At 42.2% G+C, this 144,179-nt stretch overlaps 2 protein-coding genes across 17 annotated transcripts; both read left to right on the top strand.

Moving 5' to 3' along the window:
- Nucleotides 1-3,523: 3,523 nt before the first annotated feature.
- Ip259 (NSA2 ribosome biogenesis factor-like IP259) lies at nucleotides 3,524-8,203 on the top strand. Its single transcript, XM_067107969.1, has 5 exons — nucleotides 3,524-4,438; nucleotides 5,280-5,457; nucleotides 5,582-5,668; nucleotides 7,366-7,496; nucleotides 8,042-8,203. Exons 1-5 carry the CDS (start codon nucleotides 3,662-3,664, stop codon nucleotides 8,183-8,185), a joined length of 1,317 nt encoding a protein of 438 aa, XP_066964070.1. The 5' UTR covers nucleotides 3,524-3,661; the 3' UTR covers nucleotides 8,186-8,203.
- Nucleotides 8,204-27,719: 19,516 nt separating this feature from the next.
- On the top strand, nucleotides 27,720-129,184 carry LOC136840968 (uncharacterized). Of its 16 annotated transcripts, XR_010853808.1 has the most exons (4): nucleotides 27,720-27,941; nucleotides 77,802-77,860; nucleotides 109,399-109,500; nucleotides 124,029-125,844. XR_010853808.1 is itself a non-coding variant. In XM_067107962.1 (3 exons), the coding sequence occupies exon 3, from the start codon at nucleotides 125,967-125,969 to the stop codon at nucleotides 127,887-127,889; it is 1,923 nt and encodes a 640-aa protein (XP_066964063.1). In that variant the 5' UTR covers nucleotides 27,733-27,941; nucleotides 124,029-124,087; nucleotides 125,851-125,966; the 3' UTR covers nucleotides 127,890-129,184. The 16 variants fall into 16 exon arrangements, 13 of the variants coding, with proteins under 13 accessions (XP_066964063.1, XP_066964067.1, XP_066964059.1 ...); XR_010853807.1 differs by lacking the exon at nucleotides 109,399-109,500 and having other exon boundaries at nucleotides 27,731-28,266; XM_067107962.1 differs by lacking the exons at nucleotides 77,802-77,860; nucleotides 109,399-109,500 and adding an exon at nucleotides 125,851-129,184 and having other exon boundaries at nucleotides 27,733-27,941; nucleotides 124,029-124,087.
- Nucleotides 129,185-144,179: the final 14,995 nt, after the last annotated feature.

Raw genomic sequence — 144,179 nt, 5'->3', positions numbered from 1 at the left:
AAAACTAACCAGTTATGCCATGAGAAGATGATTAAAACTAACCAGTTATGCCATGAGAAGATGATTAAAACTAACCAGTTAAGATGCATTATTCCTTATGGTCCCAATACACCAAATTGGGAAGAGTGTATTTTATAACCCTATATAATTTTTGCAAGTATTTAGTACCAAAGTTCTATAGTTTTGATATTTATAAAGTAAAATGAAGTCGCCAATGCCAGAACCGAGAAAGTCACAGATAAGGATCCTAAAACAATTTGTGATGTTATCATAAGATGTTATGAGGCTCCTCCCATCCACCAGGTAGACTGTGAATGGATATGCTTACACAGTCTAGGCTTCAATAGATTCGAGAATGGCCAGCAGTATATGGAATTGTCCCCGTGGTTACAAGACTTGTACATAAGCAAGAAGACCCATGGCAAGATTTACTATAGCGTGAATAGGTAATCATTTCTATAGTGGGTAATAGCGACTTGGCCACCCTGGAAGTGTGGGCAGGAGCTGGCATTGATGTATCTTAGTGGTACCCACTCAAGGTCCCTTTTTTCATTTTCTTTATGGCAATTCACCTGCTTACACAATGAGGTAGACAAAGCTCCGCCTGCATGGGCGATTTGAGGGGAAATGAGCAGACCTCTTTCTCTTGGTCTTGAGACAATCCTGTCATTTTGATGAGGAATACTGGAAGTTGGACAATATCCATGAGAGCGTGGAACCAGTCATCATTGACATTATCACTAGTGACGATGAGGGCAGGGATGATGACCTCTTCCTTGAGAGTGACGATGAAAACATTTCGTATTATACAAACATCAACATAACGAATAACTTTTCCATGGATCTTTTATCTTTTAAATTGTTATGCCTTAATTCACTGTATCCAGTAATATTGTATATATTCTTATATTGCTCTTGTATCATAAATTGCGATCAGTGTTTTGTTTTGAAAATCAGTTACGTGATAAGTTCATTTCGTCTAACTCAGTTCAGAGTGTTTTTCTCCTAGTTAGAGTAAATGAATCTCTAGATACTTTAATTGTATGGGCAAGGTTATTTTTCGTCATACAAAGTGTTTTCAAATCGAATTATAACTTGAATACATCTCATTGTGACATTAATTTAGCTATTTTTTCCGTTAATGGATGACGTTGGCCGTAAGGGGCATTTGTTTCGTGTAAAAAAAAAATCAAGATTCCATTTGCTATTCACTTGATTTCATCATAATACAAGCTTTACGTATTTATTGTTCATCGGCTTAAAAGCAGTAATGTGCTCTTTGATGCCCAGTAGTTTTGAATATAATACTTTCTCTCCAGTGTTAATTACTGTACAGTCGTTTCATCCATGTTGCTGATGCATGAGATTTTATAGTCATTAGCAACTTGAACATTGTTTTCTCAGGTTCAGCTACAATTTACAGCTTAAATTTAGCAGTATATTTCCTTGCTGATCTTTTATCCATACCAAATAAGGGTATAATGTTAAAATATATCAGTCCTATTCTGCTTAACTTCATTTGTACTATAACTACAGTATTTATTACCTTACAATGGTCAAAAAGCAAAACAGCTGTTATTCGATTCGGCAATAAGCAAACACTGTTTCTCGTTAGGTTGTTTATGGCTGTAAGGTTACTAACAATACTTTTATCATGCTCTTACCTTTTTAACTAGAACATAGGATAAAGGGACAGAGGAAAAGGAGGTGGTCTATTGCAATTTGGTCCCTCTCGCTGTCTGATTGTACGCTGCTGCCTGAGCCCTCGGGAAACTTAAAAATATTTTCTAAATGTTGTCATATTGGTATTAACTTCTTACCCCACTGCTAAATCAAATTATCGTAAGGCGAATTATCGTAACTAGAGCATTGCCTGAGTGTTTTAATAGTTTTATCACAAAAAGTGGATTAGTCATGAAAATGAGATGAAAATACAGTAATCAGTGAATATTTCTCCGTGAAAAATACCGTGAATGGGTGAATTTTCAGAGAGTAATGTGTATCCATGTTCCACAGAGAAATCCGCGAATCGTTAGACTGTGAATACGGGGTGTTTACTATATAAATTATATATATAGAGAGAGAGAAGAGAATTATTGGCAGCTATTTATCAATTATACATAATATAGTCTCTTGTTTCTTTCCATTAAGAGTATTCATAACATTTTTCAATTATAACTTTTTTCTATACAGACGTAGTTCCAGCTCTCCCATTTACTCATAGTATTTCACTGATTTTGGTTTTGTATGTTTTTGTCATCGAAATGAAGATACTTTTGCATGAATGCCACACCCGATGAAGTATATCTATTTATGTTTTATTGCTTTAATAAGGGTTTGTCAAAACACATAGATGTTGTTCCGACAATACACAAACCATCGGTCCTTTATATTAGGAATTACTTACGGTGAAGCTGGACACAGCTGTTAAACTGTTGAACAAGGTGGTTAGGTAACTACTGTCAGGTAGGCGGGGCATACCCACCTGCCCGGATGTAAACATTCCAGTTTGCCTTCGGCTGTTGTGTTGCAGACATGTTTTCAGATCTCTTTGTCTGGTCGTTAGGCTCTTTATTATCCCGGTGGGATCTTTCTGTATTTTTGTATATATATTGTGTTTGATATTTATTAATATAAACCCACGATTTGTGATAGCCTTGCATAAAACAGTCATTCTCCTGTGTCTGTCTTGGGTTTGACAGCCAAGGGCGTATTTAGAGGTGCGTAACTGAGTGGTAATGCTTGTCTTCCAATAGCCCTTTATTTAGATACTGAAGGCATTCCCTTGTACGTTCGGAGATTTTAGATTGGGACGTAATATCTTCTCTCCCCTACATTGATTGGGACGTAACAAGTTCGCTCCCCTTCTTGGGTGCCCACACTCCGTGTACACCTCTTTTCCACAAATGTTATGAGTTGTGCAGTTTTTTTTTTTTTTTTTTTTTTTTTTTTTTCATGCAAAAATCCTCAAACTCAGTCTTTGCAAAGTTAGGAAAATAGAGCTTACATTGACATTATGGTTTTCACAGGAGGTTCGCTGAAAGTTTTTAGGTAAGAATGTTGGTCATTATTGTTCCGCCAAGGAAAATGAGAAAATTACATGTGATTAGACAAAATGAATGACCTGATAGAATGAGCTGTCATTGGGCATGCAGTGGCATCAAAACATAATACTGTAATTGCTATATTCTTTCGGATATGGCAAGTGTAGATGCAATGTTTGGTGGGGTAAAACTACGTATTTAAATAATTTTTGTCCATAACCAAATTAAAAGTTTGCTGAAATAATAAGGAAGTGGTAACCGTTAAACTATTGTCATGTAAAATTTAAGTAAACAAAAATTCACTAGTCAGGGCATTAATATTATCATAAGATTACACACCAGTAGTCTAAAAATATGTATTATGTGATTTTGAGCACATGTATTCTCATGTAGCAGTGTGTAGCTTCAAGTCTGGTGTAGAATAATTCCTTGGAGAGACTTGGAGTGCTTACTAATGTGCCTCCTTGTCTCTCCACAGGTAGTGTGTCCAGTGCTGTCTTCAGTGATGACGTGGTAGTCCTCTTGCTGTCTGCTACTGGTTTATTATTTACGAAGTTTGATCCTTCAAGTACAGGCTTGGTAATACAGCTAGTGGGTACTTTTCAAGAAGAATCAAAATGCCGCAGAACGAACACATTGAGCTTCATCGAAAACGTCATGGTAGACGTTTTAATTATGAAGAAAAGAAAAGGAAAAAAGAAGGGAGAGAACCTCATGAAAGATCTAAAAAGGCACAAAAGCTGCATGGCTTGAAGGCCAAACTCTACCACAAACAGAGATATTCAGAAAAGGTTCAGATGAAAAAGACCATAAAGGCCCATGAAGAGAAATTAAGCAAAAGAAAGGATAAGGAAGCAGTACCAGAGGGGGCTGTACCATCGTACTTGCTCGATCGTGAGGGCCAAACTCGGGCTAAAGTTCTTTCAAATATGATTAAACAGAAAAGGAAAGAGAAGGCTGGTAAATGGGATGTACCTCTCCCAGCTGTAAGAGCTCAAGCAGAGGAAGAGGTATTTAAAGTGATCAAGACGGGTAAAAGAAAAAAGAAGGCATGGAAGCGACTCGTAAAGAAAGTGACGTTTGTTGGTGAGAACTTCACAAGAAAGCCACCCAAATTTGAAAGGTTTATTCGTCCTATGGCATTAAGGTTCAAGAAAGCTCACGTTACTCATCCTGAATTAAAAGCCACATTTCATTTGCCTATTCTTGGTGTTAAGAAAAACCCCAGTTCAACAATGTACACAAGTTTGGGTGTTATAACAAAGGGTACAGTAATAGAGGTAAACATTAGTGAACTTGGACTGGTAACTCAGAGTGGTAAAGTTGTTTGGGGTAAATATGCACAAGTTACAAATAATCCTGAAAACGATGGGTGTATCAATGCAGTCTTGTTGGTGTAATCTATATGGAGAACCTAGGAATAAGAAACCAATCCAATGTAGCTATATAAGAAAATAAATGGTAATTACAAGGAGTGTTTTATTAACACTTAGGCACCTAGGTGACTTGCTCACTCTATCAGAAGAATAGATTTTTACTTTACTATTCTAGTGTGATTTGATTTTTTAAAGAGAATATAAATACAAGATTTTTTTCCTCAAAGGACTTGAGCAAACTTTACTCTGGTTTTTAGGAATGCCTAGTTTTGTAATAAATAAATAAATTATGACAGCTGCCAAAATGTCAAATCATGAGCTCCCAGTTTAAGTTAGTCAGTCTGGTCTTGCAAAGGGTGTGTGCCAGTCAGGAGTGCACTAACTGCTTTTAATCAGTCCTTCATTTTTCATTTATGTAGTATAGAATTCATCATGTAGCTTTCCTCTCCATGAGGTCTATCATCGTTGCTTGAGTAAAAGTTGATAGTTATTAAGACAGTTATACAATAAAGGAAAAAGAGAATTCTCTTATGACAAAAACAAAAACAAGGTGGTGTATGCTGTATGCAAAAACTTTGCTTTGAATGATTTTAAGAAAATTAACTCAAAATATGTATATATAGTAAAAGATAGTTTTCCACACAAAGGTTATTATTACAAAGTCCCCTGTAGGGGTAGTGACATCACACATCTCACAGGGTGCACTTTTGGCATTACTAAAGGTTCTTTGCAATGTCCTGCAGCCTCTAGCTGCAGCCCCTTTCATTGCTTTTACAATACCTGCATTCATATTATCGTTCTTCCATCTTGCTGTCCCTGATTATTTTATTTCATTCCCTCCATGTTTACATAAATGTAGTTTCCTTGTTCAAACTTCCCAGTTGGCGTATCCTCACACCTGCCTCTTTCTGCTTTTCATTTCAGATTAGCCAAGATGCAGATCTTTGTTAAAACTCTCACTGGCAAGACCATCACCCTTGAGGTTGAGCCATCTGATACCATTGAAAATGTCAAAGCCAAAATTCAGGACAAGGAGGGTAAGTGACTGCATCATGAAGCTTTCAGTTATCTGTTGTTCTATTTATCATTTTTGTATGTTGATTACCAGGATCATAGAACATTCAAAATTTTTTGTGATGATTAAAATATTTTTTATTTCAGGTATTCCCCCTGATCAACAGCGATTGATTTTTGCTGGAAAACAGCTTGAGGACGGTCGCACACTTTCAGATTATAACATTCAAAAGGGTAAGTCTATGGTAAACTTTTCCCACCATCTTAATGGACCTTGATATGCTGAAATAGAGGAGGCCTGCCACTTCTTACAAACCTAAGCAGAGATTTTTAAAATTCCTTAGATTTTCATGAACATTAAAAATTCATTACAGATACATGCTGAAAGTTATCCTAGGCTTCTTCTTCTTCTTCTTCTTCTTCTTCTTCTTCTTCTTCTTCTTCTTCTTCTTCTTCTTCTTTTTTTTTGCCTTGAGACCTAAACATGATTGTCTATGCATGTTGGAGGCTTCCTACACAAAAACGGCAAAAAATAAACTAAAATTGAACTGTGTATTATCACCTTGAACAACCCTACTCTTACCTTATATAAAAGACCTTTGCAGGTTTCCATATTTTTAGGGAAACCACACCAAATGTATTGCGTACCTATGAAATGCCAATTTCACGTCATTACAGTAGCTCAGTATTAAAGGTTTTTTTTTTTTCTCCTCTGTGGAAAGCTATTATAGTACTGACAAGATTTGGATGTGTGTGTTAGTGGGTTTAGGCTACATAGCCAATAATTACATGCTCTATTTCTCTTTGAGTTGATCGTTGTTGCATTTCTGAAGCCACCATGTGATATGAGAGAGGCCACTTGGTTATAAGTTTGAGTGTGCTGCAATATTGGGATTGCTTGGAATAAATTTATATTTTGACAAAATTCGAAAGTCTGGCCCTTTATCTAATTTACATGGTTATCATTAATGTATAAAATACTGTATACCCCAAATTGTGCGAATGTATTATAGATGAAGGACGAATTAACAATAATACATGTTGCCTAATTTGCCTCATTGGACTGTAGGTTTCATCATTGCTGTATGTCAAATGACTTGTTACTGAATGATGTCAGCATATGACAGTACATGACTTTAGTGGGTAAATATAATAAATGTGAATTCAGTAAACTAAACGGTAAAAATGCAAAACCCTAACCCTGTCAAGAAACAAAATGTCAGCAGGTCTGTTTCCAGTCAGATGTTAGGATAAAATTGTTTCAGTAAGCAAAATGTCAAGTCTGCTGGGTATATGTTTGGCTGTGTATCTGTACACTAGGTTAGCCACAAAAGATAGCTCTGTCTTGCGATATACCATAGTAGTATTTTTGAAGTGCTTGTTACTGTTGTTGATATGTGCCAAGAGGGTTGTAATTCTTCTCATTACACCTTCAGTGCATTTAACGTTACAGTAATAATTACTATACTCTATTATCTCGTTCTAAGTCATAAATTCGTCTTGAGACGCGTGACTTAATTTGCAAAACAATTTAGGGTCAATAAGCAAAATGACAAGCACCCTATAAACATTGCTGATACATGTAAATTATACGATAAATTTTTTTATACATTGACCACTTTGTCATTTTACCATTATACAGTAAATTTGTGCAAATTGATTATAAAGAATGTAAGGAGATCGGGAAAATTACGGTAGATTTGTTCCAGCAGTGTTTAGCAGAACCCTGGTAACATTATTGAAAATTCCTAATGTCAAAATGATTTACTAGGTTCATTACTGTACTGTAGTTAGATGTTTGCTAACGCTGAAATAAACATCAAAACAGCAAACTCTTTATTAAGGTAAAAAAAAAAATACAGTACTCTATATTTTTCACCTTTTAAAAACTTGGCAGCCTAAGCATTTTAGTGTTTTGTGTTTCCTCACAGAATCTACTCTTCATCTGGTACTGCGACTTCGTGGTGGTGCCAAGAAACGCAAGAAGAAGAATTACACCACCCCAAAGAAGATTAAGCACAAGCATAAGAAAGTTAAGCTAGCTGTGCTGAAATATTACAAGGTATGTATTGCCCGTGTATAAGGCGTACTGACATGTTGAAATGCATCCCAACTTTAAAAGAGCATATTGGGAAAAACTTCTTTCCCATATCGTTACAGCCCTTTCCACTAAATCTCAGTATAACTAGGTTTTCTTGAAGCTTCTTACTTGTCAGTTTTCAGTATTACTCTAAGGAAAAACTAACCGTAAAAGAATTTTAGGCAAATCTAAGTTTTTCCCCCCCCCTCACACAATATGAAGTTACTGAATTTGGAAATGTCCTATGCTAGGGTAGCATTGAAGCAAACAAATATGTTCCATTAGTATAGTTTGTTCTGCCATATTTTCTTATGATTGACCTACTACTGTAATATGGTACGGTATTTTTAATTTATGTTTGTGTTTTGTAAAAGATATGCAATCTTTATGGGAAGTTCGAATACATGGTTGAGGGTTGGTAACAAGAGAGGATAAAGTTAGATTTTGCAAGACAGATTTTTAAAATTTTGGATGGCTTGGTAATATTTTTCAGTCTAGATGTTAGCTTTTGGTTTTGTTATTTTCAGGTTGATGATAATGGGAAGATTACTCGCCAGCGACGAGAATGCCCAAGTGAGGAATGTGGTGCTGGTGTGTTCATGGCAAATATGTTTGATCGCCAGTACTGTGGATGTTGTCATCTTACTTTTGTTTTCAATAAGCCAGAATAAAGTGTATTATTCTAGGTACTTGCACCTCTTTATTTAAATGCCATGTACCTTGGAATGTTCTATTAATCAGCATCATTGTACTCCTTGCAAAATCTTGTACATACAGAGCAAGCACATCATAAATTTCATGAAGTTTGAGCTTGTGGAATTTAATATCTGCATCTTGTACTATTAGACAAAGCAAACATACTCAAAAAGTGTATTGCGTGGACGGCATACTTCATGGAATACTCGAGGTCGTACTAATAAGCAAATCAAAGTCACAAGCAAGGTATCGAAGCTATTAGGACCAGTGTACGAATTTGGTGGAAATTCGTCGAAGAAACGGATGATGACGTCACACATCGGAGATGGAAATTTTTTTCCACCATTTACATGCACATGGCAAATAGCAGAAATAGCACTTTAAGTGAAATTTTTATGCCAAAATTTTGTATTTTGAGTTTTTTTATGTTTCTACATTTAGGAATGGTTTACTGATAATGAATTGCATTTGGAACTGGGCTATCACTTCCTGAAGGAGGCGGCGGAAAATGTTGTCTGTGGTTGATTTCCCAGATATCCTACCTCTATGAGGTAAAGCAGTCATACTTTAATATATTTAACCCATTCAATAATAACCCTTTATGAAGCATCATCAATAATGGAATAAATTCTACGTCTCAAGTTTGAACAGGTACTTTGTGAATAAGATAGTTTCAGATCGTGTACCGCTTGTGTGAATTCTAGTAAAATAGTTTAACTTCTCGGTTTATTTCGCTTCTTAGGAAAGTCACTCGTTAAAGATTGACACAAAAATCATATTGAGAATTTGTCGTTTTGTACGAACGGTGTTATTGATGGAATTTACCATGGATGGAACGTGTACCGTATCTACTGAAATCCATTTAGACATTAATATGGCCTTGTTCGAATCTCACTAGGTCAAATCGTAACTCGAAACGTAATGTAACCTGCTTCTGTCGTTGAAATGGTCAAGTTGAAATCTCTGTTTCTAGATATTGCAAAATCTTTAGAATATGAAAATAATTCCATACCAGTTACGTACTGACTTACCTATATCCCCCTTCCCACTAAATCAAAACAATGTCACAAATGACTTCTTTTTCCAGTTTTGTAATCACTCCAGATACATGTTCCCAAAACTTCTTCAACTCCTAATATATCCCCCGTTCCATGGTGGTCTAACAATTTATCTCTTAAATCAAACCAAACACACACCAGCACGTAATTTGTGTAGACTAAAGTCTAGATTAAAAACACTTAATAAAGGCCATTGTAATATTAAAACCAAAGAAGATAACAGTTATAAGTGTAACTATTGATCACTTTACAATAAATATAATGGAAATTTTCGAAAAAGCTCAATCGTGGAAAATTATATTTCGTTGTCACCAAGTACTTCAATTAAGGAAATATGGCACAAAATTCGTAAAATCAATGGTAAACATATAAGACCAACTAGAAGCCCAATACTATATAATGGCAAATTAAATCATAACCTACAAGATATTTTTCAAATATATTAGCCAAACATATAGAAGATATTAGTGCTTATTCTAATTTAGATGAACACTTCAAAAGAATTAGAACACAAAAAGTTAATCATACACTTAAATTTGAAACTGATGAGGACCTTGATAAGAAAAAGCTGACAGTGGCTATTTTCTTTGATAGAAAAAGCATATGATACCGCATGGAGATACAATATTATGCACAAGCTCCACAAATCTTATATTCGAGGTCACCTTCCAATATTTATCAACAATTTTTTAACAAATCGTACATTTCAAGTATGCAGAGGAAATACATATTCAAACTGCTACATACAAGAGGAGGGTAACCCTCAAGGCAGTGTTTTGAGCTGCATCTTATTTGGCCTGGCAATAGATATTACTGTGAACCTTCCTGAGGAGTACAAAATATTTTGTATGTGGATGATTTTGTAACATTTTATTCAAGTTATTCTCTGATAGATGCTCAAAGTATACTTAATATAGCAACAAATAATATAACCACCTGGACCAACTCCGTAAGCTTCAAGTTGTCGGTAAATAAAACAAATGGCATTGTCTTCTACAACGACAAAAGATGGTTGAAACAACAAACCGTTAAGTTATATCTTTATATTGAAGAGATAAACATGTGCAAGTGTTAAATATTTGGGTGTAATTTTTGATCAACATTTAAATTGGAAAGATTATATCAAAGCCAAAGGATCTAAAGCCCTTACATTATTAAGGAAAATCTCACACACCGAATGGGGTGCAGGACGAGACACAATGTTAATGTTGTACAATGCAACAGTACTATCAGTTATAAATTATAAGTGTCCAATTTATTCCACTGCCTCAGAAGCAACTCTAAAATCTCTAGATGCTTTACATCACGAGCGAGTGCGTATATGTACAGGAGCCTTCCGCTCCTCTCCAACTGTGTCTATCCTAGCTGAAGCAGGCCAACTGCCTCTAAAATATTACAGAGATCTATAGAAGAGGCTCATCCCTTCAAGCAGGCACATCTGTATCAAATAAATTTCTCAATCAAATAAATCAACAAAGGATATTCTAGCTGAAGGTAATAACTTTTCAGTTAATATCATTCTCTTCTTAAACAAAATTAAATTGATAAATAAAATATAATCTCCCTCCTTTTTCCCTCCCTTTCTTTTCCTTTTTTCTTTCCCTCTCGATTTTTATTTTTTTATTTTAATTTTTCCCCTTTTTTATTTATCTATTTTTTAATTTAATTACTTATTTTTTTATGTATTCTTCCCCCCTTCTTTTTCCAGCCCGAGAAAAACCCTAAAAGTGTTCAGAGGTCTGGTTAAACAAATCATTTATAACTAACTAACCTGTACTGGTTGAATGTTTGCATTAGTCTGTTGGTGATTATTGATAAAATAACCAACTTCTGCATCGTTGCCATTATACATTATTAATAATGACATTTAGCATACATGAAAGTGAAAAAGAAAGTAAGTGTATATATATATGCATCTATATATATCTATATATTTATGTATATATATATAGGCTATATATATATATATATATATATATATATATATATATATATATATATATATATATATATATATACTTCTGAATACAATAATTAGGGTCTACACTAAGACTAGTGTGAGAGAGGTGCGAAATAATGAGCAGGAAGACAAGTACTGCTGGTTTATTATGTTGTTTCAGATTTAGCTGGCCTTGTGCCAGCACGGGCTCTTGCTCCTAGAACAGCCCATAACTGGTTTATTAATGAAGCAGGCAGGTAAAGGTTACCCAGATCCTTATTGCGCCGACTGACGCGCGGGCCGTGAGAGACAAGTGTGTGGACGTCAAACAATAAACAATAATATGCAGTGAACGTATAACGAAACATACAGAGACCGCTTGGTATGAAGATTTACAGGTGACCTGAGGTAAAAAACTATTTTTCTACAAAAAACAGGACAGGTACATACAGAAAACATAATGATTAACAATGTCTGGTCTGATATAAAAATACTCTGTTACATACACATAATGAATGGTTACTTCCCCCCAAAAGACGTAGGTAACGTCTGATCAAGCAGATATCTGCTGGGGCGACGGAGGGGACCTCACTTTCTCGATGTCAACTGGAGGGGGTGGTTGCCTTCCCCAGCACCTGCTGGAGCAGTGTGTTGGGGTGGGCCCCTGTCTAGTTTCAGGGTTTTCTGGGGACGTACATGACGTTTTCCTGTGCAAGGGCTGGCCGGGGGGTTGCTATCTCCTCGGAAAGCTTTGGGAACTGCCCCTGACATCCTCCTCCAGGAATGTGGGGTTGAGGCAGTAATCCTTGGATGACTCTTGAGGACCTCCGTCAGGTGGGCCATGGTGTGTGCGATCCCCGGGATGAATCTCCTGTAGTAGTTGGCCATTCCAAGGAATTCTTGTACGGCTCTGATGGAGGTAGGGGTGGGGAATCTCTCGACAGCCTCGACCATCGACATTGGGTGGACGCCCCCTGGGGATATCTTGTGGCCCAGGAATTCCACCTTCTCGACGCCAAAGGTGCACTTGTCGAACCTGACAACGAGGCCACTCTCTTGCAGGCGCTGCAGGACCTTCCAGATGTGCCGCAGGTGTTCCTTCTGGGATCTGGAAAAAATTAGGATAACATTGACGTAGCAGATGCAGAAGTCCAGGCTGCCCAGGATGCTGTCCATCAGCCTCTGGAAGGTCGCACCCGCATTCCTCAGGCTGAAGGTGGAGAAGGCAAAGACGTAGGACCCGAAAGGCGTGATGATGGCGGTTTTGGGGATGTCTTCTGGCGCTACTGGTACCTGAAAATATGATTTTAAGAGATCTAGCTTTGAGAATATTTTGGCCCAGTGGAAGGAGGCCGTTAGGTCCTGCATGTTTGGTAGAGGGTAGTGGTTGGGTTCTGTGGTGAGGTTGAGGCCATCTGCCCATAAGTTGGCCTCCTGAAGGCCTCCATGTGGGGTCCCTTTGTTTTGATGTGATGATATATCCCATGTTTGGTGGGGGCCCCGGGCACCTGGTGAAACTCGGGTTTGAAGACTTCTGGGAATTCCTTCAGGAAGGAACCACACTGGTGGGATGCGATGGAACAGATGGCGAGCTTCCTGGGGCCCGGGACAAGGGCAGGGACTGGCAGGACTCTGTGTCCAGCAGGCGTTTGCGGCTGACGTCAACTGCCAGTCTGAAGTGGGCAAGTCCGCACCAGTAGTGGGGTCCTAACGTCCGCAACGATGAATTTCCACCTGTACCTCTGGCCAAGGATGGAGCTCGAACACTGACCGCATGGCTCCGGTGTCGATCAACATCATCCTGCCAGAGATGGTGTCATGGACGTAAAAGCCTACTGGTGCGGGGGCCTCTGGGTGTTTCAGTTGCTGCTGCCATTGCGGCCTGTGTGGGTTGCCAACGCCTCCCCCGTTTTTTGGAGGGAAGAAAAGGCAGGGGGCTTCGCATTCCCGGGCAGGTTTCCTGAACCTATGGTGGTAATAGCAAAGCCCTGGCCTCTCCCTCTTCTGCTGGTGGGGTGGCTTCCTCTGGGCGACGACATTGATGCCCTCCGTGGTGGTGTCCTCCAGCTGGAGGCAGTTGATGGGGTGTGCGGGTGTGGACACCCGCTTTGCCGCCTTCATGTAGTCCGTCAGCTGCTGCGCCACCCTGATCAGGTCCTCGACCGGCAGGGTGTATGCCTCTGTGATCTGCCCACGGACCTCTGGTAGTAGCTGCCACAGGAAGATCTCCCTTGACAGGCTGATCTCTTTGCGCCTGCCGCTGCTGTCAGTCTCGGGGAGGAGGAGGAGGTCCTGCAGGGCATGCCACATTTCCAAGAGATTTCCCTCCTGCCAGGTGTTGAGGGCAAGGTCAAGGGCGCAGGCGGCTCTCTCGGAGACCGGCAGGGAGCAGGTCTCGACGAGAGTGGCTTTTTTTTAACTCCTGGAAGGTGGCAGGGCTCGACATCGTCATTAACCACGGGGCGATCTTCTTGTATATCTCCTCCGGGAGGGTGTTGATGGCGATGTCTGCCTTCAACACCTCGTCGGTTAGGCCTACTACCCTGAATTGCCCAACAACCCTGTAGAACCAGGACGCTACGTTTTGATGGGTGAATGGGGGCAGCCTTATGCTGAGGGCCGCCTTTGCTTGGTCCATCAGGGGGGTCATCGCGCGGGGTGCAGGTACCAGCGTGGAGGAGCGCGCGGGAGGGGGTTGTGCATGGGAGACGTCTGCCTCCAAGAAGTTTGCGGTAATTTATATGTGGTTGGGAATGTCTGCGTCCATACTCATTCCGCGCTCTCACTTGGAGTGTGAGGGAACACTTGCGTCAATACACGCTTGGGAGCGTGCCTTGTGCTTCTGCTAATGACGCCGGTGACCTGCCGACGAGGGTTGGTAACACCCGAACGCTTTGTTAGAGTGCCGTAGTTAGTCCGTTTGGGGCGTGGGTTGGTTCATCGGGCCAAGACTAAGTCGCCATTTGGGTCCGTTAATGGCTTCCAGGAACCACTCCGGGGTCACCACTGTGAGAGAGGTACAAAATAATGAGCAGGAAGACAAGTACTGCTAGTTTATCGATGAAACGGCCAGCTTATAAAGCGGCGTGCGGACGTCTGCGTATAACGCAGAGACTGTGGGTACAAAGATTTATAGGTGACCTGAGGTCAAACTATTTCTCTACAAAAACAGGACAGGTACATACAGAAAACATAATGATTAACAATGTCTGGTCTGATATAAAAATACTCTGTTACATATACATAAAATGCATGGTTACTTGAACAGACAATAAAATATACAATTCACTATAAAGATAATGATTTGCGTTCGTCCGACCCTAGGTTGAATGTGAAGGCACTGCAGAAAACGGGATGTTCATTACAGAGAACGCGTTGAGTGGGGACTTTACACTAGTATTAGGTCTAATCATACAGAAATGGATTGTCTTCCATTATGTGATAAGTTTTAAAATATTAAACAAGCCTTAAAAAATCGTGTAATTTCAGGTATAGCGAAAATCTTTTGAGAGTGCGCAAAGCATCACTAAGCATCTGCGTGCTAGCATCCTGGCTTTACTAAGAACAGATCCAATATACAGTTTCTCAAACGTGTTTGCATGAGTTTTCTGATCATTTCTTGTGAATTATCAATTATATTGGAAATTGTTGCTTACAAATTAACGTTGGAAAGATACATAAATTTTTTGCTTTGGTAAAAACTTTCAAAATGATACTTTCAGAGAACTGTGCTTGTTTTTATAGAGACTGGATAGGGTACATGAACATATGTAAATTTTTACAGCAAGTTATCATTTTGGGCTAAAACCTGAAATAGACATATATGTATATATATATATATATATATATATATATATATATATATTTCGATTGTTTTGCCTGATCTCTTGGATGTACACTTTAGCGTGTTGAGTGGATTCAACATTCTTCTTATCAAGTGGTAGTATACGGGCTACTGTAGAGCAAGAGCCTGTGCTAGCACAAGGCTGACTAAATGTAAGTGGTAATAATGATAGTAGTACTAGTAATGGTAATTGTTATATACGTGTACACTATCAGCAGCATGCCATCGCTGCCAGTGAAACAAGCTAATACCATTAAAACTGCCATCAGCGCTATTAACTACTACTGTCATCAGTAACTAACTACTACTACTACTACTACTATTTTTATAGCATTACCAAACTTATACAAATGGAAAAATATATAACTGCTACTGTCATTAGCACTGTTAAATGTATGTTTTTTGTCCAAAAGAATACTCGATCTTGTGTTTACATTTGTTAAAATATGCGTTTAGCGATCTAAAAGAACGCTCCCTATTTGTTTACATTGTATCAGTATGTGGAAATTTAAGTAGATTTACTGAGTATGCTAAACTTACTTATATGACAATTGTGGAGTGTGTTTAATCAGGTATATATGTGTTTGTGTTGTAAAACAATTATTGTTTTGCCCTTTATGAGGGGGTGACGCTTCTTTTGAAGTTCCCCATTCCTGTGCTGTGTCAGATTTATGCCCGTTCTTTTTCAGAGTTTCTTGCTATTTTTATATTGAAGTTGTAAATTGATGTACCAATTGTGTTTTGTATCTTGTTTGTACCGTTATTGTGAATTTTTGAGTGAACTGGGAATTATAAAAAAGAACTGTGGAACCTGTTACGTTCTCCCCAAGCTGTTTGAATTTTGAATTTTTTGTGAGAGGGAATAAAGATTGAAGGAAGCGCGTGTTTCTCTCTCTCCCGTGGGAAAGTTTGAGTAGTCAAGGAGATTATGTCTCACGATGAGGGGCCAGAGGCCCCAAATAACCTACATGGTGCCCAGAACCCGGGATCAGAAGAAAGTGATGAAGATTTTCCCGGATTTCCTGACATTTTGATGAAACTGAGAAGTCTTAGATTGAAGAAAGTCGGAGCTGAAGCATGGCTGCGTTGTGCTGCGAGAAAATTAGGTGGAGTTCTACAAGGCCAACCAAGCTGGCATGAGCTGACTAGCCTAGTGGACGAATTCGACCACCGTAAGTCTAAGTGGGTTGAACTAGATGATGCGGTGCAAGACTTGATCGAAAAATCCGGAAGAAGTCAAAGGTTAGTCTATGAAGCCGACGATTTCCTCAGTGAGGTAGGCCAAACACGCATTGCTGCTGCAGAAGTTTTAGAAAGGTTAGGCAATGGTAGACTTGTGAACTTGAATAGTAGGGCTACTGAAGGCAGTATAATTTCTGCAAGTGAGCCTAGTAGTGAAGCACATAGTGTGAAATTGCCTAGGCTTGAGTTATTAAAATTTGGCGGGAAAATAACTGAGTGGATGCCGTTCTGGGATCAGTTTAAGGCTATTGTTGATGACAAGCCTATGCCTCCTGTTAACAAATTTATGTACCTGCGCTCTGTGTTGGAGGCGAGGCGAGAAGAGTTATACAGGGTCTGGCTCAGACGGCAGCTAATTATAAATCGGCATGTGAACTGTTAAAAGAGAGGTATGCCAAACCAAACAAGATAATTTCCGCCCACATTCAGGACCTAATGCAGCTTTGCGTTGTCAAGGAGATCAAGTCACGACAATCAACTCTTGGCGTTGCGGAAGTTGCAAGACGACGTGATAGCCCATGTTCGCAGTTTGGAGGCTCTTGGGGTAGGAGGGGACCAATATGGGCTGGTATTGGCGCCCATGATCTTGTCCCTGCTCCCCCACGAGATTAGACTGGAGTGGTCTCGAAGTCAGCAAGAGGAAGGAGACCTTAAAGGGCTGCTGGAATTCCTACAACGAGAAGTTGAGGGTGCGAGAAAGGGCTGAGGCCCTTCAGGGCTGAACCATCGAAAGACTGAGGATCCCGGCGTGGAAAAAGGCAGAAAAAGCTCATCCAGGGTTCTGCCTCAGCCCTTCAAACTTCATCAGAAGAGAGTGCCCTAAGCAACAGTGTGCATTCTGTGGAAAGCTGCATCCTAGTGATAAGTGTTTTGGTATAGTGAAGCTCACTCTTCATGAAAGAGAAAAAGCCATTCGTGGAAAGCGGCTGTGTCTTAAGTGTTTATCTCCTGGCCATTATGCAAGGGGGTTGCTGGGCCAGGTGTTCAGAGTGCAAGGGTGGCCATCACCACGCACTTATTTGTCGTAAGTCCAGCGATAACCCTGTAACAGCTAGTGAGAAAACCCTGAAGGAGAAAAGGTGCGGGGAGAGTGAATCTGTTACACATGTGGGAGTGGCTCCTTGTGAGTCAAGGGCCAGGAGCTATTAAGCAGTGTTGTGTATTACAAACAGCAAAGATAAAGGTTGTAGGCTATCAGGGTATAATATCTGCAACTGTAATGTTTGATACAGGATCGGATCGATCCTACATTTCCAAGGACTTGGTCAAAGGGTCAGGCCCAAGTGGCTGACCTCTGAGTATTTATCATTTTCTGCCTTTGGGGAGGTAAGGCCTCCAAGGCAGATTTGTGTAGCATCTATGAAGTGATGAGTTTAGGGGCTAATAACCACAAATATAGCTTTAAGGTAGCTGAGATTAATGTAATTTGTCCCTTTATGTAGGACCAAGGTGGATCCCAAGTGCTTAGAGCCTTTTGCGCATCTTAACCTAGCTGATGAGTATGGATCCAACCGAAAGATACAGGTGGATATGTTGATTGGATTAGATTTGTATTGGAAGCTGATGCTCCTAACAAAATTTGTGTCATGAAGGGCTTGTAGCCCAGGAGACTGTTTTTGGTTGGGTTTTGTCTGGATCCTCAATTGGGTCCAAAGATAACTGTGATGTAGGTGTGCAACTGTTAACATTTTCTAATTTTCAGGAAGATAGCTTGAGTAACTTTTGGGATTTAGAATCTGTAGGTATTCAAGCCCAGGAACCACGTTCTGACGCTATTAAGCCTGACTCTATTCTGGTGCAATTTGAGAAATTGGTAAGTTACAAGGAAGGCCGTTATGAGGTGGCCCTTCCTGGAAATCAGAGTCTGTAAGGTTAAAGTTACTTGATAACAAACACCATGCCTTGAGAAGATTGGATAATCTGAGTCGTAAGTTAGATAGGACCCTGGTCTGCAGGAACAATATTATACAGTGTTTGAAGAGTATGAAAAGGAAGGTATTATAGAAGAGATCCCACCCCATCAGTTGGAGGGTGGGTACCAGTGTTCTATTTGCCTCATAGACCTGTGGTGCGGGAGGTGAGTATCTCCACCAAATCAGGCCTGTGTTTGATGGGTCAGCTCGTGGCAGTAATGGTGTGTCCCTAAATGACTGTTTAGAAAGTGGTCCTTCCTTAAACCCAGATTTAGTAGAAGTTTTTACTGAGGTTTAGAAGATGGAAGGTGGCCTTAACTGCTGATATTACAAAGGCTTTCCTTCAAATTAAGGTGAGGAGGAGGACCGTGATGTTCACAGGTTTTGTTGAAGAAAAAGGATATTGTAAAACATTTCCGTTTTGTACGAGTACCCTTTGGAAATAAGAGTAGTCCCTTTTGTTGAATGCCACCTTGAAATTTCATTTTAAAGAAATACCCTCCTCAGCGGTGGTTTCTGAATTGCTTGAGAATCTGTATGTTGATGACTGGCTTTCTGGGGCTGATAGCCCTGCTGAGGCCTGTGCAAGATTTGATGAAGCCTGTGGTATGTTGAAGAAGGCTGGTATGTGCCTATCAAAGTGTACTTCTAATTATAAAACCTTGCCCATGACAGATGATTCTATTATAGAAGGTGTAAAAGGTGTTAGGCTTACAATGGGATTCCTCCTCGGACTGTTTACATTTAAGGTAGAGAATGTAGATCCCTTTGGGGATATTGTTTGTACTAAAAAGAAATGTGTTAAGCCTAATTGCTCGATGTTTTGACCCCTTGGGGTTCATATGTCCCTTTGTTATGCATGCAAAAATGCTATTTCAAGAAATCTGGAGATTAGGTCTAGATTGGGATGAACCATTACCTGAGGCTATGCAAAGGCAGAGTTAAGTTGTGGGTAGTAGGACTTTCTGTACTTGAATCATTGAGAATTAATCGTTACTTATTTTCAGAATTGTCCTGGAGAGATCTCCCTGCTATTGAACTTCATGCCTTTGGTGATGCGTCGGAAAGGGGTACGGTGCTTGTGTGTATGTGAGAGTGCCAGAAAAAGGGTAATTTCAAGGTAACATTGATTGCTGCTAGAGGTAAGGTAGCCCCTATAAAGAAAGTTTCCCTCCCTGGGCTAGAATTACTTGGTGCCTTATTGTGTGCTAGACTGGTCGTATTTGTGAAGTCTGCGTTGCGGCTGGTCCCTTATTTTGTGTTGATTTCCCCTCCAGAAGTTGTATCTTCTTCTCTTTACTTGTGCTGTTGTCAGAGCTGCTGTCCACCTAGAGCTTACCGAGTCTCTCGGTTACTGATTGCATTTGGCAATTCGTCGGTTTACTAAGGGCTAGACGTGGTACCTCCTGTGTTCTACTCTGACAATGCTAAAACCTTTTTGGAAACAAGTGTCTCCAACCTGTTGAAGCAACATTATGGCCCCATGGCCCCCAATGGAAGTTTATTGTACCCTAATGCGCCTTGGTGGGGAGGCTGGTGGGAACGCCTCATTAGATCAGTGAAGGTTGCATTGAGAAAGACGTTGGGCACTAAGAATTGTCTAGGAGTGAATTAGAAACCACTCTTCATGAGGTGGAGGCATGTATCAATTCTAGACCCTTGACATTTGTAGGTGAAGAACCTGATGTTGCTAATCCTTTACTCCATCTCATTTTCTTATTGGTCGTTCAGCAGGTTTTCAGGTGGAACTGGCAGATGACTCTGCCTCAGGTGTGACCTCAAAGTTTTTTGTGTGAGAGAGGCTGTGCGTCTGAGTCAGTTGGAGAAATTCTGGAACATCTGGCAATCCGAGTAGCCTACCTTAGAAACCTGCCTTGCATGGTAAAGGGTTCAAGCTAATTGTAAATTTAACAAGGGGTTCTGTTGTAATAGTAAAGGAAGAAAGAGTGCCTAGGCTGCTGTGGCCACTGGGAGTTATTACTGAGTTGTACCCTGGAAAGGATGGAATGGTGAGAAGTGCCAAGGTTAAAACTAAACGTGGATTTGTAACTAGACCTGTTCAGAACCTTTACAATTTGGAGATTTCAGATATCAGTGAGGAAAGTGTTTGTAATTCCCCTGATGAAATAATAAAGGAAAATCCAGTTGTAGGGGATCCTATGGACCCAGTTGAATCAATCACTGAGTCTACTGTAGGTAAAACCCGAAGGGGAGATCTGTTAAAGTACCTGTTAAACTTGACTTGTAATTTTCAGGTTATGAGATTGTAGTGGAGGTTCTTATGATGATAGGAGTGTTGAGACACTCTATGGTGAGGGAAGGATGTTAAATGTATGTTTTTTTGTCCAAAAAGAATACTCTCGATCTTGTGTTTACGTTTGTTAAAATGTGCGTTTAGCGTCTAAAAGAACGCTCCCTATTTGTTTACATTGTATCAGTATGTGGAAATTTAAGTAGATTTACTGAGTATTGCTAAACTTTACTTATATGACAATTGTGGAGTGTGTTTAATCAGGTATATATGTGTTTGTGTTGTAAAACATTATTGTTTTGCCCCCTTTATGAGGTGACGCCTTTTGAAGTTCCCCATTCCTGTGCTGTGTCGTATTTATGCCCGTTCTTTTCAGAGTTTCTTGCTATTTTTATATTGAAGTTGTAAATTGATGTACCAATTGTGTTTTGTATCTTGTTTGTACAATGTTATTGTGAATTTTTTGAGTGAACTGGGAATTATAAAAAGAACTGTGGAACCTGTTACGTTCTCCCAAGCTGTTTGAATTTTGAATTTTTGTGAGAGGGAATAAAGATTGAAGGAAGCGTGTTTCTCTCTCCGTGGGAAAGTTTGAGTAGTCAAGGAGATTATGTCTCACGATGAGGGGCCAGAGGCCCCAAATAACCTACAAGCACTATTATGAATGCTAGTATCACTAACGCTACTATCACTGTAACTGTCATTAGTATTGTCATTGCTACTGCTATCATCGGTATCACTTGCATCATTACTACCATTACTGGTTCTACTATAAATGCTACTGTCATCAGTGCTCTCCTTCATATACATGATAAACCTGTGGCCCCAGCTGTTGTGCACGTCAAAAGAAGAGTCGGACAAAATAACCCGAGAAAAACCTGTGACGATTCACGGCAAAATTAATATTTAAAATAAACACTTGTTATAGTCCTTACCAATATCTTAAAGGAAAACGATATCACTAATGACCATTCAGCACACTATGGCATCTCGTCCCCGGGAGAAGTTTCAGGAGCGATAGTTAGCATATTTTGCTTTCCTATTGCCTATTGAAGGGTCATAGGTAACCTAAACAGTAGAGAAAGCCTGTAACATACAAGCGCTGCCTCAAGGTAAGTACCTAGAACGCTGCCTCAAGTTAAGTACCTAGCCGTTACTTATTTTTTTAAAGCTAAGAGACTGAGACAGGCAATACTGTGCCCACATTAATTGCTCACCTCTGTGAAAACAAAAGGTGAAAAGAAGGGAAGGAAGTCAAGGAACAGTATTCCTCAGGTGATGACTCTGTAGCCTCTTGAAAAGCTGCAAACTGAATGACTAGGGAAAAGCAGACGGGGGCAAAGTTTAATTTTTTTCGTGTTAGAAGGGGATGAATGAGTTATCAAATTGGTTTATCGCAGAATTCACCATTTCCTGGTTATATATATATATATATATATATATATATATATATATATATATATATATATATATATATATATATATAAAGGATTAACAAAGGACAGCGAATCAGTCAGATATATCAAGAATTGAGGACAGTGGAAACAGACTGGTACATAAAATCATCAATATTTGTGCCGACGTTTCAGGAAAACTAGTCTCATCTTCAAGGCTGCAATGAAAGAATAAATATTGTGAATTATAAATACATACAAATTATACAAAAATCTCTTTAAAAACATTTGTACATAAGGATAGTTTAGGCATTGCTGATAGATAGTTCAGGAATTGCTGGGAGTACCAAGATACATAGAAGGGAGAAGGAGGGTGGCCGGAATGTGGGTAAGTGAAAAGTAATGAAACCGGCTATGACAGGTAGAGAGGGGTGGAGGAGTTGTGAGCATTCAACAGTGGTCCTGTCAGGGGCGTAATTTAGGGAGAATGGGGGGCAACTGCCCCCAAGACTCAAGATGCCCCCCTCACCCCACCAAGAAGCAACAGCAGCTGGTTTTCCATTATTCCTACCGAAATTCAAATGTGTCATCACATTAAGTTATATCTTTGTATCTATCTGTCTATTTTATGTGCTTCAAAAAGCACATAAAATAGCTCAAAATCAAAAAACCCCCAGGTGATTAGGCTCGCTTTGCTCACCAAACCCCCTTTGGCCCCCTCATCAAAAATCTGAAATGACGCCCCTGGCTACTGTCTGTCTGATAATTAGCAATTCCAGAGTAGAGAGTGCTGGCTTGGGAGAGGACCTTGTAATGATTGTAAATCTATCATATTCAACGTTATTACCAAATTTTTTGGCATGCTCTCTGATATTTGAAAATTCGGGATTGCTGTTTATTGCCCGTTTGATAGCTCACACCTTTGTGAGAATCGGCGCATACCTCGAGAAGTCTTTGGGTGCAACCTACCTATACAGTATATACATTGTCATGAAGTGATCAAGTGTCTGGTTATTACACAAATAATAAGACCAAAAAATTTACCTCACTTCAGTCAGATACTTGAAACCTCATAACAATAATATTAAGACTGAATACTCTAGAGGTACAGTGATCCCTTAAAACTTGCTTAACACTTGAAAAATCAATCTAAATTTATCGAGTTATGGATGAGGTAACAACTGATAAGCTATAAACAGACTAGGGGAAAAGGGGCATCACTCCATCAAATACTATAATTGTTTCCCTGGTTCTACTTCACTTTGATTACGCTGTCTCTTCAACAATAATAGGATCCTCTTCTTCTTGGGAAATCTTTTCATTACTGACACTAGGGGAAACTTCACTTTCCTGAAACAGCTCTTCTAAGCTCAAAGATCCTTCACTTGATCCTTCTGGTGCAGGTAAATCCTCAGTTTCTTCACTTCTATACTCAGTTCTCTTCATACTCCTGGTAGTTACACAACTTGGAAATAGGTGAGGGTTTTTCTTCTCTATCTCTACTGTAGGACTAATCCTCAACAGTTTGTCTGTCACTATAGGACAAGGGACGGAGGGAACACCACCAACTTCATTATCCAGTAAAACATGCACACCTTCAACAGCTAGTGAGTCCTTTACAGCAAAATCAATGCTTTCTGTCACTAATTCACATGAAAAATGCAAGTGGCATATAGGAGTTACTTCCTCTCCTCCTATACCCTTTAAAATAACCGAATCTCCGGTGAGATTCTTCTCTGACTGGGGATGAGCACCACGAACTACCATACTATGGTTACTTCCTGTGTCACGTAATATCTTCACTGGTACCTGCACACTCAGAGGGAGTTGTCAGCATAACTTCATAAATATATGGCTTAAAAGCCTCCTCACTGTTCAGCTACTCGCTACTTGAAGTTACATTTCCACTGGTTGCTAAGCACTCTGCTTGTCTAAGTTTCATTTTTTCCCCCACTACTGGTTACCCCTTATCACCTGTCCAACTGGCTTAATGTGTTGTTGCAACTTATAACAAGCTCGACTACAATGTCCTCTTCCACACTTGTAACAAACAACATTAGTCTTCTGCATCTGTCTTGAGAACAGACCAGAAGGTGAGGGTTTAACATTCAACTGCTGTGTGGCATATCCTGGCTTTGTGCTGTTATAGTGTAAGGGCGACAAATCGCCTCTCCTTTCTTGTGTTTCTCCCTTCAGATGTACATTAATCACCACGTGTATATTACCTGTCTTTATATCAGATTCTTTATGTAACTCATCTTAAGCATCATTGTACGGCTTTTCCGCCGGTATGTATATCTACCTTTTATATGCCATGTAACAAATATTGTACGTATTTTTATGCTTTTCAGAAAACACAAATTCTCTATGGACGCAGCGGGGGGCCTTGGGTTGCCCACTACCTTTCCATCCGCTTTTTGTTTTATAAACACCTGTCAAGAATAATAAAGATTAGTCTATCTTTTGACATTTCTCCTGAACCTCACACTGGTGACCTCGGGTCAGGGACAGGTAGCGCGGTTTTGGTACAGCCATTAACGGACTAATGACGGCCGCACCCTACCATCAGAAAGCCTTTAGTGGACTAACTACAGCATAAAGTTTAGGCCCCTGATAGCACCCTCCCTGGTGGAAACCGTGCCGGGAGTATTTGTAAGGGTGACAAATCACCTCTCCTTTCTTGTGCTTCTCCCTTCAGATATACATTAATCACGTTGTGTATATTACCTGTCTTTATTTCAGATTCTTTCTGTACCTCACATTATGCATTTATATGCCATGTAACGAATATTGTACGTATTTTTATGCTTTTCAGAAAACACAAATTCTGTATGGACGCAGTGGGGGGCCTCGGGTCACCCACTACCTTTCTGTCCGCTTTTTGTTTTATAAGCTCCAGTCGAGAATAATGAAGAATCAGTCTCTCTTTTGACATTTCTCTTGAACCTCACAATAGTTATTAGAAGGGTTTCTCACACTGTCAAGTCCCTGCTCAATGGGTTTTCTATGAAGACCCTCCCGTTTTCTACGGTGCCTTCACACCTGACCCTAGGTCGTGGTACTCAGCCCTATTTTTCATTATGCAACTGTACATTTATTACCTATTCATTTTTGTCCTTATACATAATGTGTGTGTCAGAGTATTTTTGTGTCTAATCTACTATTGTCAATAGTCACGTTATCTGTATGTACTTGTCCTGTTTTGTATAGAGAATAGTTTTGACCTCGGGTCACTTGTATGTCTTTGTACTGACGTCCGCGTATATGTGGACGTCCACATGCCGCTTTACAAGCGGGCTGCTTCCTCAACAAACTAGCAGTCCTTGTCTACCTGCTCTTTCTTTTGCACCCTCTCACAGTGGTGACCCCCGAGTGGTTCCCGGAGCCATTAACGGACCCAAACAGCGATTTAGTCTTGGCCCGATGAACCACCCCACACCCCTAACGGATTAACTACGGCACTCTAACAAAGCATTCGGGTGTTACCGACCCTCTTCGGCAAATCACCAGCGTCATTAGCGGACCCACACGGCACGCTCCCAAGCGTGTATTGACGGGAGTGTTAACTCACACTCAGACAGATATCTCCCTTGCGCAACCCCCACTCGCGCCCTCCCCCACGCACTCCTCCACGCCAGTACCAGCTCCTCGCGCGATGCCCCTCCCGACGGACCAACCGAGGGTCGCCCTCACCATAAAGCTGCTGCCGTTCACCCATCAGAACTCGGCATCGTGGCTCTACAGGGTCGAGGGGCAATTCAGGGTGGCAGGCCTGACCGACGAGGTGCTGAAGGCAGACATCGTGATCAACGCCCTACCGGAGGAGATATACAGGAAGGTCGCCCCGTGGGTGACGTCAACCTCGAGCCCTGCCACCTACCAAAAACTGAAGGCCTCTCTCATCAAGACCTGCTCCCTGCCGTCTCTGAGAGGGCCGCCCGCGCCCTCGACCTCGCCATCAACCCCCGGCAGGACACGAACCTCCTGGAGACGTGGCACGCACTCCAGGACCTCCTTCTCCTCCTCTCCGAGACGGACAGCAGCTTCCCCAGCCAAGAAATGGCAAAACAGAGTTAATGTTTCGGACATCTGTGTTTGTCGGCAGATAAACAGATGGCGATTGTGAGAGACATAATAAACGTACAGAGATAAAACATATATCAGTGGAAAAGCCAGGGAATTCTACATATGACCAATTGCATGAGATTCGGGACAGATTAATGAATACAATGCAGTAGCATAATTAACGTGAAATGGCGAGACGTTTGGTGTCTTCACAAACAGAAACATACATACAGTTTGATACAGAAGATTCGGTGGAACATTATGAGTACATGATTAGAATGCTTGCATGGCAATGCAAGTAGTGGTGATTGTACATAAATCGAGACAACAATGGTTAGGGAGAAACAGACGGAAATATTGTGTGGTAGAAGTTGCGTTCCTTGTTCCCTCTTTGTCTGCGACCCTCCAAAGATATGACGCACGAACGCACACACGCGTGTTTGGAAGAGACCGCCATCGGTGCGATGGTGTCTCTTACAGCAGGACTGTAAAAGGGCTCAAATCGGCTCTCCAGTCTTGTGTTTCGCTCCTCATATGTACATTAATCACGTCGTACGTGTCACTTGTTATTATTTCAGATTATTTATGTATCTCATTGTATGCATCATTGTACGGCCCTTCCGTCGATATATTTATCTGCCTTTTACATGTTCTGTAACGTATGCCATTATATATGTGTTCTTATGCCTGCTAACAAACACAATTTCTGTATAGACGCAGCGGTGGGCCTCAGGTCGCCCGCTACTTTTCCGTCCGCTTTCCGTATTATAAACACCCGTCGAGAATAATAACGATACCTGCTGCCTACTACTCAAATTCTTCTTTTTCCCCATCTGTTAGCCTCTCCCAGTAGCCAAACACTCACTGCTATCATACTTTTGTCCTCATCTAATGGGTACCTTAGGGTTCAAAGCGGCCGCAACCTTGCCTGTTAAATCTTTTCATTTCAGAATCACCCCCACCAAAATCACTTTCATGCATCACAGACTCATCAACATAGTTACGGGCTGCTCTAGGAGCAAGAGCCCGTGCTGGCGCAAGGCCAGCTAAATCTGAAACAACAACAACAACAACGAATCAGTCTTTCATTTCTGACATTTCTTAAACCTCGCACTGCTACTAGATATTATGGAAATAAGATTGCAGAAGTGGGTGATTATAAAGTTCTGGCAATGAGAGGACCTAATTTATTTATAACAAAGGAACTGATAAAACTAACGGAAGAGCCAGTAATTGCTGGTACGTTAGAAAAAATTAAATGTTAACCTTAGAAGACGGAGGAAAGAAGGCAGCACTCCTAGAAGGTATGAAACACGAATAATGTAAGCGTTAATAAAGAATAGGCTATGACTTGTCTGGAAGTTTGGCCAAAATAGAAGATAAAAAGAAAATTATTGTTTGGAACTGAAAGTACAATAAACGGGCCTTTTCGAAAGGGACTCACTGCTACTACTATTTCTCCATACTGGGCCTGATGGCAGAAACAGAGCAATATGAGCTAAATGTAACAAATGACATAAGGCAGGGGTTTAAGGATCAACCATATCCTTCCTGTTAATAACTTATTTGATAATCGAAAAATTAAAGTGCAACGGAAGGTTTCAGGAATTATAAGGATCGTGACACAGTGGCACCATTATATGCAGACGATGGATTAATCCTGGGACATAACAAATGCCATAAAATCTCACGGAAATAGCAAGCGAATGTGGCCCAAATAAAAACAAAAACAATATTCTTTATTGTTCCTTAATGAATATTCTTATTCCTTTTGTGACTGTAGTGAAATTTAAAATATTTTTAATTGTGGGAAAGGTATACGAACGTGGTAAGCATGAAATAACTTTATAAAGTGTAAAGAACCTTGTTTGTACCCACCTTCAAGAACATACATGTTTTCTGCAAACCGAACCATTCAGGAATCAGGATTCGAGTGGAAAACTGAAAGAAAAGAACCGGCAACGTTTGTAAGACCACTATAGGTTGCAAGATCTTGAATCTATCGTAACTTATACAATAAAAATGGTACGTGTCAAACATTTGGTAAACTGGAAACGTGTTCAAAATATAAGCAACCCAATCGTGTTTTGTGAAATCGGCAAGAAGGAACCCTATTACCGTACTTTTTATTAATGGATATATTCCTTTTCTTTTGTGCTTATGATTTAACGTGAGCTGGATTCTTTATGCGGAAAAGGAGACAAGTTTGGCAATAATGACCCTGAACAAGAAGTAACTATAAGGTTTTAAAAACGTAGATTGTGGGTATACAAACTTAACGTTTAGATTATTTGAAGGCGTGGCCCGGCTCCCTTCAGTCAAATAAACAACCAACGACCAAGATTCTGTTGTGAGTAGACTTAGCTACTATAGTGTTGAGTAGTTACATTCTTCCCAGTAGCGGAATATTACCCGGTATTTCCAATACTTAAGGAATTAGCTAAGCTTGGTCTAGTCTAGTGTAGTCAATAATTTTAATGTTAAAGAAGTAGAAAAGGCTTAGGCTAGGGCTCGGCCAAGCTATTGTTGCCTTTTGTTCAAATTACCAGGCTTGCTGGTATTATTTCACTTAAAGTAATTAGCCAATTGGGTTGTGGGTTTAGAAATATCATTTTCTTGTTTTAGGCCTAATATGACATTTGTGTTAGCAAATGAATGCTTCTAGAGATAGCCTAATGGATCGTAATATTCGGGGGTCCACAGTGGGAAAACGGAGTAATTGGGTATGGGACAAGACAAAACAAATTAATTATAAGAATGTTAATTCCACTAATAATTCCCATTCAGTTTAAGGTAAGTTTGTGGAATGTTTCAAACTAATGTCATGCACTGGGGTAAGGACCTGGTTCCTAGGTTAGGATAGGTCATCTTGGGTTTGTTATGGTCATTGGCTAATGAGACAAAGGTCAGAAACTTTCATTGCTCACATTAAAACATAGGAAAATTATATTTGTTCCGACACAATATACAAACCCTCGGTCCTTTACATTAGGAGTTACTTTCAGGCGTAGGCTGGAAACGGCCGTTAAACTCTTGAACAAGGTGGTTAGGCAGTAACTACCTCCAGGTAGGCGGGGATACCCGCCTGCCCGGATGTAAACATTCCAGTTTGCTTTCGGCCGTTGCTGACGTATTTTTCGTTCTCTCTGCTGACTGTCGTTAAGCTCTTACGGTGGGATCTTTCTGTATTTTTGTTTATATATTGCGTGTGTTTGATATTTGGTAATACAAACCCACGATTTGTGATAACCTTGTGTAAGCCATCGTTCCCTGCCTGTGTCTGGGGTTTGACGGCCAAGGGCATAACTGGAGTAGCGTAACCAAGTGGTAATGCTTCTCTCCAGCGGCCCTTTACGTAATACTGGAGGCGCCCCTTACTTTCGGGATTAGTTTGGGACGCTTTTTCTTCACTTCCCCTACATCCACCGGGACTTAAGAATAGTCCCTTCTTGGGCTTCCGCCTCCGTGTGTAAGGGGCATCACTAATTTCTTCCTTTATGCTGAGTGTTTCTCGCCGCCTGCGCTTAGAGATTTGCGGGCTGAGTGGGAGGTTACGGGCGTCGTCGATAAGTTCCGCTTCCACGGCGCCCTTGGTGGCCTCCCCTCTGTTCTTTTTTCTCTTCCCGTAGGTTCTTCCTTCTCTCTCCTTCGCCCTCTTCGCTCGCTCGTCGGGTGAAGACACGGGGGAGGGGGGAGGGAGCGAGCAACCTCGTCTAGAGTACCTCCTAATGCTGCGTAGGGCTGTTCCCCTTGTAGCGGGAGGAGCCTCCCTCTACTAATCATATTTGTTTTTTCTTTCAGGTTGACAGTGAGCATTGCAGAGACAGCAGTAGTTGGCTGGATATCATATATCAAGAATATCTTGCATGAAGCAGTCCCGACTTTCATTCAGTGTTGCTCGGGATCGACCACAATACCTGATTAGATGACATATTACCACGTCCGGATCGCTCTGACTCTGTTCCGCCGATGTAGTTTGATCGCTGTCATTGCTGGTTTTCATGTATGCTGTTGCAATGCTTCCTGCGTATCTGTGGTCTATCTGCTCCTGCTGTTCCCCTGTGTTTTGCTCGTGTCAACTCTCGACAGTCTCGGGGTTGCTCTCCTGGTCTCCTGCCGCAGCCGCCCTGATCGCTCCTGTCGATGCTGGTGACTTTCAATGACACTCTGTCTGTTGCATTAGCTCCTGCCTTCCGAACAGCTAACGTAGCTCCTGCATCGAATGTCCTGATCGTGCCCGCTTCTTCTCCTAGTGGTCGTGCCCGGGGCCACTTCCGTTGTGTTCCTGCCTGCTGCCATCCTGTAGAAGACGTGGGCGTGAAGGGATGGAAGTCGCCTTGTGGAAGTGATGTTCCTGGCCGTTGCATAGCTCCTGCTCTCCGAACCTTTGCCGTAGCTCCTGCATCGGCTGTCCTGATCATTCCTGCTGCTTCTGGAGGTCGTGCCCGGGTCCGCTTCCGTGTGTTCCTGCCAGCTGCCCCAGAGGTTACAATGTCCGCCATCCTGTAGAAGATGTCGGCGTGAAGATTTAGGGAGTGGTCCTGTTGAGGTGATGTTCCTGGCCGTTGCAGTAGCTCCTGCCCTCCGAACTGCTGCCGTAGCTCCTGCATCGGCTGTCCTGATCATGCTTCTCCTGGTGGTGGTGTCCTGGCTGCGTCTGTTGTGTTCCTGCCGGACTACCCTGGAGGTTACGATGTTTCGTGTCGACCATCCTGTAGATGATATGGGAGTGGAGATGAAGGAAGCTGTCCTGTGGAAGTAGCCGCCGTCTTCTTCATCTTATCTTCGATTTCGTCTTCTGCTGCGTCTTCCCTTCCTCTCCCGAGGTCCTGGAGGTCCCGAGAATCGGACAGACCTCCATCGGCCGAAGGAAGGATGCTGCTTCTTCCCCTTGATGCCCTTGGACATCTAGGGACTGCCTCCTTCCGAGGAGGCAGTGGGTCTCGTTGGCTCTTCCGACCTTCGGGTTAGGGAACCGATTCGCATAGCCGTGGGTTTTGTGTTTGAGCTTGCGGGGCGCGCAGACCTCAGTTTGCGTTCCGTTCCTGAGTCTTAGAGGTTCCGCCTCTAAGATGGGGCTGCTTCTGGCGCTCGTTCGCGAGCCGCTTCGAGTGCTCGAGATTCTATGGAATATCGAGTATCCCGATCTGGTCTGGAGAGATTTTCCTGGGCCCAGTTCGGGAGCAGTGCGAGAGAAAGGACGAGGCACCCAGGTGTCTCGGTTCACTCTTCCTGCCAGCACCATAAGCACTCCCGAGTGTTTGCCAGTGCTCGGTTGGGTTCCCAGCCTGGTGTCTCGATCCTGTCGGTTCGAACACCAGAAGAAGCAGAAGAGATTCACTTTGGGAGTCCTACGGCGGACTTAAGGGACTGACTCTCTTCCGAAGACAAGTTGGCGATTCGCATTTTCCTGTGGATCTTGCGTTTCGGGGTCACGCGACAGCACGGCCTCTCGAGGCCATTCCTTCGTTGCCAGTCTTGGAAGTCTGCATCTAAGACTGGTTCTGTGCTTGGCTCTTTTAATCTATTAGGTAACAAGCAGCCGCTCCCAATTTTCGGAAGTCTCGTGGGTAGCTCGAATTCTATGAATCACGAGCGCTCTCCTTACGAGAGGCATAGGAAGAGAGAAAATGCGTAGACACCCAGGTGTCTGGTTGCCGGGACGCCCAGGTAGACACCCAGGTGTCTGGTTGCCGAGACACCCAGGTGTCTGGTTGCCGGGACGCCCATGTGTCTGGTTGCCGGGACACCCAGGTGTCTGGTTGCCGAGACACCCATGTGTCTGGTCGCCCGGACACCCAGGTTTCTATGTACCACGACGCCAGGTGTCTCGATTCTGCCGGCCAGCTGCTTCGGTTGCTCGGGGGGTTTCATTCTTGTGTCTCGAACTTTAGGGTTCGAGCATGCAAGATAGCAGACACAGAATTCCCCCTATGAACCTTCTTCTTCGAGGGCCTCGGTCTCGGCCTCGAAGGAGTTTAGAGTTCGGGAAACTAGCAATTGTTCACAGCAGGCGAGTCTGGCCTGCCCAGTTATGAGTCTGGCTCTGGCTCGGCTCGACTTGGCTTGCCAGACTGGCCGGCTCGATTTCGACTCGGTTTGCCAGACTGGCTCGGCTCGACTTGACTCAGCTTGCCAGACTGGCTTGCTCGCGTTCGGCTCGCCCCGCCTCGCCTGCCTCCCAGTCTGCCGCGATACCGACCAGCTGGATCGCGTTCTCGTGATCGGCTCGGCCCTACCGGTTTTTTCGATTCGGTTCTCGTCTATGCTCGAGTGAACTTGTTGCTCTTCCCAGGAAAGCACTTTGCCACGGCATAGGTGCTCTTCTTTCCCGTGTGGCAGTAATCTCCTTGGTTGATTATTGCTCACGGTCCGCCTCTCCTGCTTATCATTCTGGCAGGACAGGTAGGGCTACTCTTTCTCCTAACCTGTTCTCTTCTCCTTTCGGTTGTTCCGAGAGGAGCAGACGGACAGAGAGAGCTCCGACGAAATTTTCTTTCGGAGTTCGGCTGCCTGGCGTGCTTTGGGTATCGGTCCCCGATTCTCTCGGGATTATAACCAGGTAGCTGAGGAAGGTTTCATGGGATCTGTCAAGGTCTCCCTCCAAGGGGAGAAGTACAGGGGTTTCACGCATCGGAACAGCGAAGGTCTTCCTCTTCAAGTACGATTGCCCCCGTGTTCTCGGGAACAGCGCTGATTCGCCGGGCGCGAGGATCCCTGGGACAGGACGCGGCTCCCAATGAATAACCTTCATCACTTGCAACCCTTGCAGTTTCCGAGGGGCCAAGAATGTCAGGGACCTGTCTTCCGAGAAGCGTTCTCGACCTGATGGATTCTTTTCTTCGATGGAGTTAATTCAGGTAGAAATACCAAACTTTCACCCCTGCCTCGGCAGAATATGAATTCTTCTTGCCTCGGAGGGTCTTGCTGAACACAGTTTTTTGGGCAATTCTGGTGCTAAGAAAAAGGACTTTGTCCCAATTCGGATCTCCAGTTTCGTAAGTCCCGAGTTGGCTCGACCATTGGGAACGAATCTTTACTTGGTTCTGCCTTTCTCTTTCAGAGATTTGCCAGATACCCCGGTAATCAAGGTTCCCACCAGGGCACTGCCTTGTCCTTTGGGCAATGGCCAAGAATTTTGGGTCTTAGTCTTTTCAACTCGACATTGGGTTCAAGCCAGCCCACCTCAACTCCTTAGCTAAGAAGTCCTAGGCTTCAGAAGAAGATTGCAACTGCTGATGCCTGGACAAAATGATGCTTATCGAGTCTCTGGAGCTGGAAGCAACATTGCCGAGACCTGGGAATGGATTCCTTCAGAAGTATCTATTTCCCTTAGGTCTCGGCAATTCTTTCCATCGATCTCTCATCCCACCACCTCTCCCGTGCTCCCGATTCGGGAAATGCCAGCCGGCTAGAGCTAATTGTCTCGGTTCCCTGTCATCTTGCAGAAGCTTCCCCATGGTGGAAAATGGAAGTCTGCTTCCTTTTCCCCGTTCTTTCCTCTTCGAGGTATGAGGAAAGAGTTAGGCTAATGCTTGATTATAGGAACCTTCGGATATGCCTTCATATTTCCCTCAAATCTTGTGTCTACTCACAGATTCACAGGTTGAGGAATAGGCGCACACTGGTCTTGAATTTGTGCGACCGAGATGATTAGTACCTTCCCGTCACCGTCCTGGGCTCAGGGCAGCCTTTTGGCCGTCCGAGAATCCAGGATGGGTTTTTATGGGCACTCACTGGTTTCATTGAACAATAAACCCACAATAGTGACTTTGTCGACAAACAGGAGGCAATCGTCTTTTTCCCCTGTTTTATCTCGACATTTGAAGGTACTCGAGTGTTGTTCTATTGCACACTCGACAGCTCAATTAACCAGATGCATCCCTGGTGGGGATGTATTGGTAGGCAAGCTTGGCCTCGGGTTTGAGTGATCGGGACAGAACATGCTGCTCACTCTTTCTTCACGAAGACTCATGCAGAGACTGCTGGACTGAGAAATCCCTACCGTCCTTCTGTTGCCTACCTGCACACAAGTCAGTAGTGTTTTCTCTCTCCCTCATACCAGACCAGGGGCCGCTCTGTTGAGGCATGCTGTCTTTTTGGTGAAAACTCGATATCAACGTTTTTTCCCTCCGTATTTGTCCGTTTTTAGCTAGGGGTTCACAAACATTGCTCACCCGAAAGTTACAGACAAATACTTAAGACTTCCCCCTTCTTCCGACCTGATTGCTGAGGCATCGAGAAGAATTCTGCTTGACCCATCCTCCTGTGCTGCTACACAAGAAGCGGTTCTTGAGGCAGTACATCCCTGTGTGTTCAGGACTGGGAGACTTTCCAGCTTTCCTTGCAAGCACAGGCTTTCTCGCTGAGCGGCAACGGATATAGCTGGATATCCCTTGAAGTCCTCTGCAACACTGTCCCAGGGACTGGATCCGTCTTCGCTGGTGGTGTCGTTGTCGGAACTTCTTGTCGGGTCAGAGTCGCTCGTCAAGTCTGGATTTCCTCGTCTTCTCCGCCAAGGGCTGCTTCTCTCCCTTTCAGTTTTGAAGAATGTAGGCCCTTGCGACCTAGTCTTCTATCTGAAGTAGCCTTCGTCTCCTTAGTCGAGAGTTAGCTACGGACGAGAAGCTTCTTCAGTCATGCTGTCCCAGGGAATGTTTCCTGGGTGGCATGCGACTCGTTTAGGGTCCCTGTCCGTGCTCTGCACTCGCCCTACGAGTCGTCGGATAGAGATATGCCCTCTTAGGTCCATCTCTCATCTTACCCTGGCCTTGGCGTGAAGATGGAAGAACAGGGTGGGGATCAGCCTTCTCGGATGTCGAGGTGGACTCCAAATCCATTGGCATCGACTGTCGGGTTCGAGTCCTTCTTGTTCCCCCTCCTCCTTGGACTTTGTATCGATGATCCAGATCATTCGTTACTCTGTCCTATTGGGAGCTGTGGTACTTTCCCAAAGGTTTGACATTCCTAACCTGGATGTCGCCAACGTTTTCGCCAGTACTGTCTCTCCCAAGGAAGAAGTGTCTAGGACACATCTTCCTCCTGACTTTGTGAAGCGATCAAGGAGGTACTTGGCAGCTGATGACGCACGATACCGGTACCTTTCACCGAGAGCTCACAAAGTCGATGGCTTGGTCCATCCCTCGCATTCGGGAAGAATATGTCGGTACCACAGGAGCTGAAGGCGGGCGTGGTCCCAACAGACTACCTTCACCTCCTTCTACCTCCGGGATGTTGCACACAAGTCCTTGGACACTTTTTCCTTGGGTCCTGTGGTGGCTGCTCAACAAGTTGTGTAGCTTATCCAGCCCCTAACGGGACAGGATTGCATCTCGCCTATGTTGTACGGCTGTGATGGGGAGAATGGAGGTTGAGTGACTGGCCTCTCTTCTTTCTCCCCATCCTGGCTCTCTTCCCACGGGCAGGGAGCGGACATGCCGTTACAAGCTGGACCGGGTGATCGAGGCAGATAAGCACATAACAGGAGCTCCGTTCTATTTCCGTTCAGGTTAATAGAAGCAACCCCACTCCTTCCTCTTGCAAGGGAGGAAGGAGACCATGACTATGAGACAACCCAATGCTTGTATTTGCCTTATTGTCATCCGACGTCAAATTCTTCCCAGCCTACTTTGCATGAACTGACATTTCCTCTTTCATGCAAAGGGACCCAGAAGTCTGACAACTGATCCTGCGTTTCTTACAACCCGATCTTTTGTCAGAGGCAGTTTTTCCTTCCTCACTCTCACGACCAGGAAGGGAAGACAAGGTGGTGAACTCCAGTCAGTTCAGAGAGACTTTCTCAGATTCCTCCCCTCCAATCAGTGAGTCTCCTAATGTAAAGGACCGAGGGTTTGTATATTGTGTCGGAACAAATAACAATTTTTAAAGTAAATTGTATTTTTCCTAACTATACAAACCCGAGGTCCTTTAATGATGCCCACCTCATCACCCCTCAATCTGTACCTGGGCCGAAAGGCAAACTGGAATGTTTACATCCGGGCAGGCGGTATATCCGCTTACCTGGAGGTAGTTACTGCCTAACCACCTTGTTTAAGAGTTTAACGGCCGTTTCCAGCCTACGCCTGAAAGTATCTCCTAATGTAAAGGACCTCGGGTTTGTATAGTTAGGAAAAATACAATTGTTATTTTCAAGCCCAGAATGTGACGAGTTAAATTATAATTTTATTGGCTTCTCATTTAAAAGCATGTGATGATGTTAGGGGGAATAACCAAATGTTAATAGGCTAGCTATTTGTGTTATTTGTCTTGCTAAGGACAGCGTATACAACTTTTTTGTGGATTTTGAAACGTGTTTTAGGTAGCCCTCTTTTTTTTTTTTTTTACCTAATTGCATGTGCACAACAATCATTTTCATGTTTCTCCTTCCCCTGGCCTTATAGCGTAGAATATGGCCTGTCATAATTATGGTAGCATTACAGTGGGAACTTGGGTTATTTGGTGGGGGTCAACCAAGAATTAGTGAATTTCACCAATAGGAATGGCCAAGAATGCATAATTGGATCAGGTACTCAGTCAGAATTGGACCAAGTCTATGTGGGCTCATTTTTTGTAATTAGCACCAATAACTAAACTAATTATTGTTTTGAGAACAATGAAATGGCGACAGTAATTATGCCAGAGGGCTGCATCCTAACCTTACTTAACTCGGAGCACTGATTCCTGTTTGATTGGTGCACTCTGACAAGTTAATTCAACTTGACAGGAGAATTATTGATAGTAGGCTATAGCCCTCACTAATTACCAGAGTCAGAGGACCAAAAGTTAGGGGAATTACAAAATAAATGGTTTGCATCTGTGATGTGATAGTAATAAACAATCAAGACACCAGATAAACAGTCACAAAAAATATTTGGTGAGAAATGACCGTATTCTTTCAGTTGCGTGAGTAGCTAACTTTTTGAAGTGCAGTTAAAAAGTAAAATTAGCCTACAATAAAGGTTACCCCAACCTAGGTGAGCCTGTAAGAGACCCGTCACATCAATCGCTGTCTCTTTCGAGCACGCGTGTTTGTCATCCATCGGAGGGAACAGAGAGAGAAACAAGAGCATCCTGTTTTCTCTCTCTCTCTCTCTCAAGGAACGCAATTTCTACCATACATTATTTCTGTCTGTTTCTCCCTAACCATTGTTGTCTCGATTTATGTACAATCACCACTACTTGCATTGCCATGCAAGCATTCCAATCATGTACTCATAATGTTCCACCGAATCTTCTGTATCAAACTGTATGTATGTTTCTGTTTGTGAAGACGCCAAACATCTCGCCATTTCACATATATTATGCTACTGCATTGTATTCATTAATCTGTCTTGAATCTCATGCAATTGTTCATATGTGGAATTTCCTGGCCTTTCCATTGATGTATGTTTTATCTTTGTACATTTATTATGTCTCACAAAATCGCCATCTGTTTATCTGCCGACAAACGCAGATGTTCAAAACATTACCTCTGTTTTGCCCTGTCTGTGTGTAGATGCTACTTTGCAGCTTGCACCAGCCAATAACAACTTCAAAGGTTCTGTACGTTCATTCAGTAAGGAACCACCAATAAACCAGTCAACACCCAGCCAATATGTCACTCAATCCCGTCCTTACAAGCCTATCAGAACCCAACCTCTCCTAGAATGCCAGGTCCTGACTTAACCAGACCTTACCTTCCTAATCGTACTTAGAGCGCTGTACGTTGACCTGGCTGTGGAGGCTTTGTCCCCCTGGACCCCCCAAGCAACACTAAACACCGGAGAAAATGGACTTGGCTTTCGTTCAGAGATAGCCCCATCGTTCTGCAAACTACCCAAAAATTGCATGATATGAAACATGAAGTTAGAAAAATTGTGTGAGAAATTATTGGATCTTACATTTAGCTTACCCTTTTGGTTATCTTTTCAAAGTACAGTTAACTTGATTCGCTACTTCTGACAAAATAAAAAAAAGAATTGGTTTGCTTTGGAAATAATGGTTAAATAAGCACAAAACAAAAGATAAACAGTAAAAAAATATACAGTTCATGTTTGTTTCTACAATGATACAAACAATTACCTTTTATAATGATATGCTTATGGCCAAAACTGTTCCTGTCATTGAAGTTTAACTTTTGGTGTCACTTTCTTTGGCCCAGTAGCCATGAAGACATCTCTGCTCTGCTTGACCTGTCATGGCTGCTGTTGTCAATGTATCTCCATTTGATCTCCAGTTGCCGACCTAGGCATGAATATTGGTAATGTGTTTGATTGTTGTTGTTGATCAGTGAAGGTGAGCAAGACGGGTATGTGTTAGTGTGTTTGCGGATGGGTGATGTTAGCATGTATTATACATCATCAGGACTGGAGTGTATATCTTCTTTCAGCTGTGTAGTATTTCCTTCTTGGCCGCTTGGCCATTGGGAGGAGTATGGGTCAAAGAGGAAAGAAGTCAGCCAAGGCCCCTTTGGCATCTTCTGAAGTCAGCACACCTCCATTCTCTTTTAATGATGATCCCTTGCTGTGATTTTGTTTCTGCCACTGGGACAGTGTCTACTCATTCTCTCCTTTCTTGACCTGAGAACGGTACCTGCCAGGCGGATGGTGACATTGAATAGTGTGATAGCTGTTCCTGGTATACCATGAACCCCTTGTTTTTATGGAAATACAAACCATTGTTTTTATAAAAGTGACTTACCAAGTAGTTACATAGCTAACGTTTCTAGTATCGGCAGCTAAAATTTGAAACTCGTGGTAGCAATTCTTTTGTTTTGGTGTAGATGTCTAGCCCTGCCCACTTTCAGGGAAGAAGAGGAACAACTGAGCAGATGGTTTCAATTTGTTTCTGCTGGCTTCCAACATAGGTTGTGAGCAGCAGCTGACTTTGGAATACCTGTAGGCCTACTCATATTTTGCTGTTTTTTGGTTGTTTCTCAAATTGGTGAAGTATTTTCTGATTTCGGTAGCCTTTCATTAATAGTTACATAGGTTTTTGGCATTAAACCTTGGAATTCATGAATTTTGACTACTTGATTGTGACTTGGTACTTAGTTATTGACTTATTGTGGTGTCAGATACTAGTACTAATACTTGATATTGCAGCAAAGGCTGTATTATGAGGTTAACCTCTGCTAGGTATGATTCTCACACTTTATGCACGTCTTGCAGGGGTCATATTTGTACAGTAGAGAATAAATGTATTGAATGTGAGGGGTGGGTTACTAAGCAATGGAAGATTTTGAGTTCTCAGCTATCAAAACTTGAGAGGGATAGGAAGAGAAAAGTGACCATTAAACATAACAAGACTTTAGTTAGTCAGGAATCTGCTAGGTCTTCAGAAGTTCTTATTATATCTTTGAATGCTATTTCTCCTATCCCCTCCTCTTCAGTACCATCTGATCCTTTACCCAGCTCTCTTGCTCCTGACCCCAATGCCATTGCCATTCTGGAGTCTAAATTTGATTGTAAATCTGAGTTATTAGTGAGTACAGTGTCTAAATTCGGGGCATCAGTGCGTTCCTTGATGGAACAAAAATCAAGGAGGAGCTGGCTGCCTGTCCTGCCAATTCTCCTAGGCGAAGGTCCCTGGCATACTCCCCTAAACCTGGGAGAAGCCATACCAGAGGCCCAAGGGAGGTCAGTGGGGTCTGCCCACAGGTGGTGACAGTGCGTGACAGCCATTGGAAAGGCGTTCTGTCACAGGCTCACCGCCTTTCTTCCAGCTCAAAGGCTCCCAGCCCTGAACAAAAGTGCCAATGGCGCTTAAGTGATGTGTCAAGACTACTGAAAAGGTCTGCAGTGGAGATGCATCGCTTGCCTCAGGTTCCGTGCAAAAAGGAGGAGTTTCTCCCTTCTTGCAGTTTCTTGGATGTCTCGGAATGTTTTTCTGCCGATCAACCCGACGTTCACCGATGCAAGAGCTGAACTGCGCCAGATAGTGCAGCAGTTTCTGAGCGCTTATCTCCTTCTGAAGTTCCTAGACACAAGTCTCTACTAGCAGTCAGTCATACGCTCAGTGTCTCTCGGGCGCCCAGTGGCTTCTGAGCACCTTGTAGCGCCGGCTCAATCGCGAAGTGTAGCACCTTTGGGTTATCCTGACTCGTCTTCTAGATGTTTGCCACCAGTTCCCTCAGTAGTAGCACCTTTTATTCTGCAGCAGACTTCGACCTCATCTTGTTCGGATCCTTCTCTCACTCAAATTCAACAGCATCTGGATGACATTTTGGGGTTTTTGAAGAAGCCTCATTTGTCTGTGAAATCTTCCAAGGAGTTGTCATTGTCACTGGTCTCATCAACTGAGGAGGAATTAGATGTAGAACCAGAAGAGGATTCCACTCCTTCAACTTATGCTGCACTGTTGCATTATCTTCTGCGCAGTTTTCCGTCCTTTCCGGCTGCTCCCCCTTTGCCTGAGTCAGCATTTCAGGTGAGTGGTCTGTCCAGTGAGTCTACTGAGTTACCGAAGATGGTACTCTCCACCTCTGCAAGGAAGGCACTGAGCGAGGTTGAAACCTGGCTTTCAGACAGAAGGGAGAAAGGGAAGGCTTGCTTCAGTTATCCTCCTACAAGATTATTGAACAGAAGTTATCAGTGTTATGCTACCGGAGAAGCTCCTTTCTTGGGGGTTCCTGCCTCCTCCCGGGGAGACTCTCCTGTATCATTGACTCTTCCCATAGTCAGCATTTTCAGCAGCCAAGATTATGTTTTCTGCAGCCAAGCTAGACCACTTGCTAAAAAACATGTTTAAAGTGTTCAGAGTGGTTAGTCTTTTAGATTGGACAGTGGGCACTCTAGCGTGTAAGATTCAAGAACACCCAACGGTACCTTCGGACTTGTCTTCAGATCATCTTGGAGTTCTTTCGTGCTCCAGAAGGTGATTAGAGATAGTCCCTGTGAATTGGCCTCTCTCTATGCCTAGGGTATTTCGAAGAAAAGGGATCTCTGCTGCTCTTTTATCTCAACGGGAGTCACTACAGCACAGAAATCTGCCGTTCTCTTCTCCCCTCTGTTGCGTGAGTGTTTGTTCCCACAGTCTGTGGTGAATAATATTGCTTTGGCTTTGCAAAAGAAGTCAATGCAAGATCTTTTAGTGCATTCTTCAAGGCATCCTAAGGAGCTTCCTCTTATTAGCTCCAAGTCATCCTCTCCTTTGCAGCCCTCTCCCTTTAGTGGGAATAAGCGAAGGGCTCAGCCAAGAGGGCGTGTGAACATGTGTTTCACCCCTCGCTCGATTAAGAAGTCCTCTTCCAAGATGTCAGTCAAGAAATGATCCCAGTTTCCTCTGTGCCCCAGTATGTGCCAGGCTCCTTCTCTTTTGGGAGATTTGGAAGGAGAAAGGGGGCAGAACAATGGGTAATAGAGGTTCTCAGGTGTGGCTACACAATCCCATTCACAGATCGACCTCCTTAGTCAGGAAGCTCATCAGCTTGACTGCTTATTCTGTTGGTTCCAGGAGGTTTGCAGCTCTTGCAGAGGAAGTACACTCCCTCCTCGAGAAGACGGCAGTAGAAGCAGTCACAGATCCGACTTCAGAGGGGTTCTACAATCTGATGTTTGTAGTCCCCAAAGCCACAGGAGGATGGAGACTGGTCCAAGATGTAAGTGCACTGAACAACTATGTGCTAAAGATGAAGTTTCGTATGGAAACAAGTCAGTCCAATCTGGCCTCGATTCGTCAGGGAAACTATATGGTCTCAGTAAATATGCAGGATGCATACTTCCACATCTCCATACATCAGGAGTCAAGGAAGTACTTAAGATTTATATTTCAGGACCAAATCTTCCAGTTTCGAGCTCTGTGCTTTGGATTAACGACAGCCCTCAAGTGTTTACCCAGGTTTTGGCCCCCCTGGCATTTTGGCTTCATCTTATGGGGATAAACATCGTGTTTTACTTGGATGACTGGCTCCTTCGCTCCCCGACGGACCAATGCGCGGAGGATCTTCAGAAAACTTCTGTTAACCCAGGAATTGGTGTTGTTAATCAATTTTCAGAAGTCCCAGCTGACTCCCTGTCAAGAAGTAGCGTATTTGGGGATGACTCTGAACTCTTGTCTTTTTCGGGCTTTTCCAGTCCAAAGAGAGTAGAGCCCTGTCTGTGTAAGATAGACGAAATTCTCTCCCTTCAGAGCTGCACGGCCAACAAATGGATGAGTCTCCTCAGAATGTTGGCCTCAATAGAACAGTTCATTGCACTTGGGAGACTTCTTATGAGGGTACTTCAGTTTTTCCTCAGAGCCATTTGGGACACAAAGAAACATCCATACTCTTTTGTGTTTCCAGTGACTCAGAGCATCAAGGAACACCTGCTCTGGTGGAGATCGGAAAGCAGGTTATTACGAGGAAAGTCACAGAACCCAGTCCTAAGCTTCTTTGCAGACAACTCAGATGTGGGCTGGGCTGCTCTCCTGGAAGACGAAAGTCTCCAGGACATGGTCGGAAGATCAAAGGAAGCTATGTATAAATGTGAAAGAACTCAGTCAGTTCTTCAAAATTACCGAATTTGGTTCTTTCCTCTTCATCAAAGAAGGCACTGGATGAAGTAGAAGGGTGGTTTTCTTAGAAAAGGGAACAAGGCAAAGCAGTTTTTTGTTTCCCTCCTTCCAAGTTGTCCAGGTTGAGCTACAGGTTTTATGCAACCAGAGAAGCTCCTTCCCTGGGAGTCTCTGCCTCCTCAGGGAGACTTCTCTGGCCTTATCGACTTGACTAGGAGATCAGCTTTCTCCTCAGCCAAAATTATGTTCTTGGCCTCGGAACTTGCGCACCTTCTTACAAATATTTTTAAGGTGTTCAAAGTGGTGAGCTTTCTAGACTGGGCGGTGGATGCTCTAGCGCACAAACTTAAAGAGTGCTCTTTGTTACCTCAAGAGATCTCATCGGATCTCTTGGGAGTACTTTCCTGTATTGACAGAGGCATTCGCGATAGTACGCAGGAGTTAGCCAGTCTGTACTCCATGGGTATGCTTAAGAAGAGGGAGCTTTGGTGCTCCTTTACTTCGAAAGGCATCACTCCATCTCAGAGATCGGCCCTCCTATTCTTCCCCCTGGAGAAGATGTATTTTTTTCCACAGGCTACCGTACTGAACATCAAATCTGACCTGCAGAAAAAGAACACTAAGGACCTGCTTACCCAATCTACAAGACGCCCCAGGGATTCTTCGGCTCTTCCTCTCAGATCTTCGTCTCCGCTCTAGATCCCAGACTAGGACAAGAACTTATACCCATTTCCTACAGCGTTCCATCAAGAAGTCCTCTTCAAAGTCTTACTCCAAGAAATGAAAACATAGTCCTCTATACTCAGATAGGAGCTTGGCTCCTTCACTTTTGGGAACGGTGGGAACAAAAGGGAGCGGAATCTTGGATAGTGTCTGTCCTGAAGGACAGCTACACTATCCCCTTTTTGAACAAACGTCCTCTAATCTGCAAGCCTGTCAAATTGACAGCTTACTCTCCAGGTTCAGAGAGATTTGCTGCTCTCTTGCTAGAGGTGGAGTCCCTTGTTCAGAAAGAGGCTATAGAGCTAGTAGAGGACATTCATTCTCCAGGATTCTACAACCATCTCTTTGTGGTGCCCAAGTCATTGGGGGGCTGGAGACCCATTTTGGATGTAAGTGCTCTAAATGTCTTTGTCAACAAGACGTTCAAGATGGAAACAAACCATTCGGTCCTTGCATCCATTCGCCAGGGAGAATGGATGGCGTCCATCCAGTACATCCGACTTCGAGAAAGTACCTCAGGTTTATGTTTTAGGGCAAGGTGTTCCGATTTTGGGCTCTCTGCTTCAGCCTCTCAACAGTGCTGCAAGTGTTCACCGGAGTATTGGCCCCTCTAGCAAAATGGCTTCATTTGATGGGGATAAAGATCTCCCTATATCTGGACAACTGGATACTACATTCCCACTGTAAAGCGCAATGTACGGAGGACATTCACACAACTCTTCTCTTGGCTCAAGAATTGGGCCTTCTCATCAATCGAGACAAGTCCTTCCTGACGCCTTCTCAGGAGATTCCTTATTTGGGGATGACGATCAATTCTCGGGGTTTTCGGGTTTTTCCAGTCCTGAATCAGTGGATGAGTCTTCTAGGTACCCTTCCATCCATAGAACAATTTGTCACTTTGGGAACGCTTCGCCTGAGACCTCGCCAGTTCTTCCTCAGAGCCAGCTGGAACAGGAAAAAGTCTCCGGACACGTTCGTGTTCCCGATAACGATGGAAATCAAGGAGGATCTTCATTGGTGGAATTCCAGGAAGAGACTATCAGAAAGGAAATCTCTTCATCCTCTGAACCCCAGCCTAGAGTTCTTTTCAGACGTGTTGAACCTAGGTTGGGGAGCTCTTTTGGGATTAAAAGAAGTGTCAGGAACCTAGTCCCAGGAACAACGAAACTGGCACATCAACGTAAAGGAATTACAGACGATATTTTTGGGCCTACATTGCTTTGCTTCAGAAGTACGGGGGAGGATAGTAGCAGTGCATTCAGACAACACAACAGCACTGGCGTACATCAAGAAACAAGGGGGAACCCACTCTTTCTCCCTGTACGAAGCGGCAAGGGACCTTCTTCTTTGTTTAAACCAGAACGAAACTCAAGTGACAACGCACTTTATTCAGGGGAGACTCAACGTTCTCGCGGATGAATTGAGTCATCAAAGACAGATCCTTTCCACAGAATGGACATTAGACCCGTTGGTTTGTCTGGATCTGTGGAAGCTCTTGGGGAAACCAATGATAGATTTGTTCGCATCCTCCAGAAATCACCGACTTCCTCTCTTCTGCTCACCAGTTGCAGATCCCTTGGCATGGGCGACTGATGCAATGTTGCAGGATTGGTCCAACAAAGACCTGTATGCCTTTCCCCATTCAGTTTAGTGAGGCAAGTCATCAACAAATTCCAGTCTCATCAAAACCTGTCCATGGTCTTGATAGCTCCCTTCTGGGTAACAGAAGAGTGGTTCCCGGATCTAATAGAACTTCTTGCGGACTTCCCAAGACTGCTGCCACAGAAGCAACAACTTCTCAGGCAACCTCACTTCCGTTGGTTCCACCAAAACCTGTCTTCTCTGGCCCTAACAGGGTTCAAACTGTTAGGCAACTGCTCTGAAAGAAGGGTTTTTCAAGAGCAGCTTCAGACGCAATTGTGAAGTCTTCAGATAATGTCTGCCAGGCAAAATGGTCCATTTTCAGGTCCTGGTGCAGACAAAATAACGTGTCCTCTACTTAGACCTCTGTAGCAGAAATAGCGGACTTTCTCCTGTTCCTATGCTCTGCTAAAGGACTTTCTACCTCTACCATTAAAGGATACAGAACTATGCTTAGCTCAGTTTTCCGCCATAAAGGAATGGACTTGTCGCTGAACCAGGATTTGTCCGACCTTATTAAGTCCTTTGACACCGCAAAGCCTAAAGAAAAATCTTTGCTGTCCTGGAACTTAGACTGGTCCTTAAGTGGCTTTCCAGTTCACGTTTTGAGCCCATGCAATCTATCTCTTTATGGGATCTAACCAGGAAAACTTTTTCTGGTCGCCTTGGCCACCACTAAGAGGTCCAGCAGAATCCATGATTTAGACAGAAACATAGGATTTTCTCAGGGGAATGCAGTTTGCTCCTTTTCCCTAGACTTTCTGGCTAAGAATGAATCACCATCGAATCCATGGCCTTGTTCTTTTACGATCAAGAACTTGTCCAAGATAGTGGATCCGTCTGAAGGAAGAACTCTCTGTCCAGTAAGGACCCTTAAGTTTTATCTTCACAGAACGAAGAACATTCGTGGTACTTCAAGAAACCTTTGTTGTTCTGTGAAATATCCCTGTAGACCCCTGTCTAAGAATGCCCTTGCATTTTTTCTGAGGAATCTGATTTCCGAAGCACATTCCGTGGTGAACAAAGACTCTCTCTCATCTTTAAAGGTAAAACCCCACGAGATAAGAGCAGTCGCTACCTCTTTGGCGTTTAAGGGCAATCTATCCCTTACGTCAATTGTACAAGCGACATTTTGGAAGTGCAAGTCGGTGTTTGCATCGCATTATTTAAGGGATAACGAGACGACTTACAATTAATGCAGTAACTTGGGTCCGTTTTACGTGGCTGGAATAGTGTTGGGGAAGGAAACGTAGAAAGCAGTGTCCTTTCTTCAATCTCTTTGTCTTGTCTAGGGTGTTGAGTTTTAGGGAGCCTGGCAGTACTATGTACGTGCAGTACCCTCCAGTCTTTTGGTTTTATGGTTGGGTATTGGTGTTCTTAATTTGATTCTTGGTGGTTATGGTGACTATTTACTCTGGTTATTTCGTGTGGTACTGCGCCCTGGGCGGGAGCATCTTGTTGTACTTTGCTAGTCCTCGGAATTTGGTCCATCGCTACAAAGTACCCACTATAGTAGTAGGCCCTCAAGGCTTTACTGCCTCGCCTCTACTGGATAAGATGAGCGCCAACCGGAGGCAGTATCTTACTGTAGCAGCTCTCTTATCAGGAAGGGTTCAGCAACATTGATTCAATGTTAGCAAATTTCTATTCTCAAACTCATTACTATTAATAATATTTTGGGGTAGATATGTCCAACATTCCCACCTCCATTCAATGTGGGAATCAGCTATGTAATTACTGGGTAAGTTACTTTTATAAAATTGACATTTTTATAAAATTGACATTTTTATAATAAAATAAAGTTTTATATATACTTACCCAGTAATTACATAATCGGAGTCCACCCGCCTCCCCTCACTTGGACATAAGGGCATAAACAAATTGAAGCTCTTTTCTATGTTGTACCCTGTCTTACACCCGAAAGTGGCGGCGCATGTCGCCATAACCATAACAAACTAATGGAGCTGCGATTTCAAAATTTTGAGCAACCAGTTAAAAGAAACTAATAGCTTTGTAATTACTGGGTAAGTATATATAAAACTTTATTTTATTATAAAAAGTCATTTTTATATTATATTATCAGGACATTTTTGTCATCTTCTATAATAGGGGTTACATTTTCATTTATTATTTTTCTGAGGTCTTCTCATCTTCTGTGCATTTTTGGTGCATGTATAAAACTATATTACAGGAACTACATGACCTTGACAAACTTAAAGATGTACTTAATAATTCCAGGGAACCTACATTAATAGTAGGTGATTTTAATACTCACAACCGGATGCGGGACTGTAATTGTACAGACTCAAATACAGGCAGTCCCCAGTTATCGGCGGGGTTCCGTTTCTTAGGGTGTGATGATAACCGAAAATCGGCGACTTTCACGGGTTATCGGCGCCGAAGAGCACCAATTTTCGGTTATCAGCGCCTCTGTTAGGTATGTATCGCCACCAGTAAGCGGAAATCGGCGATTTTCGGCGCCGAAAATTGCCAATTTTCGTCGCTAGACAAGCCCCAGAAAACCGAATCGCTGTTAATCGAGCCCGCCGTTAACCGGGGACTACCTGTAGAGCAGGAAGTAAAATAGAAGAATTCATAGATTCATGTGATATGTGCTGTATAAATGATGATGAAATCAGCTCATATTTTCCTAAAACACATGGAACATTTTGCTCAATTGACTTAACTCTATTTACAACAAGCATAGTTGACAGATTGGATTGGAATACAGTTGACGACTTGCATACAAGTGATCATTTCCCAATATTAATTTTATTATTACAAAATAATCCCACCAAGCAAGTCCCTCAGTGTAACATTTCTAAAGCAGATTGGGAGCAATATGAATTCCACACTAGGAATATCCCACCATTTGAATATTTAAAAGACCATAATGAAACTAATAAATTTCTTGTTGATTTCATTAAAAATGCTGCTGATAAAGCAATACCAAAATCCAACTCTCATCCAACAAACACAAAAGTCCCATGGTGGTCTGAAAAACTAACAGAATTAATAAAAATAAAACAAATTGGAAGACGATTAGATAATTTGAATAGAAAGTTCAGTAAAATAAACAAAACATTGCCAATATTAGAAGGAACTTCACAAAAACTGACTATATTAGTATTAGAAATTGATGTATTAAAACCTCTATATAACAAAATATCTGCAAATTTTAAAAGGGAATTAATTCAAGGAAGAATCATTTCATGCAGGAAATATGTATCTGATCTCTGTAACAATATACCCATACAAAAAATATGGGAAAAGAATGCTTGATCCAAAAGAAATAAGTAATGTAATAGGAGAAAATATAGCAAAAGTTAGTGACAAAAATTTACATGAGCATTTCTGCTCAAAGAAAAATAGTATAGAGTTAATAACAATAAATTTTGTTACCAAAGATGATACATATTATAACAGAAAATTTAATAAGGAAGAGTTGGAATTTGCTCTGATGAACAGCAATAAATCTACCCCTGGAGATGACATCATTTGTTTTAAAATGATCTGCCACATAGCACCTTTGGCAAAGTCATACTTATTAGAGTTTTATAATCACATATGGCTTCGAAATGTATTTCTGGATGAATGGTGTAAAGCTATAATTATTCCTATCCCCAAACCTGGAAAGGATCCCAGTAATGTAAACAATTACAGACCAGTTTCTTTAACAAGTTGTTTATGCAAATTACTAGAGAAAATGGTAAATGCTTGACTAACATGGACATTCAAGAAAATAAAATTTTGACTGCCACTCAGTTTGGGTCACAGTGTAACAGATCTACATTGGATTCTCTATCTAAGTTATAAGACCACATAATGAAGAGGATTTGAACGAAAACAGATTACTATAGCTGTCTTTTTTGACAGTGAAAAGGCATATACTACATGGAGATATGCAATATTAAAAACGTTGCATAGAAACAGCATCCATGGACATTTACTCAGGTTTATCCAAAACTTTCTGACTAATTGCACTTTTCAAGTGAGAATTGATGATGTATTGTCAAGTACTTTTATATAAGTAACTTACCAAATGATTACATAGCTATAGTGTCTACTTTACACGGCAGCTCAAAATCCGAAATTCGCGGTAGCGCTCTTTTGTTTTAGGTGTTGGTATGTTGCCCCGCCCATTATCGGGGAAGAATAGGTACAACTTAGCTAAGGAGCTCAATTTGTTTCTGCCGGTTAATGACTGAACAACAGTTATTAGCAGCTGTCATTTTCGATTTCACCGGATGGTCGGAGATCGTCTTTGGTGAAGTACTCTTTGATTTTTGGTAGTCCAGCTATCTAGTTTAGCTAGATTTTTGGATACTTTGATTGTGACTTATTCATTTGGAAATTTTGACCATTATGTCGGACTCTAGTTTATCCAGCATTAGGTACTGCAGCAAAGGCTGCAAAACTAGACCTACGTTGGTAAAATACGACACACATACCATTTGTTGTACTTGTAGGGAACAAGTTTGTTCTCCTGAATTGAATTGTGACGAATGCAAGGACTGGGAAAAGAGTAAATGGAAGACGTTTTGCACATGTATCTAGGCCACTGAAAAGGCCAGGCGCTTCAATGGATTCAGATTCCCCCGTCCACGTGGCGAGCAGAAGAGAGAGAACATAGCCCTCTCCCTTCTTGCAGTTTTTGGGATTTGCTAACAAGAGATTTCGTTCCTTTCACGTGCAGAAAGCGCCCAGTGTACGTCAGTAATGTGCATAAGCGCCAACTCACAGATCGTTCGGCATCTGAGCTTTCGCCTTCAGAGCGCCCAAGGTCCGAGCACCCATCTTCATCCGAGCGCCCATCACCTGAGCAAGCAGCTCTCACCTTACCAGATTCTAAGTCAGAAGAACCCGTGTTTGACCGCTCGGAACAGGAACGTCAGATCACAGAGCGCCCATCCTTGGCGCGCCAAGCATCCATGGACAATGCAGTTGCTTCCAAGGAGTCACTGTCTGCTTCAGCAGCGGGTGGGCCCCTATCGTCCGTGCGCCCAGTCGATGGAGGCGCCTCTCCCTTCCACCCCCTTCTAATGTTTTCGTGACCCCGCAACAAGAATTTCCGTTGGCTTCTCAAGACCCTTCTTTGGCGCCGCTTCAACTCCGGCTTGACAAAGTATTGAGCCTTCTTGAAAAACCAACTCCAGCGGTACAGGACACTGTGGAACCCCCAGGATCACCCGTTTTGTCCGCTGAGGAACCTGCAGAAGAGGAACAACCCAGCTCTCATTACTCGGCTCTACTCAGGTTTTTCCTGGTCTGCTACCCGTCCTTCTCCCCAGTCGTTCCATTATCGCTGGGTTCAGCCTACCTGAGCATGCGACAGCCACCAGGTACTGCCAGACTTCCGCGTATGGTGTTGTCTTCGTCATCGAAGAAAGCTTTCGGCGGCATGGATGCATGGCTAGCAGAGAAGAGGAAAGTCGGGAAGGCGGTTTTTTGTGCACCTCTTCTTGCTTAATAAGGCAGAAGTACCTGTCTTATGCAACTGGAGAAGCTCCATCCATGGGAGTTTCTGCCTCCTCTCAAGGAGACTTCTCCAGTATCATAGATGCTTCTCGTCGTTCAGCTTTCGCTTTGGCCAGAATTCTTTTCACACCCTCGGAGTTGGACCATCTTCTCAAAGATATTTTCAAAGTCGTTGAGATTTTTAGTTTTCTAGATTGGACGGTAGGAGCCCTAGCTAAGAAGATAGAAGACTGTGTGTCCCTGCAAGAGAACTTCGCTTCGGACTGGCTGGGAGTACTGGGGTGCGCGGATAGAGCTGTAAGAGATGGAGCAGTAGAACTAGGTCCTCAAGAAGCGAGATGTGTGGTGCTCGTTTACGGCCAAAGGGGTCACTCCATCAGAACGTTCTTCGCTTCGGTTTGCACCCCTAGACAAGGATAATCTGTTCCCGCAGGACACTCTAGACCGGATTTCAATCGATTTACAGAAGAAATCAACTCAAGACCTCATCACTCAATCCACCAAAAGAACAAAGTTTCCTGCAAGAGCCACTTCAGGTGCAACTCCTAGGGTGTCTTCACCCCTGCAGCAACATCCCTTTCGAGGAGGTAGTGACCGTCTCCAGTCCCGACCTAGAACCAACCTCCGAACCTCCAGACCACCTAGGAAACCCTTCAACAAGTCTAACCTTAGAAAATGAGACTCCTGTCCTCCGTGTTCCAGTGGGAGCAAGACTTTCCCATTTCTGGCCAGTATGGGAGAAGAAAAATGTGGAACCAGGGGTTCTGAAGGTTTTAAGAGAAGGATATGCAATCCCCTTCAGGGGAAAACCTCCCGTAGTAACCTCTCCCATCAACTTAGCAGCCTACTCAGTAGACTCAGAGAGGTTTTCAGCCCTATCTCGGGAAGTGTCAGCTCTTCTGGAAAAGAGAGCCGTGGAAATAGTGGAAAATGTAAACTCAAGGGGATTTTACAGCCACCTCTTCGTGGTTCCCAAGTCATCGGGAGGATGGAGACCTGTCCTGGACGTCAGTGCCCTGAACCGCTTCGTTCAAACAACGAAATTCAAAATGGAGACGAATCAGTCGGTTTTGTCGGCCATCTATCAGGGAGACTGGATGGTTACGATCGACATGCAAGATGCGTACTTCCATATTCCAATTCATCCGGACACCAGGAAGTATCTAAGATTCGTGTTCCAGGACAGTCTTCCAGTTTCGGGCACTCTGCTTCGGACTATCCATGGCCCCTCAAGTTTTTACCCAGGTACTCGCTCCCCTTACGAAATGGCTACTTCTTTTGGGGATAAACATTTCTCTGTACCTGGACAATTGGCTCCTACGCTCCCCCTCGAATTCTCAGTGCACGGAGGACCTACAGAAAACTCTTCGTCTCACCCAAGAATTAGAACTTTTAATAAACTTCAAGAAGTCACAGTTAGTCCCAACTCAGTCTATTCTATATTTAGAGATAGTGATAGACTCTCAAGAGTTTTCAGGCTTTTCCATACCAACAAAGGATATTTTCTTGCTGCAAGAAAGTCCAGTACTTCTTAACTCGCAACTCCTGCTCAGCCAACGCATGGATGAGTCTTCTCAGAACTCTCTCTTTCATCGAGAAGTTCGTTCCATTAATCGAGAAGTTCGTTCCATTAGGCAGGCTACATACAAGAGCACTACAATTTTACCTCAAAGCCAATTGGAAAAGGAAGTCGTTCCCGGACTCATTCATTTTCAGCATCACTCCCCAAATAAAAGACCTCAGATGGTGGCTAGCAGAAGACAGATTCTCGACAGGAAGGTCTCTGGCTCCAACGAACCCCGACCTAACGTTATTCTCCGACACTTCGGATCTGGGTTGGGGAGCCCTTCTCAACAACATAGAAGTGTCAGGAACATGGTCCCCTTCCGAAAGAAACCTCCACATCAATGTGAAGGAACTAAAAGTGATTCATCTGGCACTTCAACACTTTGCAATGCTAACCTGCCACAAGACTGTAGTGGTTCATTCGGACAGCATGACCGCACTAGTGTATATCAAGGACCAAGGAGGGACCCATTCTTTTACGCTCTACGAAGCGACAAAGGATTTTCTTCTTTGGGCAAAGAGCAACAAGACCCAAGTAGTGACTCGCTTCATTCACGGCAAGAAGAACGTCCTTGCGGTCGAATTGAGTCGAGGAAAACAGGTCCTACCGACGGAATGGACACGCAATCCACAGGTGTGCACCGACCTGTGGAAGCTGTGGGGAAAGCCGTGGATAGACCTGTTCGCGATGTCAAGGAACAATCGTCTTCCTTTGTATTGCTCCCCAGCTCTGGACCCACAAGCATGGGCAACAGATGCCATGTTGCAGGACTGGTTGAACCGTGACCTTTATGCCTTCCCTCCCTTCAGCATGGTGAGGGAAGTGTTGAGAAAGTTCAGTTCACCCGACAACGTGTCAATGACACTAGTTGCTCCCTTTTGGCCACACAAAGAGTGGTTCCCCGATCTTTTGAACCTTTTTGACAGTCTTCCCAAGGCTGCTTCCTCAGAGGAGAAATCTTCTCAGACAGCCGCATTTCCTCCGACACCATCAAGGATTATCCACTCTCACTCTGACAGGCTTCAAACTGTCAGGGAGCTTGTCAGAGCGAAAGGATTTTCAAGAAAGGCTGCAGAGGCTATTGCTAAGTGCAGGCGACAATCTTTCTCTGCAGTTCACCAATCCAGTTGGGCAGTTTTTAGGAAGTGGTGCCAAGAGCAAAAAATTTCCTCTTCTCAAACGTCTGTAACCCAAATCGCAGATTTTCTTCTGTATCTCAGAACATCGAAAGGACCCTCAACATCTACCATCAAGGGTTACAGAGCGATGTTGAGCTCAGTATTCAAACATAGAGGATTAGACCTTTCTTCAAACCAAGACATCAGTGACTTAATCAAGCATTTCAACACTAGTAAGCAAGCTAAACCCTCAGGAGTCGCTTGGAACTTGGATGTGGTCTTCATCTGGCTTTCAGGACCACTGTTTGAACCAAGGGAGTCGTCTTTTCGGAATCTTACGAAGAAGACATTATTCTTGGTGGCACTCACTACAGACAAGGGAGCCAGCGAGCTTCATGCCATTGATAAAAGGATAGGCTTCTCACAAGGCAATACAGTATACTCGCTAATTTTGGATTTTTTGGTCAAAAATGAGGATCCGGCTAACCCTTGGCCTCGCTCCTTTTCTATCAAGAACCTATCAGAAGTACTAGGCCCAGACGATCAAGAAAATGTCCTCTGCTCAGTAAGAGCTCTGTAAGAGTATACCTCGAGAGAACCAAAAACCTTAGAGGATTGGCCCCTAATCTTTGGTGTTCCGTTAAAAACCCCAGCCGTCCTTTGTCCAAGAATGCACTATAATTCTTTTTAAGATCCGTGATTTCGGAAGCGCGTTCGGGAGTTCAAGATGAATTACTACCTTGTGCAAAGTAAAGGCTCATGAAATAAGAGCTGTGGCAACGTCTTTGGCTTTTAAACGTAACCTGTCTCTCTCTTCAATTTTACAAACAACATTTTGGAGGTGCAAGTAAGTGTTTGCCATGTTTTATTTACGGGACGTTGAGACAGTGTACGAAAAATACAGTACTTTAGGTCCATTCTTCGCAGCTGGCATGGTATTGGGGGATGAAGGATAGGAGGAACGCCTTCCCTTTTCCTCTATCCACTCTCCTTGAATAAGGGCAGTCATACTTCTTGGGAAGTTTGGTGGACACTGAATCTTGAGTGTCACCAATTGGTATTTTATGGTTTTGGCTAAATGTCGTGTGGTGTAGGTTAATTTTATCTGGTCTTTGTTATTCTATTGTACTGCGCCCAGGGCAAGGGCAGATCCACATATCATTGTGACCCATTGGAATTACTGTATTAGCTTTGGCAACCTGCGATTGACCTCCTATGTTGCAAAGCACCCACTCAGTAGAGGTGACTCTTGGCTCTACCACCACACCGCTACAGGTCGAGAGGAGCCATGACCAGAGGCAGTACCCGTCTGCTGTTGCTCCCTCACCAGGTAAGGTTACAACAAGCATTCCAAGATGCTAGCTAATTTGTTATCCCAAATTACCCCCCCATATCGAGTAGTTTTTTGGGTAGTATATGCCCATTCATCCCACCTCCACTCAATGTGGGATTCAGCTATGTAATTATTTGGTAAGTTACTTATATAAAAATGACATTTTTATAATAAAATAAGGTTTTATATATACTTACCAAATAATTACATGATCGGAGCCTGCCCTCCTCCCCTCTCATGGACATAGAGCATAAACGAATTGAGATCCTTAGCTAAGTTGTACCTATTCTTCCCCGATAGTGGGCGGGGCAACATACATCTAAAACAAAAGAGCACTACTGCGAATTTCAAATTTTGAGCTGCCGCGTAAAGTAGAAACTATAGCTATGTAATTATCTGGTAAGTATATATAAAACTATTTTATTATAAAAATGTCATATTTCCACTTGAAAATGATGTTCCACAAGGAAGCGTCCTTAGTGGCACATTGTTTATTTTAGCAATAAATGACATGAGTAATAAGCAACATATTGGAATTAAAAGTAACTTTTATATGGATGATGATCTTGCCATATATTATTCAGCATCTCACATAAAACATGCAGAAACCATAGTAAACCAATTAGCCAAACTGCAAAATTTTTGGGGTTAGTATTTGATACTCACTTGAACTGGAAAGCTCACATAACATACATGAAATCTAAGTGTAAAAGAGCATTAATTCTAATTAAAATCAAACACTGCTTAGGGAGCTGATAAACATACCCTTATTTTACTGTATAAAGCAACAGTGCTGTCTATCATTGATTATGGAAACGAATTATATGGCTCAGCATCAGAAGCAACGCTGAAAACGTTAGACCCAGTTCATAATGAAGGCCTCAGAGTATGTTCAGGAGTCTTTAGATCATCACCAACCTCATCTGTACAAGTTGAAATGTGGTGAACTACCACTGTCTCTCCATAGAGAGTTTGTAGCAATGAAGAGTGCTTTGAGAATTCAGATAAGTGGTTTTCCAACCAAAAAATTATTTAAATTAAGAGATGTACTGTATTTATAAAAAATCACTCACCACCTTTCCCTCTTGGAGCTAGAAGACTGTTTGAATCGTTGAATATAAATGTGCAATTGCCTTTAGTAGTAAAATTACCTCCTCCTTTGACTATGAATAAAATAAGAATTTGCACACACTGAAAATATATATAAAAAATTTACTCATATACCCCAGAACACCATAGACAACATGCAATATTACATTTAAGCCAAAAAGGTCCACATTATGCAATATACACAGACGGATCCAAATCTGAGTACTGAGTAGGATATGCTGCAGTATCCCAAGAGAAAATTTATCAGTTCTTTCCACCTGACAATGACTTGGTATTTACAGCTGAGTTATGTGCAATAGCATTAGCCATAAAAATAATTAAAGAAACCTCATGTAATATTTTTGTAACTTTTAGCGACCAGAAGCACCATCAAAGCCATTTAGAGTTACAAACCAAAAAATAACATTGTATGACAGATAAAGTTATTACTCTATAAGTTACATAATGGGAAAAATATAGAAATCTGTTGGATCCCTGCCCATGTAGAGGTCAAAGGAGATGAAGAGGATGACAAAGCAGATAAAGAAGCAGCCCATATGACACGATCTAATGTAAATATCCCAGTTAACGATTATGTAAAACATAAAAGTAGGCATTATAAACAAATGGCAACATAAAAATGAAGAACCTGAAAATAATAAGTTGAAGCAAATAAAACCCAGAGTTAAAAAATGGAGTTCATCCTACCAAGGAGAGGGACATGCGCAAGTAATTCTAACATGTCTCCGAATAGGTCATACTCGTCTGACACATGGACATAACCCTTTAACTTGAAGCCCTATTTACAAAAACGTCTCCCGTATGCGGCGTTAATTCGTGAGTTAGCGCGAAGAAGCGGAAAAAGGTTTTTTTTCAAAAAATCACAGCACGCTTTAGTTTTTAAGATTAAGAGTTCATTTTTGCCTCATTTTTTTGTCATTGCCTGAAGTTTAGTATGCAACCATCAGAAATGAAAAAATGTCATTATCATATATAAATATTGGAATATATGACAGAAAAAAAAAAAACGTATATAATTGTATACAAATCGCGCTGTAAGCACAACGGTTAAAGCTAATGAGTTAATTTTTTTAGTTGTATTGTACACTAAATTGCGATGATTTTGGTATATAACAAATTTTAAAATGATCAAAGCAACACAGAAAATATTATCACAAAATGATGCATGAATTCGTAACGCACGGACGTAAAAAAATGTTTTTATTCATAAATTCACCATAAATCGAAATATTGTGCTAGAGACTTCCCGTTTGTTGAAAAATGAAGCTAATTGATGAATATTACTAGACTGTAAGTGTTTAGTTTACAATTGCAGTTTTCGACCATTTCGGTCGAGTTAAAGTTGACCGAAAGTCGAATTTTTTCTATTTATCGTGATTTATATGGAAATATTTCAAAACTGATAAAAGCTACAACCATGAGTTATTTTTTGTCGTATTGTACATAAAATTGCGCACATTTTCATATATAAAACTTTATGTAACGACTAATATAAAGCGGTGTGCAAATATTACGACAACGAGACTAAAGAATTTCTGAGATTTTCGGCCGAGTTTGCAGCGCGAGACGTAAGGAAAATGTTTTTAAAAAATTCACCATAAATTGAAATATTGTGCTAGAGACTTCCAATTTATTGCAAAATCAAGTTAAACGATTGAATATTACTAGAATGTAAGAGTTTTAGCTTACAATTGCGTTTTTTTACCATTTTGGTCGAGTTAAAGTTGACCGAAGGTTGAAATTTTGGCAGTTATCGTGATTTATGTGAAAATATTTCAAAACTGATAAAAGCTACAACCATGAGCTATTTTCTGTTGTATTCTACATGAAATTGTGCACATTTTCATATATAAAACTTTATGTAACGACTAATGTAAAACGATGCAAGCATTACGACGACATGACAAAAGAATTTCCGAGATGTTCGGCCGAGTTACCGCGCGCAGTCGTAAGGAAAATTTTTTTTTGTTTTTTTTTTTCAGAAATTCACCATAAATCGAAATATTGTGCTAGAGACTTCCAGTTTGTTGCAAAATGAAGGTACATGATTGAATATTACTAGAATGTAAGAGTTTTAGCTTATAATTGCGTTTTTGACCATTTTGGTCGAGTTAAAGTTGACCAAGCGTGAAATTTTGGCAGTTATCGTGATTTATATGAAAATATTTCAAAACTGATAAAAGCTACAACCATGAGTTATTTTGTTGTATTCTACATGAAATTGCGCACATTTCCATATATAAAAACTTTATGTAGCGAATAATATAAACGGTGCAAACATTACGACAACGTGTGAAAGAATTTCTGGCGCGGACATAAGGAAAAAGTTTTTTTTAAAAAATTCACCATAAATCGAAATATTGTGCTAGAGACTTCCAATTGGTTGCAAAATGAAGGTAAATGATTGAATGTTACTAGATCGTAAGAGTTTTAGCTTAAAATTGCGTTTTTGACCATTTTGGTGAGTCAAATTTGACCGAAGGTTGAAATTTTGGCAGTTATCGTGGTTTATATGAAAATATTTCCAAACTGATAAAAGCTACAACCATGGGTTGTATTTTGCTGTATTGTACATGAAATTGCACACATTTTCATATATAAAACTTTTTATGTAACGGCTAATATAGAACAGTGCAAAAGTTGCGACACAAAATGACGAAAGAATTTATGAAATTTTCAGCGAGTTACCGCCCGTGTGTAAGTAAAAAAGTTTTTTCAAAAATTCACCATAAATCGAAATATTGTGCTAGAGACTTCCAAATTGTTGCAAAATGAAGGTACATGATTGAATATTACTAGAATGTAAGAGTTTTAGCTTACAATTGCGTTTTTCGACCATTTGGTCGAGTCAAATTTGACCGAAGGTTGAAATTTTTTGTAGTCGACGTGACGTGCACGTCCACTTGGCACCCAACAGACAATTTTAGTCGACGTATGATACGTCCAATAGGCGTTTAAGGGTTAATGAGCAACCCACATGAACCAGCTCTCTAATGCTCAGAATGCAAAGTGATAATAACAGTTAAACTTGTTATGAGAATGTCCAAAATATAACCAACATAGGTTATCAACTTCAGGAAATGGATCGATTGGCAAAATTTTATCAGTCTGAAACATTTTCAGTTGACCCAATTTTGATATTCATGAGGAAGTGTAAATTAACTGATAAAGTATAGAAAGTAATTTATGAAAATACAAAAGCCCACTGGGCAACTAATATATGTAAAAGAAATCCAAGTTTTAAAAATGTTAAGTTATTCTGATTTTTATCATTACTCAGTTTTATTTATTGTATTTTTATGGTGCAGATGGAAACTTTAGTAAATGCATTTAATGTGAACATGTGTTCTAGTGTGGTAGCATATGCCTTTTGCATATTTTTAAAGTTTCATTAGTCATCATTTAGTCCCAGTGTTTAGCCTATGGCTTAGACCTGGTACTCCATTTCATTGTAATCCTTCGGACCAGCCGTAAGAGAGCTGTTAACCAGCTCAGTGGTCTGGTTAAACTATTTTAATACAGGCAGTCCCCAGTTATTGGCGGGGTTCCATTTCTCAGGGTGTGATGATTGCCGAAAATCGCTGCTAACCGAAAATCGGCGATTTTCGGGGGTTATCGGCGCCGAAAAGCTCCGATTTTCGGTTATCCACGCCTCTGTTTGGTATGTATTGGCGCCGATAAGTGGAAATCGGCGATTTTCGGCGCCGAAAAGTGCCGATTTTCGTTGCTAGACAAGTGCCATAAAACCGGATCGCTGTTAACCGAGCCCGCTGTTAACCGGAGACTGCCATAATAATCCAATGCAAATATCTCCTGGTTCCATACTTCTGTGTGTGATTCTTGCTGATTCTATTGTACTTGGAGCAACATTAACATATTTACTGACTTGCAACCAATTTTCACCACAAGATTCTTTTTTCAGGTTAGGTAGATGTCTTGTAGCCATTCTTCTAACTCTACTCACAGACTGGCATTTAATGCTAGCAACTTTGTAATATTGGCCTCCCCAACATAATTGTTGATGTCCACCCATCCAAGTAAAACTTTCCATGCCAGTCAGGTTTACTCCCATTAAAATGTCTGATGAGAGATACTCGTCAGGCACAACTATGAGGTTCTGCTGAATACGAACATTCTTCGATATCCTAACCGTCACAATTACTTGACCTAACACCTTTATTCTATGATTAGAAATTCCTACCAAGTGATGGTCACTTTGTCTTACTTCAGTAGCAATGCCTAATATGGTAAGCACATTTTTGGCAATCAAAGAGATGGAAGATCCAGTATTAACAAAAGCTGACAATTGTCTTTCATTGACTGCATGGAATATGATAGGTGTTTCACAGGCTTTGTTGGCAAGTGCTGTGTTTTTCTGACCCTTGGTGACTAGATTCCTTTTTTTCAATTTCCTCTGAGTCTCATACACGTGCCTCTGGTGAACACAGCTCCACTTTTGTCAATTCTTAAAATTCTTCCCATACTGTTGGTGTTTAGTAAAGCTAGGACAATCAGGATAAAATAAATGCAGCTAAAGTAGCAATAATATTCAGTAAAACCTGTTTAAAAGAGGGTCTGCTGCCAAATTATACGAATTTAAGACTGCATGATCGCGCAAACTCACAGCCCTTAATGGTGGCAAGTTACAAGTGCCGCAGCAGCACAAAGGCTACATCAACTTGACAGATTTCCAGCCCTCCCTGGATCAAGACGCTTTGCTGAATTTGGGGCTGAACTGACACTTTATTTCGAGGCCAAAGAACCACGAGAAGAGGTTGGAAATAGAACTGATGCTAGAATCAGTACAACAGTTAGAATCCTGAGGCACCGTAAGAACTTGCGACGCCCTCCAGCCCCTCCTGTTAGCCGAAGCCCTCAGAGAGGGTCCTACCACAGTGGAATCTGCACCTGTGAGATGAGGAACGCTGCGAAGGAGCTGAAGGAAATGTAAGGCATCACGGTGCATCGCACTGACAAGACAGCAGCTTTTGTCCTTATAGGTACGGAGGAGTATTTCGCAAATTGGATGCCACCCTGTCAGACACGATGCAATTCGAGAGGCTGACGAGGAACCCCAGTGAAGACATCAAGAGGGAAGCTAATAAGATCATCAGCACTGTAAATGCTGCCAGCAATGCTGTCCATCTCCCCCCCCATCACAGGTGACTTCGACCTTGGTTATCTGTACGGGAATGTCAGGACACACAAGGCTGGTAACCCCCTCCGCCCGATCATCAGCCAAAACACCTGCCCCAACCTATGCCCTCGCCAAACGATTAAACTATATCCTGACCCCCCTATGTCCCGAGCAGCTATAGCCTGAAGTCCTTTGTGGAATTCCTCGAAGTGATCCAAGACTCCCCAGGTGCAGGGACCATCACCTCTCTGGATATAGAGAGTCTATTCACCAACTTACCGGTGGATGAAACCATCCACATTATCCTGAACATTTATAGAGACCCAACGATGACCCCACTGAACATCCCGGAAGGTTCCTTGAAGGCTCTGCTGGAGATTTGTACGAAGATGGCGTCTTTTACTACACACAGAGGGCACATGTATAGACAGAAGGATGGCGTTGTGATGGGCTCTCCATTGGGCGTCCTCTTTGCAAATTTTTACATAGGACACTGTAGAAGAACGTGTTTTCAAGAGAATCCAGTGGCTGAAGAAATATGCACGATATATCGACGACGTCGTCGTTCAAGCAGACAGCGATGAGGAGGTTGAAGCCATTCATCAGGCATTCCAGCAATGTAGTGTGCTGAACTACACTGTCGAGTTCAGCACAGACGACTGGCTCCCCTTCCTTGACGTTATGGTCACAAAAACAGAGCGGAACTTAAAGACATCAGTCTACACGAAATCCACCAATTTGGAACTATGCTTGAATGGAGATAGCAAGTGCCCTGCTAGGTTTAAGAATACAATGGTCAGGACCATCATTAGAAGGGCCCTCTCCCACTGCTCCACCTGGCAAGACACTAACAAGGTTTTTGAATGTGTTGCACAAATGTTGGTGAATAATGGTTTCACCAACAAACTCATCAACAAGGAAATCCAAACTGGCTTAGAAAAATGGTATAGTGGTGAGAGCGCACAACTTGCCCCCCAGGGTGACATCAAGATATATTACAAGGCCCGTATGCATCCCCAGCACCACGAGGACGAGAGCTCCATCAAGAAAATCGTCATGGAGAACGTCACCCTGACCAAAGATAGCAAGAAGATAAATCTAGTAATCTATTACAAGAACCGCCGCACCTGTTATCTCGTGATGAAGAATAACCCCTCTCCGCCAGCAAGAGATCCCGTCAAGCAGAAGAACATGGTGTACCAATTTGTATAAAACGGTGCAAACATTACGACAACGCGAAAGAATTTCTGGCGCGGACGTAAGGAAAAAGTTTTTTCAAAAATTCACCATAAATCGAAATATTGTGCTAGAGATTTCCAATTTGTTGCAAAATGAAGGTAAATGATTGAATATTACTAGAATGTAAGAGTTTCAGCTTACAATTGCGTTTTTCGACCATTTGGTCGTGTCAAAGAAGTTGACGAAGGTTGAAATTTTTGTAGTCGGCGTGCGGTCGTCCACTCGGCACCCAACAGACAATTTTAGTCGACGTATGATACGTCCAGTCGCCGTTTAAGGGTTAACTCAAAATTCAACTAAATCGAATCTCAACGCTTCTTCTGGAACGAATTAGCGTCGAGGTCCGAGATTCTACTGTATTATTATTATTATTATTATTATTATGATTATTATTATTCAGTCTTATTAATCTGAGTAATATTTTAAAATCAGTATCTATTATTAGGTAAATCATTTATTTATCAACAAAACAAATAAACATATACATGTAACTAAAAATTCTCTCATCTCAGTAAGAGATGAGAGAATTTTTATGGTTACATGTACAGGATGTTTGTTTGTTTTGTTGATAAATGATTTACCTAATAAATAAGTAATTTTCAAATAATAATAATAATAATAATCATATAATAATAATAATAATAATAATAATAATAATAATAATAATAATCTAATAATAATCACATAATAATAATAATAATAATAATAATAATAATAATAATAATAATAATAATAATAATAATAATAATATTAAAAAGGATGGCTGTATTATGCAAATTTTTCTTATACAGTATCTTTTCCATTGTCCTTATACTGTAATTTGCTTTTCAGGCTCGACGATGTTGGTCAGTAAGTGGCCAATATTCATATTGGAAAAAGGATAGTGTGTGGAATGCGGGAACTCTTTTATTGAAATATTCAATCAGAAATCTGTGGAATCCTTCATCGTCTGGATTCAGGTTCTACTTCAGGTTGTGGTACCGTCGACATGTTTCGACCATCTCATTGGTCATCCTCTTGACGTGGTTGAGAAAGATCTGGAGAAACAAGATGCTTGGGTCGATATTTATAGGGGGGTCTTGATTGATGCTGAATTATGATTGGCTGCCCAGGGCAGGTCATCTCACGGGTGGAGCTTTCTCTCCCACGTTGATGTTTGGGTTTTGTCTTCCGTGTGAATAGCATTGTAGTGCTGGGGATGAATGGGAAAATTTCGATCCTCAGATGCGGAATTTTGATTGTTCATTCGCCATGGGGGTTGCTCGGTGCAGGTCTCCTGGCGGCCATGGGGATGAGAAGGGTTTCCTGAGTAATGTTGAGGGTTGGTTTCTCCTTCCCAATGTGCAATGCTTCCAAGAGGCGCAGGTGGCAGTGGTCCATAGTTCGGTCAATTATTTCCATACTCATGATTATATCTTTTCTTGCAGTTCTCTGGTTATGGGCAGTCCTGGCATGGTTAAAGATGGCTCCTTCTTGGGCGTGGCAGGAAATCCTCTTGGAGAAACGCATGGTGGTCATACCGATGTAAGAACCGAGGCATCCTTGGATGGGGCATGAGTACTGGTATACCATGCTGGTTCTCTTCAAGGGGTCCTGCTGGGGGCGGGTGGGGGCGGGCAGCTAGATTGCTACGGATCACCAGGCTGCTCGTCTTTTTCTCTTGTGATAAGTGACCAGATGAATATTCTTATTTGGGGTCAACGGGGCAGACATTATCCTCGATGATGTTCTTGAGGGCATGTTGATCTTCTTTATATTTATGATGAAATTGTCCTTTATAGAAGAGCTCTATGTGTTAAGGGGCATCGGGGCGAGGTTCCTGCTGGTACCATTTATTGATGTTTGCCTTGATAGATTTTTTTATGTTCCAGGTTGGGTGTCCATTGTCGACGAGGGTCTGAACGGGGCGAACGAGTGCCCCGAGAGGTATAAGTGCTCCACCATCAACACTTATGTTAGGAGGGCCCTCTCGCACTGCTCCTGGAATGACGCACAGGGAGAAATTGAATGTGTAACTTAGACCCTCATCAACATTGGACACCCAAACCGGAATATAGAAGAGTCTATCAAGGCGAACATCGATAAATGGTACCAGCAGGAACCTCGCCCCGATGTCCCTGAATGCATAGAGCTCTTCTATAAAGGACAATTTCATCATATCTATAAAGAAGATGAACGTGCCCTCGAACATTATCGAGGATAATGTCTGCCCTGTTAACCCCAGTAAGAATATTCATCTGGTCATTTATTACAAGAGCAAAAAGACAAGCAGCCTGGTGATGCGTAACAATCCAAACCCCCCCCTCCCCCCCAACAGGACCCCTTGAAGAAAACCAATGTGGCACAGGCAGTCCCCAGTTATCGGCGGGGGTTCCGTTTTGAAGGTGTGATGATAACCAAAAATCACTGCCAACTGAAAATCAGCACTTTTTCGGCAATTTTCGGGGCTTATCGGCGCCTCTCTTAGGTATGTATCAGCCCCAATAAGTGGAAATCGGCAATTTTTGGCACCGAAAATTGCCAGTTTTCCTAGCTATACAAGTGCTGTAAAACCGGATCGCCATTAACTGCTCCCACGATTAACCGGGGACTGCCTGTATACCGGTACTCATGTCCCGTCCGTGGATGCCTTGGTTCTTACATCGGTATGACCACCATGCGTTTCTCCAAGAGGATTTCCTGCCATGCCTAAGAGGGAGCCATCTTTAACCATGCCAGGACTGTCCATAACCAGAGTATTGCAAGAAAAGATATAATCACGAATATGGAAATAATTGACTGAACTACGGACCACTGCCACCTGCGCCTCTTGGGAGCATTGCACATTGGGAAGGAGAAACCAACCCTGAACATTATGCAGGAAACCCTTCTCATCCCCATAGCCGCCAGGAGACCTGCACCGAGCGACCCCCATGGCGAACGAGCGAATCAAAATTCCGCATCTGAGGATCGAAATTCTCCCATTCATCCCCAGCACTACAATGCCGCTTGCACAAAAGACGAGCCTCGAACATATCAACATGGGAGAGAAGGTTCTGCCAGAGATGACCTGCCGTGGGCAGCCAATCATAATTCAGCACCAATCAAGACCCCCCTATAAATATCAACCCAAGCGCCTTGTTTCTCCAGATCTTTCTCAACCACGTCCAGAGGATGACCAACGAGATGGTCGAAACACGGCGACGGTACCACAACCTGGAGTAGAACCTGAATCCAGATGACAAAGGATTCCACTGATTTCTGATTGAATATTTCAAAAAAAGAGTTCCTGCATTCCACACACTATCCTTTTTCCAATATGAACATTGGCCAGTTGCTGACCAATGTCGCTGAGCCTGAAAGACGAATTATAAGGAAAATAGAAAAGATATTGTACAGTATAAGATAAATTTGCATAATACAGCCATCCTTTTTAACAAGACCTTCAAATAATAATAATAATAATAATAATAATATAACTAATTACAAAATTTATACATTTATGTAGTAAATTATGTGGTATTTTAAACAAACAAATACCATTTCAAAAGGACCGAGCATATATGCCTTCTGAAAGTAGTTGTGATTGTTTTGGTAGAAAGCTGAGGCTGGCAACACTTGCGAGTCTCTTGTCTTCTGAGCCCCTTACTCCAAAATCTCAACAAGAACTTCAACCAGGAGGACTAATTCCATCTAAGCATCAGAGGGAGTAATAGACAAAAAATATTTGTCTTGCTCCCTTAAAAAACCAAAGTCAGGCTCCCAACTCCCTGTGGAGGTGACAGCTTTCTTCAACAAGTTCATAATTTCATCCACTAGAGTCCCTGTCTGCGAAGACCAGTGCTTTGAGACACTAATTGACGTCATGAAAGGGAGCAATTTGGGTCGTCTGGAACTCTAGGTGAAGGAGGAACAGGTTAAAAAGAGAAAATCACCTGAAGAGAGGACACACCCGATGATCAGAGACTAGTGTCGGCTGCTTGAAGACGTGAGCTAGGCTTTCAGTTGGAAATTGCGCTCAAAAAAGAATAACAGTATGTTCTTAGAAGAGACAGGCACTGAGCTAAAGAGAGACTGGCATCAGCCACTAGTAGGCTGCCACCAGACTCATGAGAGCTGGTGTTGAGAGCTCTATATGAGGACAAGTCCTGGCACCATAGGGCCATAGGGCACTGTTAGACGCTGTTAGAGCTTGGGCACTATTAGGTGCTTGGGTGCTATGGAATTGGACAAAAATAATTCTCGGACACTGATGGTCTGCTTGGCGCCAATACTGGCGTTCCACAACCAGAAGTTCAGGAGACAAAAGTTCAAGACTCCCAGAAGATATAAAAAGGTGTGGAGTACACTCCTGCTCCCTGAGACGTTTACAGGAGAGCGGAGAAGAGCAAATATCAACCGAAAAAAGCTTCTTCAACGGCCGAGATTCAATATAAAAAATGCCATTGGCGCTTTGTCTACACTGGAGTATCACTAGAAAAAAGCATATCTCTATGGACGCCTTTCCCATGACTGTCCTTCGACACCTGCGGACAGCAGGCTTGACTGAGGGGCAGCTATCTGGGGGCAAAACCCCTTTGGACTCCCTTGGACTGACAGTATGCCGCCTCCCAGGTTTAGGGGAGTCTGACAGGGACTGGGTTTAGGAGAGGCGACAGGGCCGGGTAACCTCATCCTCCACTTCACATCCAGTAAGATGCCTTTTCATTGGCTGTCTGTAGATACTTGGGACCGGCAACAGGCTCGACTGAGGGCGTGACTACCCATGTGTAAACCCCCGACCTCCCTTGGATTTTCAGTATGTCTCCTCCCAGGTTTAGGGGAGCATGACAGGGACCTTTGTCTAGGAGAATCAAGGGATGAATACACCTCCTCCACTGCACAACACTTCACTATTATAAGATTAACATTTTTAACCCAAACGCAAGACTGGCAATGTCACGGGAAGGAAGCAAGGAAGCCAGGTGTGGGAACAAGTGAAGAAAATTTATGAGGGCCAGTAGAGAGAGAGAAAATTGGTGTGGGGAGAGAGTTGGCACCAGGGGAGCTAGTGGCTCAGGAGCTAAGAGCTCAAAGCTTGATGAACAGTTTGGGCACTCGTAGCACTGTTCCCGGGTGTCAAGAATGGCTACTCTCCTCAAAAAAGCAAGTAAAAATAAGCACAATTCTCTCCCCACTACGTACTGCCCTTCCACTTCCAGTTCTCTGCAAGGGAAAGAGTAAGACGTTCAATTAATCATTTACCAATAATTTAATAGTTGAAGTACTCAGGGTACCATTATACTGTACAGATATATCTCAAATCCTATCAAATGCTATTTAGAATTGCAAATATGCATATCATTACTGAAACTATGTCTGGTGGCGAACACAATATTAATTTGTTCCGACACAATATACAAACCCTCGGTCCTTTACATTAGGAGATACTTTCAGGCGTAGGCTGGAAACGTCCGTTAAACTCTTGAACAAGGTGGTTAGGCAGTAACTACCTCCAGGTAGGCGGGGATACCCGCCTGCCCGGATGTAAACATTCCAGTTTGCTTTCGGCCGTCAGTCGTTGCTGGACGTAGTTTTCGTTTCTCTCTGCTGACTGTCGTTAAGCTCTTACAGTGGGATCTTTCTGTATTTTTGTTTATATATTGCGTGTGTTTGATATTTGTAATACAAACCCACGATTTGTGATAACCTTGTGTAAGCCAGTCGTTCCCTGCCTGTGTCTGGGTTTTGGCCAAAGGGCATAGCTGGAGTAGCGTAGCCAAGTGGTAATGCTTCTCTCCAGCGGCCCTTTATTTAGATACTGGAGGCGCCCTGTACTTTCGGGATTAGTTTGGGACGCTTTTCTTCACTTCCCTACATCCATTGGGACGTAAGATTAGTCCCTTCTTGGGCTTCCGCCCTCCGTGTGTAAGGGGCATCACTAATTTCTTCCTTCTTTTGCTGAGTGTTTCTTCGCCTGCGCTTAGAGATTTGCGGGCTGAGTGGGAGGTTACGGGCGTCGTCGATAAGTTCCGCTTCTCACGCGCCCTTGGTGGCCTCCCTCTGTCCTTTTTCTCTTCCCGTAGGTTCTTCCCTTCTCTCCTTCGCCCTCTTCGCCGCTCGTCGGGTGAAGACACGAGGAGGGGGGGGGAGGCGCAACCTCGTCTCAGAGTAACTCCTAACGCTGCGTAGGGCTGTTCCCCTTGTAGTGGGAGGAGCCTCCCTCTACTAATCATATTTGTTTTTCTTTCAGGTTGACAGTGAGCATTGCAGAGACAGCAGTAGTTGGCTGGATATCATATATCAAGAATATCTTGCATGAAGCAGTCCCGACTTTAATTCAGTGTTGCTTTTGGGATCGACCACAATACCTGATTAGATGACATATTACCACGTCGGGATCGCTCTGACTCTGTTCCGCTGATGTTGTTCGATCGCTGTCATTGCTGGTTTTCATGTATGCTGTTGCAATGCTTCCTGCGTATCTGTGGTCTATCTGCTCCTGCTGTTCCCTGTGTTTTGCTCGTGTCAACTCTCACGACAGTCTCGGGCTGCTCTCCTGGTCTCCTGCCGCAGCCGCCTGATCGCTCCTGTCGATGCTGGTGACTTTCAATGACACTGTCTGTTGCATTAGCTCCTGCCTTCCGAACAGCTAACGTAGCTCCTGCATCGAATGTCCTGATCGTGCCCGCTTCTTCTCCTAGTGGTCGTGCCCGGGGCCACTTCCGTTGTGTTCCTGCCTGCTGCCATCCTGTAGAAGACGTGGGCGTGAAGGGAAGGAAGTCGCCTTGTGGAAGTGACGTTCCTGGCCGTTGCATAGCTCCTGCTCTCTGAACCTTTGCCGTAGCTCCTGCATCGGCTGTCCTGATCATTCCTGCTGCTTCTGGAGGTCGTGCCCGGGTCCGCTTCCATGCGTTCCTGCCAGCTGCCCCAGAGGTTACGATGTCCGCCATCCTGTAGAAGATGTCGGCGTGAAGATTTAGGAAGTGGTCCTGTTGAGGTGATGTTCCTGGCCGTTGCAGTAGCTCCTGCCCTCCGAACTGCTGCCGTAGCTCCTGCATCGGCTGTCCTGATCATGCTTCTCCTGCGTCCGTTGTGTTCCTGCCGGACTACCCTGGAGGTTACGATGTTTCGTGTCGACCATCCTGTAGAAGATGTGGGAGTGGAGATGAAGGAAGCTGTCCTGTGGAAGTAGCCGCCGTCTTCTTCATCTTATCTTCGATTTCGTCTTCTGCTGCGTCTTCCCTTCCTCTCCCGAGGTCCTGGAGGTCCCGAATCGGACAGACCTCCATCGGCCGTAAGGAAGGATGCTGCTTCTTCCCTTGATGCCCTTGGACATTTAGGGACTGCCTCCTTCCGAGGAGGCAGTGGGTCTCTCGTTGGCTCTTCCCGACCTTGGGTTGGGAACCGATTCGCATAGCCCCGTGGTTTTGTGTTTTGGAAAGGCGGTGCGCAGACCTCAGTTTGCGTTCCCGTTCCGAGTCTTAGAGGTTCCGCCTCTAAGATGGGGGCTGCGCCGGGCGCTCGTTCACGAGCCGCCGAAAGTGCTCGAGATTCTATGGAATATCGAGTATCCCGATCTGGTCTGGAGAGATTTTCCTGGGCCCAGTTCGGGAGCAGTGCGAGAGAAAGGGCCAAGGCACCCAGGTGTCTCGGTTCCTCTTCCTGCCAGCACCGCAAGCGCTCCCGAGTGTTTGCCAGTGCTCGGTCGGAGTTCCAGCCTGGTGTCTCGAACCTCTCGGTTCGAACACCAGAAAAGCAAGGAAGAGATTCACTTTGGGAGTCCTGCAGGACTTCCAAGGGACTGACTCTCTTCCGGAAGACAAGTTGGCCGATTCGCATTTTCCTGTGGGATCTTGCGTTTCGGGGTCTGAGAGCACGGCCTCTCGAGGCCATTCCTCGTTGCCAGTCTTGAAGTCTGCATCTAAGACTGGTTCTGTGCTTGGCTCTTTTAATCTATTAGGTAACAAAGCAGCCGCTCACGATTTTCGAAAGTCTCGTGGGTAGCTCGAATTTATGAATCACGAGCGCTCTCCTTACGAGGCATAGGACGAGAGAAAGTGCCGAGACACCCAGGTGTCTGGTTGCCGAGACACCCAGGTGTCTGGTTGCCGGGCGCCCAGGTAGACACACAGGTGTCTGGTTGCCGGGACACCCAGGTGTGTGGTTGCGGGACACCCAGGTAGACACCCAGGTGTCTGGTTGCCGGGACGCCCATGTGTCTGGTTGCCGGGACACCCAGGTGTCTGGTTGCGTGACACCCATGTGTCTGGTCGCCGGGACACCCAGGTGTCGATGTGTACCGCGACGCGAGGTGTCTCGATTCTGCCCGCCAGCTGCTTCGGGTTGTATTCGGGGCTTGTTTTGTGTCTCGAACTTTAGGGTTCGAGCATGCAAGATAGCAGACACAGAATTCCCCTATGAACCTTCTTCTCGAGGGCCTCGGCCTCGGTCTCGGCCTCAAGGAGTTTAGAGTTGGGAAACTAGCAATTGTTCACAGCAGACGAGTCTGGCCTGCCCAGTTATGAGTCTGGCTCTGGCTCGCTCGACTTGGCTTGCCAGACTGGCTCGGCTCGACTCGACATGGCTTGGCAGACTGGCTCGGCTCGACTTGACTCGGCTTGCCAGACTGGCTTGGCTCGTTCCGCTCGCCCCATCTCGCCTGCCTCCCAGTCTGCCGCGATACCGACCAGCTGGATCGCGTTCTCGTGATCGGCTCGGCCCTACTCGGGTTTTTTCCGATTCGGTTCTCGTCATGCTCGAGTGAACTTTTGCTCTTCCCAGGAAAGCACTTTGCCACGGCATAGGTGCTCTTCTTTCCCCGTGTGGCAGTAATCTCCTTGGTTGATTATTGCTCACGGTCCGCCTCTCCTGCTTACCATTCTGGCAGGACAGGTAGGGCTACTCTTTTCTCCTCACCTGTTCTCTTCTCCTTTCGGTTGTTCCGAGAGGAGCGAGACGGACAGAGAGAGCTTTGACTAAATTTTCTTTCGGAGTTCGAAAACCTGGCGTGCTTTTGGGTATCGGTCCCCGATTCTCTCAGTATTATAACCAGGTAGCTGAGAAGGGTTTCATGGGATCTGTCAGGTCTCCCTCCAAGGGGAGAAGTACAGGGAGTTTCACGATCGAACAGTTCCAGGGTCTTCCTCTTCAGACAGCCACGACGCCCCGTGTTCTCGAACTTCGCACTGATTCGCCGGCGCAAGGATCCCCGGACAGGACCGGCTCCCCAATGAATAACCTTCATCACTTGCAACCCTTGCAGTTTCCGAGGCCGAGAATGTCAGGGACCGCCGCGGTCCTGTCTTCCCGAGAAACGTTCTCGACCTGATGGATTCTTTTCTTTGATGGAGTTAATTCAGGTCGAAACACCAAACTTCCACCCCTGCCTCAGCAGAATATGAATTCTTCTTGCCTTGGAGGGTCTTGCTGACCACAGTTTTTTGGGCAATTCTGGTGCTGAGAAGAAGGACTTTGTCCCACCTGGATCTCCAGTTTCGTAAGTCCCGAAGTTGGCTCGACCCTTGGGAACGAACCTTTACTTGGTTCTGCCTTTCTCTTTCAGAGATTTGCCAGATACCCTGGTAATCAAGATTCCCACCAGGGCACTGCCTTTGTCCTTTGGACAATGGCCAAGAATTTTGGGTCTTAGTCATTTCAACTCGACCTTGGGTTCAAGCCAGCCCGCCTCAACTCCTTAGCTAAGAAGTCCTAGGCTTCAGAAGAAGATTGCAACTGCTGATGCCTGGACAAAATGATGCTTATCAAGTCTCTGGAGCTGGCAGCAACATTGCCGAGACCTGGGAATGGATTCCTTCAGGAGAAGTATCTATTTCCCGTAGGTATCGGCAATTCTTTCCATCGATCTCTCATCCCACCACCTCTCCCGTGCTCCCGATTCGGGAAATGCCAGCCGGCTAGAGCTAATTGTCTCGGTTCCCTGTCATCTTGCAGAAGCTTCCCCATGGTGGAAAATGGAAGTCTGCTTCCTTTTCCTCGTTCTTTCCTCTTCGAGGTATGAGGAAAGAGTTAGGCTAATGCTTGATTATAGGAACCTTTAATATGCCTTCATATTTCCCTCAAATCTTGTCTACTCACAGATTCACAGGTTGAGGAATAGGCGCACACTGGTAAAGACCTTGTCTTGAATTTGTGCGACCGAGATGATTAGTACCTTCCGTCACACCGTCCTGGGCTCAGGGCAGCCTTTTGGCCGTCCGAGAATCCAGGATGGGTTTTGTGGCACTCACTGGTTTCATTGAACAATAAAACCACAGTAGTGACTTTTGTCGACAAACAGGAGGCAATCGTTTTTCCCCCTGTTTTATCTCGACATTTGAAGGTACTCAAGTGTTGTTCTATTGCACACTCGACAGCTCAATTAACCAGATGCATCCCTGGTGGGGATGTATTGTAGGCAAGCCTGGCCTCGGGTTTGAGTGATCGGGACAGAACATGCTGCTCACTCTTTTTCACGAAGACTCATACAGAGACTGCTGGACTGAGAAATCCCTACCGTCCTTCTGTTGCCTCCTGCACACAAGTCAGTAGTGTTTTTCGCTCCCTCATACCAGACCAGGGCCGCTCTGTTGAGGCATGCTGTCTTTTGGTGGAAACTCGATATCAACGTTTTTCCCTCCGTATTTGTCCGTTTCGCTAGGGGTTCACAAACATTGCTCACCCCGAAAGTTACAGACAAATACTTAAAGACTTCCCCTTCTTCCGACCTGATTGCCGAGGCAGGCATCGAGAAGAATTCCGCTTGACCCATCCTCCTGTGCAGCTACACAAGAAGCGGTTCTTGAGGCAGTACATCCCTGTGGGTTCAGGACTGGGAGACTTTCCAGCTTTCCTTGCAAGCACAGGCTTTTCTCGCTGAGCGCAACGGATATAGCTGGATATCCTTGAAGTCCTCTGCAACACTGTCCCAGGGACTGGATCCGTCTTCGCTGGTGGTGTCGTGTCGAACTTCTTCCCGGTCAGAGTCGCTCGTCAAGTCTGGACTTCCTCGTCTTCTCCGCCGAGGGCTGCTTCTCTCCCTTTCAGTTTTGAAGAATGTAGGCCCTTGCGACCTAGTCTTCTATCTGAAGTAGCCTTCGTCTCCTTAGTTGAGAGTTAGCTACGGACGAGAAGCTTCTTCAGTCATGCTGTCCCAGGGAATGTTTCCTGGGTGGCATGCTCTCGCTTAGGGTTCCTGTCCGTGCTCTGCACTCGCCCCACTACGAGTCGTCGGATAGAGATATGCCCTCTTAGGTCCATCTCTCATCTTACCCTGGCTTTGGCGTAGAAGATGGAAGAACAGGTGGGGATCATCCTTCTCGGATGTCGAGGTGGACTCCAAATCCATTGGCATCGACTGTCGGGTTCGAGTCCTTCTTGTTCCCCTCCTCCTTGACTTTGTATCGATGATCCAGATCATTCGTTACTCTGTCCTATTGGGAGCTGTGGTACTTTCCCAAAAGGTTTGACATTCCTAACCTGGATGTCGCCAACGTTTTCGCCAGTACTGTCTCTCCCAAGGAAGAAGTGTCTAAGGACACATCTTCCTCCTGACTTTGTGAAGCGATCAAGGAGGTACTTGGCAGCTGATGACGACGATACCGGTACCTTTCACCCGAGCTCACAAAGTCGATGGCTTGGTCCATCCTCGCATTCGAAGAATATGTCGGTACCACAGGAGCTGAAGGCGGGTGTGTGGTCCCAACAGACTACCTTCACCTCCTTCTACCTCCGGGATGTTGCACACAAGTCCTGGACACTTTTTCCTTGGGTCCTGTGGTGGCTGCTCAACAAGTTGTGTAGCTTATCCAGCTCCCTAACGGGACAGGATTGCATCTCGCCTATGTTGTACGGCTGTGATGGGGAGAATGGAGGTTGAGTGACTGGCCTCTCTTCTTTCTCCCCATCCTGGCTCTCTTCCCACGGGCAGGGAGCCGGACATGCCGATTACAAGCTGGACCGGCGATCGAGGCAGATAAGCGCATAACAGGAGCTCCGCTTCTATTTCCGTTCAGGTTAATAGAAGCAACCCCACTCCTTCCTCTTGCAAGGGGAGGAAGGAGACCATGACTATGAGACAACCCAATGCTTGTATTTGCCTTATTGTCATCCGACGTCAAATTCTTCCCAGCCTACTTTGCATGAACTGACGTTTCCTCTTTCATGCAAAGGGACCCAGAAGTCTAACAACTGATCCTGCGTTTTCTTACAACCCGATCTTTTGTCAGAGGCAGTTTTTTCCTTCCTCACTCTCACGACCAGGAAGGAAGATAAGGTGGTGAACTCCAGTTAGTTCAGAGAGACTTTCTCAGATTCCTCCCTCCAATAAGTGAGTCTCCTAATGTAAAGGACCGAGGGTTTGTATATTGTGTCGAACAAATAACAATTTTAAAAGTAAATTGTATTTTTTCCTAACTATACAAACCCGAGGTCCTTACAATTATGCCCACCTCATGCCACCCCTCAATCTGTACCTGGGCCAAAAGGCAAACTGGAATGTTTACATCCGGGCAGGCGGGTATCCCCGCCTACCTGAGGTAGTTACTGCCTAACCACCTTGTTCAAGAGTTTAACGGCCGTTTCCAGCCTACGCCTGAAAGTATCTCCTAATGTAAAGGACCTCGGGTTTGTATAGTTAGGAAAAATACAATTTACTTTAAAAATTGTTATGTTTAGTATGCTCCTCAGAAAAGGCAATTAACCTTTACTGACTATAATTGAAGTACACAGTACCATCATACATATCTGAATTACTATTACACATTATTGAGACCTGCAGATATGCATTTCATTATCGAAAAAATCGGTCCATTAGCGAATACAATGTTACGTGTATTACGCTACTTGGACAAGGAACATTAACCTTTACCGACACTAGTTAAAAGTACCCAGAGTACCATTGTACAGACATACTGTATCTCAATTCCTATCAAACATATTGAGACCTGTAGAGATACATTTTAGCACTGAAAATATTGGTTCGGTAGAGCACGCAAATTCTGTTTGTTACACTAATCGGTAAACGAGGTAACGGAAGCAAAGTTTAAGATTCTATGCTACTCGGAAAAGGAAATTTGACCTTTACCGATAAAGTTCGTTCAGATCTATCAGAGATTAACCCTTAAACACCGACTGGACGTATCATAAGTCGACTAAAATATCTGTCGGGTGACGAGTGGACGTACCGTACATTGACTACAAAAAATTTCAACCTTCGGTCAACTTTGACTACCGAAATGGTCGAAAAACGCAATTGTAAGCTAAAACTCTTACATTCTAGTAATATTCAATCATTCACCTTCATTTTGCAACAAATTGGAAGTCTCTAGCACAATATTCTTTCGTCATTTTGTTGTAATTTTTGCACCGTTTTATATTAGCCGTTACATAAAGTTTTATATGTGAAAATGTGTGCAATTTCATGTAAAATACAACAAAAAATAACTCATGGTTGTAGCTTTTATCAGTTTGGAAATATTTTCATATAAATCACGATAAGTGCCAAAATTTCAACTTTCGGTCAACTTTGACTCGACCGAAATGGTCGAAAAACGCAATTGTAAGCTAAAAATCTTACATTCTAGTAATATTCAATCATTTACCTTCATTTTGCAACAAATTGGAAGTCTCTAGCACAATATTTCAATTTATGGTGAATTTTTGACAAAAAAAAAAAAAAAAACTTTTTCCTTACGTCCGCTTGCGGTAACTCGGCCGAACATCTCGGAAATTCTTTCGTCATTTTGTTGTAATGTTTGCACCGTTTTATATTAGACGTTACATAAAGTTTTATATATGAAAATGTGTGCAATTTCATGTAGAATACAACAAAAAATAACTCATGGTTGTAGCTTTTATCAGTTTGGAAATATTTTCATATAAATCATGATGTGCCAAAATTTCAACCTTCGGTCAACTTTAAGGCGATTGAAATGGTAGAAAAATGCAATTGTAAGCTAAAACTCTTACATTCTAGTAATGTTCAATCATTTACCTTCATTTTGCAACAAATTGGAAGTCTTTAGCACAATATTTCAATTTATGGTGAATTTTTTAAAAAACTTTTTCGTTACGTCCGCGTGGTAACTCGGCCGAACATCTCAGAAATTCTTTCATCACTTTGTCATAATGTTTGCACCATTTTATACTAGTCGTTACATAAAGTTTTACATATGAAAATGTGCGCAATTTCATGTAGAATACATCAAAAAATAACTCATGGTTGTAGCTTTTATCAGTTTTGAAATATTTTCATATAAATCACAATAAATAGAAAAAATTCTACCTTCGGTCAACTTTAACTCGACTGAAATGGTCGAAAACTGCAATTGTAAGCTAAAACTCTTACATTCTAGTAATATTCAATCGTTTAACTTCGTTTTGCAATAAATTGGAAGTCTCTAGCACAATATTTCGATTTATGGTGAATTTTTGAAAAAAACTTGTTTTTTACGTCCGCGCATTACGAATTCATGCATCATTTTGTGATAATATTTTCTGTGTTGCTGTGATCGTTTTACAATGTGTTATATACCAAAATCATCGCAATTTAGTGTACAATACAAAGAAAAAAAAATAACTCGTTAGCTTTAACCGTTTTGCTCACAGTGTGATTTGTATACAATTATGTATGAAATTTTTTTTTTGCACTTATATATTTCAATATTTATATATGATAGTGATATTTTTTTTCATTTCTGATGGTTGCATACTAAACTTCAGGCAGTGACAAACAAAGGAGCCAAAAATGAACTCTTAATCTTAAAAACTAAGCGTGCTGTGATTTTTGAAAAAAACATTTTTTCGCTTCGCGCTAACTCCCAACGTGGCATACGACAGACACTTTTGTAAATAGACGCTCAGCGTTTAAGGGTTAACTGAGACACTCAGATATGTGTTCACTACAAAAAAAATAAATATCGGCCCGGTAGCGAACAAAAAAATACATTATTACTCTATTCGGAAAAGGCAACTAATGCAATTTTTACATTATTATGTTACTGTATTTATTTGTTAGATGTCTTGAACATAAGAATTAGTTTGGCACCGAATGCAGTGTTTACATTATTGCGTTAACCTGTAAGGGTGGTAGTGCAGTAAACTACGCTACTAGTAGTTAAACAATTTATAGCGAATTCGCTACTGCAGCAAAATATGGAAAACTCGAATCAGGTCCTATTAATAACAAAACAATAAAATACTGTCCTGAAAGCTGAAAGCTTGAAGGCTACCTGAAATCGGCGATAATCATTCACCTAAATCCGGTCTCCAACCAGCGAATTTAGGAACATAGCTGCCATTAACACTCAGTGTTACCCAAACGCCAGCAGAAATAGATTGAGGATGTCTGCTACTAGTTCTTGATATTTCCTGTTAGTTGGCAGGACCAGTCACCTGCTCTAAATCTGTGAATCATTACCCATGAATTTTTTTAATTTTCAAACTGCCAAGGCAAGAAACTGTTAGCTAAGTAAATTACTGGATAAGTTACTTATATAAAATATAAAAAGAGCATTTATATATAACCAATATTTCATAAGATACCTGTTGCTGCAAAAGCTAGCCTTTACACAGATGGTTTTGTAGTTTAGCAGTTGTTTTATACCACATATATGAGATAAATTCATGAAAATTTGCCATAATTTTTGACCTCGTCTTATCTAAAGGTCGCCTTATACACGGAAATATACAGTAACTTGTAATTTTAGTAGGTATACAAACAAGAATTTTTCATCTTAATCTTACTTCAACCATCTTGCGTAGTCGCTTGTTAGCAAGTTTCAACAACCAATTCCAGCTTGCTTTGAGGAATGCTTCTGCATACAAGGCCCTGGTTTTTATACTTAAGAAACATACAAATTGCTTTAAAAAGTTTATTTCAAAACCAAGTCTCTTCCTTTTGAACAACTTTTTATTTATAAGCATCTCCGGTTAGTAGGAAGACATGTTGAAAGTTTGGCAGTTAAAAAGGGGTATACTGCTTTGCACATTTTAATCATGAATTGGCACTGGATTGTTTGCATAATGTGCTTTTATAATCATCTTGCATTAGAGAAGCAAGAATATTTGAAAATGATTTTAAAAATATATATTTCCTTTTTTATTTCAGAGAATTGGGTTTTCTATGTGAATGACGTAAAACGAGTCCTGAAAAAAAAGGCATGAAAGGTGAGGCAAAACCAGATAATAAGGCAGCAAGGTCTAATCCAAAAGTAGGTAACAGGCCTTTCTGTTGAATAATGGTTGCAGGCAAGGATTTAATTCTAAAACCTAAATTTGGAGTACATTATATTGCTCTGTATGTGGTTGCTTATCCAATTTGAGAATTTATATCTTATTTACCAAAATATTTATACTCTTTCCAGGAGTTGAGAGATATAACCACCAGCATTGTCTTCCCAAATGAAGATACTGTAAATGTACAGTATAACTAAGATTTTCTAAGTGAAATATATTGTTACCTTTTTAGTGCCTTTAGTATAATGACTGACAAAGAAACTGTTGTGTTAGACAGTGATGATGACATAAATATTGGACTGGTCATATCAGATGTCAAATCATTGGCAGATGAGGTACATTTGGATGATCAAAGTAGTAGTTCTGAATCAAATTTACCCTTAGTGCAAGTGAATCTAGAAAATGATAGTACAACATTTATACAAAATTCTAAGTTGGCTTCATTCCATGACAAATCTCCATCCTCTTTGCTTCATCCTCCAAAGGAGAATGGGGACAGCACAGAAGTTAATATTGATCTTATCCCAGACATCCAGGAGTGTCTCTCAAGCTGGAAAACTGTTTTTCCTTGGGTACAATATGAGAAATCAAACAAGCTTATATGTGAACTTTGCCAGTGGGGTTTCAATTCCCCAGTGTATCATGAAGTACTTCAGTTGCATAGTGTAAATGATAAATTCAGCGTTGCCGCCAAACTGAGGGTACACACTAAAAAAAAGTTTCATATTATAGCAGAGGAAGAACAAGCATTGACATTAAAACTTTGTGAAGAATTGTATTGCCTTATAAAAAATGAAATATTCAAGATTAAAAGTATAGAGGATTTTTCCCACAGGATATCAGTTTTTTCCTCTGGCCAAATACCTCAAATTATATCGTTAATCCCTGTAGTTGTGCAGAACCTTGCTGTGATAATAGAAGAGGAGAATCTGGAGTCTCTGTTCGCAAGTCCATATTTTTCTGTAATTGCATTTGGTAAAATGAACTTCATGATACTGAGGTGGTTAACCCCACAAAATGAAGTAGTTGAACATTTCTTTAGTAGTTTTATACAAAAAAGTGAAGAGAAATTGCCCATTTTGGCTTATTTGCAGTATAGGGGCCTTGATATGTCACGTATGGTTTCCTTCTCAGATGTAGTAGAGCCACCCAAGGAATTCATAAGAAAAGCAACTCTTGCAGTCAATGTTGCAAACCGTTTATGTTCAGTGGATGCCCTCCTCATGTGGTTGAGTAAAACAGAATGCTTGCAGGATATATTTCTGCATCTGGAAGGTGTTTGGAATCTTTGTCACTTGACAGAATTTCCACCGAGACTGAAACAACTCCATTTAATGGAAAGCTTTGGTGTTTCAGAAGTATACAAGGCTTTGAGAGTAGATGGTCTTTTGCATAACATATTAGTTAATGATGTTTACCTTGATAGAATGTTACAACAGTTTTCTAGCCTTCATGGTTTTCAAGGATTAAACTTCCAAACATTAAGTGTGAGGAAGGACAGTCCATTGATTGAAATACTTTTTTTTCTCCCAAAGTTGAGTGAAATTGTTGAAGATGTTGACTCTCCAGATTGTCTTGAAAATCTTCAAAAACTTCGAAATGTAGTTACTTCCAAAAGAGTTAAAAAGAAGGGGGTGAAAGGAATACATGATGAGAAAGAAAATTTAGCTGTAACTGTTATAGATATGTTTATTTGTCAAGCAATTTTAACAAAACAGTCACAGACATTGACAAAATTTCCATACATTGCCATCTTGTCAAAAGAGTTTAGAGACATTTCTGTCCTAGAATTTGAGTCTGTTTTTTCAGTGTTTATGCCCAGCCTTGGAAATGGCAAGGGTTTACAACAGTTGCAGCAGTTACAGCATTTATTTCAAGAACATGAAAATGATTCACCACTTAAAATCCTATCCATGCTGCAATGCTGTCCAGCATACCATCAGAAGTATGCTGAGTTACGCAGGTTAGGACAGATGATTATGGTTATTCCAGCTTTGAATGCACATGTGGAACGGTATGCTTTTGAAATCACTGCCACTGAGTTGTTTTTATCGAAAAAAATTCCAAAAGAAGTGGAACCATTGATAACATATTTAAACATAGAGGGGCAACTTGCATTCAGTGGTTTAAACAGAGAGAAAATATTGAAAGTGTTCTCTGGAGAATAAATTTGACTCAGGTTTATGTTGTATTATGAATATTTTTAATAGTGTATTGCAGCAGGATTCCAGTTACTTATTATTTTTTGGAAGCATGTGAATTAAAGTAACAGTCATACCTTACCTTTATTTTTGATACAAGTAAATTATAAATTGTATATAAAAGAGAATTTTGCCTCTTGAAATTTTGTAACTTAGATATTCAGTGAGTCTAAAGTCAATAAATGTTTAATGAAAATACCGTTTTTTTATATTTTTTCCATGTGAAATACAAAAAACATCCTTGCTCATACCCAATGCCTGGTTAAAGTTGGATAAGCTGAGTGGAAAATACAGTACAGTAGTTGCTTCAAATTCTTCCTTTCCATTACTAATTTTGCCTTAGAAGATGGATGTGCATATAAACACTATTTTTATATAAGTTACTTATCAAGTAATTACATAGCTATAGTTTCCACTTTAATGGCAGCTTAGATTCAAAATTTTGCGGGTAGCGCTTCAATGTAGTTTGTGTAGGTGATTAGCCCGTCCCACTAACAGAACATTGGAACGACCTAGCAAACAATTCTCATTCGTTTCCTGCTGTCTTTGGTTGCAATACCTGGTCTGGTGGTGCTTTTACTGGATTCCGACGGAGGGTTCTTTAACTAAACCATCGGAGCGCATATATTGTAGCCTTCAAGCTGAAATCTTTCAAGATGAGTTTTTTCTTATTTTGTTGTATGTTGATTCAGTCATCATTGAGCCGCCGGTAAATGACGCCATTTGCTTTGATGGTTTGTTTACCGGTTAGGCTTCTGGTAGTGCCGATAATAGTTTTGCCTCGAGTAATTCTTGGATGTTATGACGTGCCATTATAATACAGGCAGTCCCCGGATAACGGCGGGCTTGGTTAATGGCTATCCGGTTTTATGGGGCTTGTCTAGTGATGAAAATCGGCAATTTTCGGCGCCAAAAATTGCCGATTTCCGCTTATCAGCGCCAATAATTGGGTATTGGCACCAATACATACCTAACAGAGGCGCTGATAACCGAAAATTGGCACTTCGGTGCCGATAAGCCCGAAAATCGCGGGAAATTGCCGATTTTCGGTTAGCGGCAATTTTCGGTTATCATCACACCCCAGAACGGAACCCCCGCCGATAACCGAGGACTGCCTGTAGTAAATTGTATTTTACACATTTTCATTAGGCCATAACTTTGGCAATTTATGAATTGTTTTCCGGCTATAAACTACTAGCGAGCCACCAATAATAGTTGTGTTTTTAAAAGTAACTTTCAAGTCTTACGACACTCCATTATAAAGTAATTGGTCTAGAGACACTATTATAAAATAATTGGTTATGTAGACTTTTCACAAGGCCATAATCATTGCAATATATGAATTGTTTTATTGCCTTAATACACTAGCAAGCTGTAGATAATAGTTTTGCCTTAAAAGTGATTCTCGAATGTTACAGCATTCCATTACAGTATCAAGTAATTGGTGTATGTTACGCCTTTTCATTAGGCATTAGCTTTGGCAATTCATGAATTGTTTACTGACAATAGGCTACTGGCGAGACGCTGATAATGCTTTTGCTTTAAAGTAATTTTTCAGAAGTTACGACATTGAATTATTAATTATCTTTCATTAGGCCATAAGTTTGGCAATGCATGATTTGTTTATCGGCCATATGCTTCGCGCAACCCACCAATAATTGATAGTTCTTGGGTATTTTGCCATTTCATTAGACTTGCAACTTTTGCCATTATGATTTATTTACTGGACCTATGCTTCCTGGAAGCCTCCAGTAAATAAATTTTTGACATAACCGTCACACCTTCCTTTGCAGAACTGGAAATGTTAGGCAGAAAGTAGCAAGGAGAGAATTGGGGTTTTTGTTGGCTGCTATGAGTTGACGTTCTCGACAGAAGAGAACCAGCCCACGCTACAAACCTATAAGCTTGCTGGCACCGATCTCGGGCGGCAGCTTTGCTCCCAGCACCCTCTCTCATGCACTCGGCACCAGCACTAGCGCCCTGGCACCAATTCTCTCCTACTAGCCATCTTACCACTTGCTCCCGCACCTGGCTCCCTTGCTTCCCTTTCCATACCTTTGCCAGTCTTGTGTAATGGTTAACAGATGTTAACCTTGTTATAGTGGAGGAGGTGACTACCTGTCCCTTGATGCTCCTAGACAGAAGGTCCCTGTCAAATTCCCCACAATTCCTGGGAGGAGGCAAACTGGAAGTCCAAGGGAGGTCGGGGGGTTCCACATGGGTTGTTGCCCCCTCAGTCGAGCCTGTTGCGGTCCCAGGTATCAGCAGGCAGCCACTGGAAAGGCATCTTGTTGGATATGTAGTGGAGGAGGTAACTATCCGGCCCTATCGGATCTCATAAACCCAGTCCCTGTCAGACTGCCCTAAACCTGGGAGGAGGCATACTGTACTGTCGATCCATGAGAGTCCGAAAGGGTTTTGCCCCCAGATAGTTGCCCCTCAGTCGAGCCTGTTGTCCGCAGGTCTTGATGGACAGCCATTGAAAAGGCATCCATAAAGATGTGCATGCCTTGGCTGTAGTGGCGCCAATGGCGTTTTTTTTGTTTACTGATCCCAGTGTGAACAAGATCCAAGGATCCCAGTATGGACAAAAGGCTCCATTGACACTTGGGATCCCAGTGTGGTTAGTTATGGATCACAGTGTAGACTAGTGATGCCAATGGCATTTTTTTTTTTTTATTTATCTTAGCCATTGTAAAGATACATCTCCCAATTTTTGGTGTGTCAGTGGTTGTTGTCATTGCTCTCCGAATTGCTACAGAGTCAGAGAGCGCCCGAGTTCCGAGCTACCTAGTTCCAAGCTCCCGAGTTCCGACCTTCCAACTTCTGAGCTTCTAATTTCTAAGCGCCCAAGTTCTGAGCTCCCTACTTCTGAGTGCCTAAATTCCAAGTTCCCAAGTTCTGAGCGCCCAAGTTCCAAGCCCCCAGGTTCCGAGCTCCCAGGTTCTGAGTTCCGAGTTCCCAAGTTCTGAACTCCTGAGTTCTGAGCTGCCATCTTCTGAGCTCATGATTTCTGAACTCCCAACTTCCAAGCTCCCAGCTTCCGAGCACCCAAATTCCTAGCTCCCAAGTTCCGAGCACCTGGTTTCTTGAGCTCCCAACTTCTGAGAGCCCAAGTTCCGAGCGTCTGTATGTATCCTAGTGTCCAAGTGCTCAGTGGCCTCCGAGGTTTGGTGTCTGAGTGCACAGTGGTCAAGCGATTACTATCTGAGCACCTCCTGTCCGTTTCAAGCCAGCTGTCAGTTACCTAACACCACACTCTGGATCACAGTAAACCCCCCGTATTCGCAATCTCACGATTCGCAGACTCACACATTCACAGATTTTTTTGTGGAACGTATCTACTCATTATTCGCTGAAAATTTGCCCATTTGCAGTATTTTTCACTGAGAAATATCCACTAATTACTGTATTTTCATCTCATTTTCATGACTAAATGCACTTTTTGTGATAAAACTATTAAAATAGTCAGGTAATGCACGAGTTACGATAGTTCGGTTTTGCAATGGGGTAAGCAGTTAATACCGATAGACAATATTATTTATAGAATATTTAAAAATTTCATGCAGCCGTAGGCAGCAGCATAATCAGGCAGTGAGAGAGACCAGATTACAATAGACAACTTTTCCTCCATCTCTTTATCCCATCTTCTAGTTAGAAATGTAAGAGAATGATAAAATTATTGTTAGCAACGTTATACTCTTGTGTAAATGCGTACAGCCATAAACAACCGACCAAGAAACTGTTGTTTTGCTTATAACCGAATCGGATAACAACAGCCGTTTATCTGGTATTTCAGCCATCGTACGGTAATAAACAATTACCGTAGCTTATAGGCGAAATGACGTTAAGTAGAATAGGACTAAAATATTTTTACATTATACCCTTACTCGGTATGGATAAAAGATCGGCAAGGAAATATACTGCTAAATTTAAGCTGCAAGTTGTAGCTGAAGCTGAGAAAACAATGTTCAAGCTGCTAATGACTATACTGTAAATTATCATGCATCAGCAGTATGGATGAAACTCGATTGTAATTGAAATTGGAGAGAAAGTATTGTAATCAAAACTACTGGGCATGAAAGAACACATTACTGTTATTTTTACACCGATAAACGATAAATACATAAAGCTCGTAGTATGATGAAATCAAGTGAAAATAGTAAATGGAATCTTGAATTTTTTTTTACACAAAACAAACGTGCCCAAACGGCCACCATCATCTATTAGCAAAAAAAAAATAAATTAATTTCACAACGAGATGTATTTTAGTTATATTTCGACTTAAAAACACTTTGTATTAGTTATATTTCGACTTAAAAACACTTTGTATAATGAAAAATAACCTTGCCCCCATATAAATAAAGTATCCAGAGATTCATTTGCACTAACTAGAAGCAAGAAAACCAAAACATGGATTGCTATGACCACAGTTTGTAATACAAAAGCTATATAAGAATATATACAATATTATTGGATACAGTGAATTTTAAGGCATAACATTTTAAAAGATGCTTATTCGTAATGTTGACATTTGTATAATACGATATGTGAATGTAGAGTACAGTATAATGTAGGCTATGCTACCATATATGTATACACAATATATGTATACACAATGTACCATATTGTAGGCTAAGCTAATTCTTGTTATTCAATTTCTCATTGCACTGAATTATCATAAGTCACTTTGCATGAACCTCCAGAATTAGCTGATATAAATAATTACTATACCGTGTATGTATAGAGTATACTTTATAGTGTAGGCTAGGCTACCATATATGTACTGTATACATGGTACTGAATGCCCTAGTGTAGGCTAGGCTGTGTCTGAGATACGTTTTGGTAATTCTTATGTTTTTTCCAACAAACGATGGTTTTTTTTGGAACCTAACCCCATCTTAAGTAGGATAATACCTATATAAGCATTTTTACTTTGTTTTGTGTCTGTTTGAACTATCAAAATAGGCAGTTCTAAGTGGTTTTAGAAGGGTTCTAAGTATTTGCGGGTTTTAGCTATTCGCGGGAGTGGGTGTGTGGTACGCATCCCCCGCGAATACGGGATTTACTGTACAGATGCTCCTTTCCACTTTTCTATGTAGGTTTCGTCCACTCCTATGCTTGTTGGAGACCATTCAGCACCAACTTAGTACTGATACTTGTTGGGCCTGTTACACCGTCCACCGAAAGTCTAGTGTCTAGTTCAGAGCACCCAGTGCCAGAGCCTCGGCACCTTGGATGTTTCTGTCCCGTCTTGTACAGACTTGGAAGAGTTTTTTTCCGCTCTTGTTTTGTATTCTCTAGAAGGAGATCTCTGGTGCTCTCTTCTACTGTGAGATTCACACAGTTGCAACGGGCTGTCGCTCCTAAACGACGCCATTCTAACACTAGTTTTGGAGCGCTCTACACCTTTTCTTTTACTCGGCTCATGATGATGGGCTCCATGACCACAGTTCTTCATTTCTCTCTTAAGACAGTAGATGAAGGTCAAGAGGGAGACAATCCATACAGTTCTTTCACCCATTCTCCAGGGCGATTGGATAGGAGCTTGGATATGCAGAGAGCACTCTTCCAGATCCCCGTTCGAACTCCATAGAGTTTTTTAGTTCCGCCTTTCAGGACAGGGCTTCCCAATCAGGAATCTGTGCTTGGACTTCTCCCGATTACTAGCTCTTCCTGCATTTGACTTCCCCTTTTGTCTGGGCATTGCTTCAGTCTTTACATGTCGACTGACTTCATCACTATCTTCGAAGAAAAGGGCCTCAAAGGCCCTTGACAGTAACCTTTACCGAGACAGGGAAACGCAGTCGGACACCTCCCTGTTGCTTCATAGCCCAGGTTTCTTTAGTCGGATTTCCAGCGGTGCCTGTCTGAACATGACTTGTGCAAGGGAATTCCTTCTTCTGCTGAGCTTCTCAGCACCTCAGATCTAGGTCAAAGGAGCCCATTTGAAGAACCAGGAAGATGTCCAGGACTCGGTCCCCAAGGAGAATGGAACCTTCGCTTGTACTTTGGAGAGTTGAAGCGTTTCTCTTACGGCTCTAGTACAGTATTGCTCGACCCTAACTCTATGGTAGTCTGTTTGGATTAGGCTTCAGTCCTATCTACTTAAGCAGGGAAGCTGGATCTAGCATTCCCTCTTGAACAATCAGCAGAGTTCTTCCTCTGCTGACAGATCAATCAAGTCTTCTTGTGATTTGATTTATTCAGGGACTAAGCGTTGAAGGACACACTGGGCCTTCAGAAGCCTGTCCTTCTCATCATTGCCCCTGAGTTGTCAGAATCTCTTTATTGTAGGAAGCAAGCCAACCTTGGACCTGTTTGCCTCTTCAAGGAACCTTTTACATGATCGAGGAAGCGCTGAACAGTCTCAGGCTCAGTTTCTAGTTACTTATGGTTGTTGGTGGACTCTTCAAGATCTTTCCCCCAAATTGTGTCTTCTCTGACAACCTAGCTTCAGAGATACTAAAGGGGGGGGGAAGGATCCACTCTTGCCCAGACAGGTGCTGGACTGTCCATAGGATTTTCTTCTGTAGAGTCTTCAAGACGTGTTGCAGAGGCTATTACAAGATTCAGAAGTCACCCTCTTCCTCCGTCTCCCAGACTTTGTGATCGTCTTCCAAAGCTGGTGTCTCGGACTCTTCACCTCTTCTTTTTAGAAACCTCTGACCCTGCTGCAGATTACTTCTTTGTTTCTGAGAAGATCAAGGTTCTCTCGCTTTCCTTGAAGAGGTACCGATCTTTGTGTAGCTCTGGTTAAGCACAGAGACCTGGATCTTTCATGTTGTTCTCAAAGACCTTACAAGCCTTTTTCACACCCAGCTAGGAAGCAAGAGATGTGTTATCCTCATTTTTTCATTTGATTTTAGCCAAGAATGAGGTCCCTCCAAGACCTGGATCTGTTCTTTCTCCCTTAGAGCTTAACAAACATCCTTGGCTTCCAGGAGCTCCGTCCAGCTTCCACATTCCTAACTCGCCTAGTGTCCAACTCGCCTGACACCAGCTACAACCTGGCGCCCGCGCATGGTCCAAGCACCCAGGAGCACTCACCAACTCTGAGGGAAAAGAGTGAACTCTCTGTCAAATTGGAGTTTTTAGGTATTTACCTGAACGTGACTTGATAATCTGGAGGGCTTTCTTATCCTTTGATGTTTGGTCAAGAACCCCTTGCCCTTGGATTAAGATCGCATTGTCCTTCATCCTTAAGAGAATTTCTGAAACACTCTCAGATTCAGGAGAACAACTTTGCCTTCTTTTACTGAAAGCTAAGGTCATCTGAGCAGCCTCTACTTCTTTAACTTTCAGCTTTTAGCCACATATATTCCTTACTTCCATTTGGCATCGGCCTACTGGAAGTATATCACTCTTCACGTCTCACAGGCACATATGGCCATTACTTCCATTCTCCATCGACCTACTGGAAATATAATCGTCCTTCGCACCTCACTATCTTAAGAAGTGAAACCTGGACTTCTAGCCTTCGTTGGCACCCAGGTCTTCGGGCACCAGCTACAGTCTGTCGCCAGCTACAAGTCTTGCCCCAGCTATAGAGCACCCAGAGCTTCAGGCTTCCCTGGTGCTCAGCTTGCCTGGCACCAGCTACAGCCTGGCATCAACTTATGAGCTTAAGGCGTCCGTGATCTCCCAGCAGCTAGGCTGGCGCCCAGTTCGCCTGGCGCCCAGCTTGCTTGGTGCCAGCTACAGTCTGGCATCAGCAATATTTATACCAATCCGTGAGCTTCCACAGCCTGCCTGGCACCAGCTAAGTAGCATGTAAATTCTGCAGTACCACAGGATAGTGACTGGCATGGTATGGCAGGAGGGTTGTGGTGTTATTTCAGTGTAGGTGACAGTGTGTCTGGTTGTTTTTTACGTTGGTTCTGCGCCCAGGGCAAGGGCACTTATTAAAGTTTTGCTAGCTATTGGATAACTCCTTAGCTGCATAACTTCCATTGATGCTTTGTTAGCCATCAGAATACTCCGCCGCTAGAAAGCTCCCACTCAAGTAGAAGCGACCCTTGGCTCTACCGCCACGCCACTACAGGTTAAGTTGATTGTCAACCAGTTGCAGTTTTATACTGCAGGCTCTCTTACTAATAAGAAATGACAAGCATTGTATTCAGTGCTAGTAACTTTTCTATTTCAAATTCATTACATGACGTAATGTTTTTGGAGTAGAATACTATGTCCATGTGTCCCACCTCCTGTCAGTGACATAAAGCATAAAACGAATGAGAATTGTTTGCTAGGTCTTTCCAATATTCCGTTAGTGGGACAGGCTGATCACCTATACAAGCCACTTTGAAGCGCTACCCTCGAAATTTTGAATTTAAGCTGACATTCAAATGGAAACTATAGCTATGTAATTACTTGGTAAGTAAATATAAAACTTTACAGGCAGTCCTTGGTTATCAGCAGGGGTTCCGTTCTGAGGGTGTGATGATAACCGAAAATCACCACTAACCGAAAATCAGCGATTGTCAGCGCTTTTTCAGCGATTTTCGGGGCTTATTGGCACCGAAAAGCGCAGTTTTTCGGTTATTGGCACCTCTGTTAGGTATGTATTGGTGCCAATACCCAGTTATCAGCACCGATAAGGGGAAATCAGTGGTTTATGGCGCGGAAAATTGCAGATTTTCGTTGCTAGATAAGCACCGTAAAACTGGATTGCCATTAACCAAGCCCGCTGTTAACCGGGAACTGCCTGTATTTTATTATAAAATTGTCATTTTTGACTGTTTTATGATTCTGTTTTATCAGTCTTTCATATTTAGCTGTCTTCAAGCTAGTAGTTTTGTGTACTTTTGTAGTCAGCATTGTGAGTTTAAATCAGTTGCCATGAAAATGCATTTGTTTTATCACTACCCCATAAGTCATGTGTATGTCTACAATTATGTCTTAAGTGTTCCCCAGGTTCAATAGTCTTTTGTATAGCACAGCATCATCTGGACCCTCAGTTATCCTTTGTTTTTTGTAAACCTTTGTCGTTAACAGCAGTTTGACAGTCCACTCAGTATATAAATAGCAGCAAATTGTTATCCAGCACCTATTATACCAATCATTATCCTCATTTAGTCATCTTTTATCTCAGCCTCTTCTCACTTTCATTTTTTCCATAAGTGATAGGAAAGTAAGTACCACATTTAGTTGGTGTTGATCGGTTGTCATCATAATCTAACATCGCTGGCTTTGTAAGTTTTGGATAACTTTAGGTAATTATTGTCATTTGGAGAATTTCACTGTTTTGCAGTACTTGTTTTATTTCAGTCCACCGTTTCATAATTTTGTACAGTACTGTTTTCGGTGAAGGTATTCCAAGTTTAGCCTATTAAAATTCTGATGCAATTTGTCATCTACAGGTTGTTTCATAATTTTTTTTATTATCTTTCTTGTAGCATACAGTGGTACCTTAGTACTCTGACTTAATCCATTCCAGAAGGCTGTCTGAAAGCTGAATCACCCAAGTACTGAAAAAAAATTTTCCCATGAAGAACAATGTACAGTAAATTGGATTAATTTGAGATCCTTTAAAATGAAAAATAAGAGCATTTTATTTTGAATTTCAAAAGCCCTGCAACCAGAACTCATGTAAGAAATAAAAAGAAAATGAAAACTTATTATCCCATTACCTGTACTTAACCCTTAAACGCCTTTTGGACGTAGCAAACGTCGACTAAAATTGTCTGTTGAATGCCGAGTGGACGTAGCAAACGTCGACTACAAAAAATTTCAACCTTTGGTCAACTTTGACTCGACCGAAATGGTCGAAAAACGCAATTGTAAGCTAAAACTCTTACATTCTAGTAATATTCAATCATGTACCTTCATTTTGCAACAAATTGGAAGTCTCTAGCACAATATTTTGATTTATGGTGAATTTTTGAAAAAAAATTTTTTCTTACGCCCGCGCGGTAACTCTGCCGAAAATTTCAGAAATTCTTTCGTCATTTTGTCGTAATTTTTGCACTGTTCTATATTAGCCATTACATAAAGTTTTATATATGAAAATGTGCGCAATTTCATGTACAATACAACAGAAAATAACTCATGGTTGTAGCTTTTATCAGTTTTGAAATATTTTCATATAACTCACTATAACTGCCAAAATTTCAACCTTCGGTCAACTTTGACTCGACCGAAATGGTAAAAAAACGCAATTGTAAGCTAAAACTCTTACATTCTAGTAATATTCAATCATGTACCTTCATTTTGCAACAAATTGGAAGTCTCTAGCACAATATTTCGATTTATGGTGAATTTCTGAGAAAAAAAATTTTTTCCTTACGTCTGCGCGGTAACTCGGCCGAACATCTCAGAAATTCTTTCGTCTCGTTGTTGTAATATTTGCACCATTTTATATTAGTCGTTACATAAAGTTTTATATATGAAAATGTGCGCAATTTCATTTACAATACAACAAAAAATAACTCATGGTTGTAGCTTTTATCAGTTTTGAAATACTGTACAGTATTTTCATATAAATCACGATAAATAGAAAAAATTCGACTTTCGGTCAACTTTACCTCGACCAAAATGGTCAAAAACTGCAATTGTAAGCTAAAACACTTACACTCTAGTAATATTCAATCAATTAGCTTCGTTTTTCAACAAACGGGAAGTCTAGCACAATATTTCGATTTATGGTGAATTTAAAAAAAAATTTTTATGTCCAGCGTTTAATTCATGCATCATTTTGTGATAATATTTTCTCTGTGTTGCTTTGATCGTTTTAAAATTTGTTATATACCAAAATAATTGGAATTTAGTGTACAATACAACTAAAAAAAATTAACTCATTAGCTTAAACCGTTTTTGCTTACAGCGATTTGTATACAATTGTATACGTTTTTTTAAGCTGTCATATATTCCAATATTTATATATGATAATGATATTTTTTCATTTCTGATGGTTGCATACTAAACTTCAGGCAATGACAAAAAAAATGAGCCAAAAATGAACTCTTAATCTTAAAAACTAAACGTGCTGTGATTTTTTTGAAAAAACTTTTTTCCGCTTCGGTAGCTAACTCACTAACGCCACGCATACGGGAGACATTTTTGTAAATAGGGCTTCGGCGTTAAAGGGTTAAGAGCTGTGTCATATTGTGGAAGTTAGTAAGGATGAGGAAAAAGAAAGATATTATTTGGATAGAGTCCCTTTTCATAAAAATGGCAGGTACTGTACTTCTGGAATTATATCTCTTTTGTCCGTTTTTATTGCTTTCTTTTTGAGACACATCATTTCCATCTCTCTAATACCTGTCCAATGATGTTTGTTTTTGTCTGCATTTTTAAATGTTCCTGAAGTGAGAAACTGGATCGTCATTCAACAGGTTTATAAGAGAGTTTGTTGCAGCTTTGTCAGGGCAATAATTTTCAAGGAAATTTGCTAACATTTCTTTTATTAATGAATTACAGACATCCTCCCTCCCTTCCTTCCTCCTCTGAAGACAAAATCTCAGTTGTCATCTGTTGCTGCACCTTCTGACAGTTCTGCAGTTCTTGTGATAACTGCTGAGCTCTGCTTTGTGCTCCTCCACATCACTATCACTGACTTCCCCAAAGACACAATATCCGCCACAACAGGCTCAGCCCAAAAGCCTTCAAAGTACCTTTGTTACAGCATCTGGCCCCTAATTTTCTCCAGTCAGAATTCATGGTCTTGTAAGAACTTCCCTTGGCTTTATCTGTGAGGCTTATGCAGTGGAGGATGTTGAAGTGGTTCTTCCGGAATTCTTTGAGGGTCAGGTCAGTATCAGAGGTCTCATTAAAGCACCTCTGGAATAGTGCTTTTGTATTTAGTTTCTTGAAATTAGAGATGACCTATTGTTCCAGAGGCTGGATAAGAAGAATCATATTAGGAGGCAAGAAGTTCACTTTTATCAACTTAAACTCATGCAGCAACTCTGTCTCCAAGTCTGGAGGATGAACAGGAGCATTCTCCAGCAAATTAGAAGCCTTCAGAGGCAATCATTTCTCTTCAAGGTATTTCTTGGTTACCCAAGCTATACAGTTAGCACTTCATATCACATTTAATTTATTTTCATTATATTACTTTTGTAAAAACTCAAAGGGATTTCTGAGTGGTAGACAAACAAAGGCTTCAGTTTGGAATTTCCCACTTGCACTCCCATAGAGCAAAAAAGCGAGTGATGTCCTTCATTTGCTTTTGTTTTGTCAGTGACTTTGCCTCGCGAGTGATACAGGTCCTGTTGGGTATTTTGTTCCAGAATAAACATGTCTCATAACAACTGAATGCTGGGTAACAAAACCTTCAGCTGCTACATAATCCTTCAGCTTTCACATATTTTTCAGCAGCATTTTTGTCAGAACTGGCAACCTCCTTATGACTCTCCATTGATTTTGCAAATCACCCATGACTGGCTTTGAACACTTGAGTACTGCCTGTAATAGTAATTGTTCCAGGGTGGTTTTTAAGACATACAATTGTATTGTCTTTTCATAAAAGATGGCCTCAGAAACACTCTCACTGGCCAACTGTTTTTCACATAACCAAATTAACATTAATTTCTCAACCTCTTTAAACGTCCAAGACTTTGTTTTATAACAGATTACACTCTGTTTTATGTTGTGCCATTGAAGAAATTGTAATTTTTGGCTTACAAAACTCCCTATCCAAATAATTGACACTGGCACCACTTTCATATCTTGCTATGACTTTCTGTTGAAACCATCACTTTTCTATGCACTTGCCTCTTTGAACATGAACAGTTTAGCAAAGTTGTGCACTGAAACAGCAACTATGGGTAAACCAATTACTTCCCCTTTGTCTGCACATGTGACTCGCCTAAATCCACAAATACCTACTGTTAAAGTTAGCTTATATCTTCACACTGCTAGGTGCTATTGGCATAAAAAAAAGGCATGGGTGACATGATTAGACTGTCTGTAATCACCTGTTTTCCACCAGATGGCTTTAGAATGTCTATGTTCGTTCTCACCATCTCTTCCTGCCCCGACCCTTGTTCGTTCTCGCCATCTCCTCCTGCCCCGACCCTGTTTACTCAGTGGAATTTGGTGAAAGAACATTACTCTTGAGGCAAAAATGTCGCTGGATAAGCTCTGGAGTATTTGCCTTGCCTTGATATGCAACTCCTGCTATCCTCAGTCTCGCAGTTCATGGTTTCACTGATTCATGAATTTTTCTGTGGCACTTATCCCAAGTTATTTGCGAAAAATTTTGCAATTAACGGACTTTTCGTTGAGAAACATTCACTAATTAGTGTATTTTGATGTTATTTTCATGACTACATTTTTTATGATAAAAACATGATTTACTAATTTCCAGATATTAATTTTAAACAGCTTATCATAAAATATATTTTATTTTTTGTATTTAAGTAAATATTGTACTGTATATGGAAGCTGTGAATTCTAGTGTTTTCCTTGTTCTGTAAAAAGAAAATTGGACAGCTTCAATACTCTTTGAGAGAAAACACAGCTTAATATCATAAAATTTATTTTTTTAATGCATTAAACGTGAATTCCTATTGTTTCCCGTCCTGTAAAAAGAAAATGGGACAGCTTCAATACTTTGTGAGAGAAAATGGCTCAGATTGAATGTAGTGTCTTCTGGTGTTATTTTCATGACTAAATACATTTTTTATGGTAAAAACATGATTTACTAGTTTTCAGTTATTAATATTAATGTAAACACAGCATATCATAAAATGTATTTTTTTTCAATGTGTTGAAAGACATACTGAACTTGTAAATTCCTAGTGTTTCCCCTATTCTATGAAAAGAAAATGGGACAGCCTCAAAACAATAGAGAAAATTGCACTGATTAATTATGATGTATTTTGATGTTATTTTCATGACTAAATACATGTTTTACAATAAAAACATGATTTACGAATTTCCAGATATAAATATTACTGTAAACATAGCCTATCATAAAATATATTTTTTTAATGTTATTCAAGTACATACTGAACCTGTGAATTCCTAGTGTCTCCCCTTTTCTGGTAAAAGAAAATGGGACAGCCTCAATAATATGAGAGAAAATGGCTCTGGCTGTAGTGTATTTTGATGTTATTTTCATGACCAAATACATTTTCTGTGATAAAAACATGATTTACTAATTTTCAGATGTTACTATTAACGTAAACACAGCATATCTTAAAAAAATCTATATTTTTCAATGCATTTAAGTACATGCTGAACTTGTGAATTCCTAGTGTTCCCCCTTTTCTGTAAAAAAAAAAAAATGGGACAGCCCCAGTACTCAATGAGAGAAATGGCTCTGATTGCTTGTAGTGTATTTTGATGTTAGTTTCATGACTAAATACATTTTTTATGATAAAAACGTGATTTACTAATTTTCAGATATTAATATGGTAATTCTAAGTATTAGCTCTGCGCTTGTTTTTACCTTGGAAACTGGTTTTTTCTACACTTTTAGGGCTTCTGACACTGGCGGTGCATTTGTTTGTTGTCGGCCAAATAGAATGTCCCTTTGCCGTGTTTAGTAGTGGTCTGGGGGGGGGGTAACCCATACAATTAACAAGTTATTGCACTTGCCGTACAGGATATGAACCGTTCCAAACAGACGTACCCTTGCTCTGTCTTGTGAAGATTGTGTTTGGAAACCCCTTGTTGGATGGACTTCAGGGGTTATTTACATTTGTGCAACAAAAATTGAAAGTAAATCCATAATTAGCAACCAAAAAACTGTAAAAAAAAGTCAAGTTAGAAGGAAATTGCTGCTGTGGAGCTATTACTTAGATCTACCATTAATATTAATGTAAACACAGCATAATATCATATAATGTATTTTTAATGCATTTAAATACACACTAAAATTGTGAATTTCTTAGTGTTTCCCCAGTTCTGTAAAAAGAAAATGGAACAGCTTCAGTACTCTGACAGAAAATGGTTCTAATTGAATGTAGGGGGGACTTAAGTTTAGCTTTCACACTTAGCTGTAAGCCATTATTTTCAAGGGTAATGTTGTAAGATGACTTTGAAATGGTATTAAAGTTTTTAGTATGATAGTTTAAGGTGTACATTTGGTGTTTGAACCATTAAATAGGCAGTTATAAATGTTTTTACAGGTAGTCTTTGGTGTCTGACCTGTTTAAATATGCAGTTATAAGCATTTTTAGGGTGGTGTCAAGTATTCGCGGAGTTTAGCTATTTGCGGGGGGTTGTGATACCTATCCCCTGTGAATACCAGGGGTTTACTGTAATTCTGTTTTAAAGAAATGAGGACAATTGTGTTCATTTTTGTCTTATAACGTAACTCCACCTCAGCAATCAGTAGCTATTTTTTGATGCCCCTCGTGTGTTTACTTAATCTCGGTGTTTTTAAAACTATTGCCAAAGATGTTTTGAATCAGGAAAGTAGAGAATTACTAACTCAGTCCTGTAAAGATTCTTTCAAGCATCCTGCGTCTACTCCGGTTTCTGGTCCTGCTCCTAAAATTTACACTGTACTTCGACTTAAGATGTCTTCCAGTTCTTCTTCATTCGAGGTAGTCTAGTCTCACGCTTTAGGGTAAAGAATCGTAAAAGCAACCGCAACTGATGGTTTGAGCCTTCAAGGTACAGTAGGAGGCCATCTTCAGAACTTTTGGAGTGGCTGGCAAAGCTTCAGAGCAGACCCTATGGTGGTAAAGGTGCTCAGGGAGGGATATGTCATACCTTTTGTTACTCCTCCTCCCCTGTCAGCATCTCCGATATCCTTCCTTGTATACCGTCGTCACGTAGAGAGAGTCTGAGTTTTACAGGAGGAGATCGTACAGTTGTTATGCAAGGAGGCAATCAAACCAGGGTTAGGCAAGTCACTGGGGTTTTACAGTTGCCTTTTTCTTGTTCTCAAAGCCTTGGGGGGTGGCTGGAGGCCAGTATTAGACATTTCCAGTCTCAACAAGTTCGTTCGTCTGACTCCCTTTTCAATGGAGTCACCCAGTTCTGTTCTGGCAACTATCCAGAAAGGAGATTGAATGATTTCTATTGATATGCAAGATGCATACTTCTACATTCCGATCCATCCTCAGTTGAGGAAATTAATACATTTTGTCTTTGAAGGCAAGAACCTCCAATTCAAGGCACTCTATTTTGGTCTGAGCATCGCCCCACAAATGTTCACCCGTGTGTTGGCTCCATTAGCAGGATGGAGGCATTTTCTAGGCATCTGGGTGCCCCTATATTTAGATGACTGGTTAGTTGTCTCTTACTTGTTTCAGGTAATCTTGAGGGCGAAACATTGTCTCCTACGACTAGCCTTCATGTTAGGTATTTTGATCAATGTCAACAAGTCTACACTTATTCCATCCCAGTCAATTTTTTTATCTAGGGATGAAGATTTACTCGGCCTTTACGGGCTTTTCCAATGGAAAAACAAGTAGACAACTTTCTATCTCTACTACGAGAATTTTAACCTTTAGAAAAGTTTCTAGCTAAGAAATGGCTGTCTCTTTTGGGCCACATGACCTCTTTAGAGAAGCTTATCTTCATGGCCTGCCTAAGACTGAGACCAATTCGGTTTTATATCAAAGACACTTGAGACAGGTCTCGTTATCCAGATTCATTTCCGGTGATAGCTCCACAAAATCTTTTGAGTTCTCTCTGTTGGTGGGGAGATCAGTCAAGACTGTTGATGGGTCTACCTCTGGACCTCAAGAGCCCAGACCTCACATTGTCTTCAAACGCATGGGTGTGAGGTTGAGGAGCCATTCTGGGACACATCGAAATGCCAGGGAGTTGAACAGTAGAAGAAAGCAAGATGCATATCAACAGTCTAGAGCTTCTGGCAATTTGGAAATTCTTATGCAAATAGAACATCTTGTCAAAGACAAGATGATTGCAGCCTACTCAGACAGTTCAGCTTTGCCGCCTTACATAAGAAGGCAAGGGGGCACAAAATCAAGAGATTTGTTCAGGCTGGCAGAGAACCTTCGGGCAGAATCCAGGAACATCTTTCTTTTACCTCAGTTTATCCCAGGGAGAAATGACGTTATAGCTGACCAACTCGGCAGGAAAGGGGAATTACTTCCATCAGAGTGGTCTCTTCATCCGCAAATGTGTCAGAGGTTGTGGAGCCTTTGGGGAGCCCCAAACATTGACATGGTTGCAACTGCCCAAAAAACAAAATTACCAGTTTACTGTTCTCCATACCAGGATCCTCAGGCATGGGCAGTCAATGCTTTTCCCCAAAATTGGTCAAACCTAGACCTCTATGCTTTTCCCCCATTTGCAGTTTTGAGGAAAGTAATGAACAAGTGGCCCCGAAGAAAATGGTTTCCCAAGCTACCTCTCTTGGCAGTAGATGTTCCTCATCTACTTTTCAGGAAAGATCTCAAATAGGCTCATTTGAGAAGATTCCATCAAAACCTCCGCATGCTTTGACTGCGTGGAGACTGTCAACTGTCTCTTGCGATCTAGAGGCTTTTCAAGAGCAGTTAGGGAATCAATCCTCAAAATTATCTGGAAGACCCTCCACTGTTAAACTGTACCAACAACAGTGGTCAACTTATCGATCTTTGTGCCTGTTCCGAGGGATATCCAGCACCCATACCTCTGTAGATAACCTAATTAAGTTCTTCCGGTATCCTAGGTATGTGAAGCAGCTTTCTGTTCCTTCAATTAGAGGATATTGCTCTATGTTGTCTTTGGTTTTGAGACATTCTAACTTAGTATTGATCATGATTTAAGTTTGAAAGAGTTGTTTCAATCTTTTGAACTAGAAACCCCAAAATTTTCTATAGTGTTTTAGGTTGGAATTTGAACGTAGTTCGAAAATTTTTGACGTTGCCTCAATTTGAGCTTTTGTCTAAATCTTCCCTTAAGAACTTACGTTAAAGACGCCTTTTCTCTTAGCTGTTGCCACAGCAAAGTGTATTAGTGAGCTTCAAGCCCTCTCTTGTAATGTGGGTTTCATCCAAGGGGATGCCTGCCCCTCTTTTCTCCCTTTTTGTAGGGCAAAGAACAATGTCAAAGCAAAAGCCCTTCCCAGATTTGTGAAAGTGACTAATTTAACTTCTCTAGTAGGCAATGAGGAGGAGGTGCTTCTATGTCAGTTAAAGCTTTAAGGATTTACCTGGGCAGACTTAAACCTTTAAGAGGACGAGTTGAAAATTTATTCTGTGGTCTTAGGAGGCCTAATACTTTTATGTCCAAGAATGCTGTCTTTTTTTTTATGTTGCTTAATTCGGTCAGCACATGCAGAGTTGAATCCTGACTTTTTACCCGTGTTGAAAGGTAAGCCTCATGATGTCCGTGCTGTAAGCACTTCCTTTAATTTCCTTAAAAACCTTTTGCTAGATAAGGTTGTTCATGCCGCGCATTGGGGGACGTAACTCGGTTTTTGCTTCTCATTATTTGCGAGAAATTGAAATTGCATATGAGAAATGTAAAGCCTTTAGTCCCAAATTAGAGAGTTTTCTTCTCTTTCCTATTGATAGTTAATTGGGGAACATGAAGGTACACACCGGTGTATGTATAGGAGCATGCTTTCATATCGTAAGGTAGTTATTGTATTTAGTTTGACTGTCATTGTGGGCTTCGACTTGGGCAAAGGAGTCAATGATACTCTATGAAATCGAGTCCTTTTCCCAGTAAGGATCCTCAGACAAGTTTTGCTACGAGGACCTTACACCCTGCTGTGGATCCACCCTCTGATGGCAGTACCTACCAGAAAAGATCACACAACAGTAAGAATGTTCAGAAGCTTTTTCTCTTTTTAAATAAAGCTTTAGTTCGCTTGGCTGACTGGGTGTTTTTTCCAGCTGTACTAACCCACCATCCTTTTTTCAATGTGGTAGTCAGCTAACTTTAACAGTAGGTAAGATTCATTCCAAATAATGTGAATTTTCACGATAAAATTAATTTTGTTCCTATACAATATACAAACCATCAGTCTTTACAGTAAGAATATACTTCAGCGCAGCTGGGCACCAGCCGTTTATTTTTAAACAAGATGGTTAAGTATGTAGTTAACTACTGAGTACGGGTGGGAGTCCTGCCCACCCAGTTGGTACCTTGCATTTACTTTGCTTTTGGCCAGAGAGAGAGAGAGAGAGAGAGAGAGAGAGAGAGAGAGAGAGAGAGAGAGAGAGAGAGAGAGAGAGAGAGAGAGAGAGAGAGAGAGAGAGAGAGAGAGAGAGAGAGAGAGAGAGAGAGAGAGAGAGAGAGAGAGAGAGAGATGTGCCGCTCTTCCCTGTGTGCCTGTTGTTCGACTGATACGTTTGTTTATGTGATGTTTTCATATATATTAGTGTGTTGCTGTTTTTGCATATATCTGACATAATATGTTATATTGCAAATCCAACTCTTTATTTTACTTTGTTTGTTGCATATTCATTATTATGATATAATTGTTTATGTCAGGTATGATATAATTGTTCATTCTGACATAACTCAACCCTATTAACCTTAAGAGAAGTAAAACTGATTTGCTGTTTTTTGCTCATATCTGGACATAATGTGCTGATATGATATAATGTAAATTCATCCCCTTATTTTACCCTTGTGTGTTGCGTATTCAGTATTCTGATATAATTGTTCATTTTGGCATATGCAACCTTACAACTTATTATCCTTGAGAGTGGTAAAACTCGTTTGTTGTTTTAGTTTATATCTGGACATAACGTGCTAGTATGATATAATGCAAATCTATCCTCTGTTTTACCCTTTTGTGTTCCGAATTCAGTCTATATTTGTTCATGCTGACATAATGCAGCCCTATAACTTTTTTAGCCTTAAGGTAAACTGGTTTTTACATTGCCAAGGCAACAAGCTTAAACTGGTTTTCTCACCTCATTTACGACACTTCTTTTTTCTTGGAGAGTTTTATTCCTTCACAGTGCCAAGGAAGTTTTACTGTATTCTGAAAATTATTAATTGACATTTGTAGTGTTTTATGTTTTACAGATGTAGAATCAAGGGACTTGGGAATTATGGATTCTCTCACTAACAATACCTGCAGTATTGTACTGTGTTGCCGATTGCTCATTTTGATTTGTCTACAGGCATGCAAGCAGCTGATGCTCGACTTGTGGTAGACGTCGAAGAAGAGAATTGAATTATCATCGTTGTCCTAGCCTTCATCTACTAGTGTGCTATCTCTTTCGGGTGCTCTCCCACATCTTCAGTCTCATGAATTGTGCCGCAGGTAACCCATGTCACCGATACTAGTTCTAAAATCTCAGTTTACTGGACTAGTGCATACCCCTGCCTGTGTTTCTTCGGACACTTGGTTAGAGGGAGCAACTGAAGATCGTCCTGTATGTAACTCAGAAGCTCTGAGTGCTCGGACCTCAAGGAGAACCATGTCACTCTGGGTAACAGTTTTCATACAAACTGTGAGTTTGTATCGTGGGGTCACCTCCACAAATTGGTAATAGCACATAGAAACCCCAATTTACCAGTATCATGGAGTGACCTCCACAAATTGGTGATAGCTTACCTCTGCTCAAGTATCCCCAGACACTCTGGTAGAGAAAGCAACTGATTATCGATAACTCGCAACTCAGGAGCTCCAGGTGCATGGACCTCTGGCGAGACCCATGTCACCGCAGGTACTTGGGTTTCTTCAAAATCTCAAATTACCTTTTACCAATACTTACCATGGAATCACTCCACGGGCTGGTATAGAGCCTACCTCGGCTAGAGATTCCTTCATTTCTCAAGTATTGAAAGCAACTGATGCACGATACTTTCGTGACTCTGGAACAGTCCGCTCACCTGAAGAATCTAAGAACAGGTTCCCCATACAGTCCTCTTCGTATGCAGAGGCCATGGCCTTGAAGAAGACTGGGGCACATCAAGAGGATAGCCAGAGTCCACGCCTGAGAGTGCATGATCGCTCTCCCTGGGTCAGCCCTCTCCCATGTTTGTGCGAATGAGCCTGCTTACCGGGGGATAGCTTCTGTGCACATTTGCATGAATCCATTCGCTCTCATCGGGACAGCCCCCACCCATGTTGGCGTGAGTGGGTTCGCTCTCTTAGACCCATGCAGTCATCTTCACCGCAGGTTGACAATCTTTTACAGCTCCCTCTTTTGTAGGGGCTTTGACTCTTGCAAGTCAGAGAAAGGTGCTGGGGATCTGTCAAGACTTCTCTCTCGCTGAAAATAGTCCAGGGGTTCTGTGATTTGGAAAAGCTGTAGTGTTTTTCCTCAGGACATGGACACCCCCAATCTTCAGAGAACTTATTCGGAGGTTGTGTTGCTGATATGTCAGGATCTTAGGAAGGGACCATGGCTGCTTTCTTGGATTGTAAGTTTGCCCTCAAAGTTCCTGGGGACCAAGGAGGAACCTGAAGCTTCGCTTAGTTCAATCTTCTTCACTTGCAGAGGCCACACCCTTGAAGAAGACTTAGCACGTCTTCAGGATAGCCCGCATTCACACCATGAGTGCACAATCGCTCTCCCTGGGGCAGCTCTCGTTCACATTCACGAGAACGGGCCTGCTCACCCAGAGATAGCTTGTGCACGTTTGTGTGATTACATTCATGCTTCCAGACCTGTATGACCATTGTCAACCCACCCACAGCCTTACACACCTGCAAGGCTTTTGGCTTCCAGCCGGTATTGTAAAGATGCTAGACTCTCGCCTGTTCTCTTACCTCCTTGGAGTCTTCCAAGGACCGGGTATCGGACAGGTTTTGGGTTCAAGACTTGAAATGTTTGCACTTCCATCCTTTCCCAACCACAGTAGAATATACTCTGGATTCGGTCTGCAGACAAAACCAGTTGTATGTATATTCGAATGGTAGAGAGATCACAGGGTGCCTCTGGAGGTTTTTCCCAAGGATTGTCTGTGAATTTGGCAGTTTACAATCTCGTGGAAGAAACTTAGAATCTCTGTGGACTGTTCGTCAGCCATCGAAGCTTTTTGGGATCCCCTGTAGGAAGCCAAAGTTGATGGACTAGTCATGGTTGCAACTTGATGAAGGGATTTTTAGCTAGGTGAATTTTCTTATGTGGGACAATTCACTCAGGTTTCTCCTATTGTGCAGGACACTTCCTCAGTCTATTTTGCCAGAAGAATTCCTCAATACCTTGGAAGGAAGTCAGACTGATGTAGTCTGAAAGCCACCGGACAGCTAATCTGTATGCGAATCTGGCGCCAAGAGAAGAGACACTGTCTTGACTCAGGTTACCAGGTTCATCAGTTATGAGTTGCCACTGGTTCTCGGGAATGAACCAATACTGGGTTCCATTTCCCTCTGATTAGTGGTAGAAGTAGATGCCTTAAGTGACGGGTGGGATCAGGGGCTGATCTCTGTGTTCACTAGGTGATGGCTAAGACCTTCAGGTCTTTGCATAATTTTACAGCTAGACTGTTCCTTCCTCTCTGGTTCCAAGGAAGCCTCAGGCTTCTAAGGGCCCGCAAAGATACAGTCGACCCCAGTATTCACAGAGGATGTGTATCACAACCCCCTGTGAATAGCTAAAATCTGCAAATACTTAAAACCCCTCTAAAAATGCTTAGAACTGCCTATTCTGATAGTTCAAATACAAAAAAAAATTAAAAAATGCTTATATCCAAGTATTTTAATAGTTTTATCACAAAAAGTGCATTTAGTCATTTAAATGATATGAAATACAGTAATTAGTAGTTATTTCTCAGTGAAAAATATCATGAATAGGTGAATTTTCTACGAATAATGTGTATATATGTTCCATAGAGAATATTCGCGAATCGGTGAGACCACGAATCTGGAACCGCAAATAGGCAGGGGTCAACTGTACACCCAGTCTTCTTCTACCCTATCAGGAAGGGGTGCAGCAGTGCTCCTTGTAGCTCCCTGTCCGCCCTGGGAAGGGGCAAAAGTATGAGGAAAGGTAAAGGACGCTAGGGGTAGCATTCTTTTCCGCCTTCTGCTATTGAAGAGGGGATACCTGACAAGCCATGAAGCAATATTGGACTGTATGGGATGGAAACTTTCGAGTTCCTGCCACCCCTTTCCAATATGCGGTCCACTTCCAAACTTCAGTTCCCGGCTCATCTTCAACCTCGCCCTTGGGAAGAGGTGAATGCGTTACTGAAGACCATACAGTTAGTAATTGTTAGGATGTAAATTTACATATATACTGTAGTGCACTAAGATAATGGAACATGGTATATCGTACTTCCGGATATATCGGTGTGAAATGGAAATATCAATTTGAGGGTTTTTGCCTCCAGATTGAGCACCGAACTGTTTTTTCGAATCAGGAGCCAAAAGAAATGCTGGAAGTTTTGAGTGAGGGAGAAAGCACATCACCCACACATGAATATATGTTTATGCTTACAGTACACTGTAATTTCACTTTACAATAATGTACTACTGTATATACTGTCCTGCAGCTTATATTAACCTGTTAAGCATCTTTTATGAGAGACGTCGCCTCTCCCGAATCGTCACATTTTCTAGCTTACAGAGCGGTCATTTGGTCTATGCTAATATTTATATGTTCTTTTTTACATTGATGTTGATTTTTGCATAAAGATATTAGGATAATAAATAATGTAGAATGAGAAAAGATGAAAGATTTATTTTGCATTTTTGTATCCTAAAGATTATAAGCATGGAATATAAAAGGAAAAAAATTCTTCTTTCAAATGCCATTCCCTGAAACGTAGAGCCAGTAGATTAATGAATTGTTTCATTTCATTTTCATTTGTCATACCATTTTAGTGCACTTGATATTTTAAGCAAACCGTCTATATATTCATCTAGAAACTGGATGGAAAATCTGTTTGTACTGCTGCAATGTGCTCCTTGACTTTGTCATAAAAAAACTTCTAAAAAAAAAATCCACAGGGTTTCTGAAAAGTAAAGGGAACTTGACTGGGTTTCCCTTATCCTGAACAAAAAGTTCGTGGAATCCGCAGCAGAGAGAGAGAGAGAAGTATATTTTGTGGTGATTATGGAAAAGGCACCGTTATTTCCTTTTATCGTAGTTATCATCATTCTCTGCAATGAGTAGTGATAATCTCTTCGGGAAAAGATTTTTCTTTCACTTTAGATCGCTCATTTTGGGGGGAAAAATGGGATCAACCAAATGAAGTCAGTTGTTTACCAATGAATGCCAGAAATGTAGTGGGAGGTGGAGGTCGTTGTCCTCTTGTCAGACTGTCTTTAACTTGCAAAAAAAGTTGCCATTTACTGCTAATTTAGCTCACAGTGTTACCAACTGACGTTTCTACAGTTTGTATAATCGGGAAGAGCACTTTGCCTCTGAATTCAGTAGTGCACCATCCTTGAAAGAGGTAGGATGTGTTACTCCACTGAAGGTGTTGTGATATAGGATGCGGCTGACTAAGATATGCCGTTGGTGACGCTCAACAGGTTAATATTAAGGCTTTTATCTTACTTATGGGTACTGTTTGTTTATATAAATATACTTTATAGCAAAAAAAAACTGAACGACTTCAGTACTATGAGAAAAAATGACTAACTGGATTAGTTGTCACACTTCTGTAAGACCTTTATTTAATTAGTGTAAACATTTTATAGATATTTTGCTGTTTTTACATTAATATTAGTATTTTAAAATTAGTAAATCATTGTTATAAGCACTTTAGGGGTGTATACTGTATACTTAAGAGTAACAGTTTAAGGAGTGTAATCTAAGATGACTTTGGGTGTTTTGGAATGATGGTTTGGGGTGTATTTTTGTTTGAAATATTAAATTGTTTTAGTATGATAATTTAAGGTATATTTTTGTTTGAACTATTAAATTAGGCAGTGAACTGGTAAAATAAGCAGTTATAAGCATTTTACAGCAGTTTAAGGGGTACAGGGTATAAATATACCTGTACTTTAAGGCAAAAACATGCATTCACGTACTGTATACATACAACATATGTCGGAGTTACTTTTATAGCGGGGTAGGCTCTGATACCTTAATCCATTATCTTGGTGGGCTACTGTATATCCATCTTTATCTGGGAACGAGACAACTTCTCTAATTTGTCAGGACTTGGCAGTTTCGTTTCAGTTTGAGAAGCCAGATCTCACACACAAGCAGTGCACTTAGTACCTGGACATGCTGGTGTTACAGCCTCAGTCCCATGTCAGTAAGTTCAGAGAAGAGTGCAGTTATTCTTGTCTTGACAGGAATAACCAGCTCGAATGTGGTGAATCGTTCTCATTCTCCTGTCGTCCTTGGGGAAGCCGGGCCCTCATGAGTGGCTTCACCTGTGTTCCCTTCAGTGGAGAATACGGTAGTTTTAGTCTCTAATAAGGGCTCCTTATTCCTTTCCACTCCTCCCTAGGCGATGAAGGTGTACGAGTGGGTGATTGCACACTTGGTAAAGCTGTTAGCCAGGTGCATTCTGGGGAACTGGAATGTAATGGCTAATAAGCTGAGTCACTAGTGACAGAGATTTGGCCCTTACAACAACAGAAGCTGTCAGTGCGTTGTTCCAGCATTACACTTCCATGGTCATTGGTGGAAACATCTCCCAACACCCATGGAACAATCTTGAGGCCTCGGAAGAGGAAAAGGGATCTCTCAGTTGCTCTCCCCTATCTACAGACACGGGAATGTTGTACGGGGCTCTTTGAACCTCAGTACCACCGAAGCAACATAGGTATGGGTTTCCATGGACACCTATGCCTCCAACACCGGCCCCGGAAGTCACTTTCCCGGGCCATTGAAGAACCTTCTACCACTGCATGGGCTTCTCGGACCCCTGTATATCGATGGCACCTCCTGCACGGGATCCCATTGGACCCTGTGCCACAGGTTTTTGCAGATGCAAGAGTTCCATGGACACGTCGCCAGATCACCAGAAGTGCACGGTTCTCGACAGACACCTGTGTCACCAGAGGTGCACAGGGCTCCAGTAGATCACCAATATTGGCCCCGAGAAATCAATTCTCTGGGCAGGTAAGGTTCTTCTGCCGCTGCACAGGGTGCCACGAACTTCTGTGACACCGGTAAGGTTCCCCGGTCTAGGGACCCAGGCCCGACCTTATGAGAGAGAGTGAAGGCCCAACGCACAGGCACAGCCTCACCCCCTGCATGTTCACACATGGGAACAGTGCCAAGGTCCTAGAAAGTTGATGCAAACCCACTGATGAACTCACCTGGAGAAGGATGTAGGGGCTTTTTATTTGGCACAATTGGTGCAGTATGATGGGAACAGATTTGGAGGTTATTAAATGAAAATCTGACTTTCCTTAACCTAATTTATTACCTTAATATTACAGTGGTGTGAGACTTTCAAATAGAACCTTATCCTAATTGTATTTACATCTCTGTTACAGTTTATCAGGTATCATCTTTCAGTATTTAACCTAATTTATTTCCTACTTACCACCAAAGTTTATCAAAACAATCTTCTTATACCTAACTTAGCCTAACTTAATACTACCACAACCCCCAAAAGAACCTTTTAAGCCTTGCTGACAATAAATCAGGAAATTCAATGTTATATTTTTACTTCCATAGTTTTTCACTGTCAACATCAACTTCTTCAGTAACCTTTTCACTTTTTTCATTCACCTCAAACTTCTCAGTCTTACTCTTTTCTGTCTTCCTCTTTGAGGTGATTTCTTCTTTTTTTTTTTTTTTACAAACTATACTTTACTTGAGGCTTCCAATGGAGGCAAGAACCCACCAACTTTTTATAAACAACTCAACATCATCCCAAACACATGACCCTGCCTCTGCAATCTAGCACAGTTTTCTGTTTCTTCTGTCCAAACACTACACCTCCTTGCAGAAACTGAATTCAGGTAGAAAAAGCTGAATGTACAGATGCGCCCCCAGAAATTTACTCCCAACTCTCCTCCACTAGCGTCACATTACGACCACCCATGTCCCATCTGCCTTTTATCTCTTGCCCTCCCACTCCATCAGTGCTTTCCGATTCCAATGGCCAAGGCAGTGATGCTCCATGGACGCAATCAGCTTGTTTCATCCTCTCCAGCTCTTAGCCTGATCTGGCAATTGCCAATGAAAATCCTATTATATCTGTAGGCTCCAACAGTTCAGGTGAAGGGGAGCTCATCCTATTTTAACACACTCACTCAAGCAAACTGCAAGTAAAAAAGTAAAAATAACGATTGATTAAACAATCATCCACCAACAACACATTCATAAACAACATATGCACTCAATAAACTTAATAGAAAAAAAAATTCAATAAAAAAAAAATCACAATAACAACAACGGAACAATCAATTCACACAAATGTCTTTTGTCGTACAAACCCACATTTAGCCTACCAAAAGGACTTCTCCTGCATAGTCTTCTTTGTCTGTAGAGGCCTCGGCCCACAGGAAGACTACAGCACTCGAGGAATGGGGTTCTGTCATGTTAGAGTTTTTCCCAACAGTTATGTTCATTGCTATCTAGTAACTTGTTGGTAGTGATCGTAACAAGATACTACTGTGTCCAGTTAGAGTGCTACGGTACTATCTTCAGAGGACTCAACATCTCAGGCCTGAGTGTCGATGACTCTTCATTAGTAGTGACTCGGCTAAAAAAGAAGTGTTCAAGATCATAATTTCTTTCTAGCCTCGTGAGACTATCAACGAGCAGACCCTATGCCCAACATGTAGCCAGGAGTTCGTTCAGAGTATCTCACATGGATAGGAACATTAGCCCATCCCTCGCACTCTGGAAGAACCTGTTGGTTCTACAGGTATGAAGAGAGAAAGTGGTCTAGGCTATCCCTCTCACGTCTTTCTATCTTCAGGACGTTGCCCACAGGCCCTGGGACACTCTCCCTGGGTCATGTGGTGGCTGCTCAACAAGTTGTGTATCTCGCTCAGCTCCCACAGTGGACGGTTTGCATCCTGCCTAAGGTGTTCGGTGGCAAAGAGTGAATGTGAGTGGGGGACTGGCCCCCTCCTTTCCCTCTTTTATCTTTCCTCTCTTGCAGAGAAAGATGAGTAGCCCTCCGTCACAGCCTGGTTGGGCAGGCCATGCAGGTGAGCCTACATAACTGAGTACAGGCAGTCCTCGGTTATCGGCGGGGGTTCCGTTCTGGGGTTTGATGATAACCGAAAATCGGCGATTTCTGGCACGTTTTCAGGCTTATCAATGCCGAAAAGTGCCAATTTTCGGTTATCGACGCCTCTGTTAGGTATGTACTGGCACCAATAACCAATTATTGGCGCCGATAAGTGGAAATCCGCTATTTTTGGCGCCGAAAATTGCCGATTTTCGTCGCTAGACAACCGCCATAAAACCGGATCGCCATTAACCAAGCCTGCCGTTAACCAGGGACTGCCTGTACCCAGTCTATAATCTTAGATAGATTAATAGATGCAAGTCCTCCCCTCTAGCAAGGGGAGAGAGGGCTGATGATAAAACAACCCGTGGGTTATCTCTAGTTTTATTGTCTCCAACACGCTGGGTTCACCCAAGCCTTTTTCGAAGCAGTGTTGTTACACACACATTAATTTGAAAGGTCCAGAAGTCTAACAGTTGAAGACACAGTTGTTCACACTTTTGTTCAACATTTCAGAGGCATGGTCTCCTTCCATTGCTCTTATATGACCAGGAAGGAGGTACAGGTGAGGTGAACTACCAGTCAGTTCAGAAGCTTACTCAGAATCCTCCCACCAAGGAAGTTAGTCTTCCTATTGTATAGACTGATGGTTTGTATATTGTGTAGAACATATGACAAACTTTAAAAGTAATTTATTTTTCCTAACTATACAAACCTGAGGTCTTTTACAAGTTAAATGCCCACCTCAAGCCACCCCTCATTCTGCTCCCTGGGCCAAAAGGCAAAGTGAATGCGTACCGACTGAGTGGGTGGGACTCTCACTCACAGTCGGTAGTTAACTACATGCTTAACCACCTTGTTTTTAAACAGCCAATCTCCAGCTGCCCTGAAGTATATTCCTATTGTAATTCAGGTTTGTATATGTAGGAAAAATACAAATTACTGTTAAAATTTGTTATATTTGGATATTTACCTACTGTTAAAGTCGAAACCCACCCAGCTCCCCACATTTTAGTGGGTGGTCAGAAATAAATCTGATGAGAACAAATATTCTAAAGCCATTTGGTGGGAAAACAAGGTGATCATAAACAGTCCATAACCAGGTCAGCCATCCTCCTTTTGTGTTTTGTTTTTTAAATGCTGATAACACCTGGCGGCACGAAGATATAAGCTAACTTTAACAGCAAGTAAATATCCAAATAATTAATTTTATCATGAAAATTCACATATTCCTGTTTCTAATAAAATTTCCTGCATAGCAGCAATTTTTGTAATGTTATGCACTGCCTATTCTGTATGCTAGCAGCTTCCACCTAAATTAGCAAGCCTTTTATTACCTTTCAGCCACTCCTTTTTCAAAACTTGTTCTATCAGGATTGACCTTCGGATGACAACTCGTGCACAGCCTTGAATATGCTTCTGGTTACTCCTAGAACATAAAGGAGAGTGAGTCTGGACGGCATACCTCTTCACCCATAGAATTCAAGTAGCAGAGTTAGTTCAGTACAACCCCCAATGTACTTAGGGTAATATGACTTCCAAGTTCATCCCCTGTATGTTCCCAAGGTCAAAACCTGTCATGCATACTACAGTATGCAAGATAACTTTTCACTTGAAGGTGACAAACAGGCAATAACAATGGGTATGAGCATGGACAATCCTCCTCCACCAAATAGCTGAAATTCCATTGTAGCTTCCTTATACCATGCCAACACATCTATATCAAAGGAAAGCAAAAAAAGCCGATTCAAATTTCATACAGTTTTACCATATATTTGGGATATGTAACTGGTCTAGTTTCCTTGTTCTCAAAACGGAGAAAAATATCTCTCAGTTCTTGAAAACAAGTTACTAAGATTGCCAAACATTGGAAATGTTTCAGATAACAAAAAAAAATTAAAGAGAAGTAACCACTAAAGCTTAGTCATCTATTTTTTAGAATATTCAAGAATTACCAGGAGTCACAGCAACAGTCACTAGTCACAATATGTCCAATTGTACCGAAAGGATGGTAATCTTCCCTAACTTTAAAGAGGAAGATTAATAATCAGAAAAAAGGCACATTATTATATTAATTAAAATTAGGATATGATAACATCTGTACTGTAATCTGGAAATGCATCAGATCCCTAGCAAAAAAAAAAAGAAAAGGCTCAATACAGCGTGAATTGGCGAACAAAACTAGATAAATAATCCTTGATCAGCACAGAGAAGCGTGGTCTTCATGCCTAAAGCACTGTATAAACCATTACAGCGCAAGTTACGATCCAACTTTGGACACAAAAAAACCTAAGAAATGTCAAAGCAAAGAGGTATGTGTAGTTGTGGGTCTAAACCACCACAGTGCAAGTTAGATCCAAATTTGGACACATCTAAGGAATGTCCAAGTAAAGAGGTATGTGTAGTTTGTGGGTCTGAAGATACCACAAACTAGACCTGCACCACTATTTTCTTTGACATCATGCAAATCTAAAGAATTAATGCTACTGATTATTTATTATTATTATTATAAAAAAGGGATTTTGACAAAGGAAAAATCTATTTCTGAGGAAGGTCCCGTGTCACCCAGTGAAATTCCATTACAGCACTGAATTTCTAGGTATAATAATGCTAGATATACCAGAGAAAAAGAGCTTTCAGGAAAGCTGGGGTTACTACCCCCAGTCGAGCGTCTTCTAGGAAGACGTCGGTATAAGGAAGGGTGAGTGAAATACCACTACCACAGAAACATACTCGAAAGATCTCTCCTTATCAAAACCCCCGGAACAGAGCAGTGAGCCGTTACAGCCCCTACACTCAACACCCGCCAGGACGGCGACACCAGCGCCACCTACCTCATTCCATGCTAGCACTAACCCCAGACTTGGCATGTGCAAGTAGGGGGGGGGGAGTACTAGGTGAGTCAGGGAGGGTCACCGGGTGACATGGGACCTTCCTCAGAAATAGATTTTTCCTTTGTCAAAATCCCTTTTCTGAGTTCAGTCCCGTGTCAGCCGGTGAAATAGTGATAGAGAATCATGCCAAGGCTGCAACTACGAGGAAAAAAGAGGTAATCTGAAGAAAAAGGCAAAAAATTATGAAAATAATTTTAATCAGGAATCTCTTACATGTAAAAGAATACTAAATCTAAGGCACATCAAAAACTTAATACTATGAAATGTGGGAAGTCCCAGTGTGACGGGGAAGAGGCCCTAAAAATCTTAAAATTACTAAAGCAAATTGAAACATGAAATGTGCATAAGATAAATGCAAATACAACCTTAAAACTACACATGTAAACTTAGGCTAAACACGTAAGAGACAAGATCAATGAAAAATAACATATACAGAACATATACATATATCTGGGGTACATGGAGCAAAATAAAAACCGCCCAGTACCCCACAAGAAAAAACAATCATAACATGTCAGATTACATTTTCCACTCAACAGAGACAAGATACATCAATATGAGGAGCCAGGCAGTGAGGCATAATCAACCAGGAGGATAAGCAGAGAAGTAAATGAGGCAGGCGGGCGGGGGGGAAAGGATAGGATAAGGATATGATTAGTTAAGGTGGGGAGATGACACTTCCCACAGCTATGGTAGAAAATTTCAGGGCTTTGAGCGATTTTAAATAGTGGCGTTTAAACACTAGAGGTGATTTCCAACCCGTAAATTTGGATAGTTCTGAGAAGTCCATATTATGAAAGTAATTAATGGAAGTAGCAACTGCTCGAATATCATGAACCTTAGGAACTGAATCTGGGTTGGCCTGTTTAATAAAATACAGAATTTGTTGTCTTATAGCATTCAGTGAAAGAGTACCACCTTTCTCCCTGATAAGAAGAGGACCCGACTTACTCTGTGGAGTTCTTAAAAGGTAAGATTTAAGTGTATAAACTGGACATAAAGACTGGTCTTGAGGAAGGGCACCACCTTCCAAGGAGACCATCTGTCTTGTGGGTCTTCGTTCTTGGCTAAAAATCTAGGGTCAGGGAAAGGAGGACCTCTCCAGACGGGAGGAAGTTCACAAAATTATCACCTCTAGTGAGAGCCGATAGCTCTGAGATTCTAGCACCTGAAGCCAAGCTAATCAGAAATAAAGTCTTCCTTAACAGATCCTGATAAGAGCAATGAAAGTTATCCAACTCTGATGCTAACTTAAGGACGTCATTGAGAAACCACGTAACAGAATGTGGGCGTGATACTGGTCTCAGACGAGCGCATGCTCTGGGGATAGATGAAAAATAGGAATCTGTAAGGTCGATTTTAAAGCCGAAAGAAATACTTTCTTCAGGGCTGACTTGACTGTGGTAATAGTGGCGGAGCAAGGCCTTTTTCAAACAGTGATCTAAAGAAAGAAACTCCTAAATTAGTCGTCATGATCTTGGCTTCAGATGCTTTCAGGAAGGAGGCTAATTTTTGACTGCTGAGTCATACTGTCTAAGAGTAGAATCTCTTTTATCTGATTCTAAAAACAGAGTGTTGACAGGGTCAATGTTTCGCTCCTTTTGGGCTGCGAATTTTATAAAGTCCATAAAACTAGGGCATTCTGAATTCTTGAGGAAGCTGACACAGTCTTAGTTTGTACTGTCTGGGTCAGTATGGGCTTGGGAATCTGAAGACTCCGCAATCCCAGTTCCTGAAGAAGAGGAACCAATTGCTCTTCGGCCAATAGGGGGCTACTAGGGCTGGTTGACCTTTGAATGTCCTGAGTTTGTGTAATACTTTCAGCAGTAAATTTATTGAGGGAACAGATAAATTTTCTCCCAATTGTTCCAATCTACTGTCATTGCGTCTGTGGCGTACGCCTGAGGTCCAGGTTGGGGCCACGTAACAGGGGAGCTTGAAGTTGCTCTCCGTCGCGAACAGATCCACTTGGAGGCCGGAACCTGGCGGCAAATCCATTTGAACAATTCCCGTCCAGGGACCACTCCGTCTCCAACGGAGTAGCCCTGGACAGGGAATCCGCCACCACGTTCCGTGCACCCCGCTAGGTGGGTGGCTGACAGGTGCCAGCGTGCTTGTTCGTGCCAGGGGAGAAGATAGCAACCATTACTTGGTTTACTCGACCTGATTTGGAGCCGCCCCTGTTGATGCAATGAACTACCACTGCGCTGTCCAATACCAGCCTGATATGAATCCGGTTGGGTGGATTTTCTTCAGAGTTAGAAAGACCGCCATAGCTTCCAGGGTATTTATATGGAACTGCTGAAACATTGTGGACCACGTTCCTTGTACTTTCTGTTTTGGTGAATATCCCCCCCAGCCGCTTAGGGAAGCGTCTGTGTGAACAACTAGTGCCGGAGGGGGAAATTGAAGCGGAACTGTTTTGGACAGGCCTCTGACTGTGGTCCAAGGCCGCAGTCTTGTCTTTAAGATTCGAGGAATAGAGGAGACCTTGTCTCTGAGCTTGACATTGGCTCAACTCCGCCACACTCTGTTTATGTCTTTTAGTTTCGCTTTTAAGAGCAGGTCCGTCACTGAGGCAAATTGAAGAGACCCAAGGACTCTTTCTTGGGATCAGCGGGATGCCGATTGATTTTTGAGAAATTTCCTGGTGAGAGATGCTATCTCTTTCCTCTTGGGAGGCGGGAGAGATAACGTGTGAGAGGACAGATCCCACTGGAGACCCAGCCACTGAAACCGGGACTCCGGAGTCAGGCGGGACTTCTCTCTGTTCAGTTGAAAACCCTAACGACTCCAGGAAATTGATGACTATGGATGTAGCCTTCTGACACTCCGGAACTGTTGGTGCCCAAATTATCCAATCGTCAGGTACGCTGCTAGGGATATCCTCGAGACCGGAGTTGTTGCACTACCGTGTCCGCCAGCTTGGTAAAATACCCTGGGCGCAATGTTTAGACCGAAGGGCATGACCCTGAAGGAGTAGGCTTGATTCCGAAGTCTGAAACCGAGGAACTGAGAGAAGTTCCGCGCAATCGGGACGTGATAATAAGCGTCTGAAAGATCGATAGAGGTGGTAGCGGCTCCACGCGGAAGTAGAGTCCGTACCTGAGCTACCGTAAGCATGCGAAATTTGTCGCATTTTATGTAGAGATTTAGACGCGACAGATCCAGGATCACTCTTTGCTGATCGGAGTCTTTTTGGGAACAGTGAATAACCTGCCTTGAAACTTTAGGTGCCTTACTTTCTTTATTGCTCGTTTGTTGAGCAATTCTGCCACGTAATCCTGTAGGATTGATGTGGGTGGCTGGTAAAATCTGGTTAGAGGAGGAGGGTTCTTGATCCAGCTCCATCCTAGTCCTTTGGACACAATGCTGTGTGCCCAAGGGCTGAAGGTCCATTGGTCCCTGAACCAATACAGGCGACCACCTACCTGAGTTCTCTCAGTGGGAGGGAGCGGGTTTATTCCCTCTACCACGTCCAGGCCTTCCCCTTGGGGTGGTGTTGAGCTTTCTCTATGAGGGCTCTGCCTCTTCCCCCTTGCGACCCTATTAAGGCGTGAAAGTATCCACGGCCCTCATATGTGGGGTTATGCGCTGGCGAAGCCACATACGAAGGCGCAGCTGGTTGGACCAGCACATACTGTTGGGGGTGAGCCTTGGAGGTGGAAGGCTGTGCTACTGCCGAGACCGGGACGGCTTGAACTACCGCCTGATGGTGGGGCCTCTTATGCCTCCTGAAACGTTTGCCTCCTCTCGTCTGGGGGCCGGCAGATTCTGGGGTCTTGCGCTTGTAGGCAGAAATGCCCCAGCGAGAGCGCAGACTCTGGTTGGCCCTTGTAGCTTCGGCCATAACATTTGTGACCTCCTCTTCTGGGAAGAGGTTAGGTCCCCAGATCGAGCTTTTAACGAGCTTGTTAGGCTCGTGGCGGATAGTGGCATCGGCGAATATGAACTTCCTGCATTCCAGTCTGGCCATGATGAACTCGAACAGGTCAGACTGAAGCCAGCCAGCAGGGACTTAGCCAAGACCTGAAAGAATGGCTCGTCCGCAAGCAGGAGACGGCAGTAGCTTCCGTGAGGCAGGCGGAGTTCAAGGACCGGGCTAACTTAGTCCGGGCATCAAACTCCGCCTTCAACAAAGATTCCGGCAGCTTGGGAGCTGCTCACTGAATTGGGAGGAAGCACAGAAGGGGTCCAGCTTCCCGACAGTGAAAGTGGACGGGCGTCCACCAGAACTCATCACTTCCTGGGAATACCAGGGAAGTGGGGTCTGTTTCCCTCAGCTGTGGTAACGGGGATTACCTTCAAAGCACGCTCGGGCCGTAGCCAGAGCGACTTTGTTCAAGCAAGGGGTGGGCAGGTTGTCTCCCAGGGCGAATATTGTGAAGTTGCCCTTGAAAGGAGTCAACTTATTTTCTGCCTGCCACTCCGTCAGAGTGCGCAGGAGAGCCGACTGAGCTTGGTCCCTAGGGACGATGACAGTCTCCCTAGGAACCTTATCTGACCGAATCCATGCTTCCTCCGTAAGTCTCACGAAGCCTGGGTAAGGGGGCAGAGATCGGGGGAAGAACTCCAATTCCTCCAGCCGTCTCGTGCCAAGACCTTCAACCGTGAGCTTGCCATCATGTTGGATGGCCCGAGTCAAACGCCAAGGGTTACCGACGCTAAACGGCGGGAGGTCGCTGTGTCGGGGATAACATACTGGGGTTCGGCTGGGGTGGGCGAGCCATTCCCGCCAGTATATTATCATGACTGGCCAACTTCTCGGAGATTTTACTGAATCTCGAATCTAAATCCTCCGTGAACTTCCTGAAAAGTTGGTTCGCAAAGGCCTCTGCGTCGAAAGCAGGCTGGCGAGAGGGCTTGGTTTTGCAGCCCTCTTACTCGCGCCTTTGCCGGAGGAACCAGACTTGCTCCCGAGGCTACAGGTCCTGAGACCTTAGCCTTCGACGGGGAAGGGCGATGCCTTCTTGGAAGACGAGGACTTATAGCCCCTTCGCCTTCCATGAAGTCTTCAACTTCAACTTGGGGATAGCAGACGGAGCTCTATCACCCAAGGAGGAAGACTTCACAAAACCTGTGAAGGAAGAAACAGATGAAACAGGGGAGTCAAAAAGAGGGGGGCCCGCCCCAACAACCTCACCTACCTCGCTACTTACCACCTGGTCCTGCTCAGTGTTCATCGGTTCCAGGTCTAAGTCCAAGCGGCTACATCCTCCGAGACCTCAGCGTAGAGGATATCCACTTGGGGTGGCTGGGTCGCATCCCGGATTTGCTGGATGATGGGGTGGCAAGATCTTCTGGCACTGCGGCCGCCACCCGTGCGCGAGGGTAGAGCAGGTCCCTCAACTTAGCGTCGAGGACGTAGGGCTTCCCCGACGGAACATTCCTGCCAAACCCAGCCACCCAGGCCGGAGGGATTCAAGGCAGACTTCTTGGAAGACTTGTCCGCCTGCAAGAAAACCAACAATTAGCCAAGAATGAAAAAACAGTCCGGGAACTCCGTAAACAATATACAATATGAGGAGCGTAAAACGGAAGAAGACTGTCACTTACCGACTCATCCTGGACGGTTGCACAGAGAGCAAAGCAAACCTCACAACCATCGGGTGCCAAACTACCAGGTCGTCGAGTCGGACCGCACAACCAGCGTGGGTCGGCACACCACGTGACCGTGGGGTTGTTGGAGGGAAGCGGTACACCCGGCTCCTCACAGCGAACAGTCTGTAAGTAGAAAAGTACATGAACCCACCACCTAAGCAATCTAAAGCCGGCAAGGCGGAAACTCAACTACAACCGAATACTCCGTGGAGAAGAACTCCCTTAACATAAACTGGGCCAATAAGCTCTAAATTACACAGAGTGGAAGGTAAGAGCTTCCAGACCCCGGAATACTCCGGGGAATGAAAGAATGAGAAACCAGGAACTCACCACAAGGGCTGCCAGTAAAAATAACGGCGGGCCCCGGTGTAGAACCGACTCACGTATATATATAATATAAAGGAGGGGAGTACTCCGTTAGATAAACAGACTTATCTAAATATCATTCAAAAACAATAACATTTAACAAGTGACGGTAAATACTCCGGAGACCGGAGGGATCCGCTCCCCTTATATAATGAAAATCCTTTCCTCACTGCTTCCCCGCCGGAGAGACAAGACGGGCAAGATGCTCGTATGTTCATAACATAAGCCGGAGCAATTATATTTTACCCTATCTATGTAACCCGACGGGGAGACGAGAGGTTTGGGATAGTGTCTCGAACACGTTCGAGCTAACGAACCACCAACACCAACACAGCGATGCTAGGGACTGTATGGGAGGGAGCGAATCCCTCTACCAAATGGAGGAGTCCCTGAACTCGGAGAAAACGCCATCTAGCGTCACCCGCGCGAGTAGAGCAAGGCTGGAAGGGAGGTGAGGGGGGGGGGGGTAGGGAGAGGGTAGGCTACCCAGAAGGGAACAGGAGACAGGGGAAAATCATATCACCCGCTCAACTGCACCCATACCTCCAAGAATAATGAAACTTGGGAGGGTAGCCTACTACTGGAAGCTACCCAGCCCGATGCCCGACTCCTTCCCAGGCGAAGCCTAATAGGACCTAACCTAGTGTAGGCTAGGAAAAAGGGAGGAGTGCGGGGGAGGAGGAAGCAACAGGAGAGAAATTTTGTGCCGAGAACCAACCGGGATCGAGAAGGGGGCAAGGAGGCGAATTAGCCTAGAGGAAACACATCCAAAGAACTCTATTCCCCAAAATGAAGGAAGAGAACTAAGGGGCTCACTCTGCCCACCAAAAAACGACCCGGAGAAACAGCAACCAAAACTCCCTCAACCTGATGATCTCACACCCAGGGCAAGGGGATGGAAGCAAAACAAGCCTACTCCACTAAATAACCATCACACATAAAAACTGGAACAAAAATGTGCTCAATAGGGTGCGTAGCCTACCTCGAGGAAGCGGTTAGATCTGAGGCTGCCGCCACCACAAGGAGGTAAACAACAAAATAAATACAATAAAAAGAGAGCACCATCTCCAAGAATAAAATAATTAGCCTATTGAGACCAAAAATAATAAGGAACCCAACCTGGGGTACCTGGACGGGGCATCACCTAACAAAGGCCGATAGGCCAATGAAAATAATTTCGTGAAACAAAGGGGGAGCCACCGCAGGGAACCACCAGGATGGGAACCAAGGGGGCAAAAATGTATCTATAACGGCGAGGAGACAACTCCAACAGAAAAGAACTGAAGGAGTCGCCTGTGATCGACATGGCTGGCGGGGGCGCGTGGCGTCATAAAAGATCTCAATATTTATGAAAATACGAGACCATAACAGCCAAAAATAGAACAAAACCCCACAAGAAGATGGTACTTAACTTGGAGATGGTAAAGCTGCTCGATGACATGGCGTTGATGAAAATAATCCAAAAAGGAAGGCGAGCACACAAAAAAAAGGACGCAATCACGTGCTAGAAAATGGAATGAGGTAGGTGGCGCTGGTGTCGCTGTCCTGGTGGGTGTTGAGTGTAGGGGCTGTAACGGCTCACCGCTCTGTTCCGGGGGTTTTGATAAGGAGAGATCTTTCGAGTATGTTTCCGTGGTAGTGGTATTTCACTCACCCTTCCTTATACCGACGTCTTCCTAGAAGACGCTCGACTGGGGGTAGTAACCCCAGCTTTCCTGAAAGCTCTTTTTCTCTGGTATATCTAGCATTATTATACCTAGAAATTCGTGCTGTAATGGAATTTCACCGGCTGACACGGGACTGAACTCAGAAATATTATTATTATTATTATTATTATTATTATTATTATTATTATTATTATTATTATTCAGAAGATGAACCTTTATTCATTTGGAACAAACCCACAGGGACCATTAACTTGAAATTTAGAAATACAGAAAGAAGAGATCTAACTTATTAAAAAAAGAAAAAAAATAAATGAATAGGTTAATAAACAAATAAAAATGTATTAAAATGCAAGGAGAATAGTATTAGGGTAGTAATGCACTGCATCCTCGCTTGAACTTCTGAGGTTCCAACTGCATAACATCCACAGTCCAACGGTGTGAGGAATAAAGGACCTCTAGGAGTGAGAAGTTTGACAGCGAGGCATGTTTACTGCATATTGGTGCTGCTGTTCAGTGAATCTGTTTGCACTCAGCAAGAAAAAGGGATCAGTGATCAATTGTGAATATGAAAGATCTGTTAAAATACCATTTGTGAAAAAGTGACAAACGAGAGACCATCCATAGATAGTCCAAGTCATAACAGCTAATATTAGGAAACATTAACCTACCAACATGAACCACTCTATCTAAGAGATAAATCTCTGGCAGAAGCAGACCTCCATACCAGAGAACATATCCTAGTAAAAGAAGCACAAACGACCTAAAACAGGTTGCATTGGTTTTATCACTTATATAAGGCCTTATGAACAATACAGTTGACCCCTGCCTATTCATGGTTCAGGATTCGCGGCTTTGCCTATTCGTGGATTTTTCTGTGGAACTTAAACCCAAATTTTGAAAAATTTGGTAATTCCAGGATTTTTTCATTGAGAAATTTTCTCTAATTACTGTATTTTCATGTTATTTTCATGACTAAATACAATTTTTATAATAAGAAAATGATTTACTAGTTTTCAAATATATTAACATAAACACAGCGAAATAATTTTTTTTATGCATAATAAATATTATGTACAGTACTTAACTTCCCAGTGTTTCCCCATGTACTGTAAAAAGAAAACAGGACTGCTTCAATACTGTACGAGAGAAAATGAATGTACCTGAAAATAGGCTTAGCTCTATGCCATATATTTTGAAGATTAATGTAAGATGGCTTTGAAACTCTGAAATGATATTGAGTATTTTAGATGATAGCTTAAGGTGTATTCTATGTAGGGTGATAGTTTGGTGTTTGAACTATTAAAATAGCCAGTTACTTTATAAGTTTTTTGGAGGGGATGTCAAGTATTCGCGATTTTTGCTATTCACTGGTGGTTGTGGCCTGTATCCCCCGTGCATGCCAGTGGTTGACTGTATCTAACTGTCGTATGGCATTTGCTGAAACTTTTCTTATTTGTTTCTCAAAAGAAAGATACGAGTCAAAAGTTACATCTAGAATAGTTAAAGTCACATCCACCTGAAGGGGAGGATGAGGTGGGAAATCTGTACGAGATCTGTTAATTAACAGTGTTTTCTGTTTACTGAGTTGAGCCCCATACCCCACTGACTACACCATTCACTGATCCAATTAAGGCTGACAGCAGCTGCATTTCTCTGTAAGTGGAGACTTTACTACACCCACAGGTGTAGCATCATTGGCATACTGAACAATCTTCTTTTCCAGGCCAACAACCATATCACTTGTATACACTTAAAATAACAGTGGACTAAGAACACTACCCTATGGAACTCTAGACACAGTAGGTCTGGTTCACTAAAGATCCCATCAACAGCAACTCACTGCTGCCTACCTTTAAGGAAATCTTGAAGCAGTTGACTCTCCGGATTCGTGGGCTCACGATTCACAGACTCAGCGATTCACAGGATTTTCTGTGGAACCTATCCATAAATTATTCACAGGAAAACTTACCCATTCGTGGATTTTTTTATTAGAGCAATATTCTGTATTTTCATATTATTTTCGTAGGAAAATGCTGTACTGTACCGACATATATTTTATGATAAAATAATGATTTACAGTACAGTACTACTTTTCAAATAACATTAAGTTTAACCCTTAAACACCGACTGGACGTATCGTACGTCGACTAAAATTGTCTGTTGGGTGCCGAGTGGACGTACCGTATGTCGACTACAAAAAATTTCAACCTTCGGTCAACTTTGACTCAACCGAAATGGTCAAAAAATGCAATTGCAAGCTAAAACTCTTACATTCTAGTAATATTCAATCATTTACCTTCATTTTGCAACAAATTGAAGTCTCTCATAAAATATTTCGATTTATGGTGAATTTTTGAAAAACTTTTCTTACGTCCTTGGTAACTCTGCGAAAATTTCAGAAATTCTTTCGTCATTTTGTCGTAATGTTTGCACGGTTTATATTAGTCGTTACCTAAAGTTTTATATATGGAAATGTGCGCAATTTCATGTAGAATACAACAGAAAATAACTCATGGTTGTAGCTTCTATCAGTTTTGAAATATTTTCATATAAATCACAATAAGTGCCAAAATTTCAACCTTCGGTCAACTTTAACTCGACCGAAATGGTCAAAAAACGCAATTGTAAGCTAAAACTCTTACATTCTAGTAATATTCAGTCATGTACCTTCATTTTGCAACAAATTGGAAGTCTCTCGCACAATATTTCGATTTATGGTGAATTTTTTAAAAAACTTTTCCCTTACGTCAGCGCGCGTAACTCTGCCGAACATCTCTGAAATTCTTTCGTCACTTTGTTGTAATGTTTGCACCAGTTTATATTAGTCGTTACATAAAGTTTTATATATGGAAATGCGCGCAATTTTATGTAGAATACAACAGAATATAACTCATGGTTGTAGCTGTATCAGTTTTGAAATATTTCCATATAAATCACGATAAGTGCCAAAATTTCAACCTTCGGTCAATTTTAACTTGACCAAAATGGTCGAAAAACGCAGTTGTAAGCTAAAAATCTTACATTCTAGTAATATTCAATCATGTATCTTCATTTTGCAACAAACTGGAAGTCTCTAGCACAATATTTCGATTTATGGTGAATTTAAAAAAAAAAAAACTTTTTCATTCGTCCATGTATGTAACTCGGCCGAACATCTCTGAAATTCTTTCATCACTTTGTCGTAATGTTTGCACCATTTTATATTAGTTGTTACATAAAGTTTTATATATAAAAATGTGTGCAATTTCATGTAGAATACAACAGAAGATAACTCATGGTTGTATCTTTTATCAGTTTTGAAATATTTTCATATAAATCATGATGTGCCAAAATTTCAACCTTCGGTCAACTTTAACTCGACTGAAATGATCGAAAAACGCAATTGTAAGCTAAAACTCTTACATTCTAGTAATATTCAATCATGTACCTTTATTTTGCAACAATTTGGGAGTCTCTAGCACAATATTTCGATTTATGGTGAATTTTTAAAAAAACTTTTTCCTTACATCCGCTCGCGGTAACTTGGTCGAACATCTCAGAAATTCTGTTGTCACTTTGAAGTAATGTTTGCACCATTTTATTTTAGTTGTTACATAAAGTTTTATATATGGAAATGTGCGCAATTTCATGCAGAATGCAACAAAAAATAACTCATGGTTGTAGCTCTTATCAGTTTTGAAATCTTTTCATATAAATCACGATAAATAGAAAAAATTCTTTCGGTCAACTTTAACTTGACCGAAATGGTCGAAAACTGCAATTGTAAGCTAAAACACTTACAGTCTAGTAATATTCAATCAATTACTTTCATTTTGCAACAAACAGGAAGTCTCTAGCACAATATTTCGATTTATGGTGAATTTTAAAAAAAACTTTTTTACGTCCGCACGTTACAAATTCATGCATCATTTTGTGATAATATTTTCTCTATGTTGCTTTGATCGTTTTACAATTTGTTATATACCAAAATCATTGCAATTTAGTTTACAATACAAAGAAAAAAAAAACTTGTTAGTTTTAACCGTTTTGCTCACAGCGCGATTTGTATACAATTATGTATGACATTTTTTTTCGCGCTGTCATATATATCAATATTTATATATGATAATGATATTTTTTTCATTTCTGATGGTTGCATACTAAACTTCAGGCAATGAAAAAAAGGAGCCAAAAATGAACTCTTAATCTTAAAAACTAAGCATGCTGTGATTTTTTGAAAAAATCTCTCTCTCTCTCTCTGTGTGTGTGTGTGTGTGGTATTTTGACTCCCAGAACTTTGCCACCAGTAATTTCACTCCCAGTATTTTGACTCCCGGTAAACTGAAATCCGATTTTGTTAAAGTGTGGCAATTTGACACCCACAAAAAACAAATAGCCTATTTAGGAATACTGTATATATATATATATATATATTTTATTAGATATCTTTGGCAATTACCTTATTTAGGAAATGGAAATGACAATTTGATTGTTTCATAAGTTGAAGGCTTAGTTTACATATTTTTTTATGCTGATGGATCAAAAATTTATTGGAAGTGTGAAGTGAAGAGTTGCAAAGCATGCCTGTTAATGTATTTAGACATGCTTTGCAACTCTTCACTCCACACTTCCACTTAATTTTTTGATCCATCAGCATTTATTTTATGCCTTTCATAAATGTAATTTAAGTCATCTACAAGTTTCTTTCCTCCAAGGGTGCTCAGAATGGGATGAGTCATGATTATAAAAAATGTCTTTATACCACCAGGAGCTCGGATGCAACTACTAAATGTTACTTCTATACTTGAATTCATATTTAAAAAATGTAAACTAAGCTTTCAACTTACTAAAAACAATCAAATTATGTAATTTATATTTCCTAAATAAGGTAATTCCCATTGGGTATTTCAAAAGAATATGCTTCGTAAATAAGCTATTTATTTATTTATTTTGGGTGTCAAATTACCGGTTGTTAAAGAAACCGGATTTCAATTTGCCGGAAGTCAAAATACCAGTAGTGAAATTACCGGGATCAAATAACCAGGACTCTACATACTGGCCACCCTCTCTCTAGTTACCTTGTTAGCAAGTTTCAACAACCAGTTCCACATTGCTCTGAGTAACATACTCCTACATACAAGGCTGGTTTTTATACTTAAGAAAGATACAAATTGCTTTAAAAAGTTGTGATTTCAAAAACAAGTCTCTTGAGTTACTCAAGTCTCTTCCTTTTGAACCATTTTTTATTTATAAACATCTCTGGTTAGTAGAAAAGCATGTTGAAAGCTTTGGCAATTAAGAAGGGCTTCCCTTAGAAATACTGCTTTGCACATTTTAATCGTGAATTGGCACTGGATTGTTTGCATAATGTGCTTTTGTAGTCATCTTGCATTAAAGAAGCAAGAACATTTGAAAATGATTTTAATATATATATATATATATATATATATTTTTTTTTTTATTTCAGAGAATTGGGTTTTCCATGTGAATGACAGTAAACGAGACCTGAAAAGAAAGGCATGAAAGGTGAGGCAAAATCAGAGAATAAGGCAGCAAGGTCTAACCCAAAAGTAGGTACAGTAATAGGCCTTTCTGTTGAAAGATGGTTGCAGGCAAGGATATGATTCTAAAACCCAGATTTGGAGTATACAGTGGGTCCCTGCTAAATCGTGGATCAGCAATCGTGCCTTCAGTCAATCGCTGGTTTTTCTGTAGAACTTATCTCCAAATATATTGCGGAAAAATCACTAATTTGCAATTTTTTCGTAGAGCAATATTCACTGATTACTGTATTCTCATTTTATTTTCATGACTACAGGGTAAATACATTTTTTTATGATAAAAAAATATTTACTAATTTTCAAATATTAATATTAACTAATTTTCAAATATTAATATTAATGTAAACAGAAAAATATCAATAAAATGGTAAATTAAAATCCTGCAGAATCACAAAACAGCTTACCAATGTACATAAACACCTCAGTTCAACCCCCATCTCTTGCCCAGTATACATATCCTTTGATGAAAAAACAGCAAAATATCAATAAAACATTATTTCACTTACAGAATCCATTTAAACTGTATTATATTGATCAATTATCACTGTAATATGTATAAAAAAAGATCACGTCGACATTTGTAATTGTTTTTACTGTAGGTACGTGTTGCCATAGTTATATCTTTCTCTGATTTACTGAACCATACTTCATTACAAGTTTAGTTGACTCTATGATCATCACACATATTATAACAGTACACAAGAGAATATTTTATCACTGTTGATGTTTCATCTGTAATCACCATAAAAATATTTAAAATCCGAATTTCACATATAAGCAATACAAGGTTACTGTATACTCACCTCCCCAGCCTGTCAAGTCAAGTCTCGTCCCCAGCTACTGTGCTGAGACTTCATTTGTAGTGAACACCAGTTCTCTCTCTTAATGAAATATGAATACTGTATTTTCCTAATTCTTTCAGTAGTAGGCTCAATCAGTTGATTCTGAGAACGTAAACGTTACAAATGTCGGGACGATCTTTTTTTTTTATACATACAGTATATTACGAGGATCACAAATCAGAATAATAATAAAGTATTAATGGATTCTGTAAGTGAAATAACATTTTATCTATATTTTGCTGCATTTACACTAATGTTATTTGAAAATTAGTAAATCATTGTAACATGTACGTACACAATAGAATATTTTATCACCGTTGAATGCATTTATAATTTGGTATTTTTTTCAATGCACATTTAAATATTTAAGTACTAAATCCCAATGCTTCCCCTCTATGTCTACTTGTGAATTCCCCATGTTTCCTCTATCTGAAGAAAGAAAATGGGATAACTTCGGTAATGTATAAGAGAAAATGGCTGTGATTAATTTAGGGGGGTCTTGAGTTTAGTTTCTATATATAGCTGTAAGCCATACATTTTTAAGGGTAATTTTATTAGATGACTTTGAAAATTATATTAAAGGGTTTTAGGATGATAGTTTAAGTTATATTTGGTGTTTGAACCATTAAACTAGTCAGATATAAGCATTTTTAGAGGGGGGGGGATGTTTGGTGTCTGAACTTTGTAAGTAGCCAGTTACAGTATAAGCATTTTTAGAGGGGATACCAACTTAATGCAGATATTCACTTAAAGCGGATGGTTGTGGTCCCTAACCCCACCAGTTATGGGGGACATACTGTACTGTACATTATATTGTTCTGTATGTGGTTGCTTATCCCATTTTAGATTGATATCTTATTCACCAAAATATTTATACTCTTTCCAGGAGTTGAGAGACATAACAACCAGCATTGTCTTCCCAAATGAAGATACGTACTGTAAATGTATAACTAAGATTTGCTAAGTGAAATATATCATTACCTTTTTAGTGCATTTAGTATAATGACTGACAAAGGAAGTGTTGTGTTAGACAGTGATGATGATATAAATATTGGACTGGTCATATCGGATGTCAAATCATTGGCAGATGAGGTACATTTAGATGATCAAAGTAGTAGTTCTAAATCAAAATTACCCTTAGTGCAATTGAATCTAGAAAATGATAGTACAACATTTATGCAAAAATCTAAGTTGGTTTCATCCCATGACAAATCTCCATCCTCTTTGCTTCATCCTCCAAAGGGGAACAGGGACACCACAGAAGTTAGTATTGATCTTATCCCAGACATCCAGGAATGTCTTTCAAGCTGGAAAACTGTTTTTCCTTGGGTACAGTATAAGAAATCAAACAAGCTTATATGTGAACTTTGCCAGTGGGGTTTCAATTTCCCAAAATATCATGAAGTACTTCAGTTCCACAGTGTAAGTGATAAATTCAGTGTTGCTGCCAAACTGAGGGTACACACTAAAAAAAAGTTTCATATTATAGCAAAGGAAGAACAAGCATTAACATTAAAACTTTGTGAAGAATTTTACTGTCTTATAAAAAATGAAATGTTTAAGATTAAAAGTATAGAGGATTTTGTCCACAGGATATCTGTTTTTTCCTCTGACCAAATACCTCAAAAAACATCATTAATCCCTGTTGTTGTGCAGAACCTTGCTGTGATAATAGAAGAAGAGAATCTGGAGTCTCTGTTCGCAAGTCCATATTTTTCTGTAATTGCATTTGGTAAAATGAACTTCATGATACTGAGGTGGTTAACCCCACAAAATGAAGTAGTTGAACATTACTTTAGTAGTTTTATACAAAAAAGTGAAGAGAAATTGCCCATTTTGGCTTATTTGCAGTATAGGGGCCTTGATATGTCACGTATGGTTTCTTTCTCAGATGTAATAGAGCCACCCAAGGAATTCATGAGAAAAGCAACTCTTGCCGTCAATGTTGCAAACCGTTTATGTTCAGTGGATGCCCTCCTCATGTGGTTGAGTAAAACAGAATGCTTGCAAGATATATTTCTGCATCTGGAAGGTGTTTGTAAACTTTGTCACTTGACAGATTTTCCACCGAGACTGAAACAACTCCATTTAATGGAAAGCTTTGGTGTTTCAGAAGTATACAAGGCTTTGAGAGTGGAAGGTCTTTTGTATAAAATATTAATTAATGATGTTTATTTGGATAGAGTATTACATCAGTTTTCCAGTAGTCATGGTTTTCAAGGATTAAACTTCCGAACATTAAGAGTGAGGAAGGACAGTACATTGATTGAAATACTTTTTCTCCTCCCAAAGTTGAGTGAAATTGTTGAAGACATTGACTCTCCAGAGTGTCTTGAAAATCTTCAAAAACTTCGAAATATAGTTACTTCCAAAAGAGTTAAAAAGAAAGGGGTGAAAGGAATACATGATGAGAAAGAGAATTTAATTGCAACTGTCATAGATATGTTTATTTGCCAAGCAATTTCAACAAAACAGTCACAGACATTGACAAAATTTCCATACATTGACATCTTGTCAAAAGAGATGAGAGACATTTCTGTCCTAGAATTTGAGTCTGTTTTTTCAGTATTTATGCCCAGCCTTGGAAATGGCAAGGGTTTACAACAGTTGAAGCAGTTACAGCATTTATTTCAAGAAAATGAAAATGATTCACCACTTAAAATTCTGTCCATGCTGCAGTGCTGTCCAGTATATCATCAGAAGTATGCTGAGTTACTCAGGTTAGGACAGATGATTATGGTTATTCCAGCTTTGAATGCACATGTGGAAAGGTATGCTTTTGAAATCACTGCCACAGAGTTTTTTTTATTGAAAAAATTTCCAAAAGAGCTGAAACCATTGATAACATATTTAAACATAGAGGGACCACTTGCATTCAATGATTTAAATAGAGAGAAAATATTGAAAGTGTTCTCTGGTGAATAAGTTTGACTCAGGTGAATGTTGTATTATGAATGTTGTTAATAATGTATTGCAGCAGGGTTTCCAGTCAGTACTTACTAAATTTTTTTTGGATACATGTGAATTAAAAGTAAGTCATACCTTACCTTACCTTACGTTTATTTGTTCCTAAACAATATACAAACTATAAGTCTTTACAATAGGAATATTCTTCACCGCAGCATTTAACTTTAAACAAGGTTGTTAAGTTTGTAGTTAACTACAGAATACTGGTGGGAGTCCCGCCCACACAGTTGGTATGCATTCACTCTGCTTTTGCCTACCGAGAGAGAGACGTGCCGCTCTTCCCTCTATGCCTGCCATTCAGCTGATTCGTTTGTTGTGATGTTTTCATTTATATTGGTGTGTTGCTGTTTTTGCTTATAGCTGGACATAACGTGCTATTATGATATAATGCAAATCCAACCCCTTACTTTATTTTTGTGTTTTGCAAATTCAGTACTGTGATATAATTGTTCATTCTGACATAATGCAACCTTATAACTTATTAACCTTGAGAGTGGTATAACTGGTTTGCTGTTTTTGCTTGTATTTGGATATAACGTGCTAATATGATATAATGCAAATCCATCCCCTTATTTTACCCATGTGTTGCCGTATTCAGTATTTTGATATAATTGTTCATTCTGACATAATGTAACCCTACAACTTTTTTAGCCTTAAGGTAAAGGGTTTTACGTTGCCAAGGCAATGAGCTTAAACCGGTTTTCTCACCTCGCTTACGATTCTACAACACTTCGTCTTTCAAGGTGAGTTTTATTCCTTCAAAGTGTGAAGGAAAGTTTGTATTCTGAAAAATTAATTGACATTTGTAATATTTTAGGATTTTCAGATGATGTAGAATCAAGGGACTTGGGAATCATGGGTTCCCTCGCTAACAAAACCTGCAATATTGTACTGTATGTTGCCAGTGGCTCATTTTGATTCATCTATGGGCATGCAAGCAGCTGTTGCTTGGGTTCCATAGGCTCGACTCGGAGAGAGAGAGAGAGTCCAGTGTGTGTGTGCGGTTTTTCCTACCTTCCCATTCCCACACAGGAATGGCCCCCTCAAATTGGGACCACCTTGACGTGGTGAGGGGGCTTTCGAACCTAGGGATTATTATTATTTTCTTTTTCTCTTAAGTTTGACCCTAAGTGTCCCACATATATAATAAAATATTTTAGGAGTAATTTTGTGGATTTTTCCACTTGTGTCAAAATTACCAAACTTAATAAATACGAAAATATATCATAGCATGGAGTGAACTTGAATTTGAAGCTAAATAGTGGGAACTGTGGTAGAACCATCATCTACCTGATAATGTTTGGACCTGTTTTTTCAGGCGGAACTATTCTGTGGAGCTGGACCACAGATTCCAGGGGGGACCTGGTTCTAGAAATAGGACTCTCGGCTTTCTGTCCGGTTAGCCCATATTGTGATTAGGATGGGAATGACTGTATTATTACAATACACTCAGTCCTAGCAAGTGGCTTTTGCTTATACTTGGGCCATACTAATCATAATATGCCATCCCCTTTTTGGGGTAGGGTATGGACACGGACATTTTGGAGTCAGTTCCCACTTGTGCCATTAGTGGAAGATTCAACTTCATAAAAAGCCAATGATATCTTTTCAAGATTTATTAGTTTTTTTCCCTTATGCAAAGTAGTCTTTAAATGCAAAGTAGTCTTAAAGATTTCAGTACCCCTGGACCCCATGATGGTAAAATTCTAGCACAGTCGATGACTATTGGAACGTCACTCCCGAATCTCGCGAAGCCTCTGGACTGACGGATTGTGGCGGTCCTCCGTGACTAGTTCGCCCAGGAGTAAGTGGCTCTCAGATTTTCTCAGCTGCAGATGGGTCGCCATTGGCTCTGGGAGCGGTCCCCAAAGGAGGAAACAAAGCTGGTATTTCCAAATTGGTAAACGGTGCAGCGGGCCATACAGGGCGCCTTCAGGGACCTAAAACGCTAGACCAAGCCGTTGGCTGCAGAGTTGTAGGCGGTGGTGGTGTGGTGAGATGTCCCCAGCAGGCCCAGGGCAGACCACAACTCGGACAGCTCATCCCTGTTGGTGGTTATGGTCGGAAAAAAATTGGCGGCTGATCATGCTGGAAAGGAGGGCCTCTGCGCCAACGCTAGTGGATTCTTGCATATTTTTGGACCAGCCACCTGGTTTGGTCCAGCCGTTAGGAGATACCTGGCCAGCCTGAGGAAGGGGCAGGGCTCACGTCGATTTTAGAACCGCTGATCCGGCTAGAAACTCACCTACACAGGACATGGTGTGGCGACTAACTTTGCTGGATTGGCACCAAAAACAATGAATGGCTAGGTACAAACGCATCCTTCCGCATTCCGTGCAAGGCGAACTTTTCGGCAAATAACCGTCGTCCTGCGGAGGGTGGGACAGCGGTGGATGATGCCGAAACCTGGCAGCGACGGGAGGCGGGCACCAGGGGCGAGGCTGGCGGTGCTGACATTGCAGAGGAGGTTTGGACCATCAGGGGTGAGGGTCACGTCCTGCCACTTCAGGGACGTGATGGCGGTAACATACATGGCTGGAGTCTCCGGTCGGTGGCCTGCTCCCAGGTCTCCTAGTTGATTCCAAACTAAACGCGTTGAGCTCAATTCTGGAGATGGCGTCTGCAAAGGATTTTTCCTGCGGAGGGCACTGACTGAGCAGGTGAATTCTGCGGTGGTTTTGCTGAAGAAAGCGATGGGCTGGGAGGCGCCATCGGCGATCTGCTCAGGGCGGCTCCATGCGGCGCTACTGGCAATCCGCGTCAGTTGGAGGAGTGCTGGGGTCCTGGTGTGCAAAAGGTGGTTGCCTTCAACCAAAAGGCCTGCTGCTGGCTGGGTCCCCACAATAAGGATTTTGGTTGACCTTTCAGGACCTCCGTCGGGCGGCCATTGTGTACACGATCCGAGGATGAACCTCCTGTAGTAATTCACCATCCCGAGGAACTGCGGCCAGCGGAGGTGGGGACGGGGAACCTGGTGGCGGCTGCGACCGATGTGCGGGCAGACACCATCTGGGGATATCTCGTTGCCTAGGAAGTCAGCTTTCTCAACGCCGAATTACACTTGTCGAACCTTACGAGGCCGTTCTCCAAGGCGCTGCAGGATTGCTGGATGTGCCTCTGGTGCTCTTTATGGGACCTGGAAAATATAAAGGATATCATCCATGAGCACGCAGAAAGGTCCCCAGGATGCTGTCCATGAGCAGCTGGAAGGTGGCCCCGCGTTCCTCAGGCTGAAGGTCAAATAGCGTGGGACCTGAAAGGCGTGATGATGGCGGTTTCGGGATAACCTCAAAGCAACTGGTACCTGAAACAGAGTTTAGAAGATTTAGAAGATATTTTGGCCCTGTGGAAGGAGGCCATAAGGTCCTGCATGTTCGGCGGGGGTAATGGTCGGTTCAGTTGCAGTTGAGCCGCCTGTAGTTGCCAGGGTCTCCAGGAGCGTCCAGTTTTCTGCACCATGTGGAGAGAGAGAGGCCCACAGGCTGGCGGCCTTTTGCATATTCCATCCGCTCCAACCGGCAAAGGTGTTCTTGGCCTCTGAAGACTTGCGGGGGAAGCCTCCAGAACTGCGTGTCAGGGGGCCCCGTTTTGATGTGGTGATAGATGCCATGTTTGCTGGGGCCCCAGGGACCTAACTCAGGCCTGAATACATCGGGGAACTCCTTCAGCAGCTGGGTGTACTAGTGGGGGGTGACGGAGCAGATGGCAGGTGCGCTGGGTCCCGTTGCCAACGGGAGGGACTGGCAGGAGTCGGTGTCGAGAAGACGCTTGCGACCGATGTTGACTGCCAGCCCGAAGTGGGTGAGGAAATCCGCGCCCAGGAGCGGGGTCCTTACATCTGCCATGACGAAGTTCCAGGAATACCTCTGGCCAAGGATGGAGATCGACAGGAGCCTGGTGCCGTGGGAGAGGATGGGGGACCGTTGGCGGCCGTCAGGAACAAGTGGTCGGTATTCTTGCGGTCCTCCTTGGACAGCGGAAATATTGATCTGACGGCTCCTGTTCGACCAACATCATCCTGCTGGAGAATCGCGGGCGTAGAAGCCTAATGGCTCTGGGCTCCTGGGTTCCTCTGTTGCCATGGCAGCCTGTTCTGTTGGCTGCCGCCTCCCCGTCTTTGGGCGGGTGAACCCTGGGGTTGGCAGTTCGGGCATCCTTGCCAACGCTGGTGGTACAGCAAGGGCTGGTGGATTCCTCTGTGAACGGTGGCTGCCTCCTGGTGACGGCGCCTATTTCCTCCTCTGCGCCCTCCTCCTGCTGAATGGAACTGATGGGGTGTGCGGGCGCTGATGCCCGCTTTGCTGCCTTTGCGGAGTCGGTCAGCTGCTGCGCTGTGCGGATTAAGACCTCGAGGGGCATGGTGGAGGGCTCGAGGATCTGAGTAAGGACCTCCGGGAGGAGCTGGTGGAGGAGAATCTCCCGCGACAGGCTTATTTCTGACTGCTTACTGCTGCTGTCGGTGGCAGGGAGGATGAGGAGATCCTGTATCATGCCCCATGACTCCATGACGTTCTGTTCCTACCGCGGGTTGATGATGAGGTCGAGGGCGCGGGTGGCCCTCTTGGCGACCAGCAGGGAGCAAGTCTCAAGTAGGGATGCTTTCAGTTGGCGGTAGGTGAGGGGGTGTGCGGCGGACACCCAAAGTTTGAAAACCTCCTCTGGTAGGGCGTTTATCATAAATAGCACTTTGTCCGTGAGTTCCGCCAGCCTGAACTGACCCTCGACCCTGAACAGCCACGCTGATGGGTTCCCCTTAGTGAAAGGCAGCAGCTTTATGGCAAGGGCGGCTTTTGTTTGACCTGCGGGACAGGGCGCCGGGCAGGGCAGCGTGCGGGGCGTGGGCAGCGGTGTGGAGGAACGCGAGAGCCTCGGTGCGGGGAGGGGCGCGGGTGATATGGGCGGGAGGTAAACATCTGAAAGGTTTGCGGTTAACTGAAGGGGATGTCCACGTCCATGCTCGCTCTTGCCCTCTTAATTGGAGTGGAATTTCCAACACGCACTTGGGAGCGCGAAATAGTCCGTTAATGGCGCTGGTGATTTGCCGATGAGAGTCAGCATGCCTGAACGCTGGTTACAGCCCATTAGTCCGTTAGGGCGTGGGTAGTCCCTGGAGCCAAGACTAAGTCGCCGTGTGAGTCCGCTAATGGCTCGGGAACCAAACGGGGTCACCACTTTAAGAGGTGTAAAGAAACGGGCAGGATAAAATTACTGCTACTTAATTGTGGACAAGGCGGTTTATAAGCGGCGGACAATCACCCGAGGAATACAATGGGAACAAGGGTGACCTGAGGTCAATAACATTTGACAATAGATATAGCAAACAAAAGCACTTTGAGTTACACAAATGAGAAATAGCAGAGTTGAATGAATACATTCTGATATCTGAAAGAAGGAACACATAACATACAATTTGGTAGCAAGTAAATATTTACATAAAACAATTTGTTTGATTGGGTATGTCTGAATTTTGCATGACCCGTTACCCAGGAGTGGCGATCCTAGGCAAAGCAAAGAAAACGGGTTGTCACAACAGAAAACCTGCTCAGCGGCGACTTTACAAGACCACCTAGATGCCCAATACAATATATGGCAAACTAAATCATAACCTACAGGATATTTCAAATATATTAGCCAAACATATTGAAGATATTAGTGCTCATTCTAATTTGGATGAACACTTCAAAAGAATTAGAACACAAAAAATGAATCATACACTTAATTTTGAAACTGATGAGGACCTTGATTATAATCAAGAATTCAATATGAGTGAACTTAATTTTGCCCTAAAATCATGTCGATCATCAAAATTTAGCTATACTAGCTAAAGAATTCTTATTAAAATTATATAACATATGGCTAATGCATGTCTTCTCAACTTAGTGGAGACATGCAATAATCATACCCATCAGTAAACCAGGAAAAGACCCTAGCTACCCCACTAATTATAGGCCAATATCACTAACAAGTTGCTTGTGCAAACTGTTGGAGAAAATGGTTAGTTTGAAATTAACAAGTGTCATAACAAAATACTCAGTTTTATCACCTACCCAGTTGGGATCAATAGCTGGTAGATCTACACTAGACCCATTACAGTAAGCCCCCCGTATTCGCGTTCTCATGATTCACGGACTCATGCGTTCACGGGTTTCTCTGTGGAACATATCTAGCCATTATTCGCGGAAAATTCGCACATTCGCAGTCTTTTTCACTGAGAAATATTCACTAATTACTGTATTTTCATATAATTTTCATGAATAAATGCACTTTTTGTGATAAAACTATTAAAATACTCAGGTATAAGCATTTTTACAGGGTTTTCTTGTGTTTAAACTATCAAAATGGGCAGTTCTAAGTGTTTTTAGAGGGTTTTAAATACATTTTAGCTATTCGCGGGGTGTGAAATATCCATCCCCCCCAATCGGGGTTCACTGTAACTCAATTAGAAGATCATATTAAAAAGGATTTGTAAAAAGCTGACAGTGACTATTTTCTTTGATATAGAAAAGCACATGATACCACATGGAGATACAATATTATGCACAAACTCCATAAATCCGATATTCAAGGTCACCTTGTAAGGATGGTATAGAGTGACGCACTGGCTGGGTGTTGTCTGTTTTATTGGTGGTTCCTTACTGAATGAATGTACAGAATCTTCGAAGTTCTTATTGGCTGGTGCGAGCCGCAAAGTAGTATCTACACATAGACAGGGCAAAACGGGTAATGTTCAGACATCTGTGTTTGTCGGCAGACAACAGATGGTGATTGTGAGAGACATAATAAATATTCAGTGATAAAACATATATTGATGGAAAGGCCAGGAAATTCCACATATGGCCAATTGCATGAGATTCGAGACAGATTAATGAAACAATGCAGTAGCATAATATATGTATAAATTGAAGGAGGCGTTTGGCGTCTTCACAAACAGAAACATGCATAAGTTTGATACAAAAATTTGGTGGAAAATTATGAGTACATGATTAGAGACTTGCATGGCAATGCCAGTAGTGATGATTATATAAATGAGACAACAATGGTTAGGGAGAAACGGACGGAAATATTGTATCAAAGTTGCGTTCCTTGCCAAAGATAGAGAAAGCGGGATGCTCTTGTTTTTGTCTTGGTCCCTCAATGGTTGGCGAACACGTTCGAAAGAACCAGGATCAGCACAACGGTCTCTTACAAAATAAATCATACTGGATGAAGTGTCTTGCTGACAATTGGAATGGGCGCGAGGGCTTGGGCCTGGGGCGGGTAGGAGGCTGAAGGGCGCTGGCCAGCAGGAACTCGAGGAGGGCGGTAGCGGATTAAGGGTACATTTTGCCCGTTGGTCAGGTCGTCTGGTATGAGTTCAGGGGCGGGGCAGGATTGCCTTGGAGGATGCATCCAGGGTTCCTGTGGTGGGGTGGGTCATCTCATTAAAATCAGACATCTACTGAGCACTAGGGAACGGCTGGAAGTGGGGAGGTGGCGAAGGGTTTGTTGGCGCATGGGTCGTCATCTTGGGTCGGATGTCTGCCATCAGTAGTATCTACACATAGACAGGGCAAAACGGGTAATGTTCAGACGTCTGTGTTTGTCGGCAGACAACAGATGGTGATTGTGAGAGACATAATAAACATACAGTGATAAAATATATATCGATGGAAAGGACAGGAAATTCCATGTAAGGCCAATTGCATGAGATTTGAGACAGATTAATGAATACAATGCAGTAGCATAATATATTGTGAAATCACGTTTGGCATCTTCACAAACAGAAATCAACAGTTTGATACAGAAGATTCAGTGGAACATTATGAGTACATGATTAGAATGCTTGCATGGCAATGCAAGTAGATGATTATTAAAATCGAGACAACAATGGTTAGGGAGAAACAGATGGAAATATTGTATGGTAGAAGTTATTTTCTTTGAGAGAGAGAAAAAGGGATGCTCTTGTTTTTGTCTTGGTCCCTCCGATGGATGGCGCACACACAAACTTTCGAAAGAGTCCACCAGCGCGATGCGGTCTCTTACAACCTTCCAATATTTATCAAAAAATTTTTTAACAAATCATACATTTCAAGCATGCATAGAAAATACATATTCAAATTCCTACATACAAGAGGAGGGTATCCCTCAAGGCAGTTTTGAGCTGCATCTTATTGCCCTGCCAATAGATGATATTACTGTGAACCTGCCTAAGGGTGTACAAAATAGTTTGTTTGTGGATGATTTTGTAATATATTATTCAAGTTATTCTCTAAGACGTGCTCAAAGAATACTTAATATAGCAATAAGTAATATAACCATTTGGACTAACTTCGTAGGCTTCAAGTTGTCGGTAAATAAAACAAATGGCATTGTCTTCTACAGAGACAAAAGATGGTTGAAACAACAAACCATTAAGTTATATCTTTATAATGAAGAGATAAACATGTGCAATAGTATTAAATATTTGGGTATAATTTTTGATCAACATTTAAATTGGAAAGATCATATCAAATATATCAAAGCCAAAGGATCTAAAGCCCTTACATTATTAAAGAAAATCTTTCACACCAAACGGGGTGCAAGACAAGATACAATGTTAATGTTGTACAATGCAACAGTACTATCAGTTATAAATTTAGCTGTCCAATTTATTCAACTGCCTCAGAAGCAACTCTAAAATCCTTAGATGCTTTACATCACGAGGGAGTGCATATATGTACAGGAGCCTTCCGCTCATCTCCAACTGTCTCTATCCTAGCAGAAGCAGGCCAACTGCCTCTAACAGAGATCTAATTACTTTAAGAAGAGGCTTATCCTTCAAGCAGGCACATCTCCTGTATCAAATAAATTTCTCAATCAAAATACAAATAATAACCCGAATCAAAAATCATTTACTGTACTGAAAAAACTAATCATCTATTGAATTTACATAACATGATACCCAAATTTACCCAAGAAATAAATCAGATCACACCATGGACACTGAAAAGGGGCAAAAATATGCACATATCATATCGTTAAAAAAAATATACGTTCAACACAGAAATGTATCATCAACATGCCATAGAACACATAAGACGGAAGGGTAATCCTTTTATAATCTACACAGATGGATCCAAAAACGAAGCTGGAGTGGGCTCATCAGCCTATTCAAGTGATGAAACTATCCAAATGGGCCTCCCTCTAATATCATCAGTATTTACAGCTGAATTAACAGCCATACAATTGGCTCTCCACATTATATAAAAAAAAGGAATTCCTTCAGCACTCATATTGAGCAACTCAAGAAGTGCAATTGAAGCAAGAGGATCATTTAAATCAAATAATCACCTTGTCTAAAATATCCAACAGGAAATTCATCAATTAATTACAAACAACCTTCAAGTTCATATTTGTTGGATCCCAGCCCATGTAGGCATTGAGGGGAATGAGAAAGCAGATAAAGCTGCTAAATTGGCTAGTACAATCCCCCCAACTACTATGAAAGCTCCCATATCTTCCCCCTTTTTAATTTATTATGTATTCTTCCCCTTTTTTCCCAAAAAGAACCGAAAAGAACCCTAAAAGGGTTCAGAGGTCTGGTTAAACAAATCATTTATAAATAAACACACAGGAATGGTGCAAGGTTCCTGGGACAGCAATAGACTTGTGGTAGAAGTTGAAGAAGAGAATCAAATTATCATCATCATCTTTGCCTTCACCTACTTGTGTGCTGTCTCTTCTGGGTGCTCTCTGACATCTTCAGCAATAGCTCTGTGCACGTTTATGTGATTATGTTCGCTCTTCCAGAGCTGTATGGCCGTTGTCAACATGAGTTGACAACCGCCCACGGCCTTACACACCTGCAGGGCCCTTGGCTTCCAGCAGGTATTATAAGGGTGCTAGACACATCACCTCTTACCTCCTCGGAGTCATCCAAGGACTGGGTATCAGACAATTTTTGGCTTCGAGACTGGAAACAAATGCGCTTCCATCCTTTATCAACCACAGTGACATACTCTGGATTCATTCTGTGGACTGAACCAGTTGTATACTCAAGTGGTAGAGAGATCACAGGGTGCTTCGGAGGTTTTCCCCAGGGATCATGCGTGAATTCGGCATTTTACGACTTCGGGGAAGAGACTTAGCTTCCTGGTGGGCTGTCATCAGCCATCGAAGCTTTTTAGGATCCCCTATAGGTAGCCAAAGTTGATGGACTAGTCATGGTTGCAACTTTCCGGAGGGGTTTTTAGCCAGGTGAATTTTCTCTTGTATGACCAGGACAAGTCACTCAGGTTTCTACTATCGTGCATGACACTTCCTCAGCCTTTATTTGGCCAGGAGAATTCCTCAATACCTCTAAAGGAAGTCACATTCAGGAAACCATAGTTGTCTGGAAGACACCAGACAGCTGACCTTATGTGAATCTGGCGCCAAGAGAAGAGACACTGTCTTAACTCAGGTTAACAGGTTCATCGGTTACGAGTCACCACTGGTTGTTGAGAACGAATCAATACTGGGTTCCACTTCCCTCTGACTAGTGGTAGAAGTAAATGCCTTAAGTGACAGGTAGGATCAGGGATTGATCTGTGTTCACTAGGCGGTGGCTAAGACCTCCAGGTCTTTACATAATTTTACAGGTCTGCCTTCAGGCCAGACTGTTTCTTTCTGCTGTTCCAAGAAAGCCCCAGGCTTCTAAGGGCCTGTGAAGATACACCCAGTCTTCTTCTACCCTATTAGGAAGGGGAGCTGGCAGCGCTCCTTGTAGCCCTTGTTCGCCATGTCGGTAAGTTCAGAGAAGAGTGCAGTTATTTCTGTCTTGACAGGAACAACCAGCTTGACAGTGGTGAGTTGTTCTCGTTCTCCTGTTGTCCTTGGGGAAGCCAGGGCCTCATCAATGGCTTCACCTGTGTTCCCTTCAGTGGGGAATACAGGAGTTCTAGTCTCCACTTCTCCCTAGGAGGAAGTGAGTTGGGAACTCTCCTGTTGGCTAGACGACAGGAACGTTGTTGGAGTGTCTCTTTACACTCCCCCCTCCTGTCATGCTCCTGTTCTCAGGTGCATCGACCAAAGGACAAGGCACACACCTGAAAGAAGTGCTGCTTTCAGGAACTGGAATGACAAGCATCTCCATATCATTATCATGGAACTCAAGACAACTTCCTTAGCTCTTCAAGAGTTCAGGATCTTGATGAGTTACTCTACTGCTGATGAATATCAGAACCCCCATCACCTTGAGTAACTTTTGTCAACAAAAGGTGGGGAGGCTGGTTTCCCTTCAGCTCTACATGTTGGCAGTGCAGGTGTACGAGTGGGCAGTTGCACACTTGGTAGAGCTGTTAGCCAGATGCATTCTGGGGAACCGGAATGTAATGGCGAATAAGCTCAGTCACTGGTGTCAGGTGACAGGGATTTGGCCCTTGCACCCATACATTATGCAGCATTTTCTAATCTTTGGAACCTTCCAATGATAGATCAACAAACAGCGTGGTATTCCAGCATTACACTTCCATTGTCATTGGTAGAAACATCTCCCAACACCCATGGAACAATCTTGAGGCCTCGGAGGAGGAAAAGGATCTCCCAGTTGCTCTCCCCTGTCTATGGACACGATAACCATTGTATGGGGGCTCTTCGGACCCCCGTACCGTGGAAGCAACAGAGGCATGGGTCTCCATGGACACCCATGACTCCAACAGCAGCCCCCCCCTCAGAGGTAACCTTCCCAGGCCAGTGAAGAACCTTCCACCACTGCACGGGGCTCCTTAGACCCCCATGTATCGATAGCAACTTCTTCACAGGGTGACACAGGTGCATGAGTTCCATGGACACATGTGTCATCAGTGGTGCACGGTTCTCCATGGACAGCAGTGTCACCAGAGGTGTGCAGGGCCCTAGTAGACCCCCATGTCACCAATATCGGCCCCAAGAAATTATTTCCCTGGGCAGGTAAAGTTCTTCTGCCGCTGCAGAGAGTCCCATGGACTCCTGTGACCCTGGTAAGGTTCCACGTTCTATGGACCCAGGCCCAACCTTATGAGAGAGAGTGAAGGCCCAACACGCAGGCACGGCCTCACCCTCCTTGCACGTTCTCGCTTGGGAACTGTGCCAGGGTCCCAGAAAGGTGGTGCAAACCCACAGGTAAGCTCACTTGGAGAAGGAGTTCTCCTGCTCAGTCTTCTTTGTCTGTAGAGGCCTCGGCCTACAGGAAGACTACAGCACTCGAGGAATGAGGTTCTGTCATGCTCGAGTTTATCCCAGAACCCGAACTTGTAGCGAAGACTTTCGAGTCATGTAACTGGTTGGTAGTGATCATAACAAGATACTACTGACTGCTAAGAATAAGAAAGAAGTGTTCAAGAACACGATTTCTTTGTAGCCTCATGAGGGCTATCAACAATCAGACCCTACGCCCAACATGTAACCAGGAGTTCGTTCCGAGTACCTCATGAGGTTAGGGACATTAGCCTGTCTCTGGAATCCGGAAGAACCTGTTGGTTCTACAGGTATTAAGACTGAAAGTGGTCTAGGCTGTATGCTCTCACATATTCTACCTTCAGGACGTTGCCAAGAAGCCCTGGGACACTTTCTCCCTGGGTCCTGTGGTGGCTGCTCAACAAGTTGTGTAGCTTGCCCAGCTCCCATAGTGGACAGTTTGCATCCCACAATGTGAGTCAGGGCTGGCCCCCCTTCCTTCCTTCTTTTATCTTTCCTCTCTGGCAAAGAAAGACCAGTACCCATCTGTCACATGCTGGTTGGGCGGGCCATGCAGGTGAGCCTACACAACCGAGTACCCAGTCTATAATCTTGGATAGATTAATAGATGCTAGTCCTCCCCTCTCTCTAGCAAGGGGAGAGAGGGGCTGATGATAAAAAGACCTGTTGTTTATATCTAGTTTTATTGTCTCCGACGCTCTGGGTTCATTCAAGCATTTTTCAAAGCAGTTTTTCGAAGCAATGTTGTTACACACACACACACATTAATTCAAAAGGTCCAGAAGTCTGACAGTTAAACACACAGTTGTTCACACTTTTGTTCAACGTGTCAGAGGAATGAGGCCTGGGAGGCGAACTACCAGTCAGTTCAGAAGCTTACTTGGAATCCTTCCACCATGGAAGCAAGTGGCCTAATTGTAAAGACTGATGGTTTGTATACTGTATTGTGTAGGAAAAATGACAAATTTTAAAAGTAATTTGTATTTTTCTTAACTATACAAACCTGAGGTCTTTACAAGTTAATTGCTCACCTCAAGCCAGCCCCTCATTCTGATCCCTGGGCCAAAAGGCAAAGTAAATGCGTACCGACTGGGTTAGTGGGACTCCCACCCGTAGTTGGTAGTTAACTACACACTTAACCACCTTGTTTAAAGTTAAATGGTCGATCTCCAGTCGAGCTGAAGTATATTCCTATTGTAAAGACCTCAAGTTTGTATAGTTAAGAAAAATACAAATTACTTTTAAAATTTATCATTTTTTATACAAGTGAATTATAAATATTAACCATACTTTACATTTAATGACTGGATCTGTAAATAAGAGAATTTTGCCTCTTGAAATTTTGTAAGATTCAGTGAATCTAAAGTCAATAAATGTTTAATGAAAATACTGTTTTTTATATTTTTCCATGTGAAATACAAAACATTCTTGCTCATACCCAATACCTGGTCAAAGTTGGATAAGCTGAGTGGAAAATACAGTAGTTCAAATGCTTCCATTCCATTACTAGTTTTGCCATGCGAGATGGATGTGCAAAAAAAGGGATTTTGACAAAGGAAAAATCTATTTCTGAGGAAGGCCCCGTGTCACCCGGTGAAATTCCATACTAACACGAATTTCTAGGTATAAAATGCTAGATATACCAGAGAAAAAAGAGCTTTCAGGAATGCTGGGGTTACTACCCCCAGATCGAGCGTCTTCCACAATGGAGACGTCGGTATAACCAAGGGTGAGTGAAAGGATCACAACCACAGAGCCACACTCGACAGACATCCCCATGTCAAAACCCTCGAAAGAGCGGTGAGCGTTCCAGCATCCCACGCTCATGCGCCCGCCAGGTCGCGACACCAGCGCCACCTACACTCATTCCAGACTAGCACCACCCCCAGGCTTGGCAGTAGGTGCGAAAGTACAGATTGGGTCGAAAGGTGACACGGGCCTTCTGTCAAAATCCAAAATCCCTTTCTGAGTCCAGCCCGTGTCAGCCGGTGAAATAGTGATAGAGAATCATGCCAAGACTGCAAACTACAGAAAAAAATACAAGGTGATCTGAAGAAAAAACACAGGCTATGAAAAAGGATTTAATTAGAATATCTCTCCACATGAAAAAATGATTAGTAACAGGTAAGTACATTAATACAACCTTAAAAGTAGAATACAAAAATAGGTACACAGTGCAATATAGTAGGCAAAATACAGTCAGTAATACAAAAATTACAAGGAGTAAATATAAACTTATATCTAAGAACAAGAGAGACATTTACAACATGAGAAAATTTATGGGGTACATGGAGCAAAATAAAAACAGCCCAGTACCCCTAAGACAATCCAAAATCACAGCATGTCAAAATACAGTCACCAAAAAGATAATAATAAAGGCAATAATAATATCAATTATGAGGAGCAAGGCAGTGAGGCATGATCTATCCAGAAGGGCAGGCAGAGAAGTAAATGAGGCAGGCGGGGGGGGAAGGGGGAAGGATAAAGGATAATTAAGGTGGGGAATGACACTCCCCACAGCCACTGCTGAAAATTTCAGGGCTTTGAGTGATTTTAAATATGGCGTTTAAACACTAGAGGTGATTTCCATCCCGTATATTTGGTAAGTTCGCAAAATCCATATTATGAAAATAATTAGTGGAAGTAGCTACTGCACGGGATATCATGAACCTTAGGGACTGAATCCGGTTGGCTTGTTTAATAAAATACAGAATTTGCTGTCTTATAGCATTCAACGAAAGAGTTCCACCTTTCTCTCTGATAAAAAGAGGACCCGACTTACACTGTGGAGTTCTTAAAAGGTAAGACTTTAAGGTATAGACTGGGCATAAAGACTGGTCCTGTGGAAGAGGCACCACCTTCCAAGGGGACCACCTGTCTTGAGGGTCCTCGTTTTTAGCTAAAAATCTATGGTCAGGAGAAAGGAGGGCTTCTCTGGACGGGAGGAAACTAACAAAATCATCACCTCTAGAGAGAGCCGACAGCTCTGAAATTCTGGCACCTGAAGCCAAGCTAATCAGAAATAAGGTTTTCCTTAACAGATCCAAATAAGAGCATTGTGAGTTGTCAATCTCAGATGCTAACTTAAGAACCACGTAACAGAATGTGGGCGCGATACAGGTCTCAGACGAGCGCATGCTCTAGGGATAGATGAAAAGTAAGAATCTGTAAGGTCAATTTTAAAACCATATAAAAATACCTTCTCCAAGGCTGACTTAGCTGTGGTAATAGTGGCCGGGGCAAGGCCCTTTTCAAACAATGATCTAAAGAAGGTAACCGCTAGGTTAGTAGTCATAGTTTGAGCTCCAGATGCCTTCAAAAAGGAAGCTAATTTCTTGACTGCTGAGTCATATTGTCTGAGAGTAGAATCTCTCTTATCTGATTCTAAAAACAGTGTTAACGGGGTCAATGTTTGCTCCCTTTTGAGCAGCGAACTTTATAAAGTCCATAAAACTAGGGCATTCTGAATTTTCAAGGAAGCTGACACAGTCTTGGTTTGTACTACTTGGGTCAATCTGGGATTGGGAATCCGATGGCTCCGCAACTTGAGTTCCTGAAGCAGAGGGAACCAGTTGCTCTTCGGCCAATAAGGGGCTATCAGGGCCAGTTGACCTTTGAATGACCTGAGTTTGTGCAGTACTTTCAACAACATGTTTATTGGGGGAAACAAGTATATCTTCTCCCAGTTGTTCCAGTCTATGGTCATTGCGTCCGTGGCATAAGCCTGAGGGTCCAGGTTCGGGGCCACATAACAGGGAAGCTTGTGGTTGCTCTCCGTCACTTAACAGATCCACTTGGAGTCCCGAACCCGGCGGCAAATCCAATTGAAAGACTCTCCGTCCAGAGACCACCCGTCTCCAACGGAGTGGTTCTGGACAGGGAATCCGCCACCACGCCCGGACCCCGCTAGGTGGGTGGCTGACAGATGCCAGCTGTGCTTGTTCGCCAGGGAGAAAATAGCTACCATCACTTGGTTTACGCGACCTGATTTGGAGCCGCCTGTTGATGCAATGAACTACCACGGCGCTGTCAACACCAGCCTGATGTGAATCCGGCTGGGGGGGCGGATTTTCT

Source organism: Macrobrachium rosenbergii, chromosome 8, assembly GCF_040412425.1.
Source record: "Macrobrachium rosenbergii isolate ZJJX-2024 chromosome 8, ASM4041242v1, whole genome shotgun sequence".
NCBI classification, from domain to species: domain Eukaryota; kingdom Metazoa; phylum Arthropoda; class Malacostraca; order Decapoda; family Palaemonidae; genus Macrobrachium; species Macrobrachium rosenbergii.
Note: the sequence above shows the minus strand (reverse complement) of the source record. Positions and strands in the feature narration are given on the sequence as shown.

What these genes read in the sequence shown, in the direction of transcription:
- Ip259 (XM_067107969.1), top strand. Translation starts at nt 3,662, where the DNA reads ATGCCGCAGAACGAACACATTGAGCTTCATCGAAAACGTCATGGTAGA. An exon ending in GTATCAATGCAGTCTTGTTG is followed by an intron (nt 4,439 to 5,279) that starts GTGTAATCTATA and finishes ACATAAATGTAG; the next exon opens with TTTCCTTGTTCAAACTTCCC. An exon ending in CTGTGCTGAAATATTACAAG is followed by an intron (nt 7,497 to 8,041) that starts GTATGTATTGCC and finishes TGTTATTTTCAG; the next exon opens with GTTGATGATAATGGGAAGAT.
- LOC136840968 (XM_067107962.1), top strand. Translation starts at nt 125,967, where the DNA reads ATGACTGACAAAGGAAGTGTTGTGTTAGACAGTGATGATGATATAAAT.